At 44.2% G+C, this 144,179-nt stretch overlaps 1 protein-coding gene and 1 long non-coding RNA gene across 2 annotated transcripts; both read left to right on the top strand.

The window, feature by feature from the left end:
- Window positions 1–64,108: 64,108 nt before the first annotated feature.
- LOC129383987 (uncharacterized) lies at window positions 64,109–74,651 on the top strand. The gene is made up of 4 exons (XR_008611751.2): window positions 64,109–64,331; window positions 69,915–70,010; window positions 73,051–73,130; window positions 74,564–74,651. It is a non-coding gene; the product is annotated as an uncharacterized lncRNA (long non-coding RNA).
- Window positions 74,652–87,361: 12,710 nt separating this feature from the next.
- On the top strand, window positions 87,362–139,668 carry LOC126528320 (uncharacterized). The gene is made up of 7 exons (XM_072284561.1): window positions 87,362–87,542; window positions 98,620–98,649; window positions 102,346–102,422; window positions 111,377–111,462; window positions 132,790–132,861; window positions 136,254–136,413; window positions 139,521–139,668. The coding sequence occupies exons 1-7, from the start codon at window positions 87,362–87,364 to the stop codon at window positions 139,623–139,625; spliced, it is 711 nt and encodes a 236-aa protein (XP_072140662.1). The 3' UTR covers window positions 139,626–139,668.
- The last annotated feature ends 4,511 nt before the right edge of the window (window positions 139,669–144,179 follow it).

Genomic DNA, 144,179 nt, shown 5'->3' with positions numbered 1-144,179 from the left:
TGGGGTTCTTTAACGTGCACCTAAATGTAAGTACACGGGTGTTTTCACATTTCGCCCCCATCGAAATGCGACCGCCGTGGCCGGGATTTTGTCCCGCGACCACGTGCTCAGCAGCCCAACACAATAGCCACTGAGCAACCACGGCGAGTTGAGATGGAAGAAGGCCCGTCAAAGGGAAAATGTCATCCAAGTAAGTTTAGCACCGAGCAATAAAGGAAATCCATACAGCTTTTTCACAAAACAAGCTATATATGTTGAAAAATATGCTTGCTCCTCTGGGGATTGAATTCGGGAATAACGTCTTTCATTGGTTGTCTCTGTACGTGTGACTTAACATGAAGCCTAACAGATGATAGATAGATGAAGGACAGTGAGTACGGCAAATAAATTCTGTGGCGGAATTTCGCATGATGAAGCAAACTTCATGAACAGAAGAAATAGTAATCCATCCGTGCCTTGTATTGAAGTACAAATTCTTCCTTTTCTGAGAACTTGGCATGGCAGCAGCGCTTCTCTAAGGCGGTCACCGTCTATGCTAATGAGTAGGCATCACAGATCACATAGTGATGACGAATTGCAAGACGACTTCAACAGGAAGCTGGAAATATAGCATATTAGTTCCGCGAACTTCCGCGAAGTTACGCAAGATGCGCGAGAGCTAACAAATCGAAGAAATAATTTTACCGCATCTAACAGAATCAATAAAAATATGTTCCCACGGGTAAACAGAAACAGCTCCAACATTTCCTGGTGCGGCACAAAGATTGCTCTTCCATGAAAACGAGATTCGACAATCACCAATTGCTAAATATTGAAAATAACGAAAGAATGCAATCAACTACTCCGTCAAAGGCCACACCTTATGCCGTCAAAAGAATACAATGCACATAGGCCTGTATAGTATATTGAGATATTATGGCATATTTAATGGGCGATTGTGTTGTACAGACAGGAGATGCCCATAAATTAGGGCTGTCAAGAGGAGTAAGGTGCACTAAGCTGAAGCGGTCCTCACACACGCCGCGTTATCACTGCTACCGCAACCAAGGGAGGGACATACCAGCTCACGATATTCCCTACTTGCATAGCAAAGTAGTAAATGATTATCCGAAGTGCACATCAAGGAGAAAAACAATTCTTATGGACATCAGAATAAAGCAAGCAATTATTCATAGAATTATTCATAATTTTTCACAACGCCGACTGTAAGTTGAACGCTGCGGAGAGATGGGGAGGCGTACAGATTAGTTATACGTATGGTGCGCTGGCAAAAATTTTGCCGGTGTTTTAAAATATACCGTAGCTGACTACAAGGTTCCGATAAAATGCAGTTTTTTGGCAGTTTCGCGAAATATGTTACGCTATCTTGAGTGTTGTGCTTAATTGCAATACTCAGAAGAATCCTCCACTTCGTAAGTATGTAGTTTAACGCGCCATTTCCCATTCCAGTGATCTACAGCGTTCTATGGAGCACCTAACTTAGCAGCTTCGATCGTTTTATTAGTAATCGTTGGGCATCGGTAACGAAGCCCTCGATGTAATAAAAAAAGTGATGTGGCTTATAGGCTGGCGCGCAAGGATTGCTTTGCTCTCAAAGGAATAATTTAGAGTGGTATGCATCCGCTTATAAATGGACAGGGAAAAGACGCAGGTACTCAGTGCGTGATTTAAGCTAGTGGCATACTTGCTGATTACTACAATAGCCATTATCAGAGGAAGAACGACGCTTTAAGACGGGACACAAAGGAGGAATTGCACACACTGTGGTTCCTCCTTTTTGTCGCCCCTTGAAGCACTGTTCCCTCTGTGATAATGAACAAAGAACCCCGCCAGCCAATCTATGCAGCGATAAGCAGCCATCAGCTCTCAGACACGGAGTGCCCGAGAGCACTGCAAGTACGACGCACAAGCGGGCACTCACGTGCCCTTTGTTAGAATTTCGCGAGCTCTCTTTCGGTGAGACAAAAATATGGACACAATAAAGATTGTGAAGCTGCCCAGTTATATGTTTCTGGGAACAATATGAAAGAATCTGTATGCAACTTTTGATTCGCATTTACTATTTCTGCACTCGAATAATTACTGTTTGCCAAATATGCGGATACAAAAAAAAAAACTACCGCGTAACGCTTTAAACAATAGCTAACATCCATTTGATCATCTTCAGCTTGAGTAATCCGGTATATTTGTGAACTTGTGATAATATCAGCTGCAACCAAATTCCCAGCCACTACTTAAGTATTCCATGATATTCACTTTGAAAATCACCAAATTTACATTCTAGGTTTCGGACAGAGACCCCTTCTTTGAAAAGCCGGCACCCGGTACTCGTAATTAGAATTTTCGTTTTACCACCACATTTTAATACTCAGACATTTGCAATGGCTAACAAGGTTGTCGTTTGCACCTAGCTGATATCTACGACGTTGAGGTAGTCTGCGAAGCGTCACCATTCGTTATTAAGGGCGCTATGTTGCCGGTGTGTCCCTATCCTAAGCTGTGCGTTTTAACGAAATGTAGTTGTTTTTCCACTTAGTGATTGCGTTTCACTAGGCCAGCCGGGCTTTTGTTGTAGCATTGTCACGAATAAAGTAGTGGAGATAACTCGTGTAATTTCTGGTATAATTACGGAAAGGCACACAGGAAAACACGGACACAACAAGGAACGAAAATCCACACACACACACATATACGGACTATATGATCTAAAATATATCCACAGTATAAAGGGAAAGAAGCGTCCACCTGCGAATCATGGGCAGCTACGGGTATTCGCGAAAGGTAACTGTAGCGCAGAACAATACCCATTTCAATATAGAGGCTTGAATTACGCACGTGTTAGCACTAATAAATGATATGGCAATCCTCGGCCATGGATAAGGCAAGCTTCCTCGCTCTTGTAAGTGCGCAACACTATATGTGAATTTGCCTCTCCACTTGCAACTGCGCCATGGCAACGAATCGTGACGGCATTTCACCGGTTAAGGAAGGTTTATACTGAAAGTCCGATTTCTGTAACGACCTGTCTGCACTACTTAAAAGTGACCGCAGCTAACAGCAACATTATGAAGGACATCCGTGCGACGTTATGCGAACTTGTTGGTAGCCTTTACAATACACCTATGAGGCCTGTTTGTGGAGTATGGGTTTATTCGTTAAAATGAGTCTTCGAAATGGTTCACCACGCATTTGAATAGCCGCCTCTTTTTACAACGAAGCTGTATATGGCTAGCCGATTCATCCGCCTGTCGCTTGTTCGCCGAAAACTTCGGCGCAATCCCATGCGCATGCAGGAAATAGAAAATGGAGGGGGGTGCGTGATTAGCTGCGCCTGCAGTGACTTCATTGCTCTCCATCGCAGCCAGGCACGCGAGCAGCATTTTCTCTCTGGTTCCGAATTATGTAGACCACGCGTCATACTCATTCGTAAGGAGCAGGACGCTTTCGATCAGCGACGTCGCGAGCAGGACTGCGAACGAGCTCGCCTACGCCGTGCCGGTGCTGCAGCCCGGGCACAAGAACAGGCTCATGCAGCTGAACGCTAGCAGCAACTGCGTGCCGAAGATGTGGCAACCTACCAAGCCGTAGTTCAATGAACCGTAGGGATTAACGCAGCGATAAACACCGGTCAAGGCAGGAAAGTGGGCTCGTTGGTGTGCCATCATTAATGAAAAGCTAGCGCAAATTACAGGGACACAGACAGAGAAGATGACAGGACGAGTCGTCTTCGTCGTTTTCTCTGTGTCCCTGTTATTTGCGCTAGTATTTTGATTAATTATAAACACCGGGCCCGCACGGTTCAGCTTCGCTGGTTAGTCATCTATACCGAGTGCTTGTGCGGAGATTTTCTGTTTCTATTCTGCAGCCGTGAAGTTTTATTTTGCTATGTTTTGCAGATGATGCTATTTGTGAACGATAATTGTTGCCATGCCGAATGCTTTGCTATGGAAGAAGACGAGTCTAGAGGTGCGCAGTAGCATTTTCGTATGGCACACTAAGCCAATTTTTCTATTGGAGCTATTAGTATGGTTTAAAGTAAGTTATTACCCTTATTACATTGCTCATTAGTTATTTCTCCACATATTCAAACCTAAAACACTAAGCCCATTATTAGAGCTTTCATGTGAATTAAAACAAAAACGAGGCAGGTGGTAAAGTCATATCATCGTCCACTTCCAAATGACAAGAATAGTATTTTATAGTGCTGCCATCAAACAAATTGGGCATAAATAAAAGCCTTGTAGAGCGCGCAAGAAGCTCAGTATTTAGAGAGAGAACCTCTGATAGCTTTAATTAAAAAGGCACGAAAATTTATGATTAAGAACGATGGTGGCCAAAATAACGCACTGTGCTTTCTGATTTGCACAAGTCAGAACGAACACAACTTGCAACATCCTAAATCAGAAGCAACAAAATCACAAAAAACTCGGGCTATATATTTGTTTTACACAGGTTCACTCTTTGCCTCACAGTGACGATGCAAGCGGAATCGCCGGCGCAACTCAATCCGGAAAACCTCGAAACAACAGAAAGAGGACATATTTACTCAATGTCATTCCAAGATCTCAAATCTAACTGTACTTCGCAAATGAGTCAATACTTGTTAATTGTTAAAAAATGGTAAACGCAGCTTGCTGTGGATGGGTTCTATCGCTGAACATGTCACCGCCAGCTTATTTACGTCTCCTGCAGCATGGAAGCCTCCGCAAGCAATCTGCAGTTACTCGTGTCTTGCGCAAGCCAAATTAATTTTCTGCTTACAAATTTACTAATCTCACATTCCCTCTTTTGGCACCTCCGCTGCAACTTGAATGAACCACCAGTTGTCTGCGATATGCTTTGCAGGATCTGCCAAGCTGTATTTATTGCTCTTAATGTCCACTAAAATATCGGCTACTCCCGTTTGCTCTCTAAGCAATAAAGCTGTCCTCGCAGTCACGTAACCATAGGCCTAGCTTTCGACATCCCTCGTTGCGCAGTCCTTAGCTCCTCAAAAGTTTCTGCCCATTGTGTTTCTACGCAAAACAGTGGAATGTTTGCGCACTTTGGTTTTAGGCAACCGGTCATAATATGGTAGCTATGATACCGATTTTGTGTATCGCGCTACTTACTCTGTCGCAGTTCGACATTAGTTATAACAAGACGGTAATAACGTCGGTATGCCCCGTCAAGGCATACCGACGTTAACCCAGCATCGCAATCTGCTACCTCAGCGAGAGATAGTACTGAGCGATGACTACTTAGTTTTTGCCATAAATCTCATAATATCTTCAGCAATACCAAATTTCAGCATATTGGCAAAGGCAACGGAGATTGTGCCTCGAGGCTTAATGTAACAATGTCCGCACAAATTGCAATATCGCTATTCCATTATCACTTATGTCGCGACGTTCGTTTTTTCTTTGCATCACAGGTTTTGCCTCAGTGCTTGCCAGAAATATAATCTGGTGCCCAGTACGTGAACCACTTGTACCAGATTCCCATTTATTCGCTGCCCTCCTTAATACTAAGGGCTATAAGAAGTAAACGGCGTCAAATTTCCTAATAACCAGTGGGTCCACCTTAACATGTCAATTTGGAAAAGAATCGCTGGTGGGAAATGTTATACAAGATGCGGGATCTAGTAGGTGGAAGAATGCGTTTCATACTATGACAACAGCTGATGCCAGATATCCTTGCCATCTGAACAAGAGTTTACGATGGAAAATGACACTTGAAGTGACTATCAACATTTACCTAGGAGATTGACGCGCCACTCGATGCCTGGTCGGAAACAAATACCCATAAAGTGAACATTATGCTCGGAAGAAGGACGACGAAACAAATATTGAAATCTTTCTTTGGATAGAGGACCAAATCGACCTTGGCGAGCGAACGCTCGTTCGTTATCCGAGCTTTGACGAGATATATATCTGGCACTCTGCCGTATGAAACAATTCCTGACCGAAAGTGTTTTCACTGTCGAAGAAAGGGAAAGTGTACAGTCGTATTCTCCTTGTACTGATATATGGGGTAGAAGCTTGGAAGTTAAAACGAAGCTCGAGAATAAGTTAAGGACCGTACAAAGAGGGATGAACGAAAATTGTTAGGCGGAGCCTTAAGAGACAGCGACAGATCAGTGTGAATCAAAGCAAGCGGCTATAGCCGATATTCTAGTTGACATTAAGAGAAAAATATGAGTTGTGCAGGCGATGCAATGCTTAGAGTAAATAACCGGTGGACCATTAGAACTGCAGAATGAGTGCCAAGGGGAGCGAATGACAGCAGAAAATTAGGTGCTGTGATACAATTTTGAAATTTGCCCAAGCAAACTTGAATCATCTAGCGCAAGACAGGGGTAATTGAGAATGCTGGGAGTGGCCTTTGTCCTGCAGTGAACAAAAAATTAGCTGATGATTATGGTAATGGCGATTATGACCATATCGGAAAACCTAGGAGATCAAAGATCGCTTGAAGGAAAGTGTAGGTAGTGGAACAGCTGACATGCTTACATGTGACAACCACTGCCAATGATATCTTACAGAACCATTGCATAGACAAGCGTAGGTGTAGCATACGCGAATGCCTGCTGCTCTAAGCAGCTTCTAAAAAATTTTATCGGAATGTTACGATGTGTCTGCGTTATTCTTCAGTGCACGAGTGCAGAATGTTTTCACACCAAAGGGTAATATTTGCGCAACGTATGCTATTGCACCAATTAAAAATTAGTTATTTGTGTTAGGATTGTCATTTATTATCCTAAATAAATGATGAATAAATGCGTTGACATACTAGGATTTGCTGATTTAACAGTGAACCGCAAGAAAAACAGAATGAAAGCGCCAAGTGTTTTCAATGCTGGCTTCAAAAAAGTTTACGAAGTTCAAGAAAAAGTACACATATTTGTACATATAGCAAATGCATGTCTGAAGGAAGAGAGGCACAAGATATCTATTCGAAAGCAGTTCAAAATGTGGTTATAGATGCGAGCCTCTTCCAACAAATCGGTAATATTTGTATTATTGGGAAACAAACAAGCAACAGAACGAACGCAGAAATCGTAATAAACGTGAGTGGATGTTAGGACATGTAAAAGGGAATGCGGCTTTATGAGCATATAGCGCTTACTAATATGCTATATGACATACTGTTCCACAGTATTGACTATAGTATGCCAATGTCAAGGCCGCAACACTACTATCCGGACTGCGTGCTCGAGCTAGTACTTAGGTCCCCTGAGGTCTCGTGTGCACTTGAAGTGAGCGAATACTGTCCGTGCAAGCAGTGCCAATATAAACTACTTCGTTTTAAGTATGGTTGTCGCAAACGACATCTGAGAGGAAGCCAAGTGCAGCTGTTCACGAAAGTAGACTACGAACAGATAGAACGTAACTCTGCCAGCCTGCAAGCGTTGCGCACGCATGAACACGTCAGTCCTGTAACTCCTGCGCCAAATGCCAATGTATAAGTGTCGCGGCAATGAGCCATTGTATAAAAAAACGTTGAGGCTGTTTAATGGACCTCGTTGGAAACTACAAGCGGCAAAGCATTGTTTAAACGCATAAAAAAGTTGTGAAACTGCTAGTTTCTGTGTTCAATGGCTAACACATCATAGATATCAAAAGCTGCTGCCAATGTACGTAATGCGGCATACGCAGCGATCATCTCCAAGGCCAAGTTGCCTTTGGCACGACGCAAGTATGGTGGCGATAGCTGCCTAACGGCTAAGACAACGGGCTGCTGTGCTGGAGAACACGGCTACTATCCGGCCATTTGACATACTTTTCCAAATACGAGCTTTTCGAGAACACAGCGGTGGCTCAGTTATCAAACATGCAGTACAGCAGCCACAGTTTGGAAAGTCTCAGGTATGGGCAAGTGTCAATTGCACAAAAGGCAACGACAGCTGCAAATTATTTCCTCAGTGCTACAGCCTATTAACTAAAAATATCTCCAAGATAATTCAACTGGGTGCGGATGCAGGAGATGTCGAGGAACGGCAATGCAGTCACATTTCAACAAGACGTCTAATTTCGCCCTCGACATCAGCAAGATATACCTGGCAAGTTTCAACCCCAAAGGAAGTCATGCGAATGCATAGGTTTTGTTACGGGGCAGTACATTTGCAGACGCAGCAAGCAAGGCTTCATGTAGGGCGTCACTGAGCTAACCATGCTGCCAGAATGAAAAATTATTGTTCGCGGTGGTATCGGGAGACAAGCGCTCAAGCAAAACGCTTTAGGACTTACCAGTGGTCTTTTTCATGCTGAAAAAAAAGAGAGAGAGAAGACAAGAAACGTTAGCACCACCTTGCAAAATATAATAACGAACTATCGCTACGTCGGTGACACTGCCCTCATACCATTTTCCCCAGCGATGGCAATATGCTTCCACGTTGAAAACGAGCGAAGAGCTGAAATTCCAAAATATTTTCGTGGGACGGCGAAATCCTGCAAATAGGATGCCCTATATTTAAACAACATGCCGACAAATTGTCGAACGCATCATTGCAAAGTATGGTCTTTTCTCTTCCTCTGCTTATCCGCTATACGGCCCTCTTCGAACATTTGAGAGCAGATTGTAAAGCTGGCTAAATATTATTTATATTAGATAGCAGGTTGCTTTCCGTGTATATCCTTCTCCGTGGCCCCAGGCCAAACAACGCTATTGCAGCCTGAAGTTACAAGAAGCGTGATTGAAGAACACAAATGCACTCATTTTAGTACGTTTCGGCCGCTGTTGGAAGACAGAAAAGAAACCGAAATAAAAGGAAGTTTTACCTCAGAGCTAATATGATTTGCATCTTCGAATACATGTTAAACGCATAAAGGGCCTCCCCAATTGAACCAATGCAAGTGAAATTTGCGTTATCGAGAACAGAGCCTAAATCTATCTATGCTCATAAACAATATTCCAACATAAAGCCTAAGTTTTTGCAGAACTTCCGAATATGTTTCTGGAAATACAAGCACGAAGTTGCGAAGCAAAAGAACATTGGTTCTGTGCGCTGCACTTGCAACTAATCTAAAACGAGCAGACGTGAGAGGCTGCAATGACGGCGCTGCGGCGAGATGGAGCAACCTAGCGATGAAGAATGGGAAGGTCGTGGATGCCTAAACATAATCGCTTCGAGGAAGTTTGTGTGGTGAACGTCATCGTTCGCCTTGCTTTGGACGTGGTGCATTGATGGCGATGCATCGTAGTGTTAGGCGAGGCCATGCTTCTTCGCAGTGAAAGCAAAGCGGGCGGGGATGGGGAGTGCACCATGCGTTTGTCTATTGTGGCCGCTCAAGTGCCGCTGCCGGCTACCGACGAGGGTTACGGTGCCCTGTCACGTCGCCGGAGGGAGTAGGTGACAGCGTGTGGTGGCGGCGACGTAGCCCATGCTCGGGTGAGGCGGTTGAGAACCTTTATTGACCACTAAATTTCTTCAAGGACGATCTCAGCATTTGATGCAACTTGGGGCTTCGAAGCTAGAAACAGCCTTCGTACATCTTCCCTTAGCTACCGTAAGTAATTCGCGCAGTCTGGTATTGCGCATTTCGAGCATCTCCTCACATGACCTGGCCTCTCACAAACTCGGCTACAGTCTTCCGTGGATTGCACATCAGTCCAGCGAGCAGTTCTCGCTTTACACCGCGCAGCAGGAAGCGAACTTTTTGATGCGAAAGCATCAATTGCCATATTGAGCGAAAAAGCAGGCGTCAGCAGCAGCGAAAGGGCACCTGAATTCCCATGGGTTGCGACGCCACCACACGTGTACACCTCTACGGCGCAAAGCGGACGAATGGGTACAGCTGCTGCCTCGCTGCGCCGCCAAGTATTGGGTGAGGGGAGAGGGCATCGCCGCGATGCAACGTCACCGTCGCTCTTCTTGCTCTGCGAAGTCTTATCCGCGCCTTCCTCGTCTGCACAATCTCTCGCCTGAATTCTAACTTCACGTCGGTAATCGCTAGAAATAAATTGATGCATATACAAAAACAAATTCCACACAGAATACTTTGGCGGTATTGAATTGAACTAGGGCGCTAGAACAGCGCCTACTAAACAGGAAGCCTCTGCAATCTACTTTATCACAGTATGCTACTTAGACTAAAATTGGCATTGCTAAGACCGGCGTCACGAAAGCGGAGACCGCGCCCTACTCGCTGGCGTCCCCGTTAGGTTCTACGGCGGTCGGGCACGGTGACATGACGGCACGGATCCAAGTGCCACGGCCAAGCGTCTGAACGCATTCGCTTGCCCGCGAGGGGTTCATATGGTTCGAAGGGCCGCTCAGTGGCGTACGATTGCACAATATTCCTTTCGCATTCAGAACTCGTAAGGCCCACTTAGGTGCCCCCGGATTTTTTTCACTTCGGCCATGTCGGATTCAACATGCGGAACAGGCAAGCCATCTCCACGGTGAAAATCACGACGTTGTCAAAGTCAAAGCGGAATTTATTTACATCGCCAAAAATTACCGATGCGAGCAGGCTCGGGCAAAAAGTGAACACAATCACTTGAGGGAAGCCCGAGCCCCCCTGTACAAGGCATACAGCGAAAACGCTAGGTGTAAATGACATGGTATTGTTCTGGCGATTTAACAAGGGCAAAAACATCTCGGATATACATGAATTTGTGAACAATGCATAAGAACAGAAAAAACGCAGCATAATAGCGATAAAAAGAAACCCAGGTATTCATCGCAGCAAGATAAAAAAAAATACATAAACGTGGTTTTCAAGAAGACATTAGTGAATTATTGCACTTCTCGGGTCACCTAGTGAACATGTTTCCGGAATAATACCCCTTGACAATAATTTAGTCAGAACAGCAGGCAGGGTGTGTCGGAGCATCTGTTTTCCGTACATTATACAGGAGAAGGGAATGTGCCAAATTTCTTTCTTACCAAAGGAGTATTCTGAAAGATTTTATCTGAGGCAGGGTAATTCAAGAAAACTAAGCTGGTTATTTGGATGCATCGCTTTTATTTTAATGCTAAGTAACATTCGTACACGGTATTATTCGGCAAAATTTGGTAACGAGCAAACAGTTCCTGAGCGTGAGCAAGGTAGTCTACGTTTGCAATGTAGCGTACGGCTTTCTTTTGAAGCATATATATTTTATTAGTGTTTGTTTTAGTGGTAGTACCCCAAAGCAAGAAACAATTTAGGTGGGATATAAAAAGTGCATTGTAAATAATTAATTTTGTATGTTCGGACAGAAAATGCCCCAATTTTCCGAGAATACCGGTGCACTCAGAATGAACGGAACTTCAGTGTCCCAGCTCAGGGTCTTGTTAAAAATTACTCCTAAAATCTTGACAGTGTCTACAAACTGTACTTGTGAATTGCCTATGTACGTATTTAAATCGGGTTAACTGGGAAACTCTTGTACAGTATAGAACCACTTTAGTTTCTTTTCTGTTTATGAGTAAGCGTTATGTTTACCAAGAGCATTGTTAATAACAGAAACCAGAGATTGTATGGAACCACCTGTGAAAAATAAACTTGCATCGTCAGCATAAGTTACAAATTTCTGCTGGCTATCAGTCAAAACAAGGTGATTTATATATAAACTTAAAAGTTGAGGTCCTCAATTACTACCATGTGGGAGACCAGCAGTTATAGTTTGAAATGGAGATATATGTGGCCCTATTTTAACGCATTGTACTCGATGACGTAGACACGATTGCAATAGCTTAAGTGGAGTGCCACGAACGCCATAAATGTCTAATTTTTTAAGTAAAGTATTATGATTAAGGTGATCGAAAGCCTTCGAGAAATCTATGAAGATCCAGTACATTCTTTATTTTTTATTCAATTCTTTATTACTTTCTCTTTATTTAATTCTTTATTCTTTTTCAATTCTTCATTTTGAAAAGCGTTGAGAATAATCTCTTTTTGAAACAATAAAGCCGATTCAGTAGATTTACCTGGCAGAAAGCCATGCTGTGCTGTTGATAATATAAACCCATTGCAAAATTTCGTTGACCGTTCTTCAATAATTTTCTCCAGACTAATCGAAAAAAGCGGTAAAATGGAAATCGATCAGTAACTTGACATGCTATTTTTATCACCGCTTTTATATAATACTATTACCTTAGATTTCGGCATTTGGTTTGGAAAGGACCCGCTTGATAAGGCAAGAGTTTAATTTAAGTTTATCCTGCTGCTATTAGAGTGAGAACAAATTTTACAGGTGTAATTTGTATTGTATTGTATTGGGTTTTATGGCGCATAAGCAACTCAGGCTATCATGCGCCAAACACATGGTATAATATATTTCAAAAATTTGGTATCCTCACCGAAGGTCCTTGTCCGGACAAGGACTCTGAGGAGCCCAACAATCAAATGAAGACCTCAGCCTTCTCAGGACGGAGAAAGTGGGTGAGGTGCATCATAAGATTTGAAAGCCCTCTATATCACAAGACCTGTTCCTAAAGGAAAAAAAATGCTGCTCGCTTCAGTGTCATCCGTCGGTTCCAAAAATATACTATTGCTATTCCGTCGTATAGTGTTGCAAGCGAAATCCGAACTCAGACCGGTATTTAGAGTATGTAGCTTCACCTTCAAACCAAAGCTCTGCAACTATTGACGTAGACTGTACTCGGTTTAATAATTTCTTAACTTTTTGCAAACTTGTGCGCTCCCATCACAGAACTTGTCAAACTCATTTTGCAGAATGTTCCTTTTTCTGTTTTTCAGAAAAGACGTTACTTTATTGCGGTATTGTTTAAACTTGGCTAGATCAGCAAGGGACTGGGTTCTGATAAATTTCTTGTGTAAATATTTTTTTCATTTGAACCATTCTAACGCAATCTCGATTTATCCATGGCTTACGACTTTTAATGGACGTTTTTACAGTTTTCTCAGGGAAATGATCATGGTATGCGCGTTTAAAAGAGGTGATGAATGCCTGATACGCCGCATCCACAGTCCCAGAGGAAAAGACGTCATCCCAGTTTTGATTTGAAAGAGTAGAAAAAAGGACGCGGGTATGTCCGGAGTAATATTTCGCGCAGTATTTTGCAGTAAGTTGTTTATTTGTGGCATATTTCGGGAGCACATAAACGGGATAACGATCGATGATAGAGCTGCAATACACCTGAAAGTAAGCTACTAGTATTTACGTTAGAGATAAATACATCAATAAGTATGGCTATCTGCATCGTAACGCGTGTAGCCGTCTGAGTTAGTATGCAATTAACACTCGATTCCACAGTTTAGTAAAAGAGCTTCCTGCGCAACAGATCGTTTCAAGAGATCAGTGTTAAAGTCGCCCCCAAGAATTAACTTCAACTTCTTGCTTCTGTAGCTGAAGAAGAGCTCTAGAAATTCAATAAAGGTATTTATGTCGGCATTAGGGGGTCGGCACGCTACGGAATAAATATATTTGAGTGGTAAAGAAAAACATTCAACGTCGTTGCACATAAACGAACCCCGAATGCAGCTGTCATTTGACAGCTGCATTCCGGCCTGTAGCAAAGCTTCATTTTGCTCTTTGAGCACTTTGACTTTGACGCTCGCAAAAGTCATAAGGAAGTCGCTGAGAAACAGTTCCCAATTTCTCAGGTTAGATTCCGAATTATCAGACAACGTCCTGCCGGTGCCTTCTAAGCTTGGCTTCGCAGATGCAGAGGCTGAAGGAAGCGACGCTTTCGTGTGTCTCCATCAAAACCTCCCGTTTCTCAGTTTATGATCTGTGAAAGGCAGGTGGTTCTTTCAGGTGGTTGCATGAGCATAGTGAGACGCGGGGGGCTGTCATCGCGGATTATGACATGGTGTTTTCTCTGGTCTGCTCAGTTAGAAGAACGTGCTTCTCGGACTATTTTTATGACCTTAAGGTCGCCCGAGGCGACGTTCGCGTTCTCTACGCGGCTCAGGCCTTACGAATTTACGGGGGCATCTAGAACATAAACAGTTAACCACCTTCACCTGACGTTACGTTGTGGCGACGTTGAAGAACCAGAAGAGCGAAAATGGTGAGCAACGCATATCAAATGTTTATTGGGTGAACTTATGCCCAGCAATGTAAAAAGACTCAAGACTAAGGAAATCTAAGAGTACGGCCGTTGATTGTGGCAATCTGATCTCTGGGTCAAATGCATGGGCTATTTTGAAATGGATCGTAAAGTTCCCGTGTATTTGCTGGTTATCGTATGTGCTATGGAATGTACAACTCTACTGGCGCCATGATAGCCTGCTTGCGTAAGGTTTGGTGACAAAATATACATTTCATACAAATATGCATAACATTTCTCAGCCGGTAATACACAAGCACCATTACAATATGTAACGACGCGAACCAAAGTGAAAGGACAAGGACACGACAGACAGTCACTCAGAGCGAGCTAATTCTAAGAAAAAAAAATTTGACTTGTATAGGAGAGGTTTCAGGGTGCGCCAATACGTATGTGCAGCGCAATAATGGAACCGCGATTACATTGTTAAAGAAGCATTTCTACTTAAACGGACAATCATAGAACCGACGTGTTGTGCTGCGCAGAGTAAGAGGGTGTACTTTTTTGATCATCACTATCATGCTATATTTATGTCTACTGTAAGACAAAGGCCTCTCACATTACCCAGGTCGCGCGCTAGCTGATTCCAACTTGCGCCACCAGGTTTCCTAATTTCATCATCCCACCTAGTTCCTGCCGTCTTCGACTCCACTTCCTCTTCCTTAGCATCAATTCTGTAACGCTACTGCTCTACCGGTGGTCTCCCATGCGGATTACACGGCCTGGCAAGATTCATTTCTTTCTCTTATTGTGAACTACAATTGGGGTTACCAAGTTTTTTTCTGATATACACCGCTCTTTTCCCGTTTCTTAACCTTACGCCTAGCATTCTTCGTTTCATCGCTCATTGCGCAACGCTTAAGTTGTTCATGAACTTTACTAGGCTTGAAGTCCCAATCCCGTAAGTTGTCACTGGTGGAATGCCCTTAGTGTACAGTTCTTTTTCCAACGACAGTGGTAAGCTCTCACAGCCATTTTTATGTTAATCTCAACTTTCCTCTCGTGATCAGGGTGCCTGTGAATAATTGGTCTAGGTAAGCTTACTCCTAAACAATATCTAAAGGCTGACTGGCGATTGTGAATTCTTATTCCCTTGATAAGCTGTCGAACACATCTTTGTCGTCCGCGTAATAAAGTTCCACGTTACTCTACACATTCTCGGTTAAGGCTCTCAATAATTCGTTGCAATTCATCGTCAATGTTGCTCAACCGCACAATGTCATCTGTATTCATACCCTTACTAATCCTCCATGCTAAGCCTTCCAAGTCTCATACCTTGAATACTTCTAAGCACGCAGTGAATAGCATTGGACATATTGTCTCCTTTCCTGATTCTTTCATTGATAGGTTTTTTTCTCCACTTGTGCAGAAACAAGGTAGATGTAGAATTTAGACATTTCTCAACATACTCAGGTATGCCTTCTGTACTCCTTGATTGCGCAATGATTCAATAAGTACTGGTTTCTCTAGTGAATGAAATACCCTTTAATTTTCTATAAAATTCAGATAGAGTGTTTCGTTCTACTGCGCAGATTTTTCGCTTTCATGATTGATGACGTGAACGTGATCCACTCTAGAATATCCCTTGGTGAAGCAAGCCTGTTCTCTTGGTTGAGGGGAAGTGCTACCCTTATGCTCTTGTAAATTATCCTGGCCAGTGTTTTATACAATACTGAAAGCAAGCTGACGCGCTTATATTTTTTTTCAATTCTTTAACATGTCGGGTTTTATAGGAATTCGTAATATTCATTCGTTTGTATAGCGTTAGCATTGAAATTTCGAGGCATTGACTGTAAAGGGGTGCAAGCTTTTCAAGCATATCTCCTTCATATTTCAAGAAACATATTTTCTTTCCTGCAACTTTTTCCCAAGACATGCCTTGAAATGCCCTTCTAACTTAACTAGCTTTGGCGGGAGCACCTGTATCATATTAGCCACTAAGACTAATGAAGCTTGCGTGTCAGCTCTGCGTGCTGTACAGGCTAGCATTGAATTATGCTGCTTTCACAGCGTGATCCAAATTACTTATGACATTACTTTGCCTATCTTTCACTGCTTACACCTTGCTTTTTTAATATGGCCACGCATTTCAGTATCAGAAAAACACGTGTTAGGCTGTATGTGGCTTCAGCGGTTGGCACGGTGTACGAAATACTGCTGACTACCGGTTGGCCAGACAGACCGCCGAGTGAATGACTGGGAGAGGAAACACGAGCTTTCTGTCAAAACCAAGGCAAGTCGACGTTTGGATATGCACCACGACTCCCGCTGGTGTTAAATCCTACCAACATCCATGTACTCGTCAGGCGCAAAGATGCCTTGGCACGATAATTAAGTAATGGTTCCTTACTACTTCAGTAATTCACTTGCCTGCTCTGTGCAGCTCCTACCATCAATTCATTGATTCTACATTTGAATAGTCATGCTCGTTTCGCAACGCCATCCCCGTAGTCAGTGAACGCATTTTTACATTTTGTACTTATTTCAAGAAATTGGCCAATAAGTAAATGATTTACGACTGCAAAATACTAGTTGTGAAGCTACACGTAGGGAAGAAACAGTGTTTATTGACTTAGTGCGTGATGACTTCCATAATTGTTCCGTTCAGCTTATTTGAAATATGGTCGTTGCCGAAGTAGATCGGATAATTCCGACGCACACATTGATTTCACATCCGCAAGCCACTTGATACAGCTCGCATATTACGAGAATATTAACTAAAAATGGTGTTATTCCGCTAAACTAGAACACGGGCTTCTGAGTTTGCTCTCTGATCTACACCGCTCACTTCCTGTTTCTTAACGTTACGTCTAGCATTTATCGTTACATTGTTCTTTGCGCGACCCTTAAGTTAATCATGAGCTTCTTTACTAGCCTTCTTAGCCTTCTTTACTAGTCCCTTCCCCGTAATTTATCACTGGTTATCAGAATAAAGTGGAAGAGCTAACGCATCTTCGCAGCACGATTATCTATTTCCTTTAAAACGCTCTAAGAACCATCTCATTTCTAAAGCCTTGTCTACCAAGTTAAACTAACTAGACATATTTTGTTTTAACATAACGAAGTTACCAATGATCGGTAATAGTTTTAAAATTCGACAAGGAATCTCATGCATTCTCGCAGTGGTGCATGCGCGTTCAATAACGTAATTTGTTTGTCTATTTAAAACATCCCGTTAACCACGATAACTCATCGTAAGTACAAGGTTATGCGTTTTTTTGTCTGTCCATATTACTGAGCTTGTCTGATCAAATCCCAGCGAAATCACTCTTCTCTAGGTTATGACTCTCAGCAATATTTTATAAAAATGACAGCTTTTACAAAGTGCAAAGTACAAGTGCAAATAAAGATTTCTAGTAGCGTTGGGTTTTTGGATTAGCACTGGAAGAATCGTAGAGAAACGTATACTTGCGGAACAATCGAATTTTTTTTGGATTCTTCGTTTACTGCTCTACCAAGTTAAGTGTCAAAACCGACACGTATTGTTATTTGGGAAGTTGCGTAACGATGCCTGGCCATCAGTCCCGTAGAACCGCGTAGAGCGCAGGATGCTGTGGTTCTAGACATACTGCGCCCACCGCGGAAGGTTAGAAAAACACCCACATAAGCACAGCAGGGGCCCCAGGTCAGGTGTCTACGTCAGGTGGTTCGACTGTAGGAGCGTCATTCAAAACGCACGGATTCGTCCTTCACGTCCAGTGGCTCTTTCTTTACTTCCTTCTTAAATAAGGATTTTGATCCATATTTTCACAAACAACAGTTAAATTTGTTAATTTTCGCTTTTCCTTCCTGTTTGGCTGTTGCTTGGCTCCTTCCCTTCGTAGATCGTACAATTAGGGTAAAAACCAGACGATGTTATGGCTGACAGACATATTGCTTATGTGTTTAAGGGTTATTGCAAGGCTTGATGATGTACGCTGTTTGGCTTTATTTTAATTTGCACCTAATCTAACCCGTATCCCGCGTATATGTTCCGTGTATCTGCCAGCTTCGCGGCGAGCCGTCACTCGAGAAAATAATTAAGCATAAGCAAACGTTAAGTGCAAGTGGCGTTATCACCGGCCGCAACTCGTTGCACGAGCATACAGACCAGCTGACTACGAACCGAATCCCTTTCCTCATCCCTGGATCAGTCTAAACAGAGAAGATTGAACTACCACAGCAACATGACACGCATGACCGTTGAATAGAAGGTGACAACTGAATGGAACTCGAGTTAATCGCGCAGGCACCGAATCGATAAAAAAAATTGGCCTTACACTGAAGGAGTTGCCGATAACTTCCGCCATCCGAAAGAAGTGAAAAAGGCGGTAAAATGTTGACCGCCGAATAGCTGTCAAGTCTCGAAGTTGATGTGGCAGCACTTTAGGAATGTGTGTGAGGAATGTGTGTGGGTGGGGAGGGGGGCTGGGCCCCCTTGTGAACGTGCCGGTCTCTAACATATAATATGATCACATTGCAGGAGTGGCAGAGTAATAACTTTGACAAAGCGGCGATCTGACTCGGTGAAATTTGTGCCGTTCGTGCAGTAGCCTGGACACCGGTGGTGTTAAGTAAGATTGCGCAAAACAAGCTCTTGAGTCTTTCTCGGAAACACTAGCTACGCGCGTTTCAAGCTAACATTTACACTACTAGGACGAAGTGCTTTCGTTCACGCAGGAATTCGTGAATTAGAAACTCATTTTTAATGTACATTAATAAAAACAATAATGTTCATACGAAACTAAAATTGCACTTTAGAAAATATTCTAGTTTTTTTTTCGCAATTAAGGCGCGCTAAGCGAAATTAATACCAGAATATGATCAACAACAACAAAGAACAAGAGCAACAATTTTAATCCACCTGCCACGTTCTGTTCACGTTTACGACTACGCCATTCAAGCTTCGAACAATAACCTACTAAAGCGCGGTTATCTTAGATACCGAACCAAAATTTCATGGGCACGCCTGATCACTAAGAGATTGCAGTTGAAATCCACATTTTCATCAAGGCAAGAACTTATTTTACGTCTGACAACGTAAGGTCATTGTATTTTCCTTGTATATTCATAGCCATGTTTTGTCTTAGACGACGTATAGGGGCCAACAGCAGGACGTTACCGATAGATAGCAAAGAAATCTGTTATACCAGCTGTAATACGATCTGTTTATGAGCAACGCCGTAGTGGGGGACACCGAAATAATTTTGGCCAGCTGGGGTTCTCAAACGCCCGGGCACAAAACAAACGCCACGCCGATATGCGTCCGCCACGGCCGGGATTCGATGCTGCGACCTCGGAGCACGACGCCAAAGCCACTAAGCAACCACGGTGACTAGACAGACGAAGCGCTTTCAACCAATATTTCATTGCGTACACAGAAATATTTACTGGAGCTTGAATAGGCAGACGGGAGATGAGTATATGCCGAAGTAGGAATTGGCCCATCCGCAAACTAAATAACTATTTGTTCTTTCTCTAAACGTAGACGACTTCAGGAAAATAGCCATGACGAAGAATATAAAAAAGACCACAAACAAATGTTTGCCATCATCCAAGTGCAACATACACGAGTTCCTAGGTGAGGAGAGATATCGCAGGCAAACTCACCCATGTAACCTTTTTTGATGGTGCGAAATGCCTCGTATATCACGCGCACACTCGTAACCATAGCACCATAGTATGTTGCATTAATTACATTTTGCACGACAACCACAAAGGAAGCTATGCCCGGATTGGTGGCTGCCAACACACGTTTTCACTAAATTAACATTAAATTAAATTGCAAAGAGGTCTTTACCCGCTGACATACCCAGTGAGACACTCCGGCATCAAAGCGGTCCATAAAGAGAAGCACCTATCCAGTGCTTTAAGTCAGCGTCAAAGAGTTCCATTAAATGGACCCTCACCCCGGCGCATTCAAATATCTGTTATAAGCTGGAAGTTGCAACGAGCTCTCTAGGGAGCGTTCTGCCGCAAGAAAGTTTTAGATTGGCTCATTATTAGCCGAGATAGAAATATTTCAGTGCCGCGAACCGACGATTTCAGGAGGCGAGAGCCATTGCCAAGAGACACTCTTTCCACTTGCACCTTCTCGCCTTCGAGAGTAAAATTCCTTCCCTGCGATCTCCCACACGGCAGCTCGAGGATCGCGTAACGCATACGTCACGGGCCCCGACTTCATTTTTTTTCCGTTGCTTTCTTTTTTTTGCTGCGCGGCGCACATCCGCTGACGACGTCGCGCGCGAGCTGTTCTGATTGTCTCGTTTAGCACAGGGCACGGTCTTGCACGCTGTGCACGAGGGCACCTGGAGGAGTATTCTGCAGGAGTCCATCTAGTGGACTGTCCATTTCGGCCGCTGTTGATTGGATGCAGCTGTACGAGCGAGGAAGAAAGGAGCGGCCCCAGTCAATCAGCAGCGGCCGAAATGGACAGTCCACTAGGTGGACTCCCACAGAATACCTCCTCAGAGTCACTGTATAAGTTAGTGTTGCCCGAATACTCGGGCAGACGCAAGCGGTTCATAAAACATGATCGACCGCTTGAACAGGGTAGAAAACGATATACTTCTGTTGTCTAGCCACGCGACTGCACGACGTGGGAAGAAGCAGAAAAAAGGGAAGTACATCTCCCTTGCTGCGGTGTGAAGTAAAACAAGAACACAAAGACATTTCATTTGTGAGCTTTGTTATTCCTCTAAGCTTTACTTCGTCTATCCTAGCTACATATTACACAAATAAGAGATGTTGGCTTCAATATTTCTCGAAGTCATTTATCACCCCGAGCGACGTCACAGCACAATACGTTATGTAAGCGCGGTAGCACTTGTACGTCATCCTCCAGCTTGGAGTGCGGCGGCCGTGAGGAGAAGGGAAGACGGCGTTCGGTTTGAAATCTGATACCTTTCGACGGCGCGTAGCGACGTAATACTTAACAGAAATGATAGTCAGCGCGCATTGTATGCCCAGCGTTTGTCAGCTGAGAAAAGGCCAGACTTGGTGAGCGGCCCTTTAATGAACATTACGTACCCTATTCCGTAATATATAATGACAGCCATCAAAAGCAAAAAGGTTCTTGAAGAGCGATGCGTATGTACACCTTGAAACATACTCAGTGGCTCAAAGTGCTCCGACGGTTGGTTTCGAACCCTGTTCGGTCAAGACAATAGCCCGATTTTCTAACACTTCGACCATATACTGCACAGTGACCAAGGTTGGCGGGAAAACTGTTCGATACAAAGATTGATATATAGATACAGGGCCCCGGAAAGCGCGTGAACTTAGGAATGGAAACGCATTATAAGCTTGCCGTGTGATCATCGCGAATCCCCCAACGCAGGCCATCTAACCGAGGACACTACTTTGCTGCATATCCTTTCCGTCACCTCAAACATTCGTATATTGTAGACTAAGCAAATCGTTGCAATGTAGCAAGTGTATAAAATCAAGCCACTGCAGTCACGTAGTCGTCAGCATGCAGTTCAACGAACAGTATATCGTTGTTCTACTTGTGGCTATTGTTGAAAGGGTGCAATCCACTCCTCCATGCAACGACCTTATATATATATATATATATATATATATATATATATATATATATATATATATATATATATATATATATATATATATATATGGTAGGAATGGCACGATTCAATCATTGTCGTTTCTTTAACACGATATATACCACGGCATGAATGACATGCATGCATGACCTGACATAGATAAAATGAAATGACACAAATGTAATGACCTGCATGACATGCGTGTTATGACATGAATGACATAGATTACATTACACGTCTCGCGTGTCAGAAAATGAATGAGAAGACATGTATGCCCAGTCATGTCATGGCGTCAGTGACATCACTTGCGTATCAAGGCATGTGTATCATGACATCAATGGTATGAATGGCGTAATGGCGTCTTAATCGTTCCTTTTACTCGGCTTATATTTTACTATCAATGGCATGACATGCGTGCATGACCAGACAGGCACCAAATAACTTGTATATCATAACATGAATGACTTGCATGTCATGACGTCAATACTACGAATTCGATGCCAAGACATTTCCGTCCTGAAATGACAAGAATGACAAGACGTCATGCCGCACCATTCTTGTCATGTCATGCACGCATTTTTCGTCACACACATTCTGATTCATATCCAGGTAAAGGAACGATGACGATGTCCCCAGCGTATGTCGTTTGTGTCATTCGCTGCAATCTTGTGACGACATTCGTGTCGTTCACGCAATGGCTGTCGTGTCGTTTCATTTATGCCATCAGGCTCCTCATACGTGCCTTGTAAATAATGAACAAGACATAAGGGACAATCATGTCATGACATAGGTGGCATGGCATTATTGAATTGAGTTAAGCGACATTTCTTTAACTTCTTGTATTCTAGATATGTGTTTTATGGCATGTACACATGTCAACAATTGCATGTAATGGCATGTATGTCATAACAGAATTAGCAGCAATACCATCAATGCATATGATAACATATCGGTACGCCAAGCCATGTTATCATTGCCATGAATGTTATGCATGACAAGAATGACAAATTAATATCATACACGCATATACATGCATACAGGGCATGACATGAACTTACACGGACTCAATGAACCAAGTTGTCTGCTAAATTGAGACGATGGCCATATGCTCATATTTGTGATGCCGCGATGATCATTTCAAACTTCATTTCAGCTGCGTGATTCGACCCTAAACCATAATATTGGTCTCCTACATGTGCTCGAGCCAGGTGTTACGCGTACGAAGATACCCACAGCTCGGAATCGGAACACCGTGTGCTGCTCCAACCGCTTAAACAGCGTTAGAAAAGCAAGTTTTCCGCGAGCGTTGATTTCCGAACGCAAGACAGCGACGGCCACTTCCTCGTTCCTCCCTAAGTTGACACCAGACTTTCACGGCTCTTCTCGCCGCTCAAACATCGAGGCCTGTTCTTTCCTGGTGAACACACCGTTTAAGTACGACAATGCTGCATCGAATTCCACAATGCAAGCGTCACAGGCGAGGGGTGCGCCACACCAATCTTCAAAGTGGTGATAAAAAGACAGGGGCTTCACATTGCGCTAGACTTTCACCGCCTAGTCGCTCGTTTGTGTCGTGCAAGCGATATCACTTCCTGCCACATGTGAGGATTAAAATGTTGCATTTGTTACCCATCTCGCCTCTTAATGACGCTCGTTCACATGGCTTCGGTCGTTCATTACTTGGTCACCGTCTTGTTGCTATCGTCACGGACACGGGCTGTCGCGTTAAATTTGGTTCACTGTGATCGCGTCCCACACAGATACACTGGATTTAAATTAACACATCGGTCACCGTGACAACACTTCGCAGAACACCATCGAATGCTCCATAACCAGCTGCTTGCAAAATTCTTCATAAGGCTTTGATTTACTCGGTGCGTCAGATCAGGAAAAGTTTCTTCTTTTTTTCTTCTCATTGCCAAATTCACGCGCATATTTCTCACTAGCTAACAATAAGACAAAGCTGCAGGCTCACGCACGCTCACTGGCGTCATGTGTATTTCATTATACAACTGATGGGCGTATTTCATCACCAAAGTGCAATGCGCGTGGCTTGTCCAGATTCGCCGTTCCATCTGGTTTCGGCTTCATGTAAATAATCTGTAAACGTGCCTGGAATCGGCATACATTGAATGGGAATAGTATTTCTTTAGGCATTAGCTCCCTGGCACACGTGCGCCCGCGTGACAGCTATACTTCATTTACCCTATATCCATATTCACTCTTCACCTCATCGCACCCACCCCAATACTTCCATTTCTTTTACCTCTTCCTCAGTGCTGATTAACAGACTTATGCGCACGAGCTCAGTTCGACCTTTCTGCATTTTCTGTAAATGAAATCCCTTTTCAATCGTCTGACATCTTACGTGCTATTATCTGTGAGGAAGCTCCGTCCCTTGCGTCTGCCACCTGCGATAACGAATACAGGGCGCGATTATCAAAAGGGACTCAACATGGCATTCGTCATGAACCCCTTATTGTTTTCAGTCACTGAAATGCCCGTTGAAGCAGCTAATTCTTGCAAGAACCTAGCAGTGAACTTTATTCTGAGTTTGGCTGGTGTTCGCATATAACACCGTGATCTTAAGCGAAAATGGAACTTTAGGGTTTTATTAAAATTTTAGTTATTATTCAAAACGTTTCACTGACAACTTCAGTCACTGAACGGCAATCACCTATCACCAGTCCACCACCTTGTGATACGAAGTTTTCCAGAGCGTATTCATGTTAAATTATACTGATGAGCTAGTTGTTCACGCATGATACTAATGAAGAAGCGCACTTAAAACAGGCAAGTTCACGCACACGTGACAAGGATATGCATCAGCTTCATCGTCATCAGTTTGTCTGTTTCGGGTGGGTGATTAATCAATGACGTGTTCATCACTATCAAATATTTTGTGTTATCACCTTGCCGGCTTATTACCCCGAAAGCGCACCATTAAAATATCAAGTGAAGTTAAAATGCAGTGTGGGTACGATTTCACGTCTCGACGAGACTCACTACTGGTGGCTCATGGGGGCCAGGATGTACGTTCGCATTTCATGTTGCCAAACTTCATGCTCATGTTGCCACTTTCGCCTTTCGTGCACCTCACATTTCTGCACTGTCTCCAGCGTTGAGAGAAAAAGGAAAAGAAGTGGACTGTCACAAAAAGCAGAAAGCCATGTGACCTCCCTGTTAGTGTCTAGCCCGCGGATGGTACTTGAACATCTGTCAACAATTTAGGGGAGGCTAGAGAACTGATCGAATGCTGACAGAGATGACGCTTATAGCTACAGGCACCATCGCACGCGCAGCTATCCTTTCACCGCTTCTACTGTCGTCCGTGCCGTAGTGCTAAGAACAAAAATGCTATAAACTGACCATAATGACTTTTCATTACATGTTGTGAAATGTGCTTTAATCTGGTTCATTTATGGCCACCGCGTGCAGCCTTTCCTCGCTTGTCCTTATTTCTTTTTGCCACATTCTTCTATTCATTCCCAGCCAAACTCCACAATACACTCCCTATAAGTTCTTTACATGCGATCCATACAGTTTACAACATGCAGTGTCTCCGAGCCAGGGCGTAATTAGTCGGCGAGAAAGTGACTGAGCAGGTGCGCTAGAATCAGGGCCGAGAGACAAAAAAAGCTTCCGTAAAAGAATTATTCACTTGAAGGCGCGTATATTTGTTACGGAGAGGTTAGTCGTGCAACCACTGTTTGAACTCCGAGCTGGCTACTTGGCGCGCAGATGCCGCCAGAAGGTAAATCTTCCTTCTGTAACGTTAATCTTTGAATGAATAAAGAACAGCTTGCCGCGCAAAGTAGTTTGCTGAATATTATGGCAGGATGAGTCATAGGCGGCGGGTTTCGATTTTCTTTGGAGCGCGGTGGTGGGTTGATGCTCGGCGAGCTTCTGGAACCCTTCCACATTTATACATGTCCTTTGTTCGCGTGGTCTCGAGACTAATGTATTTTCTTCTGTACGAATAATCCCGCGAAACGTAGGCCCGCGCGGGAACGTCGCGCCATCTTTTGAGATGAAGTTGATTCATTTTTGTTGTCGCTCCCACAGCAGCTACTTGGCGTGCAGTGTGCAAAAGGACGGATATGAGGGAAGAAGACGCTACCATCTTGAAAGCAATCTAAGCATCTAGGTACATCAAAGTCGTTATTATATCTAACGTCAGCATAAAAGGAAGCGTATTTCAGTCTCAAAGAAATCCAGCATTAACAGCGAAGACTGAGATCAAAATTTATCATGGAAACATTGTAGCGGAAAAAAGTAAAAGAAGATAAGGTTAATAACAAGGCCGCAGTACCCGATAACATCCCAATACAGCTAATCAAGAACTACGGTCCAATGACTAATGCCCTAGAGCCACTTATTAGAACGAAGAATATCGCGGTTAGATGGCGTGAGAACAAGAAACTTAGTCAGAAAGGCAAACGTGAAAAGGATAAGACGAGCTCTAACAGGCCACTTAATGTAACCTTTGTGATATGGAAAGCGGCATTGCAAAATGTGAACTTAGAACTATTTTGGCGTGCAACGAGAAAAATGATGTACTCGAGGAACTAGCTACAGAATGGGTTCAGACAGAGCGAGATGCTTGGGGAGGATTTTTTGTTTCTGCTAGCTCGTTGCATACAGCATTCAGTGCCTCAAAATGAATCTTTATGGACAGCATTTCTAGATATTAAAGGGGCCTATGGGGAACTATTAAAGGGGCCTAATTAGGGCATATTCTCAAGCTCGCACTTATAGACGACAATTTCGTGACGCGGCTGAAGGAGATATATAGAGACAACCGAGTACAAATTGTATGGCCACAAATTGTTAATGTACAGCCCGCGGATGGCACTTGAACATCTGTGCACAGTTTCGGACAGGCGAGAGGAGTGCGGGAAATATGACAGGGGCGGCGTCAGAGCGCGGTTCCGAGCTGTAGGCGTCATCGCACGCGTAGCTCGCTTTTCACCTCTTCAACTGCCCTCCCTCCCAAAGTGCTGTGAAGAATATGGTGGCAACCGTCCATAATTATCTTCATTACCTCTTGTGCAAATCCGCTTTATTCTGGTTCAGTTGCGGCCACCGCGCGCAACCTTTCCATGCCCTCCTCAACCTCCTCGACCTCCTCAACACTTTCCCTCTAATTTCTTTACAGGCGATCGGTGCAGTTTGCAAGTATGCAATGTTTCTAGGATAAGTTGTGATTACTCGGCAAGAAAATGACCGTGCAGACGCGCCCGATTCTGGGCACAAAGACCAAAAAAGCTTCCCTCCATTAATTATGCTCGTGAATTCGCGTACATTTGTTGCTGCGAGGAGACGTATGCAACGATTGTTTGAACGCTGAGCTAGTTCTTTTGCGCGCTGATGGCACGAGACTGTATATCTACCTTCTGTAACATTATTATTCGAAACAATAAAGGACAGCTGGCTGCGGTAAGTAGTTTGGCTGAATATTGACAGGATGAGTCATAGGCGGAGAGCTTTGTTTTTCTTTGGTGCACAGTAGTGGGCTGGAGATCAACGGGCTTTTGGGGCCCTTCCATATATATGTATCCTTTGTTTGGGAAACTTTGAAACAACTTCATGGTCTTCTGTAAAAATAACTCCGTGAACCGTACGCCGCCACGGGAACCTTGCGCCATCGTTTAACACCAAATTGTATCAGTTCGTCTAGTTACTCTGCAGCCTCTAGATGGCACTACGTGCTTAAAAGATCTCTAATAGAGCATCACTTCAAACAAAGCTGCGAAGAGGTTGATACGAATGGATCCTTTACACGCATAGGTAGCGGTACAAAGTGCCTAGGTTTCGAAGAAGGGGAAAAAAGGATTAAGGACATTTATGCAAAAATGATCCACTTAACAGCATGTATAGCAGAAACGGATCCCCTCAAGTATGCGAGGTGGCAATTTGCAGCCGCGCCGTTTCAAAGGGGAGGCCAATAAATCATAACAATCATCATCCGCTCCTACTAATTGTTGCGTCATTCCACTGTCAGTTACTGTTTACCCATATACGTGCGCTTTCAAAAGCGTGTGAGCATAAAATTATGTGTAAAGCTTGGCATGACTGCCCCACAGACGTACCAGTTTCTTCGTGATGTTTACGGCAACGATACATTGTCGTGAGCTCGACTGTTCAAGGGGAAGAAGAGGTTCGCCTTAGGAAGAACGTCGGTGGAAGGCGACACGCGACAGGGACGGTAATAAACCTCACTGACTGAAATAAAGGTGCTTCGCTTCATACAAATATTGCAGCATGGCCGCAGTGCTACAGTGCCCACGCTGTCAGATGTGCTACATTTTCAAAGGACAACCTGCCACGAACCTTTCTTTAGCGTAACGAATGCTGAATGATTGAATACTGCGGCGCTCCCTCACACAGGTCGTCAATTTTTGCAGTTTCTTTTTCTTTCTCTGAAGCACAGAACGATTCCTCGTTCGTCGATAGTGTCATTGACGATATTTAAACAGGGTGATTTTAGCATGACTCACAGAGAAAGAGGGAGAGCGACGAATTGCTCCCAACGAGCTTTCTGGCGTAAGGAAAGGCGCGGCGGCAGAACTAAATGATAATAATAAATTTTAGTTTCGTCATTCCGAAGTCATACGCGATGTAGGAGGCGGACTGGAAAATATGTCATAACTACAGCTTGACAATCACGCACATTCCCGCACTACGTCACACTCTTCGCGATAGTAAAACAACCGGCCACATTTAACACACAAATCTTTGAGGCTTACAGAATATACATGATCAGGACAGTGTAATGCAGAAAGGAAAAGTCCTGTTAATGGACAGTAACAGAACAAGAGAACACAAAACAGCATAAAGAAAGAAATACGGAAAGAGAAGAAAAAAGTTCGCGTGGTACAGTTTGCATAAAAAAAGCCGTAAAAAGAACATTCAAAGAGTAATTCGAAATAAACGCAACATTTCCACGTAATATACAGCTATCATAGGATAGGTCGCATATGGGGTAACTGTGAGATGCTTTAGCAGGAGCGGAAATACCTTCGGAGATTTTTTTGTTCGTATTTTCACGATTGATATCTTTTTCTTTGTATAGTGTTTGACAACATTCGTAACTTATTTTTCATAATGTACAAGCCATAAGATGCGCGACATTTTTGCACTTTTCAATGATCAGTCATGTCCGTTATATTCAGGTATGTGTCGGCTTAAGATATCCAGGTTTCGTAGTACATAGGTATTATTTTTACTTTAATTGATATTGCGTGTTAATGCGCTAATCCTATTTTTCCCGTATGCAATTGGGCTACATTTAGTAATGAACTAGGGTGAGGTAGAAACTCTCAAGTTTCCAACCACTATCATAAACAGCTTTTGTTCCCTGTGCATTTTATGAAGGTTCTCTTTGTGTTGTAGAAGGTCAAATTAAGTGCCAGTAGTAAAGCCGGGAGCAAATTAAATAAGAGTACATCTCGTGGTTTAGTCTGGCTATCGGCCTATATCGGTATATGAATCCAAACACTAAAGAAAGCTATTCTAGCATGTTATTTATGTCTGCACGCCTACATACCATCCCGAAAAAATTACACCCAGGGTTTTCGTAGTAAGCGCAACTTCTACTGGGGTAGTCTAAAATTAAGGTGTGGTCAGGTCCAAGTTTTTAACATTGAAATAGAGAGCTTTCATTTCATGAACGTTTATTTTTAAGCCATGTCATTTTCTCCACTTTTCTAACTTATAGTATTTTACTTCACTAATTGTTAATTTGCCAATTTGGGTACCTTTCGTGAGTACAGTCGTACAGTCCACGTAAATAGTAAATTTAGCAGTGGTACAGGTGGTGCCAATGTTTTTACGTATATATTAAACAGAAACGGTTCCCATATACTACCTTGCGGTACGTCGCAGGTTAAGGCTAGGGGGTTCGAGCAAGAGCTGTCTAAGCCGGCGATTCATTTCGTGTGTTCCAAATACGAGCGAACTGCTCATCAAGACCTACGGAGCAGTTCTTGATTTATACAATCAAATGCCTTCGTAAAATGAATGAGCACACCAAGTACCACATTTCTATTTTCTATGGTATCTCCAATATATTCTGCTGGATGAAGTCAATGCCCGTCATGGAAGCCGTAATGCCAATTTACTATACGTTTTCCTTTCTACTCAAATTTAGTAAATCATGTTTGAGTAACTTTAAGACGAGATTTTGAAAACATACGTAGAATAGAAAACGGTCGGTAGTCGCCCATATCAATCGTGATATTTCTTACAGTGCGGCTCTCTGGAGCCCGTTCCTGCGGTGAGCGTTATGTGCCTTGGCGTCGTAGCCCGGCGTAACCGAGCGAATGAGCACAGCGAATGATGAAAGCGACAGCATAGCGCAGCGAGAAATGAGAGACCCAAAAATGAAATCGGAGACGAGGGTGCAGCGCCACCGTGCAGCCGAAAGCGGAGCAGAGCATTGCGAAAGCCCGAGAAGGAAAGCGTAGTGCGGCGACGATGGCTACGAGATGGCGCCAAGGTGGCGCTCGCCATCTGCGAAGTCTACCGACGGCGGCTGCTGTGAATCGTACCCATGAAATGGCTCTCGCGATGTCCAGGTTAGCCAGGCTGTCGTGCCGCACTTCGCTCCATTTGCAACTTCCCGCATGAGGGACATGCAGTCGACGCCAGCCAATATGTCACGAAGTAAAAACAGGCATGTAGCGGCGCTCAAATTTCGCATTCGGGAGTATCGTAAAATTCCAACTACAGCGCAAAAAATACACATACACAAAAAGAATACACGAAATACGCGGACAAGCGCTACTACCAACATTTTATTCCAATCGGCACACCCTCCGATTGTATAAAGTGAGCCATGCACTAGTGTTACGCCCCTTATCCCATGCGAAGTTGATAAACATGACTGAAAGCTAAAAAGGTGAACAATGCTCCTGCCTGCTTTAGATAGCAGAATTCTATAAGTCCAGTTTGACCAGCACTGAGGGGTTACAATTCCTGGATCTCAGGCTCAGCTTTCGCGCACACAGCATCACCTGCATCAAGCATATGCATCAAGCATAAATCACCTATATCTTCACAATCACACACACTCTCCCTCTCACAACGGCACCGGATTTTCTGTATCATGAGCCTCTTAACAATTCCGCATTAGTAATGTACTCCATTTGAAAAGCTGCTTGCAGCAATCTGGAGGCTACACGCATTCTTAGCCAATAGAAAGGCCGAATGCGCCTCGAGATGGGCTCATCTGAACCACGTCGTCGGCTCAGCCTCTGCTTGCCATCCTGTTACATGCTACATTGCTGATGTAATGATGAAAAAAGTATTTGGCACCGTAACCATAAGCTGCACGGATATGCATGCGACAGCAGGGCTTCGCTTTACTTGTACGCTTTCCCAGCAGTTACCTTGCAACCTCCTTAGCAAGTATTACGGGCGAATGCCCTTCACCTACGCCACGGCATCTGCCCGGCGGCTACTTGGCGCTTACTCGCAGCCGTCATCACGCACAATGCTGAAGCCGGATAGCAAATTAATGAAGCAGCGAACATTTAGACTTTTATAATGAGAGCAGCATTCCGGGCCAGTTGTTAATCCATTACTTAAATGATGTTGCGCGACAATAAACCGACACGGGCGTGACAGAAGGCGACACGCCAAGCGCTTGGTGTGTCGTCTTCTCTCACGTCCGTGTCGCCTTTTTGTCGCGCAATATAATTTAAGTAAAGGCTTCTATAGCGTTCCGCACAAAATTGCAGGAGCGTTTGGCAAGCGATCGAAGCGCTAGACAATACATCCACCTCTAGCTTGTTCGTGATTATGATGTCATATATTTGTGCAAGGGGCAGAAATGGCCAAGGAGATGATAACATTCTTGAGGTCATAACGTTTATTCTAACATCTGGCAAGCAGTCTAAGCTGCTATGATGTCAAAGAACTGTTCTACCACTAGAAGCAATGCAGCATGGAGAGGTATACGGCAGTTAGTAGGCCTACAGAAAAGTGCCTTTCTTTCCCCTCAGATTCTAGTTCTCGACACTCCGGAAAAACGTGGAGGACGGTCACAATCTCACCTCATCTGCCACAGGCGGATGGTTCACAAACACTCAGGAAGTAATTGCGCGTACCACATGTATGCCCTATTCTCAGGCGACAGAAAAGAACATCACTTCGTCGTGACCTTGTTAGTGATGTCCAATTACCTAAATGTGGTCTAACTACATGGAGCTTATTAATTGTTTCAACGCCCCACATGCGCTGCAAGAAAGCTGGAAGTATTCTGCGCAAGTCGGACTTCAAGTCTAGGACACGGACAGGCCTGGCTGCGCCTCTAGTTCTTGCTACGGATGTTGCGTTTTCATTTGCGAGCATGTTACCCTCAATGCCTCTATGGCCTGGCACCCAACTTATTATTACACGTTGGGTAGACCTGTATTGGGCGGAGAACTGAAAAAACCTAATTGATAACAGGATTTTTGTGCTTTGGGATTGAGGTTGGAGCATTTACGACAATAAAGGAGTCTCTGAATGGAACTACATGGTATAGTTTTCATTTCCTTATGTATTTTTCTGTAGACAACACCGCATACTCCTCTGCTATCAAATGGTTGTTTCCACATGACATGTATCCAAGTTCTAAAGGGACGGGCCTACTTCTGCGTGAGAAACATCAGCATCGGACATTAATACATCGGCGTGAAACTCTGGGCACTAGTATCCGAACTGAAGTTCAAGGAATTATGTACGAATGCCTGTCTCTAAAGCGTGTTTTTCGGTTTAGACAAGTGAAGTGTTACGTTTACCTGCTGCCACCGCCATGGTGGCATTGGCTTCACTGGAGCCATTAATCAATGTCTAAAGCGCGGAACACGCATTTCTTCACTGTGGTTCCTCACACGCACTGAGAAAGACTGTCGTACATCAGGTGTGTCGTAAATAACTGTGCCACATGAGGTATAGTTCAGTATACAATAATCAGAAGGACGTTCACAGTTTTAATGCAGCCTCAGAAAGTAATTAATTCCACTGTCGATGCAGATACCATCAACGCCGGCTCACTTCGCGAGGGTCCGACGGTCGCTGGGAGTCATTCAGGTGCTGCCTCCTTAACAGCCACTTCGGCAAGGCTGTTCTCTTCACAGTAACAGTTACAATTTCTTCCTATTTCTTCTAGAACTGACAGGATCACGAGTGCGCGGCGTGCTCCCATTCAAATTTTCGCAAGTGTCAGACGAATGTTCATTTGCAGTGCGTTCAGTACAGCTTGGCAGCCGCCACAGTTCTGAGAACGGTGGTCATGTCTTTGGCGTTTGAAACATCGGAGTTGTTTGGGGGCCTGCTTCAATGTACGGCCTGACCCGAACCACGTACCCTCCTTCGGTAGTCTCGGGAACGACATTTGATTCGAAATTTATATGCCTCGTTTCAATCTCCTCGCCATCACATGTCATCTTAATCCTTCTAATATTGATCGCATTTCGCTCTTTCCAGCAATTCAAGAGCTCAGCCTCACTCACTTTTATGAGACCATAATCAAAGACGACACCACCCATGATGTTCATAGTACGGAGCAGAGTCAGTGTTGCAAGAATGTCGCCAAATGATACTATATTCTGTAGTTTTCTAGGCCGTTTCTTATCGCGGAGTTTCAAGAGCGCTTGTCAGCGCTGGCAAGCATTTTAGCTGTATAATATGGGCGTAGCGTTCTTGTCACACATTTTGAGGCGCGGAAGGGTGAGATCACTCACAATGTCAGTTCCGGTTTCTCACTATGGATTACATGGTAACCTGGGACGTTTTAAGCTTGTCGGGTAAAATTTTCAAGTATTTCTTCGATGCGCCTCGTCGCCTGGGGCCGATCAGGAAGTGCGGCAAATGTGCTAGTCACAAAGGTATCTCTAATTTGGCGGTAAGTGCAGCCACCCACCGTGAAGGCCAACAAGGAGACGCTACAGAATGTGTGAAGGCAGGTCCGGCAGATGCCAACTGTACGCTACTACTATAACCAAATATATACAACCAAGCTTGCTTGTTCCACGCCATGTTTTCCCTTACCGCCTGAATAATTGGGAGTAAAAGGAAAGAGAAGCGAGGACAGGACATATTAAAAGTAAAAGAGAAAGACGAGAGTTCGAGAGGAAGACGGCAAAAGGCCACTACCGATTTACACCGGGAGGGTCGAACCGGGGATGCCACCTACCTGAAGCGGAGAAAAAAGGGGTGCCTGGCCTCCTTTGGGGGCCCTCAGGGCCCAAACACTCGATGTCGGCTAAACCCCTACGGTCATATTCTTCCTGAACATGCCTACGCCGCGCACGGTTACATTCGCGAGGCTCCAACCCCCATTAAAATAATGGGGTTTTACGAGCCAAAAACACTTTTTGATTATGAGGCACGTCGTAGTGGAAGGCTCCGGATATTTCAAACACCTGGGTTCCTTTACCGTGCACCTAAATCTAATTATACGGTGTTTTCGTATTTCGCCCCGTCAAAATGCGGCCGGGATTTGATCCCGCGACCTCGTTCTCAGCAGCCCAACACCATAGCCACTGAGCAACCACTACAGGTGCCAACCCTCATGTGCACGTGTCCATTGCGTCGCACCACGCCAAAGGCCTGCTGTCGAAGACGCCCCAGCGGGGCCTGACTTGTTCAATTCTTCGGCACCCCGAAAGGGCGGACTCAGTTCTTGCGAAATTCTTACGCAAAGGCAACCTAAGTGCGTCTTCGGTAATGTCGTTTAGTACATGGCGACTTTATACGCTACAATGCATTTCTCTACATGTTTTTGAAAAACCGTCATGTCCTGGATATACGCAAAATATAAGATTCCTAGGACGTCTCTGCCCCTGTCGCAAGCTCTTTCTTTCGCGGCGACCAGACGTTCGGCAGAATTTCTGAACAGGTCACGCAGCTTTTCTTTTCGAACCGCCCACGTCGTCAAGTTGGCTTCGTGATTCTCATACAACACGCGAACCCTGCCTTGAACATAGGGTATTAGGTTGGCGTGCATAAACATAGCGTGCGACCTGTTATGGCCGCTAACCGACGCTCTCGTGCGACGCGACCCGACCTTCAACATCGACGGAAAACGTCCCGGTGTAAGTTACGGGGGTCACGAGGGTGCAAGAAACCACCGGTCAAGAAGCTTGCGCGCACGGAGTCGCGTCGATGGTCATCGTGGCGGAACTGTAGTGGCATCCGCGGTGAAGGTCCACTGCCGCGCCAACTAAATATAACGGCGTGTGGAGCTACACTGATGTAAATAAAGGAAGCATTCCTTGGCTGGGAGGCCACTTCGCTATTGCTTACTTATTTAGCTAGCTTATCGATGTCCACCCATTACTACCAATCATCGACTATTACATTATTATAACAATTATATTTGTTTAATTGACCAATTCTTCACCTATTATGCAGATGTATTGTATCAACTGAGATGAAATGACTTCGCAACAGGTGTTTCTGCCAAACCGCATATTTTTCTTTGTACTTTTTTTTCATTTTTTGGTACGACCTCGACGCGGCGACGGCGATGGAACCAGTATTTCTTTTTCCTAACGCTATCGATCAATGTAGCTCACACAGGTATACGCGTACCACGCTGTGGTCTGTGGTTCGAATACTGGTCAGAACTACTTTTTGTTCTAACGCTACCAATCACCTATTGTAACGCTATTATGACTGTTACATGTTTTAGTGTATAGCAATTATGTATTTATTGCGCATATAGAAGGCCTCACGGGAAACAGTGAATTTGGCTGGGGCACTCCCCAAAGAATGCTTACGAATGAAAATGCTGCGGCAGGCAGCATAACGCCCACGGTCTTCAATCAACACTCAACACAAATTAGCAATGTGTAGAAAACATTTGAAAACATGTTGAGCCATACGCACTGAAATTGTTCCTCCACCGCGTGATGTGTGTGGCTAAAAAATATGAATAATCTTAAACCTTCATCCATGTCTCCGGCTATGAAGTAATTGCTATGGCAACAGCCTGCTCTCACAGCTTAAATTAAATTATTGGGTTTTACGTGCCAAAACCACTTTCTGATTATGAGGCACGCCGTAGTAGAGGACTCCGGAAATTTTGACCACCTGGGGTTCTTTAACGTGCACCTAAATCTAAGCACGCGGGTGTTTTCGCATTTCGGCCCCATCGAAATGCAGCCGCCGTGGCCGGGATTCGATCCCGCGACCTCGTGCTCAGCAGCCCAACACCATAGCCACTGAGCAACCATGGCGGGTACTCTCACAGCTGATGGGGTCATTTTAATTCGATAGCAACTACATGCACACACCAGGGGAATTTCTACCGTATAAAAAACGCATAAAGTACAAGGGCAATAATATTGTCGTCATGAGCCGTACACTGTGTGTGTGAGTGTGGTGAGCCGGCAAACGCGGGTCAATCTCGCGTGCGCGAGCGAGGAAGGCGGACCGGAAGCGCGCCCTCTCCATTCGCGCACGAGGCACCGATGGGAGGCGAGGAAAAGGGGGAGGGCGTTATTCCCCACCGCCTGCTGCTTACGGTGCAGCCGTGCGAGCGCCGTATCTTCAAAGCAATCTGCGACGTGGCCAGAGTGTGCGCGAACGTGCGGGCCTCATCTTCAAAGCTATCTGCGATGCTTACAATGCTTACAGAGCGCGCATAGTGCCGGTAAATTCGTATGCGCTGTACTTTCGACGTTTCGTTGGCGTTGTAGCGAGAGAAGCGCCAAGATCGATTCGCTCGCATCTGCTGCCGCGATTCCTCGCTCCAGCATTTTGTCAACGAGTTTCCGCGCTCATCCAGTGAGATGTGTTCATGTTAACATGCGGGCGCGTGACACCGTGCTTGTCATTTAGCAAAAACACTGGTTGGATAGCTGGTATGAATATATGGGCGCGATAACGTAAAACTGTTCCAAACTTTTCTATTCCGATTCTGCGACCAGCCCTCCGCGATTGGAGAAACACTTTTTTGGACCACCGCCAATTCATCTGTCTGTCACGCGACGTCACCAAAACCGCGATAGGTCCCCATCTGATATGACGTGCACACACTGATTATGCATAATTTGACAGAACAAAAGAAAAACAGTTATGTCTCAGTCGACGCCTTTTCGCCATGAGCCCTCGGCTATGAGTCAAAAGCTTTAAGGCTGCTCCGACTTCACCTGCCTACCAGGCGATGTCACAAAACCGCAGAAACTCACGGCGTCAAAGTGACGTGTACGCGTTAAAGATGCATTAATATGCGAAACAAAATGGAACTTCTGTGTTGCTTGCGGTAACTTCTCAAATCGCGAATCACCAACGAGCCTACACAAGCACCCTGCTATTTTCCTTAGTTCCTTGAACATAGGCCAGTTTTTTATTGTGACCCATTTTTTTTACCCCTTTGCCTGAGGTCCGCAGGTAGGTATTTTGCTTTTTAAACACACTTCAGACTTCATCTATTCAAAAATAAATTCACAAGCGGATGTGGAATGGAAGCTCTGACTTCGAGGGCAGTAGACCAGTGCTCTAACCACTGAGACTGTGGCCCGAAGTTATAAGCATTGTGGGCCCCGTCCGCGTAGGCAGTCTTCTCGATCCAAAAGCGGCGAGAGCTCTTTGAGCGGGTTGACATGTGCGCCACGTGCTAGCTTTTCGTTTTTTTTTTTACTAGACACACCTCGCGCTTTGATTCGTCGTGCCAGCCTATAAAGGGAACATTTATTCGTATACTAATCACAAACATAATCCCAGGATACAAGGTTGTCAAAGATTCAACACAATACCGGTGTACATAGTTGCTGACTAACAAACGAAATCCTAACAGAAAGCACTATTTTTTTAGCACGTTTGTCCAGTGGTATAAACTAATTATATTGTACATGCAGGCTGATTTCGGCGATGTACATCAATAGTGCTCGATGATTGGCCCCATACAGCCAAGAAACCAATACGGGGCGACCAATCATACTTCAAGCAACAAAACAATTTCATGACTTCAATAGCGCTGAAGACGAAAGTATTTCAGACCTTGAACAAGAATACGACAATTTTTCGGCAAGAGACAGTGATGGCCACACAAGTCCCAGTGAACTGTGGTTGGATTTTAGAAGTACGGTACATGAGTGTATTCATCGGTACGTCTCGGTGAGGAAAAAGAAAATCCACAGCCACAGTCCATGGATTACACGAGAAATAACGCAGCGAAGGGGGCTTTCAAGTAAAATTTCGACGGTTTCACGTAGTAGACACCTAAGAAATAAGGTAAAGCAATCAAAATTTTAATTCATAAATGTAAAACTGCACAATTTTCTCAATTATGACCCCCGTAAAGTCTGGACTCATGTAACGCAAAATAAAGGATTCTACACATAACTGACAACAAATGACGTGGAAGTTGGCGACAGTTAACAAATAGCGGCAACATTTAAGGACTATTTTTCTTCTGGTTCCTGCGTGCTGACGGTCGGTCTACTGATTTCAGATATATAAGCCTTCACATACGTGATCTTAGTATAAGCGAAGAAGGCATTTTTTCCGCCCTTCTTCACCTGAGTACAAAGAAATCATCTGGACCAGACGATATTCGGAATATGTTTATTTTCAGGTACGCGGAATGGTGTGGGAAATTTCTTTTTATTATTTTCTGTACTAGTCTACGAGAAGGTGACGTTCCCATTAATTGGAAACTGGCTAAGGTTCTTTCTGTGCATAAATCTGCTAGTAGGTTCCATGTTGCTAATTACAGGCCAATTAGTTTGCTGTGCACTGCAAGTAAAGTGATGGAACACTTCGTTTTTAAACACATCGCCTCATGCTTGGAAGGTAATTTTTTTTTGCCAAAGCTCAACATGAATTTCGTCGCGGGTTACCTACTGTGACACAGTTAATAAACACCACCAATGATTACTGCAAAACACGTGACGAAGTAGAACAAATAGATGCCATTTTTCTGGACTTTGAAAGAGCCTTCTACCGCATACTGCATAGTAAACTTTTAGAAAAACTTAGACACATTTTACACAATCAACAAATTTTACAGTGGCTTGATTTATACTTATCTCACTGGTAGCAGTACGTCCAGATATTCAGTTCAATTTCACCCATCGCGTCAGTATTTTCTGGAGTGCCACAAGGCTCAGACCTTGTGTCACTTCTTTTTGTTATATATTTATATGGCCTAAAAACTCTCCTGTATCGGTCCCTTTATTTTTCTGCATATGACTGCGTATTATATCATAGAATTCTTACTGAGGGTGACCAGCTCATTCTAAAGAACCACTTATGTTCTGTTAGTACTTGGTGCAAAACAGGAAGATGACATTAAATGTCACGAAATGCAAACAAATGACCTGAACCCGAAAAAAAGACCCATTGAAGTAGCCTTACAAAATTTATAGAGCTTCTCTCTAACCAGTAGAGAAATTTAAGTATCTTGGTGAAACGATCTTCTCGAACCTCAGTTGGAGCCCCCACATTAAAAACATCGGTTCACTGGCATCCAAAAGACTATAGCTAATAAGTCACCGGTTGAAACATGCAACCACTAAAACGAATCTTGTAGCTTATACTTCACTTGTGCGTCGCTTACTGGAATATGCTGACGTTGTTTGGGATCCACACACTCAAGCTAATGTAAAATGTATTGAGAGGGTTCAGAGAAAGGCACTGCAATTCATACACAACGTCTATAGAAGACAGCTATCGATATCTGATCTCAACCGCTCCGATCTTCCCACTTTGGAATCTCGTCGATAAATTCACCTTGTGAATATGTTACTTGCAATCAATAATTATCATAGCAAAATAGAATTCCATACTTACATGCACTTCAACAGAACACGACAGACTCGGCACAAACATGATTAAACAGTTATAATGCCTCAGTGCAGAACCAATACATACAAGCTGTCTTTCTTTCCAAGAGCAAGTGACCTTACGATGAGACCACCTTACCATTTCCCGATGCATTTTTTTTAGCAATCACTTCTAGCCAATAAGTTTCGTGTGCTCGGTTTTTCACTCGTACGCGTTTGATGCTTTATTTTTGGATTTGAATGTGACGCGTTTGCGTCCTGTTTTGTTTGCTCCTGATTTGCTTCACAGCAACATTACAGTGTGCCTATATGGTTCTCTGTTGTAGTTGATACTGTTGTCGTTTTCTTCATGGACCATTAACATGTAAAGGTCTTCTACCCACGCCTGCCTTGGCTTCCAAACGGTGGCCGGCAGTATTGAATAAAATAAAATAAATAAAATAAAACATGGTTTGGCGGTTTCGTGTGTACCCTCGTCTCCGAAATTGGTAAACATGTATCAGTACTTTCTTCGAGCAGCTAACGCTACGTATAAAATGTGTAACGATGGGCCGCCTTCACAATGGGCAAAGGTCGAACATGTTTAAACAGTTGTTTGGCGGACTGTAAATGACATCGTTGTTTTAACATAGGCACCACATGCCATATCAGTAGCCAATTACAAGTGTATCACACGTAGTCGCTGACGACATCCCAATCTGCGTTTGTCCTGCTCACGCTCGTCCAGTACCTATGCGGCACCCAACAATGGGCAGCGGGCAACAACAATCTCGGGTCAAACGCCCGAAACAGAAAGCATGACGCCGGCGTCGCAGCATCTTGCTGGTGAGGCGAAGCGCACGCGCACGCGCGCACACACACGCGCACACACACGCACACGCGCGCACACACACACACACACACACACACACACGCGCACACACACACACACACACACACACACACACACACACACACACACACACACACACACACACGCACGCACGCACACGCACACGCACACGCACACGCACACGCACACACACGCACGCACACGCACACGCACACGCACACGCACACGCACACACACACATACACGCACGCACGCGCACGCACGCACGCACGCAAACAATTGCGCTTCGCGTAATTTCTATCTGGATCTGGATCTGCCCCCAACTTTAATGCGAAGCCTCGCTTTAGGAAAAATAAAGGAATTGGTTACTGATGTGGGAATCGAATCTGTGCTTTCGAGTGCAGCTGCCCTGGCGCTCTAACCATTATGCTACAGTATTTTCTTTGTTATATTGTTCGCAACAATACGTATGCACATACAAAGCAGCTCACTTGGTGATAAAAAAAATACATGACGTGGCTAGACTATACTAGTTTAAAGGTCTTCAGAGCTGCCATCACATACACCAAACCATCAAGTTCTTGAAACCGCTCTGGCGGTTCAATTATCTGCTTCAGTGCATCGCGTGTGTGCATAATTCAATTGTATTTTGCCGTTGCACTCACGTGTCCCTCGTCCCAAAGCCAGCCAGCTCTTCGAAACGCTCTCCGCGTGCAACCCGTGCCACATCATCGTATTTTGTTCTTGTGTGAGCTCGTGCTTTGAGGCGCCCGGTCAGAACTCACTGTGTCCGGGCCGGTCCACTTTCTCCAGCGCTTTCCCCGCAGCAGTTGACGCTACGTAGAAAAAATGCGACGTTCGCCCAACTTCATGATCAGCCGAGGTAAACATATTTTAACATTTCTCCGCTGGAATGTAAATGCCGTCGTCGTTTTAACATACGCCACGTGGCATATAGGAGTACGTACGGTTGTGAATTACATTGTTGTTGGAGACGTCACAATCCGCGTTTCTTTCGCTTTCGCTCATCAACTTCCCCTATAAAACCTAACAATCGTTATTTCCTCAGCTAACATCGAACGGCCAGCGTACCTATCGTGCCATTGCTCTCACACGATCTTCTTCGACGTGGTCGTCGTGCAGCTGACGTCACAAACACGTACCCTCATCATTTCACACGCACAACTGCTGAATGTACATAAATACATTGGTTGACCAGGTGACGCTTCTCGCATCTCCAAAAAATGTTGGATTATCCAGGTGCCTGCAGACTTGCTCGCATAGTATCGTTCCCGGAGTGTGTGGGATTTGGACCATTTTCTGTTTCACTTTTTTTCACGTACATCGCACCAGCCTCTGGCTCCGCTGTGCAGCAAAACTAGCATGCCGCTTATACAACTGTTTTAGCGATAACCGTTCTAGCGGCGTTTTTTAGCGCGATAGCTCTACTACTCCCTGTACAAACGCAGAAAGCGCGTGGTTCCGCAAATGTAACCTTCAAGATTCAGCCAAGGTCAAGCTAGTACTTATTCTGCCTCTACTGGCTGCGGCTGCGTACGCCGTGTGAATGCCGATATCTTGAAAGCGATGTGCGATCTGGTTAAAATGCGCGGTCGCACGGGCCTCATCTACAAAGCGATCCGCGATGTTTACAAAGTGCGCCGAGTGCTGGTAGATGCATATGCGCTCCGCTCTCGACGCTTTGTTCGCTTTGAAGCGAGACGCAGCATGACCGTCAATTCGCTCGCTGCTCTGCCGTGCCGAGCAGCGCATGTGTCTTTTCCCCAAGCAAGCGAAACCGTGCTATCGCTCGACAAACTTGATTTAACCACGTTGAACCACGACAAATTTTTTCAGAGGCGTTTCTAGGCGAAGCGGGCATACGTTTCTACCAAAAACACAAGTTTCAAGAGGCTAACAAATTTCTTTTTTCATTTACCTTTTCTTACGGCCTTGATCGTAGTTTCCTGAATGCCTAATTTGGAATCAGGTTGTAGTGTTGCCTCACTTTTTTAAGATATCTTGAGAATCGCGCCTGGTTCTAGATATTCATCAATTCAACGTTCAATTTGGCAATATCATAACTTTGCATGCGGAATGCAGGAAAGGCTGCCCCGCTATCATATCAAAAGGAAACGCCCGGCTACGAAAAGTGCGACGAAGCTTGAAATTTAATGTTGCAGCCAATTGAGGCAGATACTCATACGGTACGTTTGGCCTGGTAAGTATCTGATAGGTCCTGCCGTATGAGTATTCGCCGCGACATGCCATCATTCAAACTTCACCTCATCCTTCGTCATGGAGCATTTCCATTTCGATGTCAGACAGCTTTAGAATAGAATTTGTAGCAGAATGCAAAGTCCTTACGTACGTTATCGGGTTTCTATTGTTTACGTGTGCTTTGATACCGTACGAATAAAGGGAAAATCAGACAACCACCCGTTCGTAGCAATTGCTAGAAAGGAAACCCATACGGGTTCCTCGAAAGGACAGCCTCAAAGTTGAAGAAAAATTCGTCCTGGTCCGAGACTCGAACCCGGGACCACCGCCTTTCCGGGGTAGCTGCTCTACCATCTGAGCTAACCAGGCGGCTAGCAGATGGCAGAGCGAAGTCGAATTTGTCGACAACACGAAGCAAAGGCAAGTGTTTGATGTAGGACGAAATTTTCTTCAACTTTGAGGCTTTCCTTTCGAGGAACCCGTGTGGGTTTCCTTTGTAGCAATTGCTGCGAACGGGTGGATGTCTGATTTTCCCTTTATTCATTACTTCTGTCCACCTTGCGGGTTTCCGCAGAACTACTACGTCATAACGTACGATGTTTGAAGAACTTAGCGTTCGTGATGTCACACACGCTAAGAAATAGCGTTGTCCATCATATCGGCACCCATGTCTCCCGCTTTAGCGTGTATTCCCGGCATGGCTGCGCTCTCGCTCTCGCTGATCGCCATTGACTAGTGAAATGAGCTTTCGCTTTCTGTTTACTCACCTGAAACATTAGTTATGAGTCAATAGCGCGTCCATTCTACGATAAATGTCCACGGCGATGCAATTAGCATTCTACAGTTTTAGAATTGCGTTTGTCGCCTTACGTACATTAAATGCCAACACCTCTGGAGGACAATGCGATACGCTTCCATGCAATATATGACGTTCGCCGTACTGGAACGAAAATGCAAAGAACATTTTAGAAAACTGGGTGCCATCCAATGTCTTGCGCAAAACGTATCCAATTCAAGACAATCCGTTAGCAACCCTCCTGTCGTCGCTGTGCAGACGCGTCTTGTTGGGAGCACGAATGCGAGAATTGCCGAACTATCTCCGAAATTGGACGCGTCAAGCGATCATAATTAACGTTTTATGGAAGTTTAGAGGAAGCGAAATCTTCAATAGTTAATGGCGGTCAACGAGCGCGAGAGCGTAGCCATCACGTTATTAAACGCTGACATATATGAGCCGCGGGAGCCGCCATGTTCCACAACGCTATTTCTTAGCGTGCGTAAATATTACAGCATTGCAATCTGTTTGGCGTGTTGGTAAACCGCCTTGTAAAGCATACTTACCGCCAGCGCACAAGGATAGGAGAGAGACGACCTTGTAAATACTAGGAAGGCTAAACTCGTCAAACACCGCACGTCTTCAGAGCGCACGGAATACTTAGACACAATATATGTCCGTATAACGCGCATTGAGGACAAGTTTATTTCTTTACGCGCGTCATACATTTCCATTTTGTTTGCGCGATATCCGCACCTAGCACGTGTGTGATTATACATTCATAAAAGGTTGTCTCAGTAGACATGGCGCGTGTCAGAGACATGGATCACTACGTGTTTGCCCGAATAGGGTATTTGCGGCTGGCTGTTGCCTGCCTAGTAAACAACCTGGGTCAATAGTGATGTGCCGTTTGGGTATGCGCCCCAATGGATGTGCAATGGCAGCACAAGGGGTACATAGTCTTAAATGTGCAAAGCGATAGCGCCACATCAACGTCGAGCATAGGCTCTTATGGATGGCCATTGCAAGTCGCGATGGCAATTGTTCAGACAATTTGCAACCGACGAAAGGTTGCTGCTGCACCTGCGATGCCGTGCCTTCGACCTGTGCTGGTGGTGGTGAACATAAACGTCGTCTACACAGATGTGTATATATATAAAGAAAACATGAGTAAAGAACTGTCTATACAAAAAAAGGTGCACACAGATGAATGAAACGTAATGCCTCAAGTGCATTAGTCAACGCGCTGCACTTGCGTATATGTCAACATTGTGTATATCTAGCTTTTCCGTCATCATAATCACCACAGTAATCGTGATAGTATTCATCATAGTGTACTAAACATATGTCCCATCTAGAAACCAAGGGCGAAAATAAGAAGGGGCTTGCCCCTTTTATTACTGTGCAAAGTTGCCTTCGTACAAATTTTATTTGTATTCAGAAACAAACATTTCGTGCAAAATGAACGCCACAAAGAGAACACGAGGAAGACGGAGCGCTCTGTTGCGTTCGTTGTTATCGTTCAGCGCAAGGTTGTGTTCGTCTTCGCCTCTGTGTGGCGTCCATCCTGCGAGCGACTCGTTTATTTCTGAAAATAACCAGTTGGGCATAACGCGATATTCATCTTCAGTCGGTAGAGCTTTTACAATTACGGCACGGCGTCTACCCAGTAATATTAGCAGGAAACTTTGAGGGCGCTCACCACTGCCCTAGCGGTCGTTATCATCATCATCGTCATCATCGGGGGAAGGAGCGGAAGCACGCGCTGTCGCGTCTCGTGCGACGGCCTCCGAACGATGCTCAGAACCAGCCACTTCCACGTAAGCACGCCTCTGTTCTTTTCTCGTTTTGACTCTTGGGCGTCTATTCGCTGTATGCATCTCTGCAACGGATGAACCGGCGGTCGCCATTCTAGTTCAGCAAGCGGTTGACGCGAAGCAAGCGTTGGTATTTCCGCATGTTAAGCTTTTCGCGTCGATTAAGCGTTCCGGTGGGTGCGCTGTAGTTACGCTGACTCGCTCTTCAAGTACCGCCTTGTGTACCTGAGATGTAAGCGTTAACGCCGTGGTGATGGAAATATTTTGCAGCGAAGCTGTTAAGGGCTACTTCCCCCAGGACCGTGTCCGTGTGTCGACACAAAACTCCAGCCTTCTCCTCCGGCGTCCGTTTCAGATGCCAGCCACGGCTTCAGTCTCCAGTTTCTCGCGAATTCTCTGTGGCTCCGAGTTCAATGTAAGTATCTTGCAAAAAACTATACTCGAATTGGCCACTAACATGACTCTATCATTAGACCGAGTTTCAGTTACTTGTCATAATTAGGTCATAGTGAAGTTGTAAACGTTTCATCATTCCCGCCTGCTGTCAATACGTGGTCGTCTACGGAGGGAGCATAGTCACAAAAAAGGGCGGTAACTCTTGTTTTATCGAAACTATCGCCAAACAAATTGTGTGACAATTAGCCGCTACGGTGACTCTACCATTACGCCGAGTTTTCATATTTTTTTTCGCAAATACTATAGATTGCATATAAGTTCCAAATATTGCAAAATCCCGTCTGCCATGCGGCGTTACTTGCACACGTCACTCCTTCATAGAAGAATAAGAATAAATCGCTCCACAGTAAAAAGATGTATTCTTTGTCCGTGTCCTTCAATAATAGCAATAATATTAATTATATATATACATATACATGCGCCGATTGAGGTAAAACACCGCAGCTTCACTGCTCGTCCTTCACAGAGTGGAAGGGCTGATGACTTCTTAATGACAGGTCAGGAGACAGCGGGAAAGGGCTTCCTAGTCTGCGGCTACAATGACGCCTTCGACGATGACCCGTGCTCGTGGGAATATTGCCAGGCGAAGGCACTATGAAATTATTACGTTGGCGTAGGAAGAAACTTTAATCTCTCGAAGAGCCTTTCTTTTATTTCTTTGATTTATTTTTGTACTCTGTAGACTTGTCCCCCCCCCTATTTCGAAATGGATCTTGAAGCCCACGCTTAATTTAAATGACGCCTTTCGTGAACGCGTCAAAGAAAACGCAATAAGCGTCTTGGGCGCGTTCGCACCAGGCGTTGTTTAAATAAAGTCTAGCATGGGCTTCAAGGCAAGATGCATTTCTGAATACCGTGGTTATTGTGTTTTGGGCACGGTGCTCGGTGTTCGCTGCGAAGTAGTTGTTCCATCATCGGCATACAAAAGACATGGTAATGTAGGCGAAAATTTAGGCGTTCCTTGCACGCTGCCACGGTATTCACCGGCTTTCTTTATTGTTAATATCCCTACCTGGTGTGATATCGAGGTTTAGATTTTTAAACCGAACCGATTCGCCCTCCGGGGGCGCTGGTGTGATTCTTCAGGGCTTATTTAGGTGGCTTCACGGTGAATGAAGACGTTCTTCGCCTCGGTGTCCGCCTCCATCCGCGTGTCTTCCTCCAGGGCGCCGTCACAGCGTGCCCAACTTGCCCGGCATGGCGTTCGTGGGGGCCACGCCGACATCACATTTAGACCACGGGGATAGGCCATCCACTATGTACGACGATGCCTTCACGATTCCTGGGGAACCGCTTTGCTGCCGCGGAAGCCGGATTTTCACCGGACGCTACTAGCGTTGGCATCTGCGCCATGTCCCGCTCAGCGACGCCTTCCGCCGCCATTCTGACCACACCTTGGCGACGAGGGATCCTTTTGCGTCGTGGCCACATGAGTGAGGACGCCCGGATTTCGTCTTTACTGCAGCCCCTCTGCTACGCTCCTCCTATGCATTATTGCTGACTTTCTGCCTGCATCGACGCTATCGCGGCGTCATCTCCTGCCTGCCCCGTCGACGCCACACCTGGCTTAGCCAGCGCGAGATGACAACGGCAGAGGAATAGCAGTGGAACAGACTTATGTAATTTCCCTCTCCCTTTCTCGTCCTTACGTTCCGCTAAACGTAAAGTTTCTGCGAACGATCCCATCTACTAAATCAGTCTTATTGACAGGGATTCGCGTGGCCAAACTTTTAGCAAAAAGCCCATAAAATTCGTTGCCGCTATGCTCAGACACTTTCCGCATCGTTTAACGGTGCATGTCGAATGCCTATTTAATTCTGTAACGGAGAACCCCCCAAAATGATTCTGAAAGCTGTTTCAACAAGGCAAAATCATTGCATACGTTTTTCATTCTTTTTCAGCTGACTTAGGCTTCAAAAGCTGGCCTCTGCTGAGCGCAATCTTGGGATCTTTAAGCCAATGTCTGTATCTTTAGGGATCTTTTGGGATCTTTAAGCCTGCAGGGAATGTAGCATTTGCATCCGTAGCTTCAACAATGCGAAAAACTGGGCCACGATTTTGTAGCGATGTCTTCCGTTCGATACTATGCCGATTCTATTGTTCACTGGTTATGCCCCGCGGTAAAGTGGGCAGAGCGTCAACAGCGCGAAACGGAATGACGCCGCAAAAGCCATCGCCACGAAATGGTGTTCCTGCGTTACGAACTCACCAACTTCCCGGCAAGAACTGTGGGACCCGTAAGCTAACCGTGAAAACGCGTAGCTTTCGAGGCGTTTGCGCCAGCGTTGTTTCCCATTACTGCGCTGATGTCGGGCATTGTTTGCTGAATTGCGCATTACGTTATCTTTCGGCTTTTCCGCTTCTTCGGAGGCATACGAGAGCATCTTTGGTGCTCTCGTATCACCAGCACTCTGTTTTATATCGCAACATTACCCGCAAACGCTTTCACGTGAGCGCATTGCTTGGCATGATTGAAGCGTTCATAATTTGAGTTCTTTGTTTGGGTGCTTTGTATGCGCTCTGCTTGAGACGCCATACAACCATCATCAAGCAAACACGGTAGCATATCCAAAGAAGGCTTCACTTTAATCATCACAGCCGTTTAATATCCATCGCGGTTAACAGGAAGAAACATAAGGAGTGCATGGTAAATGTAAGCCACGATCTGGCGTCCAGCACGGGCTGTGCTTGGAGAACTCTGGCAACTACACTAACCGTGGCTGTAAGCGCAAGTAACGCCTTGGAATCTAATCGGTGATGCGCCAAGAGGGCTAGGGTTCCTCCATCCTTCAAAGCAGGACGCTTGAAGTGCAGTGCTACGCGCTCGGCTACAGAAAAACCGCCTGTTCATTTCTGCGTGCCTGTGAGTGTGACGACAGGCGCCACTGAAAGTCTCCGCGAACCAACCAATCACTTTAATTAGAGCCACCGTGCAGATTCAGTGTAGGCAGACTTGCCGCTGGTAGTTGTGCGACGTCACGGTCTTTGTCTAGCTTCTAAATCGAAGCTTCGTTTACAATTTCGGGTTTGGCCTAAGTGCTTATTTCTGGGTGCTGTTGGGTTGATCGCCATATGGGCGTATATATCGATATATCATCATTTCCATCATCAACCACCTATTTATCTCCACTGCAGGACGAAGGCTTTTCCCTGCAATTCCTGATTACCCCTGTACTCCGCCAACGGATTCCAACTTGCGCCTGTATATTTTCTCATCTCATCACCCCACCTAGCTACTAGCGAGCCAAGCATGCAGCGAAAGCGGGCATTAAATTCAGATTCCATCATATTCATTATCACTGTGGAAGTCGTGTATGTTACAGGGGCTCCTCGCATCTTATGATTCTAGTGCCTTTATTTATCCACTGGTGTTATCGGCTGTTAAGTCTACATCAACATGTTTGGCATTTATTCGGTACTGCTTTGCAGTTGATGCTCTAATAATTGATTAGACTATGCGAGGAATAATTCTTTGTCTCATCAATATTGCTGGTCTCAAGGCACGAATGTCTTCTTGAAATGAGAATGTTAAAAACGCTGTGCCATACAGGTTAACGTAGACATCGCAAACAAAGAAAAGCAACGACTCTCTACATCATTTGCTCAAGACGCGAACCACACGCTACCATGAAAATCACCCGCCGTGGTTGCTCAGTGGCTATGGTGTTAGGCTGCTGAGCACGAGGTCGCGGGATCGAATCCCGGCCCTGGCGGCCGCATTTCGATGGGGGCGAAGTGCGAAAACACCCGTGTACTTACATTTAGGTGCACGTTAATGAACCCCAGGTGGTCGAAATTTCCGGAGTCTTCCACTACAGCGTGCCTCATAATCAGGAAGTTGCTTTGGCACGTAAAACCCCAAATTAAAAAAAATTAGAAACCATGAAAATCGGTTACTAGATAACTATAGGGATTGATATTCAACAAAAAGCTACGCAAAGATGAAGATACTGAAGGCTCTGGTCATTCTACAAGCAAGGACATCGTTCGCCACCATGTACATACCTAAAAAACAATTGTGTGTGTAAATACTAAAGACCATATTTTAACGAATATATCGTGAGCAGTTGCATCCACGATTAAGGTTCCAGAAGATAAAATAACTTAAAACGATAACGATTGCGCCAAAAAGCGGCACAAATCATCGAAGCACTGCGTAGTACGCAATAGCACATTAGAGATACATTTCATTCGGCGTACAATTCTTTTGGTTATGCTTTCTAAACAACCTGCGGAAAAAGCGTGTTTGTTAGTGTAGGTGCTTAGCTTGTACCCAAACTACCGGAGTGACATCTGAAACCAGCTGTAGTTCCTACTTTTTCCCAAACCTTCTCTTTTTCCCAGTGTATATTGTGCCAGTTCAGAGCTCAATGAATTACATTGACTGCACCCAACCGATGTGCCCTAATGACAAGTAACAAAAACCCAGGCGTAACGAATTCGTGTCCTATTCTTTCTTTCTTACGCCCAGTGCACGAAACAGCGTGGGTCCCACAAACGTGCACTGTATGACGTCGAGCTCCACAGAGCACTGGAGAAGCTTCTACACGGAAGTATTCGCCACATAAACTGCAGGTACGAACATGGCTCATTAGCTGACTGCACAAATTATCGTCCCTTCCTCGATTTGTTTAGTTTACCAGTCAAGTTGACTTTGTTGACGTATATATTTCCATTCAGTCATTTTCTTGAAAAAAAGTTGCCTATACAAATACCATTCACGCAGACTTGATGCCTGGTTCGCCTTGTGTAGCAGCTTTGGTTTTAGAATTCGTCCGACGTCTAGCCATGATAGGAGCAGCAACACCCAATTTGTTATAAACAGTTACTCATGAGGTGTAAAGTTTAATATGGCATTTATGACATACAACAGGTGCCTCTCCTGCGAATGCTTAGACGCATCGAACACTTTAGTGCTGGAAATAATTGTTTAGCCACTAGAGCCCGTTGAAAATAATTTTTTATTATTCATGTAGCTCGACGGAGTGCGTGTTTTTAACAATGTTTCATATAAAGTAGGCTAGGATGTATCCGTTCATAAGCATTAAAGATGTCGTTGAATGAGTGAAATTCTTTGTACCTCTTCGAGAAGCGAGAATGACGCTGACTCAGTTACTCTTTTACTAAATGCAATGTCATACCAAATAACGTGATAATGCGGTCTGCTCCGCCCTCCCTTCTGGGATGACAATGCGTCCGCCCTAGGCAAATATTCAGAGAATGAGAGAATTTTCTCGCATTTTATTCTGCTGTCTGCGTAATAGGGTTAAATGAACGCATAATTTTACGTCACCTATACTGGTCTGCACGACCCTTTAGGATTGCATTATTATTATTGATTTTCGTTGTTCTCAGCTCATGAAGACATTGTAGAATTGAACGGAGAGCATCCAGTCCAGCCCGTAATGTTAGTGTCGCTATAGCCTGGACAGCCTGGTTACGAGCAAAGAGAGAGACACCGCTTCGCACGCACTGCGAAGTCACTGAATGGCTTGTAATCAACAGCCCCATAATTATCATTAGCAATGCACCGGAAATGGGGCTAGCACGAGTTTCTTTATTATTATTATTATTATTATTATTATTATTATTATTATTATTATTATTATTATTATTATTATTATTATTATTATTATTATTATTGAGTGTAACGTGCCAAATCCATAGGCTTATTGCGAGGCACACCTTAGTGGGAGACTGCCGATTCATTTTGACCACTTAGGGTTCTTCAACGTGGATCTGAATCGAAGTGCACAGGCGTTTTTTTTTACATTTCTCCCCCATGAAATAATGGCTATTGCGGCCGAAGTCGAACATCGCCATAGCAATTTATTCCTAAAGCCGTGATAGCCCGTGACAAATTACCAATTGGACTTCAGTATCTCCATGTCAATTAGTGGCACGTTCAACAATTTTACTTGCTGTACTTGCATACAATATAGGCCGGTAATTAAGTCAATTCACTTGCGCTGGAAAAGCACGTTCCCAGCTTTCCAGTCGGATGGCCGAATATAGGACTCGTCATGCGCTGGGAGGAAATCTCTTCGCGAAATGCAGTCGGATAAGCCGCGGTACTTTCGAAAAAGTTCACGTCAATTCAATCCGAATGCCGCACCGGCGTTGTGGATTTGGTGGCGCGCTAAGTCGGAGGAATCGAGATCAAATCCCGCCCGCGGCTGCCACATTTCGATTGCCGCGAAATGCAGAAGAGCACCCGTGTGTCGTGCATGGATTGCATGTTAAAATACCCCAAGAGATTAAAATAATTCCGGAGTCCTCCATTAGGGCGTGCCGCATAATTATATCATGGTTTTGCACGGTTAACCAACAGTTCTATTCAAAAATAATTTCCTCCGCACCTGCACGAGACGCAATGCTCACACTGTGCATCTGCGGAATGATCCTATGAGCATTCCTATCAGTATGTCGCAACAGTTCTTGTCGGGAAAAGGCATACCATTCGCATCCACAGATAAATAGAGGAGCACCTGCTGACGCCAGCATTAGACCCAAATTTTGACTAGCAGTGTGGGCCTACTAAATCATGGGGAGCCAGATTTACCGGAAATTTATTTTTCGGGTGTGTACTTATTGATCAAGTTCCTGACTTTGCCTTTAAAAGGACGACAGTTTCAGAATAGAAGCTTGGCATGTAGACAGACAAATTGTACTCATTGTTTATTAACTCATGTTTATTTCGCAATACATTATTTAATGACAATTTTACATCAGGAAGAATTTTCGGCAGTAGTAGTGGTCTTATTGCCACAATATAATACAGTGGCGACTTACGCACGGCAGCTGCGTTGTTGGAGAAACAGGATCAGAGTAATTAGAGGAATTGTTCGTTGAGTAAATAAACTGTGCTTCATGTTCTCTACTCTACTAGACTGTGCAATATATTTTGGTATAGATAACTGTATGGAGAATTTACAGAAATTCGCATAACCAAAATCTACATTTGTTAGCGTCAATGCTAGTTTGAATTGCATTTATGGAGCTTACATTCATTCATGCAGTGGCGATTTCGTGCTGTCTGTCCTCGCTTGGAAGCGGATAGATTGCAGAAAAGGCTGATGGTATTTCTTTTAGAATGCAGTCCTCAGTCCTCAGCGAAGGGTTGCTAAATTCTCCTCCCATCACCCTTTCCGCGGCCCTGCCCCCATTGCAGTGAGAGTTCTCTATGACAACGGCCTTATGCTTTTGCGAGGGTAGCTGTAATCAAATTACACTCCTAAGCCGCTATAACGTAAATATGGGCCCTATAACGTAAAATTATTCCAATATGTTTTTATTGCAATCTCCTGGGGTGAAACTTGCGTAATCGTCGACGCAAGCATCGGGCGGTGATCCGCAGAGTTGTCTGCACAGACCTATGAAACGCTCTCCTCGTTTATAGGAGGTCACTTTTGTTTGCTTTAAAAGCGAATTACATTGCCTACACTGAACGGCTTGTCTTATCTAATTGGTTGTCAAGAGGCGAGGAGCACGCTCCAGTGGAGAGGCATTTGAGGGGGCCGAACCAGGCCACTGAAACTCAATAACCGGATGAATAGGGTGGCGCCGGCGTCTGCGATTGGTCCGCTTTCCCTGACTTGGCTTGCGGTGGCTGGTCGAAAATCGAAACAAATCCTCTGCGAAAAATAGTTGGCAACGTGAGGTTGTAAACGTACCGAAAGTGCTCAAAAATATTACACTGCCACGAAAAAAATTTTATTGTACGCAAATAAATCCAAGCTCTCTGGCAGGTGCGAGTAGCCAGAAGAGGGGCGCAACGGCAGTCCAAAATACTGCAATCAGTGAAGAAGCTCTCTGTGAGCAGCGTGCATAAGTTCTTCGGAATCATTTGACACTCGAAGGTCACCCTTTTTCATCGTCCAAATTATCTGAGGACGGAATTCCCGTAGACAATGAACTCTTACAACTGCTTTTGCCCACATCCTGCGGTAGTGATCCTGTCTCCTAATCTTTCATAAGAGTATTGTCCACTCACTCCTCGATTACGGAGCTAAACTTTATCATTCTGCACCACCAAGTGCAATAAAGAACTGTTACTTTCAATCGAAAGGTGAAGCATCCATTGCGATAGAAAATTATTACACAGGCATATCAAGCAAAGAAAGTATTGTTATCGGCTGTATATATTGACAAATATTCGCTTACTAACTACAATATCAAGCATTGTGTCAGTACGCGTACCCAAATATGAACACATCACAGTCGATGATCGCGGGCACTTGCTGTCAAAATGCTGGCGTGAGGAAACTAGGCAGCAGCAGCAGCGAGCGAATCGACCTACGTGTTGTCTATTGCTTCAACGCAAACTGAACGGTGAGAACACGGCAACACAGACGTACGATCGACGTACGTACAAACGACGCCGCGCAATACACAGTTGCTACAGCAGTACGACGCTGCCCCCCTCCCCCCCCCCTCCCTGTGGATTGCGCGCGACGAAAGACGGCGCGCTTCCTCCACTCTTGCTGACCTTGCACAAGAGAGATTCAGCCGCCCTCGTCGGCTCCGCTCGTATGATTCCACTGACACATACATTATACGGCGTGCGGCGACGCTGTTTCACCCTTGCACTTTATACGGAACATGACGGTGGCAGGAGAAATGCGCCTGGAATGTCATATAATTGCTATTGCAATATAATCCTCGAAGCTGTTAACGATTTGGGTATCCGCGACTGATGCTTTCAGGACAAGTCCGATCTAGAGCTTAAAATTGGAGTCCAATCAGTGGCTTCTTCATATACAGTGGTCATATAGCAGTTTTACATATTTTGTGAGAGTGAAGGAGAACATTGAACATACTTTTTATTCCGCCATGAAAGATATGCATCTGCTACACTCTTTAATAACTCGACTGCAGCAAGAGAGCCGTTCTATTAGCGTGCAAAAAAACCTCAGTGAAGATATGGGTGCTTTACAACTTGAACGTTGTTTCATGGGTCTAGCGAAGCGGTTACTGCTATGGCAGTGGCAGTTCATACAGTGTGACACATCGTTTGTAGAGGTCACTGAACATGCTCCAGAGACACACATTGCAGTGTACTTCTAGAACATCAGAAGGAGTACTCGTGCCCGGTATTTGATGCAAATGCATCAAAATCACATGCAGGATTGTCTAACGCAGGAATGGGTCCCTCCTTTTCAGAATCCGACATCCTGCACCTTGAAACAAGCATCTTCACGGCAGAGACCTAGGCAATGTAATCAGCTGTAAAACATGTCAGCAAATTCAGGTTGCTAAAGACAATTGTATTCGCAAGCTCCTTCAGCGTCCTGAAAGCTGTAATAGCCCTAAAGTAACACAAGAACCCTGTAATCAATTATCTTTGTTCTCTTGTATATGCTACTTATACACTTAACGAACATGCTGTTCTATTTTGGGGGCCCGGGCATGGAGGCATCGAAAGCAGCGTGCTTGCAGGTGAAATGGCAACGTCCATAGCTACAAAGACAACAATACTTCCATAGCTGCTCCTGCCATGGACATAAAGCCATTCTCGTGCGAAAAACTGAGCAAGTATTGTCAACAAATATTTGACACTGAAACGTAAAATACCCTGCATCTAATTGAACCGCGTTAAGAAACTTTGCCTTCAGTAAAAAAATGCGGCAAACTTAGGTCATTTTCTGCCAACTTGGAAAAGGCCACGCAAACGACACCCTTACCTGTTGAGCGGTGATGAACCTCCTGTCTGTGGCAAATGTGGCGAGACGCGGTCGTTCCACCACGTCTTGTTGGGGTATGGGAAAACAAGCAATCAGAGAACAAAGGACTTTCATTTAGCCCACTCGATGCAAATCCCGCTAGATCCGACGATGTTTCTAGCACAGAACCGCTGTTTCAATAATAAAGCCCTTTTGGGCGTTCCACAGGATGTTCACATCTTGCGAGTCGTAAAGCCAAAAGATCCCAAGCATATCCTCTCACCGAGGGCTCCTGCCACGATATTACGCTTTTGTAGAGCATGTGCCTCCATCCACTTACGTTCATTAGACCTGCTGCTGACACGCATACATTTTAGTATATCATTCCCTCGTTGCAATTCCTTTATGTCCTTCGGGAATCTCACACCTAACATGTCGTAATCTTTGTTTTATGACATATATATTTTGCGCACTTTACAGCTGAACTAGGGTCTTTTACAGCATTGTTATATCTACCCTTCGAAAGTCAGTTCATGCACCAATGACGGGTCATCACCAGTTTCCGGGTGCTACTTGCACCAATACCATCAAGAATCATCCCTAATGCTTTAGAAATGGCGTCGCTGCTTCATAGCTTCCCAAACGGTGCTGATCGGCTTCTGTACTTTATTGTCCACAAGTAATGCGATCGGTAAATGAGAGAGACCAGCTAGGTTGAGGACGCAGATAGGTGCAGAATACGGCGTTTCCTCGAGAAATCCTGCAAGCTAATTGACTTGTTGTTAAACTCGCTATGCCGCAATCAACCAGAATACGTGTTGAATGCAGAGGTCCTCCTCTTTCCCGTCACCCTGCCGCTGGGCGTGCAAAACTTCAAGCTGTGTTAATAGGCATTATGTGGCCTTCACGTAGAGGGGGGGGGGGGGGGGGGGGGGGTTATACGACTTAAAGTACAACGTGCCGCTTGGCTGACTTATGCACATGTACTTGTGCCACAATAAGGGTCTCAAATATATGCATAACACTCAAATATTCTGTGCTTACCAATTCTTTCAAGAGTATGGAGCGGGTTGGGTGTTATGGAAGCGTGTGTGTCTTTGAAAAGACTTTTTATTTCTGTGCAGATGCACTATTCACCGCACGTGTACTCATATGTTCACCCATGCACCAATAAGAAGGAGACCTTGTGAATTGTTTCAAAGAGAGCTCGCATTACGCATGTAGTTGGTCTGCTAGATTAAATTTTTTTTATGTGTGAGCATTGTATGGCCAGTACCCCAGCTCCGTCACACGAAAATGGACACGGAACGTGTAATGCACAAAAATGCGTCGTTTGCCAAGTTAAGACATTTAATCGTGATAATAGCGCATATGTAGATGATATGTAGCTTTATAAGCGATAAGAAACGCCCACAGAAGTGATCAGAGAGAATTCCCATAGAGATACATAGGACTTCATATATAGAATATACATGGAGAAGCTGAAACTGAAATTTGCGTGCAAGACAGCTTGAAATTTGGCGGTTGGCCAACTTGACATTTGGGGTGCGCCAAGCTGGAAATTGAGGGTCGGTGAACTTAAATGCGGAAATGCGTGAACTGAAATTTAGGGCTCGGCCAACCTAAATACAGGGGTGGGGCGCTTTAGGAATGGGGTGAACAAAATAAGTTTAGCGGCGGCCGAACTGGAATATAGAGGTCCGGTTACGGATACTTATACAACTCCAGTGGGGTTTCTGCGTTCTTCTCGAACTTAGACACCAACGAACTTACACCAACGAACTTTCAGTATGGGGCTGGTGTTCCCTACATGATAAAGGTACTTCGAGTGGTACCACGCCATAGACTTCCATTGATGTAACTGTGGATTAAGTCAAATAAACGTGGAGGAAAATAACTTTGGTAGCTGTTTTCTCTGTGCAGTTCACCCTCGCCATGAAGCAACCGACCTACAATTAGGGTACAGCGAACTACCCCATTACCCGAAAGTGGGTAGTATAATAAGCTCAGTAATCCAAACACACAAAAAACATGTTCCAGCTTCTAAGTTGCAGCCATTTGAATTAACGGAACTTGCATGGGTGTGTCTTTAAAACTCGCATGTAGGCTATACGGAACAGAAAATACTTTCTAAGGACGACCCCTCCCACACAGGCTTGTGTCATTGCCATAGCTTTGCATATTAGTGCCAGACTGCTCCCTCGCCCTCAACAGTCGATGTGCACGAAAGTGTGACAGCTTACATCATCATCTTCTTCATTATAATCATCATCATCAGCCTGGTTACGCCCACTGCAGGGCAAAGGCCTCTCTACTTCTCCAACTACTCCGGTCACGTACTAATTGTGGCCATATCGTCCCTTCAAACTGCTTAATCTCGTCCGCCCAGCTAACTTTCTGCTGCCCCCTGCTACGCTTCCCTTCCCTTGGAATCCAGTCCGTAACCCTTAATGACTATCGGTTATCTTCCCTCCTCATTACATGTCCTGCCCATGCCTATTTCTTTTTCTTGACAGCTTACAGGTCAAACTAAATGTAATGAGGTGTTTCAAACGCATTGGGCTATTGTGTCCTTCGAAAAGAAGTCACTACGCCTCAAGGCCCTGGCTCAATGTGGATTCAATTTATTGCGTAATATTAGACACCACAGTTATGTCGACGTCTGTCACAAATGTTTCTCCATCTGATATGACGTTCAATATGAGCTGCAACACGTGAGCCCTAGCTGCAGTGACGCTATCGATAAATATGTGAAGTGGGTGTCGCCACTTGATCAATGCGCCTACCCAAGGCTTTCCATCGTCTGTTTTCTTCGCGGAGAGAAAATACACTGGCCCACTGAGCAGCTATCGCTCCATCGCCAATAAACACGAAGAAAAACAAGAACAGTTACGAAGCTACGGTGCCGTGCACCATGACGAAACAAGCAGCGCAAAGCGATAAGTATTTAGGGGCTGTTCTGCGGGTCACTGTATTATCGCTCGGCGAAGAAAGCACACAGCGTCAATTAAGGTATGCGCATCTGTAAAATGGCGAAACGGTCTCCCCTATTTATAAAGTGATGCTGTGCGTGCCTAGAATCTGGCAGATCGCGTTCGGGTGTAGGCCAACAATTTTTCATACGTGGGCCGATCCCGAAGATAGGGCAATACCGGGCCGACGCGTGGCAGAAGTGATCTTGGCCACTAGGACCACACAGACGCAGTTTCGCTGGTCATCCTTCTTCAGAGAGTGGAAGGGCAGTAAGTGTTTTTGGGGCTGCGGCCGTGGCTCACGTGCTGGAGCTCATAATGAGGGCGACAGTACCTTAGCAAAAAGCGTTCAGAAACTTTTAGGTGCACCTATGTGGCCTGATTCAAAATACACCTAATTCGCAAAATTAATTTTATCTTCAAACAAAGTTGAGGGGCGCCCTGATCTCGCATCGTCCTTGAGGTCTCCGCGCTGGCCCCATTTGAACGCCGAGCTTTAGGGCATCAATTACAAATTTCCGCACAATTCTTCTACAAGTTCATAGGAAATTTCATATGGATTTTTCGTTCCATCTTTTCGCCCATCCACTTTTCACACAAAAGCTTGTATGCACTAACTGCATTCGCATGCACTTTTATATTTTCATACAGGCGTCCGCCCCCTAGTATATGTCAACAAGGTTGTTCAGCGGAAAGAGCAGCGCTGCTACACCCCTTCCCACTTCTTTGCTGACTCACTGCATGAACTTTTGAGACAGAGTATTATAATGACTTGAGAAAGCGCATCTCCAGAAAATATACCAGTTATGGCAAGAGCACGCACAACGAACCTCTGTAAGATGTCTACCATGGTGCTTGGAGCCAAGGTCCTGCACGCTGTCTCACTCAAAACATCCTTCTGTAATCTGTTTTCCCAGTCATGTTTTTCAGTTTATTAGGTATTTCCTTGTTTCACGCTGTCATGGTCATTATGTTCATTTTACTTTTCTGACTGGCGCGAGAGCGTGTCCTTGACAACGTCGATTATATCCTGTGCAGTTTTCTCATTGCGACTAACAGTACTCACATGGTTATTGAAATAGAAAGTGGCAAAGTGTAATTGCTACATCCCATTATAAGATAGAAATAATAGTGTGCTGCTGCTCCACACATGAAAATGAATCTACGGCTGCTGTCATTAACACAGAACAACTAGGGAACGTAAAACAGAAAAAAAAAAGACAGCTTGAGCAAGTCATTTTAAATATTATCTCAAAGCTAGTGAAAGTTTCGGACAATAGCGAAAAATGCCATTGAGGAAGCGTGTGGGCAGCAGTGTAACATGTGATCGACAGTTAGCATTGTTTATTATTTGCCATGGTTAGGCATATTAATCGCCTTTTTTTTTACTTTTCACGATACAAAAATGCAAGCAACTATGTCATTGTGGTTCCCAGTATACTCGGAAGTGTTTACCTATGTTGGGACATTCCAGTAGTCTAGCTCATGGATATATTTCTTTGCAACTGAGAACTTTGTTCCGTGTCCAACTTTGCATTCAGGCTACCTCCTCCCGACATCGAGGTGGGAATTATGAAAATTCATCAATAAGCTGAAACGTTCGTGGAATTGGTCCTTGCCCTGGATGTCTCGCCTAGTATGCGGGTGGTTTTCCTTTATTTTGCGCTCTTTGTTAAGAGTAACCCTGATGAATGTTCCATTATAGGAAAGAATTAACATTAGAAATGTTGACGCGGCATATGTTCTTAACTCGCTACTGAGCAAGCATTCTAATGTATGCATTATCCACTCAAGTACAAAGTCGAATAATTAGACAACACTATTGTGTCAGCTTGTATTGTCAGTACCAATGAGACACGCGCTTGTGCAGCACATATCAAAAGCAGCACCTCCACAATGGTGCAGGGTACTGATTTGTGTGGCTATTAGACAATTTTATCTTTTTAAAGGTTATGGCAGTATTGACTCAACAGAGAATGCAGTCATGCTCACGACGTCAGAATTTCATTAAGTACTGAGAGCACAGTTTTCGGATAGTGTGCCCACCATTTGCATCCTTTGCGATGCTTGCGTTGTGCCAGAGTAACGTGATTTTGCTCATGATTTTACGCCAGGAGCAGCGCAGATGTATGTAGTGGTACAGACTATTCCACCACAAGCTGCTTTTCACACAAGGTTGCTTTTCACAAGGTTGCTTTTCACATCCGGAATCGGCTCGTTGTTACGCTTATGGTTGAGGTAAAAAAGTCAAAAACATCCTCGAGGCTGATAGAAATGCTTGCGCCACCTTTATTGGATCGCGTAAAAAAACGTGCCGATGCACATAAACATAAGAGGTCCTAATGAGCGACTTTCCTCAACCACACATCTTCACCGAGTGGTTCGAATGGCTTGCCAGAATATGTGTGAAGACTTCACCATTACTAGCTCCCCTCTAATACCACAGAGTCCCACCATAAGTATATGCCCTTTAAAATGAGACCCAAAAGCAGGAATTCATTCCACTCTTTGAAAAAAATAATGCTCCATAAACACCGCATAAACGATAGTGTACATCAAAGAGAACCTGTCATGGTTTTGAAAAGACATGAATTAATTTTTGGCGGCGGCGTTTGACAGCTGTAATGTTACATGCACGATATTTACTGTGTATGTTAAGGGGCCATGGTAGAATTAGTAAAACGGCGTCAAGACATCCACCAGCACATTGTGATCAAGTTCTACTTTAAGAGATGGGATTGTTTACCTTCTTGCTGTTCGCATTATAATTCGGAGTTGTACACGATACGTGGCCGCTGGATGCCCACTGCAGAAGGCTCCATAGGGGCTCTAGACCTGACCTGCCTTTCTGGAGATCGCGAGGCATAAAATTGCAGCTGCGGCGGCCACACTTAGATGGGGTGGCAATAAGGAAACTCTTGTGTACCGTGTGTCGGGTGCGCGTTAAAGAACGCCAGGTGGTCGAAATTAATCCGTGGTCCACCTCACATTCCTATGTAGGTTTAGGCGCGTAAAAGCCCACAGTAACGTTTTTTACACTGAGAGGTGAAGCCTTCGGCTATATTATTGTGGTGAATGTTTAATCTGTGCAAACACACAAAAGAATGCTTCAGGGCAACTCGTATGTATTTTTGGCATGTGTGGAGTTTGGGCGGGGGGCAGCAGTGGAAGGTATCTTCTGTGTGATACCATCGACCACAAAGTATATAATTGAATACATAATATATCAAGCACCTGTTTCAAATAATGCGTGACTGGCTGTTTTTCAGTCAGCCTCAAATCAATCTTTATTTTCCCGTAACAGAAACAGGAACTGGATGGTCATTTTGGGCTAAAAGCTATGAGAGTAGCTTGACGGGGCCCAAAAGACCTTACATGGCAACATCACCTTGGCACACGATCAAACACTCTAGTAGACATATGCATATATGTCAGGCAGAAAACATTAGTCATGACTGCATTATAAATAGCTATGTCACAGTGCACCGTAGTAATGACAGCGAAATACATATATGCAGGAGAAAAATAAGAAAAACAAGACAATGGAAACGGCATGTTATCACTGAAACAACATATCATAACTGAACAAACTATTGTCTGACTTGCTTCCTATTGTAACCTGCAATATCTACATATTTGTTGAAAATAAACGGTAAGTTGCAGGCTAGCGATTGGTGTTTGTAGCAGCATGTACGGAAATGCGGACTAATCCATTTGTCAGATTTTCTTGTGTTTATCCTAGGCTGACGGTGTTCTAAGCATGCTAGTCATTCAATGAAGTTCTTTACTGATGTTTCAGAAAATTGCATCACATATAATAATCGGTATGTGTAAAGGTCGTATCCAACAACTGAAATTAGCAAGATTTAAGGTTTTGGAATAGCACAGTTGTTTTGAGGGACATCTTAGGGCAGGACTTCCCGAGTATTCTTACCGGCTATGGTGTAATAACGAGCGCCTAAGTGATGGCACACATCTTTGCTTTATTCAGTGCCCATGGGAATACACAAACGCTCACGTACCTTAGGTGGGGTAGGCTAGATAACCACTAGAAAAGTTCAACTGGGAATGCAACCGGGACATGCAAGCTCTACCGCAGCAGAGCTAGCAGCACTCCACCTTGCTGTGGACCTACTGTCAGAGGAGCTACCAACGACTCCGGCAGCTATCTTCTGCGATTCCAAGGCAGCGCAGCTTTGCCTGCAGAGTCCTGACAAGGCTAGCCTTGGGGTTGCACTGCTCTCCTCAAGAGTGGCGGCCCTTCAGGATGCAGGATGCTCACTATCCCTGCACTGGCTACCGGCGCACGTAGGGATCCCGGGCACTGAAGAGGCAGACACTCTTGCAAAGAGCGCCCACCACTCATGCGTCCCCATCAGCCCTGCTGTAACGGCTGCGGACTTCACAAGACACAGGCTGCGCCGGCACATCATCGCCTGCCGTCCGGATAAACGGGTATCCCTGGGACTGCTTCCACGCCACTTCCACAGCATGGCCTCCCGCGAAGGGATACCTCGTTACTTCTCCGACAGCGGGTTGGCTGCTACTGGACGGCAGCCCGCCGACAACGCCTTGGGAAAGCCACCTCGCCAGCCTGTGCCTCCTGCGGTGACCCAGAGACTCTGGAGCACCTTCTGCTGGCCTGCCCTGCTCTCCTGCAGCACCGGGGCCGACTTCTGCAGGAGTTCTCCCGCCTGGGGCTCCCATGTTCACGACAGGAAGACATCCTCTTCCCCAATCGTAATCAGCTACCAGCCTTCCTAAGTGTCGTCGAGTACCTCAACTCGTCGGGGCTCTCGGCGAGACTCTAGGAAATTTCTTCAAAGACGAATAGCCTAACGGCTATTCACCACCTCGGTCCTCCTGATCCGCCTCATCCTCGCTTTTGCTGGGCCACCTCCTATGGTCTATCACCAGTGCATTCCTGCGATTGAAGCCACTGGGCCTTCCCGGCCGGGCTGCTCCGCTGCTGCCATGGCGGCTCTCTACCTTTCTCTCTCCTCCTAGCTCCTTCACTTCTGTCTCCTTCAGACTAGAGCGCACTAGCTCAGGTCGACCTCTGTCGTTCCTATCACTAAATTCTATTCATTCATTCCCATACCCATCTCCCTGCTGGCGCTAAGCCGTGCTCCCGCAAGGGTTGGAGAAGATAGTGCCAGCCTTTCCTCCTTTCCCCACAAGAACCACTTCTCTCTCCAATCATCTGTTCAAGCTGAACGATTGAGGTTCAGGCATTTGTCGAATGTGGATTCGCTCGAGAAAAAAACTATTCACTACTATGTTTATCGATTTTTTTCCACTTCAACGTAAGATTAACATAATCCTATAGCTCATGTCAACATTTCGTTTATCTTAGCATTTCTGATGCGTAAGCATTCTTTCGCGACTACTCCAGCGACGTCATACGAACCTTCACGCAACAGGTGTTATGCCTTGTAACACCACAAAAATTCGTATTTTCGGAAGTTTAGACAGGCGTTATAATAGTGTAAATGTAGATTAAACTGACAGCGTTAAAGCGATGCGAAACACTTAACTGCAAAAAATAAGCCTGATTATACAGAATGCCCACTGAAATACATAGGGCTGCATAGAAAATCCATGGGGAACCTTATGGTATGGGTGGGTCAATTAGAAATTTGAGCGTGGATCAACATGAAATTTGGAGGTATGTCAGCTTGAAATTTGGAGTGGGCAAACTGAACTTTACGGGTGAGTTAAATTAGGGGTGGGCCAATTCCCGCGTACTATATCTTACGGTACTGTATCAAACTGTAGTCCGATATATCTTGCGCAGTGGGGAATTTGTTTCTGTTGCGCAATGCACGATTAGCTGTTAGCTCGGTGCATTCAATGTAACTGCGGATTGTAGCCGCATTCACGAGGCGGTCGTAAATAATTTACTCTGAGGCTCAAAATCCATAATTATTTAAAAATGGTTATGTTATATTTATAAGAAAAGTGTTACCTATTAATATATTTATACATTTATTTCGTTATTTCCTTATATATAGGAACCTTAGATCAAACACTTCAGAAAAGCTTTGCTCTACACAAGCGCGAACATGTGCGTTGGATCTGCATGATGTCAGTGTCTTTGTATCGCTCTATCGTTTCTTTTTCCTCAACTTTTTGAAGGCTCCCTGTTGCAAGTTTCACTCCGATAGTGGGCCCTTTATTTTTTTTATACACTATGTCTTCTCGACCAGACAGGTATATCGAGTTGACCACAAAATTTTTTTTTTTCTCTTTTCAGAGGCTGCCTTGCAAGGAGTAGCTGCGAACCGTAAGTCAAACTGCGGTTTGATTGTCCCTTCCTGTCTGCTCTAACCACCAGACATGCACACCCTCACGAGGGCCTTCGACACCCTCATCTGCCCACACTCTCTGGTGGTGAGCTGAGGGTGAGGTGAGGTTGGGCGGACGTTGTGTGGTGAAGGCGAGGGATGGTGCGGTGACGATGTGTTTCTAAATGAGAAAAAGACGATTCACATTTTTGAAGTATAGAACATCCACTCAGATTGTACGCGGAGTGGGTCTAAAATGAAACGTTTTGAAGTGCACGGGCAGGAAGTGTCTCTAGCGCAGCTGTACTTCGAGGACCACTCTTGCATAAAGTTATAAATGGCTGTTCGTGTTAGCTGTACCGAACCCTATTGCATGATGTCGCTACATAAAGCAGCAACGAAAGCGGGAAGAGTGACGGCAACAATTTGATATCGCTAGAGTAATCTTTTTTTTGCTTTGATCACCCCCGGTCACGTCACTCCTTTATCCAAGGTATACACCCTGCAAGTTACTATTTCTTGCTTTATTCATGTAACAAAAACTCCAGTTTGAAGATTTTCGGGCACTAATGGCGTTTGTTGGCCTATGAACTAAAGGAAACGCCAAGATGAAGAAATTACATGTCGGTAAATAACCTAGAACTCGTATACAGTAAAATAAACACTTGTTTTAGTTCGAAGCTCGTGCATTGCAACTATATTCGAGCGACATTATTTAGAGTAAGCATTCAGCTAAGTGATTTAGCTCAAGTTACACGACGCCGAGCTCTTGCGCTAACTTTCAAGAATGAGGACAGCAGAACAGTTGCTTATAATATTGAGCGGTATTAAAGACGAGGACAGGGGAACAGAACACAAAGCTACGACAAGGCGGTAACTTTCAACCGATTTATCACGGCAACACGTAGAAATACATAGATAACATGCGCAGGTTGCAGAAAAAAGAGCACTCCTCAGCCTAGCGGGGCAACCACTTATAAGAAAAATCTATCTCCGACTTAAACAACCTAATGTAAGTGTAACGCGGTCTTGGCTTTGAACTTTCTTGAACTTTATTTAGATACGAGACAACGAGCAGAACGACAGCGTTGGAGCAAGAGAGATGCGTACCAAATTAAGCAATTAATTAATTAATCACCTAATAAGTTATTAATTATTTACTAATTAATTAATCAAATGATTGATTAAATAATCATTATTTCATTAATTTTTGAATGAATGAATGAATGTTTATTTTCTACTTAATACGATATTAAGAAAGCTTCGAGAGCGGCCCTTTTTACCCGCAAAGTACGTGTGTATTACACATCATTTCGTGGCAGTTCATTAGCAGTGAGGGAACATACATAACGTTACATATTTTCACACAATGTATATGAGTTTACACAGACACTTACAACAATACAATTTGACATATTACTGGGTTACAGCTGGTTCTTAAAATAGACGGTGAAAAAATAAATGTCCCCTTTTTCACCTTTTCCTGTCCCTGTCCACAAACAGAATAGTGCAGGTTATACATGTAAATTACCATAGTACACTCAAATGCAGCATATGGCTATGAACGTGTATGTATGCATGTAAAAAAGAAAAAAAGAAAGGAGCAATTTAAATATATCTATGTTGCAATTATCACTCATTGAAACATTCATTTCCTAACAATTACTTCATGCGGTTTTTGAATGCATTTCTAGTCATATTCAAATTAATGTTATCTTCCAGCTTATATGAAATTGCTAGTACTTGGCAGCTGGTTGTTTGTTTACCATATTTTGTCGTTGTTTTTAGTGTCCCTTTTCTTTACTCTCATATCATAAGGAACTTCATATTGTTGTCGAGTATATATAGCGCATTGTTATGTATGCACTGTAGTAGCTTAAAATCATAAACGTCGTTCGCTTCAAGCATTCTGTATTTAAAAAGTAATGGCAATGTGCTTAGTTCATGACATGGCCCCTGGTAGTTTTCATAAATGCGCAGTATCTTCTTTTGTAGAATAATTAGCCATTGAAGTTAGTTTTTGTTGTGGTGTCCCATACCAATGTTCCGTAGTATAATCCGGAGTACAACAGTGAAGTATATAAATTTGGTTTCCGCCAGATAGGAATTAAGTCTGCAATTTTATACAAGCATCCAACAGATTTGGAGAGTTCGGTGGCTGAATTATTAACATGTACATTCCATGAAAGATGCTCTTCGAACCATACACCAAGGAACTTTGCTCCTCAAACCTTCTTATCTGTTGCCCCTTTAAAACTTAAAACTATTTTCCTACTTACTCGTTTGTAAAGTGCACGAAACATTACATGCTTTGTTTTCGCTAATCTAAGCTGCAGCCTATATTCCCGGAGCCAGGTCGAGAGGGACGCAAAGTAGGCGTCGGCCCTTCTTCCCACATCTTTTAAATCGGTGGAGCTTAAAAAGATGCTAGTATCGTCGGCATACATAGTAAGTTCAGGAAAGTAGGCTATAGTCACAATGTCGTTATTGTAAACAAGAAATAAAAACAGGCACTAATTTGACCCCTGCGTAAATGCTTTTGTTAAGTTTAGCATTTATTATGTAGTAGTTTTTAAACTACCACAAAACGCTCAAGTAGTTTTTAATATTCTGCACGTCCCATCTGGGAAGTTTGTCCAGTAGGGTTTTGTACTTTATTGAGCCAAAAGCTTTCCTTAAGTCTAGAAATAAACCAAGTGGTAACTTATTAATGCCTACGTTTGTAAGTCTGCCATCTTTAATATAGCACAACGCTTCTTCAGTTGAGCTGTTTTTCTCAAAATCCATATTTGCTATTTTGTGCTTGTAAAAAAAAAGAAATCAGCCTCTGGTTAATCACACTTTGTTTTCGACAAAATGGGGGCAGCGATATCGGTCGGTAATTTGATAAATTATTTATACGGACCCCTTTAAATATAGCTTCTGCTCGGTATATCTTAAGTTTCTGTGGGAAAACACTGGTTGTTACTATGAGATTAATAATGTGAAGAATTATGCCCGAAATAAGATGAGATATTTCTTTAAGTCCTTAGAACCAATTTTGTCAATTCCAGGGGTGACATTACTTTTCAGCAGCCTTATCGACGTTTAATCTACGGCAGCAGATGTTGGTTGCGCGAATGTTGTTTGTTCTAACATGGGTGTAGCTGTAATATTAGTCTCACAATCAGTGGCACTAAACTCTTCATAACATCCTGCATTTATGAACTGGGCATTCGTTGTGTTAGCCAGATCCTCACTACAAATAGTTTTACCATTTATAGTTATTGCTTTAATATCATCTAACGGTTTCTTCTCATTCGTTAGTGCATTTTTTTGCCGCGCCTTCTTACGGTTATCGTAAATGTTCTCAAATTTTTCTGTGCCATAGTTATTTTCAGCTTTTCTTGAATCAATGTTAAGAGAATTTTGTATTTTCTTCTATCTACAAAAACTTGAACATCCGGCCAACTGAGGAATCCGCAGTATAACTTATTCTTAACCTTTATACGGTGGTATAAATTGTTTTTTTCCATGGCTTTACGTCTTTCTTTTTTATTTCTACGCACCACGATTTCCTTGATTGGAAATACTTGGCCAAAATAGCTATCAATCATGCGAAAATAAAACAATCATATGCAATGTCGACATCCCTCTACTCTAATCTAACGCTTCAGTCATGCCCTTGAACTAAGTTAACAAATACTTCGCGTGAGCTATCATTTAGGTTTCGTCAAAAAGGTATCTGCGTAAACACCCGTAAAATAAATTGCACCAGGGCATGCTGCATCCATCTCGCAGCTATCCGGGGTTAGCGACTGGCTGCAATATGGCTGCAATGATTTGTTTTTTCACGGTAAAAGACTCCTTTTTCTCGGATAATGAATATGCTTTGGAGGTTGGATACGATCTCTTACATCACCGCATTATTGATAGTACACTTATGGGGTAAGTTGGCTGTTGGGCTGGCTTCTTCATGGTTTTGCAAACCGAAACAGCACCAGTAACGGGACAACAAAGTGGGACATACACAAGGCCTGTTATCCTCTGCTACTGTGCAACGGAGGAGGCATCAGGCCAACCTGAAACAGATCACGGTGCGTGCAGGCATGTATGGAGCGTTTCAGTAATGTGACATTTGTCCAATATTCATTACTTTTTTTTTTTGGCCAGCCACATTTTGATTGTGACGCTTTGTGCTCCAGAGCATCAGCAGAGCATCAGCAGCCTACTAAATAAGCATGTCTACTGGGTAAGGTTCCAATGTGCACCTTACGCAGGTTATGGCAGTTATGCTTCCTTCTTGCTCTTTTAGTCCGACAGCAAAACCGTTTCTCGGTGTAACGCCGGTATATGCAGAAAAATGGTTTGTGTAGTCTTGACATTGGGCTGCAATTCAAGCCACGAAGATTTACCTGCTTTACTCACGCCAGAAACAACTTCTTTCACCTTTGAGTAATTGTGGCTTGGTAGTCGGTATTTAATTAGTGTTTCAATATCTGTCTCCTCTTCGAGTTCTTAGAGTCGCGCAATATAATGTAAGAAGTCCCACACGTTTTCGGGGTGCCATTCTGGCTTTAGTCAAACTTTCTTGCTCTCTATGTATCTGACATTAAAGTATAATGACCCGGCATCTATTACGTTAAAATAAATTTCCCTATTTGCAAAGTTCTGTACTCTTGAACCTAAGTCAATTTCGCCCACCACATAGTCTTTCAGTCAACTTTTTTTTCTGTTTTCTCTTGGCTTCTGCCCGAGAATGGCTCTCATTGAACAGCAACTCGGGGTTTTTCTTTGTTTCCATTTGTTTGTTTGTTTGTTCTTAAAATGTGAACTCGAGGAACAGGTAGTGTTTCTTAGCTCTCATAAACACGGACATAATAAATTGTCTGCGTGTTAGCGATGCGGTGGTCATCACAGGTGAATCAAGCAGCAAGGAGCTTGCATTTTCATGCTTAATTATCAAACAATCCGCGTACTCTGAAGCTTGAGAAATTGGCTTTACGATGTAATTTTCGCTTGCAGATGTTCACATTCAACAAGGTGCTACAGAAATTAAAGCATTCTATTACTCTATAAAATATTTTCTAAGAATAAATCCACTGCCTTTTTTCTCGTTTCTCCATCATCTAGAAATCTGAAAACACAAATGAAGTAATCTGACAAGTAAATTGGTTAAATTATTTAAATTTATTGCTCCAATTCATTTGGATGCACAATTGTTGACATGGTTGCCGCAGATGATAAGCAAGGACACTCGTGTAAACGTAGAGCGAAATGTGAGACATGCGGCTGATTTGTAAGGTATGCACGTATATCAAAATCGCACGTGTTTTAGTTACGCACGTATTTCAATTTACTGGCGCTACTATACCATGAGCATTCAAGTGATAAATTTAGTTATTAGTAGTGTCTGTTCAACATCTACCCAAACTATTTGCGCGATAAGTCTCTAGCGACCACTAAGACCAATAATAAATATTTTCAATTCATTGGCGGCAATCAGTTCTGAATTAAAGGCGTCTGAAACGAACTTACTTCTGTTCTCGCGGAAACATTAACGGCATAATAATTTCGACTGTCGTCCTTCTTTCGACGTCCAGGTCTGCAAACTTCGGACTGCGTACTGGTCAACGCCGAGCTTAGTTGTCCATCATGCTAGAGCTTCTACACAAGAGCATTCGCCACACAAACTACAGGTACGGACATGGCCTATACACGGCTGATTGGGAAAATACTCGTTGCCTTGGACTGCAAACAGCCTCCAGGCACTTGCAAATCTAGCTGTGCTTTAGATAAACTCCTCAGTGCCTGCTTTCTCTACACAGACCCTCATTTCTCGCTTGATAAACAAAAATGTCGGACCTTAGACGAAGATCTGCCTATAACTTAAGTAGTCCTTGCAGAATCAAATGCTCACAAGTCTCCTTTGGTATACTCTGAATTCGAATAGAGTGACCGGTCTATTGAACATTTTTCCCACTTGTTCTTCCATGCTAAATAATAAGAAACGAGCGTTTTACAGTACTGCTTGCAAGTCATATTCTTCCATAGATTGCAGCATAGCATCTCCAACACTAATGAAGTACCTCCACTGGAGTTTAATTAAAGACCCGTGCTGCAGCGAGAACTTTCCTGTAGTGCTGAACGCAACAAAAAAGGATAAATGCTTGCCACACATTCTTGGGGGGCAGGGCGAATCGGCTCAATCAGCGGGATGTCATCTGCAGCTTAAGCACCTGATGCTCTTGCATACTTCGCAGCTTGTCTTATCGATGGTGCATTCTAATGAATCCCACAAACAAAAGGAGTGGCAACTAACGATGCGTTTTATGGCAGAATGAAGAATATAGTAAAGCGCACAAACTGCACAATAAGGCGTGGGAACGCCTTCAGGATTCGGGAACTGTGGATAAGCTATTTACATTTCGAGCATGTAAAATAGCAAGGAATAAAGTCGCGTTTACGGGCTAAGAAGGCAAGTTGATAAAACTGTCTTCGGTACAAGCGCTTATACAGGCGAGCGGAAAGCATGACATGAAAATAGTAAAATAGAAGTCCAGCAGTAAAGCGAATACCTTTGCTAAATAGGGAGAGAGCTAGTCTCGAAGACCAAGCAGAATTTCTGTGTGCCAATTTTAGTACGATCGCCAGCTCCACGCACATTTCTTGAACTTTACGTAGAAACGGACAACGATGAGGTATGCTTTTTTCTTTTCTGGAGGACTTTTTTTGGACCCCAATGAGGAATCCTTACTTGTACACTTTCTTTCTTTTAAAATATTTCAACTTTATGCAGTCATACCGGTGGCAATGTTTCATGTACAAGTAGGTTTTAAATCATGTAATATTGCTGTCTGCAAACGACTGGTGCAACTTAGTTTACATAAATCGTTTGAATGGTCAAATAAAACGAGTTTACTTAAGACATTAAAAAGCACTTGCATGGTCTTTGTAAAGCAAAGAGGCGTGACGGCTGACAGTTGCTCGTGCCATGGACCTGAAGCCATTTTCGCGCGAAAAACTAAGCAAGTATTAGCAACAAAGCTCGGACGCTGAAACGAAAGATGTGCTGTACCTAATTGAGCGGCGTTTCTGAAATGGGCCTTCAATAAAGAAACTACGACAAACCTAGATAATTTTTTGTCAACATAGAATACTCCACGCACACGACACCCTTACCAGTTGAATGGTGATGAATCTCCCAACTGTGGCAATTGCGGCGAGACGCGAATGTTCCCACACGTTTTGATGGGCTATGTGTAAACAAGCAATGAGAGAAAAAAAGGACTTTCCTTCAGCCTGCTGATAGCAAATCCAATTACATCCGAGAATGCTTCTGGGCACACAACCGCTGTTTCGACCATAAAACCGTAAAGAACTTTCAACAGGATGCTACGATTTTGCAAAGTCGTAAAGCGGGAAGATCACAAACACATCCACTTATTGGTGGCCGCTGTTACGATATAACGCTTTTGTAGAGCATATTCCTCCATGCCCATGCGTTCAAAGGTCCTACTATAGACACTCATAGCTATTATTGTAAGATCGTCTCGTTGCAAATCCTTTATTTCCATCGCGCATCTCACATTTTACGCGTCATAGTAGTGGTTTTATTACACATATATTTTACGTACTTTACAGCGAATGCATTTAGGAGTCTTTACACCCATGTTACACTAACCTTGCGAAACTCAGTTCTGGCACCATTGACAGGTCGTTATCGAAGTCCTGGCGCTACTTGCACAATTACTATAAGAATCATCACAAATGCTTTACGAATGGCATCGCTACTACTCAGCTTCCCAAGCTCGAGTGATCGGTTCCTGCGGTTTATTGTACTGAAATAATGCTGTCGGTATATGAAAGGATCCGGCCAGATTTAGGGCGCAGATAAGGGTAAGATATGGCATTTCCTGTGGAAATCTTGCAAGTTAAATAGACCTATTACTTTTCAACTAAATGGCTAAGCAGCAATCGATCAGACTAAGTAGGGATTACGGTAGTCTGGCTCTTTGTCGTGGCCCTACTGCTGCGCGTGCAAAGCTTCAAGCTATGTTGTAAGGAAATAAGAATGAAACAACCTGTTTAGTCCGCCATTTTTGTCAACTTTCCCTTCATCTCTTTCCGCACCTCCAGTCGCAGTCGTCTTCTTACTTAACTTCACGGAGGTTGCGCTTCAGGCACTTCGCACCTCTTAAAAAGCAAGATAGCCTTGACTTAGACATGGGAGGGAGGGGGGGGGCGGGGGTTACGACTAGAAGTTCAATATGTCGCTTGGAAGGCATCTGCACGTGAACTTGTGCCGCAATAAAGAACTCAAATGAGTGGATGGCACTCAAACTTTCTGGACTTACCAATGCTTTCTAGTTTACAATGCCGGTTAGGTATATGAAGGCGGATGCATCTTTGGAAAATTATTTTATTCCTGAGCCGATGCACTATTCAGGCATGTATGCTCATGAAGTCGCCGAGAAACCGATAACTAGGATGCCATGTGAATAGTTTAGGAGAAAGTTCGTATTACACATGAGCTTGTCTGGTAGAATAAGCTTTGTCTTTAACGCGTAATGCGTAAGCATTCTTTGGGGAATACCCAGATCCGCCATGCCAAAATACACACGAAACGCGTAATGTCTCGTATCCGCACCAAATTGCGTCATTTTGAAAGTTAAGACATTTACTCGTTTATGATAATGCACATTTAGATGATTTGTAGCATTTGTTGGTGATTTGTAGGTCGCAGTACGTGGCGTACGCGGTCATTCTTCTCTGCGTCGTGGCCCTGGCGCTGGGCTACGTTTTCACTACAACAGAACGTAAGTGCAAAACTGGCTTAAATTTCTGCACATGAACTTGTGCCATAATTATGAGCCCAAATGACTGGATGACGCTAATACGTTTGTGTGTGCTTACCGATGCTTGCAAGAGTATAGAGCTGATACTATAATATAAAGGCTGGTGTATTTTTACAAAAAAAAGTCGTTTTATTCCAGTGCAGATGTGCTGTATCGGCGTTTGTTGATGCGGTCGCTTACACACCAGAGTGCACCAATCCACAACAGCAGTCGGCTGAGCATTAAAGCGCCGACCGAAGTCCGTAGCCGACCTCGGATCGGCGGTCATGTCGCTCTACTGTCGGCAAGGCACCCCACCTATCCTCACCTAACCTTAAAATAATGCAACCTAAACTTTACGAAATCAAACGACTGAAATGTTTTTAAAGATCCAACAGTATTGAGCTCAAATGAATCGACGGCGCTCATATGTACTTTGCTTACAATTGCTTTAATAGCATTCAGCGGGTTGAGCTTTACGAACGCGGGTGTATCGTTAGGTAGGGGACATCTTATAAATATGTTGATTATAACTTGGTTCTCTAGGAAATAGTCTAGGTCGTCTATCCAAACCCGTTCATCGGTTTTCTGGAGTTATCACCGCATCATTTCAAATGTGCTTTAAAAGGTGCCGGAAATGAATTGTTTTGCCGTTAATATATTCACTAAACCGGGAATCCTGGAAGCGTTTGCATTCTGTTTCACCTGTTAAATCCCCAAAAGAAATGCGGTCCAGACGTCTCCAAAGAACCGCAAATGAAACATGGAAAGGGCTTAATTTTAGATTGCATCTAACCAGTATTTTTGCTATATTTGTAAATTTGTCAAACTTGTAAAATAACAAAATCAGCTCACCGACGCGACAGTACGTATATGTTATCCACGCTTTGCCGCACAATAATTGGTGAGTGGTTTCCAAGGCTTAATTCAACCATATATTTCATTTCTTAAATCGATGCATTGCCAAAAGAACCGAATTCCAGCAGATAGAATGGCGCAAGTAGGAAGCAATAGAAACCTGATTTAGTTATAAATTTTATATTTAGAAATTTCCGTGCCCAGCTTATAGAAGACCTCCCCTGCCCCCCCAGCTGGAAGTGATGCCTGGGAATGCTGCTATATTTTACCTTTCAGAGGCCTTAAAGTACTTGGTTCAATAATTGGTTAAAGACGGTGCACGTAATATTTATAGTGAATCGGGAATATTTGTGCTCGAGGCCACTTGAGCGGTGCGGGATTAGCAAGTACTGCGCACTGATTCGCTGGGATTGCAGGTCTACCTCCGCTTTATGAAGTAAGCCTATCACCTTGCAGGCACAAGGGACAAACGATGTTGTTATTCACGCGTTTTGGTTGCAAATATATTGAACGGTGTCAAATAGCTCTCTCCATTTTGCTTCGCAATTGTGTTCAAGGACCCATCATGACGACAACGGCCAACAAAAAGACCAGAACAGCACAGCTTGAAACTACCACGACGGCGACAGCCCGGCCTCCTCACATACCCGGTGAGAATGGGGAACATGACGCACCGTAAAGAAACCACAGAGCTATATATAGCAACGGGAATTGTGGTTGATGATGCATGCGATCACATGCATCAATGACGGTGTTCTTCATCTCGGACTATAGTTTATAAGCTCGATGTATGCGAAGACTGTAGTGAGAAAGTGCCTGCGGGTTGGTCTCTTTAGCAGAGACATGTCGTGTTAATCTGTTAGCCGTTCACCAATAACGCCAAATTTATGCGTAAAATCCAAGAAAACCCGTCTTCGAAAAAAAAATCATCTGCCATCCACACTGCGCGTACATTTACGAATATGCTAAGTAAGACCCATATAGTGCGGCCCGGGGCGATGATCCCGAAAGAACAAGAGATTGCGGTCTGAGACAGGTGCATGCATCACATCTTATTTCTTTCCGCGGTCAATCTGAAGTATTGGAAGCAGCACCTCTGATCTCAGCGTTTTGTCAGTGATATATACGGCGCTTCGATATGTATAGTGTTTTCGCCTTACTCTGGTTTCCTTCTGTATCCATTCAAATCTACTTCACGTTAGTTAAGACGAATGACTGCAGTTAGAAAAAAAGATAAGTGCGTTCACATACTGCACTGGTAGAGCACCGTGACATATTTGTCGCCTGTAATATTGCGCCCTCTAAGGAAGCATGGGTATGAATGCGCCTCCACTCGTTCACGTGAGCAGTCACTATCAACCCCTCCTCGCCAGCCTGCTCATCAGTATGGTGAAAAGAGTGACGTGTGCTTCAGCCGTTCTGCGGTGCGATACCTCGGCGCACGCTCCATTTTTTAAAGGACGCCAACCTGCCAGCGCAAACTTTAAATTACGCTGGCTCGAAGCGGGAGTATTGGCAGACATACGACCACGACAGCTCGCGCATGCGCAATACAACATCTCCACACCAGACGCCTCCTTTGCTGCAAGAACGCAGTCTGGCCCGTCGTCGCAGATCCCCCATCCATTTGTTACCGCCTGCAAATATTTAACGGATATGTGTATAAGACCGCACGAAATTCCACAATGTAAGAAAGATGCACACAAAAGGAAGTGCATGAGGACAAGCGTTTGCGATGTGCACGTGCATGATATTAGTAAGCAAGCCTAGAATATACCTGCAAACTATTCTTCCGCTTCCTACTTCACTCGCTCTATCCTGCGGCTATCGTGAACGCATGGGTTAAATCCCACTAATGGCATCATAGACGCCAAGGATAGTTCGTAGAAGTCAACCACTGAACACACTGACGATTGGAATTACACATAAAAAGAAATTCACACGAGCGATGCCCAGTCCTTCAATATTCAGCATGCGGGGAAGCTGCTCATAGCATGCTGTAACCGCTTCCTTCTCGTTCCCAGGCACCTTTGCCAGACGCCAAGCATGAATGATTGGAATAAGTGCAGAAGTTCAAGGACGAAGACACAGGTCATTGCTATGGGCCCGCGGTATTCAGAGTACATGCTATGAGCTAAGGAGCGAGGAAAGTAATCTTAGTACAGTTCATATAGCTGTCATCAATACGCCTTAACTTCCGTGGGAAGGGAATCCCGTGCTAATTGAATTCCATCTCACGCATAATTTGTGTGCCCTTGGATAATAATTATCACTAACCCTTTCCCTAGCAAAAAATGAGGGTGTAAGCGAAGCTTGTCTTGCGTGCGCCTGACATTCGACACGGTTATGTAACCCCCAAGTAATGGTGCCGCTTTGTTTTAGCCTCCCACTCTCTCAGCTCAGGATCCTGTTAACGTTGCTGTCGCATTGCCTGCGCTGGGGTGGATGTAACGTATAGATCGGTGCGCCAACGGTGAGCCCTTTCACGGGCGAGTTCTCGCCGCCACTCGTCGAAGGCTACCTGTTCCTTGGAGGAACACGCAACGCGTGGTGTCCCATGCGTGTTCCGAGACTGAACAGAACGGAAACGAAGCCGGTGCTGCGCTCGCCAGACCCTTTCCTGCCCTTTCCCAAACCGGCGGAAGCGTAAGGGCTCTGATTGGTTGTGCGCGTGGCGTGACCGCGCGCCTATGCAGCTGCAATCCTCGCGAGTGGCTCACGATCCGGCGCAGGTGTCAGCTCATCAAAGCGCCCTTTCCCACTGCTGCTGTGCTCTGAGAGCAACTGTGTTTTTGCGTGACTAGACCGCCATCGAAACTTGTAAACCAATACAAGGTTCGCTTGAAAAAAGTGGTTTGCAGAGCCCCTATAAGCCTTTCCTTTAATCATCGTGATAAACTGCTTTCTTATCAACTACTTTCCGATACGTCGGACAGTCTTACATGGAACATGTTTTATGGGGTCCACATTTGTCCGCAGTAGTGGAGTGGGGAACGTGCTTCTTTGTCGAAGTCTCCATGCCGTTGCTAGTGTTCTTTTAATGATTTGTCAAGAGGAAGGTATTTAAAACGCGCAATTCGCTAGTATTCGAGGATTTCTCCATAAGTCGACATTTGTTCGCATTGGGAGCTTTTATTTCTCGATCTTGTTCTGGGGACCGCAGTGCTGTTTGAGAATTTGTCTAAACGACTCTGCATTAAATGTCGGCGTCTTTTTTTATTTTTATTTTTTATTTTGTGTTTGTTTTTCGCAAACTAGTGCGTTGTTTCTTCTAATCGTTTAGGAAGCGTCACAGTTAAATACATTTTTTAGTACCCAAAAACACGCAGGATTAATGGGTGCGGTTTCGGCTAGTCCTTACTGCACTATGCACTATGGTTTGTACTAAACCAGAAATAAATATAAAGGGATTGGAGGTTTAGGTAAATACTGCATTGTGCCTCGTGATCAATTTGTGGTTATGGCGCGTAAAAACACAAGTATTTTTCAAGCTTCCTGACCCTTTCTTTTTGTCTGTTCTGAAAATTGCTGAAGACCGCAGCTTGTGCAGCGCTGTGTTGTGTATCGCATTCCCTACGCTAAGCTGTGTGACCTTACCAAAAGTGTAAATATACCGGGCGTTATATAATACTGGACTAGTTAATGAATCCGCCATGGCTTGGAAAAGCGATCGAAAATAATGATTCACTAATTAACTATAATAAATGAAGCTATTATTGCTGGTCTCAAGGCCCAAATATCTTTTTATTGGCTCTTATTATACAGGAGAACATTAATATAGCTGTGCCGCACATGGTTAATTGTTTCCGCCAATAGAGCAAGGCAACGACTCTTTCCATGCTTTCTTTAAGAAGCAGTGAACCGCGCGCTACTAGGCAAAACATTTACGAGATAATTATAACGATTGACATTCAACTAGATGCATTGCCCAGTTGAAGCCCAGAAGGTTCCAATCAATCTTCAAGCAAATACATTTTTCGCCATCATGTAAATACTAAAAAGAGCTTATATGTGTTAATAAAACTCCTAACATTATTTCAACAAATAGATGGTAACAAATAGAGTTTGCATCCATGATTAACACGGTGCCCACAAGTTCCACAACATAAAATATTGCTTTTAGAAAGAAAACAGTGCCGCAAAAAACGACATCTGCGTAATACTCATTAACACATATCAGATATATCCTATTTGGTGTAAAATCCTTTCTGTTATGCCCCCCAAAGTACCTGTAGAAAAAAACGATTGCAATTGCATAGATTCTGAACTGGTACCCAAACCGAGGAAATTACTTTCGTCTTGAGTTGAACTGCCTACGTGACAATAAAGCTTTCGCGTAGATATTTTTTTTTCCTCAATGCATTCTGTGCCACTTTAGATCTCAATGAATTAGATCGACTGCAACAAACCAATGTGCGCAAATGAGAACTAACAAAAACAAATGCCTAATAACTTCGTGCTTTGTTCTTCTTTCTTATGCACAACTGCACAAAACAGCATGGCTCCCGCAATTGTGCACTGTGTGACGTCGAGCTCAACAGAGCACCGGAGAAGCTTCTACAAAGAAGTATTCGCCACATAAACTGCAGGTACGAACAACGCGTATTACGCTGGTTGCGCAAGCCATCGTCTCATCGTGCATCAGTTTAGTGCATGAGTCGCGTTTACTTTCGTGACACATAGTTTTCCATTCAATCGTTTTGGTGAAGTGGCACAACAGAAACAAATACTACTAACGTATACTGGCACACTCGTACGCCTTCTATAGCATCTTGCGTTTTGGAATTCCGTCCAGCGTATAGCCTTGAGCATATGAGTGGAAACACCAAATTGCCTTTGAAGAAATGTTTACTCGTGATGTGTAAAGTTGAATGCGATATTTTTGATTTAAAACACGAAACTTCCCCTATGATGTTTAGCGACGCTGCACACTTCCTTTCTGGATACGACTGTATAGCCGCTACAGCGCTCTGAAAGTAACCTTTTTTATTTTGGTATTGCTTAAAGGGAAGCCTCTTTTTCATAGTGCTCAACATAAAGCAGCGTACGGTGAATATATTTATAAGCAATAAAGAGTACGCTGACTGCATGAAATTCTTTTCTTTTAAGTCGTATGCAGGTGTACCGTCGTGCTTCTGCAAAACGCGACAATATTTTTCAGTATGTGAATCTTTTGCTACATACATTGCCGCCTCATATCACATGCTGCTACGGTCTACCTAGCCCGTGCTCCTGGAATGACAATGCATCCAATGGCGACTTCCCCAATTCGCCAATCAGCATGAGTCCGAGGAAAGGAAGTGCGTAACGTTACGTTAGGCTTTGAAGAACCGATATTATATATATATATATATATATATATATATATATATGTACACGGTACAAGAGAGCAGCAGGCTGCTTGTCAACCAGAGCAGCTCAGGCAATCTCAACCTCGCGCCTCCCGGACGACTCGCGATGTGTCTGCAGCGCCGGGCATTCCTCTTCCCTACAATCGCCCCCATAGGAAAACGAGCCATCCTGGCGACTCATGGTGCGCACACAATCATGGGGTCGTAATGCGGCTTCAGGCGTTGTACGTGGACGCTTCCACGACCACGACAGCGTTGGTCCGTAGGCGGCGTGACAGGCTAGGCTTTATAGTTCACAGGCGACGTCTGCGCGACAACACGGTAGGGTCCTTGATATTTGGACACAAGCTTGGATGACAGTCCTGCAGCAACGGCGGGGACCCAAAGCCACACAAGGGAGTACGGAAGAAAGTGACAATGCGGGTGATCATCACCATGTCGAGACTTTTGTTGCCATCGGTCGACGGCTGTAAAGGAACGGACGAGCTGACGGCATGACTCTGCGCAGCGGGCAGCTTCAGAGATTGGCGTACATTCGGATGAGTCGGGTCTGTACAGAAGAATGGTGTCGAGGGTAGTCGAAGGTTCGCGGCCATACAAGAGGAAGAATGGGGAGAAGTTTGTGGTCGCCTATGGTGCAGTGTTGTAGGCGAACGTGAGGAATGGTAAAATGAGGTCCAACTCAGTGTGATCAGAGGCGATGTATTTGGAGAGCATGTCGCCAAGGGTGCGGTTAAAAGATGCGATATTCAGCAAGGAGCGCGTTTACGACTTCGGAGAGAAAGACATGTCCTCTATCACTCAAAAGTTCGCGAGGCTCACCGTGACGGAGAATAAAGTTTTTCAGGAGGAAGGATGCTATATCACGGGCGGCGGCAGCAGGCAGAGCGGCTGTTTCTGCGCAACGCGTCAAATGGTCGATGGCGGCGACTATCCAGCGGTTTCCAGAAGCCGTGCTTGGAAGAGGTCCATTCAGGTGAATGCCAATGCTATCGAAAGGCCTGGCAGGACACGGGATTGGCTGGAGTGGACTAGAGACATGCTGAGCAGGAACCTTGCGGCCTTGGCATGGAGGGCACGACTGAATGTACTTGCACACAAAGGTGTACATGCCACGCCAATAAAACCTGGAGCGAAGCCGGGTGTACGTCTTGAAGACACCCGCATGTGCACACTGCGGGTCAGTATGGAAGGCAGAACATATTTCACCACGAAATGTCGAGGTATGACCAGCAACCACTTGCGGACATCACAGACGTAATTCCGGCGATAGGGAAGTCAATCCCGAATTTCGAAGTGAGATGCTTGGCGCCGCAAAGCTCGAGAAGGTAAAGGAACAGTCGACGGGTTTGAAAAGAAGCGGATAAGAGTACTAATCCAGACATCCTTGCGTTGCTCCGAAGCCATGTCGCAGCCTGCTGGGAACGAAAGTACTTGGTCAACGGCAGAGAGGTGGGCATCGCTTTCGGTTGACACGGGCGAACGGGAAAGCGCGTCGGCATCGGTGTGGCAGCGGCCAGACCTGTAGACAACGCGCACGTTGAAATCTTCCAACCGCAAAGCCCAGCGAGCTAATCCACCTGAATCCGCCGTGGTTGCTCAGTGGCTATGCTGTTGAACTGCTGAGCACGAGGCCGCGGGATCGAATCCCGGCCACGGCGGCCGCATTTCTATGGGGGCAAAATGCGAAAACACCCGTGTACTTAGATTTTGGTGCACGTTAAAGAACCCCAGGTGGTCGAAATTCCCGGAGTCCCCCACTACGGCGTGCCTCATAATCAGAAAGTGGTAAAACCCCATAATTAATTTTTTTTAATCGACCTGAGGGGTCCTTCCACGTGGACAGCCAACCAAGTGCGTGGTGGTCTGTAGTCACGTCTAAGGGACGGCCATAGAGGTAGGGGCGAAATTTACCAAGTGCCCATATTATGGCCAAACATTCCTTCTCCGTAACGGAATAATTCTTCTCGGCTTTGGTGAGGGTGTGGTTTGCGTATGCAACGACGTATTCGTCAAATACAGATTTGCGCTGCGCGAGCACAGCGCCGAATCCAACGCAGCTGGCGTCGGTTTGTACTTCAGTCGGAGCTGTCGGGTGGAAGTGACGCAGTATAGGCGGCGAGGTCAGTAGACGACGCAACTCTTGGAAGGCATTGTCACAAGCGGACGACCAGGCGTTGTCGTTCAAATCGCTCCGTAGAAGCTGATTCAAGGGAGTGGTGATGGATGCAAAATTCAGAATGAAGCGGCGAAAGTAAGAACATAGGCCAAGGAAGCTGCGAAGTTCCCTTACGGAGGAAGGTTTGGAGAAATCAGCAACTGCACGCAGCTTGGCGGCGTCAGGAAGAATACAGTGTTTAGATACTACATGGCCAAGGATGGTGAGCTGACTTGCGCCAAAGTGGCATTTCTTCAGCTTGAGCTGAAGGCCGGCAGCAGTTAGGCACTGTAACACTTCCTCCAGCCTACAGAGATCGGTGGGAAAATCGAGCGAAAAATAACCACATCATCTAAGTAGCACAGGCACGTTTTCCACTTGAAACCACGCTAAAGGTATTCCATCCCACGCTCAAATGCAGCGGGGGCGTTGCAAAGCCCGAAAGGCATTACACGAAATTCATATAGGCCATCTGGTGTTACAAAGGACGTTTTAGGTTGGTCTTCGGGTGCCATGGGGACTTGATAGTAGCCGCTGCGTAGGTCGATAGAAGAGAAGAACTCCGCGCCTTGGAGACAGTCAAGGGCGTCGTCAATACTCGGAAGAAGGTAAATATCATTAAGAGTTATTTTGTTAAGACTACGGTAATCGACATAGAATTGAATCGATCCATCCTTCTTAACAACAACGGGAGATGCCCAGGGGCTATCCGAAGGCTGAATGACGCCGCGTTTGAGCATGTCAGCTACTTGGTCGTCGATAACACGGCGCTCTCTCACGGATACACGATATGGTCTTTGTCGCAGTGGCGCACTGGTACCTGTGTCGATGCGATGACGAACAGTTGACAAGTGGCCCAACGGAACATGCTGGCAGTCGAAAACCGAACGGAACTTGTCGAGAAAGCGTAGAAGTTGGGCCCGTTGAGAAACAGTCAACGTGTCGGCGATGGAGCTATGTAAAACATGGTGCGAAGTCAGTTCCTGCGCGGGATTACAGGTCACTCCGGCGACCTCATGAGTGGCGATGGAACCAGTTGGCACGTCAATGATGGCAGCAGGGTGGACACACTGGGCACGGCCAACGCAATCCCCACGACGCAAATTGAGAGGGCAGGACAATCGGTTGCCGACGAACAGTCTGCTCACGCCGGGATGAACGTCCAAAAGAGTGAAAGGCAGCGGGGAATATCTGCGAGGAGCAAAAATTGCAGATGGTGTAAAAAGTACGCTGCCATTGGCAACAATGTTGCATGACACTGTGGCAAGGGCAGATGAGTGTGGTGGAATTTTAACGTCTTCGGCAACAAATACATTATCTTCAGGTTCACGAGCGTCAAGGAGTGGGGCATTACACAGCGTTTGAAATTCCACTTCAGCACGAGAACAGTCGGTGACGGCCTTATTAGTGGAGAGAAAGTCCCAGCCCAAAATAAGATAGTGAGAAGAACACAGCACCAAAAATTCGACGGTGTAGGAGGAGGCCGTTGATCACAACGCGAGCAGTACACGCTGCTGCAGGCGTTATGCGGTCTGCGCTGGCAGTTCGAAGTGACACATTGGACAGTGGCGTCGTAACTTTTCTGACCGAACGGCAAAGTTTGGCACTAATAACAGAAACTGCGGCACCAGTATCAACGAGGGCGAGTGCAGTGATGCCGTAAACATATAGGTCAATAACATCAGCTGGAGAATGGAGAGGCCTTGGTCTGTTCGTGGGTGACACAGTTCTTGCCTCTGGAACTGCGACGATTAGTTTTTCCGTTCCGTCGAAGAAGGACGAACGACGCATCGGCGAAAGCGAGCAGCGTCGAGGCGATGGCGAACGGCGGTCAACAAGAAGGCGGTGTTCCGAGTAGGAAGACGTCTGGCCAGGGTTCTGAGACCCGGAGGATGGCGGGTATGGGGAAACGTATGTTGCGGCGTCGAAGCTACGGCGGTAGGACGTTGCGCGGCGACGACAACATTGTGCAACGTGACCAAGTAGACCACGTGCAAAATATACTGGCCGGTTGCCCTGAGTGCGTCATTGGCCACTGCTGTGTGGGTACCACGGCTGAACGAAGTGAGGAGGGGGACGCAGTGGCACAACTTATGGGAATGGCGTAATGGTTGGGGGTGTTGGCCGCGCGAGAGCCTCGGCGTAGCTGAGAGGTGCAGTGACCTCGGGAAAAGCAACGGGAGTCGGCATCGGCGGAGTCTCGCGGGCAGAAGGGAGAGCTACGCATACTTGCGCGTGGATGACCTGGCGAAGGTTGGCCGGCAAAGGCGAAGGTGGTGGCGTTGCTGAGGACAGCAGCGAAAGCTGACGAGCGATCTCAGCACGGACGAACTCTTTTTATTTGGCAAAGCAGGGAGTCCATCACAGGAGCCGCGCTCATGCTCGCGAGGGTTTCATCGAACTCAGGGTGCGCGGCGTGAGCAGACGCTGTCTGCAGAGCTCATCAAAACTCTGGCTAAGCTCGATTACCTGAGAAACATTACCTGGGTTTTTGGACAGCAGCTTATGAAAGGCATCTTCAAAAATGCCCTCCATGATGTGACGTACTTTGTCCGCCTCCGCCGTCGTCGGGTTGACACGCCGGCCGAGGTCGACGATATCCTCTATGTAGCTGGTGAACGTTAGACTAGTTTGCTGGGACCGGCGTCGTAGGCGTTGTTCAGCGCGAAGTATGCGCACGCCAGGGCGGCCGAAAACTTCTGCGATGCCGGTTTTGAAGCTAGCCCAAGTGCGGAGATCGGCGTCGTGGTTTTTGAACCACAGCTTGCCGATGCCCGATAAATAGAAGATCACGTTGCCGAGCTTGAGGGGATCATCCCATTTGTTGGCGCGTTCATACTATTCCAGCCAATCTTCAACGTCTTTCACATCGTTGCCGCTGAAGATATCCGGTTCCCGCTGACGCTGGGCAACGGTACATACGATAGATGGAGTAACCGGTGGGGATGTCGGGCTGGGGTCGTTAGGCATGACGGATGGCAGAGTTCGGGTGCGTAATTCCAGGTTCGGGGAAAACCGCAGCACCTCCACCAGTATCTAATATGAATACGGTACAAGAGAGCAGCAGGCAGCGTTTCTCAACCAGAGCAGTTAAGGCAATCTCGAGCTCGCGCCATATCTATATATATATATATATATATATATATATATATATAGATATATATATATATATGTATTGTAGTGAAGGGGAATGCCCGGCGCTGCAGACCCATCGCCAGTTGTCCGGGAGGCGCGCGCTCGAGATTGCCTTAACTACTCTGGTTGAGAAACGCTGCCTGCTGCTCTCTTGTACCGTAATCATATTACATTCTGGTGAAGGCGCTGCGGTTTTCTCCGACCTGGAATTACGCACCCGAACTATGCCATCCGTCATGCCTGACGACCCCAGCCCGACATCCCCACCGGTTTCTGCAGCCATCGTATGTACCGGTGCCCAGCGTCAGCGGGAACCTATCTTCAGCGGCATATATATATATATATATATATATATATATATATATATATATATATATATATGGGATTTAGGTTGCCGGAACCCGGGATTTATTGCGAGGCACGCCGAAGTGTGAGACTCCCGATTAATTTCGACCACTTGCGGTTATGTAACTTGCATATGACTGTAAGCACACATGCCTTTTTACATTTCGCCCGCTTGCAATAATGGCTGCTCTGGCCCAAATCGTACACACTAGCTCGAACTCGCAGCACATCGCCATAGCCACGGGCCTACAACGTCGGGTGGAAAATTTATTCCTGATGCCGTAGTTGCGCTTGAGAAATTATCAATTCGTCTAAAACATCTTTGTCAATCTATGACGAGTTCAACAATTTTACGTGGTGTACTTCCAAGGAACGTAGGCAGGAAATTAGGATAGTCTTGAGCGTTATTGACTTGTCCTAGACAACCACGAACCCTGCTTTCTAGCCGGACGGCCGAATAGAACGGGACAAATACTAAGAGAAAATTTCTGTCCGAAATAGAGTCAGATAAGCCGTGGTACTTTTCGAACAGTTTGTGTTAATTTTATTCACATGCCGTAGCAGCGTAGCGGATTTCGTAGCGTGCTGCTACGTCCGCGGGAACGAGATCAAATCCCGGGCGCGGCGGCCGCATCTCGATTGGCACAAAATGCAGACAGCAGCCGTGTACCATGCATTAAGCGCAATTTAAAAAAACGCAGGGGTTTGAAATAATTCCGGAGTCCCTCATTACTGCACGCCTCAGAATTTTTGTGATATTTTTCGCACAAAAGTAAGCTTTCTTTTTTTTCATTTCGTCTACACCTGCACAACATGCAACATTACATTCTCCATAGGCCGAGTGATCCCATGAGCAATCCAATCAGTACTTGACGGAAAACAACATATAATTCACATCCATAGATAAATAGAGGATCACCCGTTGACGCCTACACTTTGCCAAAACTTTATATATCAGAGCGAGCTAAGTAAATAACAGCAAACCAGGTACACGTGAAATTTATTTTTCGGGTGTGTAGTAATGAAGTCGACGACTTCGTCTTTAAAAAGGCCACTGTCTCATCAGCATAACTAAAATAGAAGCTTGGCATGTAGACAAAACAATTTCTACTAATTGTTGAATGAATGGTTTTTCTTTCGCATGATATTTTTTGCGGTCCCGGCAAAAGAACAATTCACTATCCCATGTTCTCCCTACACAATTGCGGACACACTAGTAGTCTGACTCAGTGGTGGGGACAGGTAATCTAGAGTGCAGTGCAAGGCATTTATCTTTTTGGGCATTTGTTGTAATATAACACGTTCGTCATCTGGAGCGCGTGGATATCTTCGGCGTTCGCAATATTTATGAACGCCGGGAAATCGGGAGATGCGTATGAAATCTTTCGTCTCGAAGGTGATTTTGTTTATTGTAGAGGTTTCCCACTGTGTTTACTAAACACATGATGGAACAGTATTGTCTATACCTGCTCGATATCATGACCACGAATTATAGATTCTTAAAGCGTCCCCTTTGGAACAGGGCAGTGGACTGCATCAAGGTCTGGTCATTATATTGCCCAATGTCCTCCCTATCTTAAAGAAATAAAAGAAAAAGAAAAACCACAAATAATTCACTTCACTAAACTTTCTTAACCCCTATTGGGAAGTTGCTTTTCTTCGCCTCCGCTGTTTGTCGTTTGCCTACATTTCTTCTACCAGTCTTCCAATTGCCTCTAACTAGTCTGCACTGCGGACACGTTTACTTTCCCGCTTAGTCTCGCTCAATAACGCGATGGCAATACAACCATCGTGCATGAGGCTTTGGGTGGTCGAATTGGAGTGTGTCCTTACTCTGATTCTGTGCTAATAGCATAAACCTCGACAGGCATCGTAAGACGGTTTCTGTCAGACCTTTCTTTTTCCTTCGTATATATAATCGATATACGATTAGAAATTATTTGCATCTCGATCTGTATTTGCCCCTGTGTACTACATCTTACGCTACTGTATCCCACTGTAGTCCGCTATATCTTGCGCAGAGCGGAATATATTACTACTGCGCAATGTATGAGAAGCTGTTAGTTCGGTCCAATCAGGACGGCTGCGAGTTTTAGCCGCATTGGCTGAGGCGTCCGTAAATAGATTTACACTGAGGGTCAATATCCATAATTATTTAAAAATTGCTATTTATATTTATAACACAAATTTAACAAATTTTAAAGTATCAATTTATTTCTTTATTTCTATATAGGAAGCTCAAGTCAAACATTTCAAAAAAGTTTTGCTTTGCACAGGCGCCAAAATGTGCGTTGGATATGCATTATGTCAGTGTCCTTGCAACGCTCTGTTGTTTCCGTTTCCTCAACTTTTTCAAGGTCCCCGTTATGTTGCAAGTTTCACTGCGACTAGATGTATACTCCAGAAAGCTTTTGCTAGTCACAAGATACTGGGCCCTATTTTTTTTTATACATTATGCCTTCTCGTGCAGACATGTATATCGACATGACCACAATATCTTGTTTTTTCTGTTTTCAGAGGCTGCCTTGCAAGGAGTAGCTGCGAACCGTAAGTTATACTACAGTTTGCTTCTCCGGTCACGTCTGGTCTCACCACCAGACATGCACACCCTGTAGCACACACACCCTGTAAAGCCGGCTCTAATCTTCCATTTAACTAGTACACGTGGATCAAGAATTTGTGGCAGGCTTCGATGTAATTCAGTGTAACCGTGCCGTGAAGGTTAGGAGCCGAGGTTATCCATGCCGAACGAGAAGTAAAGCGAGAGATGCTGATATCCTCATGGCGCATGCGCACAGTCCTTACGTATTTATTTTGTACTTCTCTTTTAAAGCGCCTAATCATCGCAATCCTCCTGTTTGGCATCTTCGCCTTAAACTTGATTCGAAGCGCCTTCCTTAAAGCCTGAGAGTAAGCGCGTACTTGTACGACGTATTTATTAAGGCAGAATAAAAGTTAACACTAGTTCTATTTAATCACGGAAGACAATTTTGTTTTTTCTAATCATCATCATCATCATCAGCCTAGTTACGCCCACTGCAGGGCAAAGGCCTCTCCCATACTTCTCCAACTACCCCGGTCATGTACTAATTGTGGCCATGTTGTCCCTGCAAACGTCTTAATGTCATCCGCCCACCTAACTTTCTGCCGCCCCCTGCTACGCTTCCCTTCCCTTGGAATCCAGTCCGTAACTCTTAGTGACCATCGGTTATCTTCCCTCCTCATTACATGTCCGGCCCATGCCCATTTCTTTTTCTTGATTTCAACTAAGATGTCGTTTACCCGCGTTTGTTGCCTCACCCAATCTGCTCTTTTCTTATCCCTTAACGTTACACCCATCATTCTTCTTTCCATAGCTCGTTGCGTCGTCCTCAATTTCAGCAGGACCCTTTTCGTAAGCCTCCAGGTTTCTGCCCCATATGTGAGTACTGGTAACACACAGCTGTTGTACACTTTCCTTTTGAGAGATAGTGGCAACCTGCTGTTCATGATTTGAGAATGCCTGCCAAACGCACCCCAACCCATTCTTATTCTTCTGGTTATTTCAGTCTCATGATCCGGATCCGTGGTCACTACCTGCCCTAAGTAGATGTATTCCCTTACCACTTCCAGTGCTTCGCTACCTATCGTAAACTGCTGTTCTCTTCCGAGACTGTTAAACAATACTTTAGTTTTCTGCAGATTAATTTTCAGACCCACCCTTCTGCTTTGCCTCTCCAGGTCAGTGAGCATGCATTGCAATTGGTCTCCTGAGTTACTAAACAAGGCAATATCATCAGCGAATCGCAAGTTGCTAAGGTATTCTCCATCAACTTTTATCCCCAATTCTTCCCACTCCAGGCCTCTGAATACCTCCTGTAAACATGCTGTGAATAGCATTGGAGATATCGTATCTCCCTGTCTGACGCCTTTCTTTATAGGGATTTTGTTGGTTTCTTTGTGGAGGACTACGATGGCTGTGGAGCCGCTATAGATATCTTCCAGTATTTTTACATATGGCTCATCTACACCCTGATTCCGTAATGCCTCCATGACTGCTGAGGTTTCGACTGAATCAAACGCTTTCTCGTAATCAATGAAAGCTATATATAAGGGTTGGTTATATTCTGCACATTTCTCTATCACTTGATTGATAGTGTGAATATGGTCTATTGTTGAGTAGCCTTTACGGAATCCTGCCTGGTCCTTTGGTTGACAGAAGTCAAAGGTGTTCCTGATTCTATTTGCGATTACCTTAGTAAATACTTTGTAGGCAACGGACAGTAAGCTGATCGGTCTATAATTTTTCAAGTCTTTGGCGTCCCCTTTCTTATGGATTAGTATTATGTTAGCGTTCTTCCAAGATTCCGGTACGCTCGAGGTTATGAGGCATTGCGTATACAGGGTGGCCAGTTTCTCTAGAACAATCTGACCACCATCCTTCAACAAATCTGCTGTTACCTGATCCTCCCCAGCTGCCTTCCTCCTTTGCATAGCTCCTAAGGCTTTCTTTACTTCTTCTGGCGTTACCTGTGGGATTTCGAATTCCTCTAGGCTATTCTCTCTTCCACTATCGCCGTGGGTGCCACTGGTACTGTATAAATCTCTATATAACTCCTCAGCCACTTGAACTATCTCATCCATTTTAGTAACGATATTGGCGGCTTTGTCTCTTAACGCACACATCTGATTCTTGCCTATTCCTAGTTTCTTCTTCACTGTTTTTAGACTTCCTCCGTTCCTGAGAGCCTGTTCAATTCTATCCATATTATAGTTCCAGATGTCCGCTGTCTTACTCTTGTTGATTAACTTAGAAAGTTCCGCCAGTTCTATTCTAGCTGTAGGATTAGAGGCTTTCATACATTGGCGTTTCTTGATCAGATCTTTCGTCTCCTGCGATAGCTTACTGGTTTCCTGTCTAACGGCGTTACCACCGACTTCTATTGCGCACTCCTTAATGATGCCCATGAGATTGTCGTTCATTGCTTCAACACTAAGGTCCTCTTCCTGAGTTAAAGCCGAATACCTGTTCTGTAGTTTGATCCGGAATTCCTCTAGTTTCCCTCTTACCGCTAACTCATTGATTGGCTTCTTGTGTACCAGTTTCTTTCGTTCCCTCCTCAAGTCTAGGCTAATTCGAGTTCTTACCATCCTGTGGTCACTGCAGCGTACCTTGCCGAGCACGTCTACATCTTGAATGATGCCAGGGTTCGCGCAGAGTATGAAGTCGATTTCATTTCTAGTCTCACCATTCGGGCTCCTCCACGTCCACTTTCGACTAACCCGCTTGCGGAAAAAGGTATTCATTATCCGCATATTATTCTGTTCTGCAAACTCTACTAATAATTCTCCTCTGCTATTCCTAGAGCCTATGCCATATTCCCCCACTGACTTGTCTCCAGCCTGCTTCTTGCCTACCCTGGCATTGAAGTCGCCCATCAGTATAGTGTATTTTGTTTTGACTTTACCCATCGCCGATTCTACGTCTTCATAAAAGCTTTCGACTTCCTGGTCATCATGACTAGATGTAGGAGCGTAGACCTGTACAACCTTCATTTTGTACCTCTTATTAAGTTTCACAACAAGACATGCCACCCTCTCGTTAATGCTATAGAATTCCTGTATGTTACCAGCTATTTCCTTATTAATCAGGAATCCGACTCCTAGTTCTCGTCTCTCCGCTAAGCCCCGGTAACACAGTACATGCCCGCTTTTTAGCACTGTATATGCTTCTTTTGTCCTTCTAACCTCACTGAGCCCTATTATATCCCATTTACTACCCTCTAATTCCTCCAATAACACTGCTAGACTCGCCTCACTAGATAGCGTTCTAACGTTAAACGTTGCGAGGTTCAGATTCCAATGGCGGCCTGTCCGGAGCCAGGTATTCTTAGCACCCTCTGCAGCGTCACAGATCTGACCGCCGCCGTGGTCAGTTGCTTCGCGGCTGCTGGGGACTGAGGGCCGGGGTTCGATTGTTGTATTCATATAGGAGGTTGTGGCCAAGTACTGCACCAGGGTGGCCAATCCTGCTCTGGTGAGAGAGTGCGTTACCGGTTCTGGTCACCGGGATCAGGCCGCACTCCAGGCCTGTTTGTGCAATTTTCTCAACACACGGTTTTTTTTTTTTTGTATTTTCCGGTGGAGAATTGCGCGGCACCGGGATTTGGATCACGGTCCTCTTGCACTGGAGACGGATACTCTACCGTCCCCGTAGGAGTTAAATTAAAAATTAATTTATGGGGTTTTACGTGACAAAACCACTTTCTGATTATGCACGCCGTAGTGGAGGACTCCGAAAAATTTCGATCACCTGGGGTTCTTTAACGTGCACCTAATTCTAAGTACATGGGTGTTTTCGCATTTCGCCCCCATCGAAATGCGGCCGCCGTGGTCGGGGTCCGATCCCGCGACCTCGTGCTCAGCAGTCTAACACCATAACCACTGAGCAACCACGGCGGGTCCCGCAGGAGTTGTACGCCTCATTTAACCTACAGTGGTGCCCTAATAATAGTACTTGTTTATTTGCTCTTCCCGAGCCAACGTCATCAAAAATAGCATCACCATTGTTTTTTTAGCGCCGTTCGGGAACACAAATTCTGGTCTTCAACGTTTTCATGCGAAGTTCCATTTGAATAAATAGTGATTCCTAACAACCTTATGTACAGTCGCGCGGAAAAGGCCATGGTGTCAGCGAAGAGCTAAGTACTTTTTTACAGTGCAACTCCGCAAAGTGTAACTGGTTAAGTGCCCTGCATGGCCCATACACAATTATATAGGCGCTACCACTTTTGGGGCAGAATTGGTCTGCACACATTCTCCCGCGACTCTACGTTTAGGTGGCAATTTAAAAGATAGTATCAAAATTTCTTACGGACTTTTTCTCTCCATTTATTTACGGCAGCATTTCTGATACAACTGTGTGCTCTGCCACGTCGAGCTCCATGAAGCTTCCACATCGAGGCAGACCGTTCAGCACATAAACTGCAGGTATGTGCATGGCGTGGCTCTGCCACTGCAAAAACAAGGGTCCGTAGCATGAACCTGCGTGGAAAGTTAGTTACGCTTTCGCTCATTTGTTTAATTTTAGTTTATGAAGGCAGCGGAAGTGAATATCTCCGAGCTTATTCTTCCTAATAACTTGCACGTCACATCGAGCTGGCTGTTCAGTGCAACAGTTACATCCAACGTGTACGCTATTTTTGAAATGTGGCCGCTGGTAGTGAAGAGCGTCAGCATATTTTATCAAACTTTTACAGCCACACGCAGTCATTCTGCGTACTCCACGACCACTCCTGCACAGTAGGTGTGGGGGCTATCCTGTACCTAGGAAGACATGGTGAGAATGGAGAACACGACTCTTAGTAAAACCCACGGAATGATATAATGATCATATCGTGCCAATGGGCGGCACGATATTCTACACAGCACATACGGGAACATGAGTAGACTGGCACGTGCACAACACATACGGCTATGTGTGTGTATATGTAGGTGCCTTATTTTTGTGCATCAAAAGGAAGAAAGCAGCTATACTAAAGAATTGCTGCAAACTTATGGACACACATTTTCTTCATAGGTGAGGACTTCAGTCAAAGGCTAAGTCATACAAAAAAAAAAAACTTTGCCATAGCGCGGAATAAAACCTAGAAACGCAAAAGAAAAACTGGCTGCAGTTGCCCTGTTACTCGAAGTCAAATGCAACCAAAAAAATAATGCGCTTGACTATAGATTCCTGAAGTAATTGTAAGACAACTCCAAGACACTCGGCATTCATTCTACAGCCAACAAAAACTAGCGATGCTGCTTGTTCCTCAAAATGGGCTTCATTGCTGCTTCTTATATGCTTATTTACGTCGCTTCTTCATCAAAAGAAAGGTCGCATTGCTTGATGTGTTCCCCACTAATATTAACGGACATTTATTAACAGCCGATATTTGTTCACTAGCATGAGGGACCATCTCAGGATCTTTATGTTTGTGACGAATACTTGTCTTACCACTTACAAAAATCATAGAAGAAATCTATTCAGGTAGTTACGCCGTACTGCGTTGACGAATCCTATCACTTTCGAACAAAAATTAGCTTCTTCGCGACCTTCAATCAGGTTTTAAAAACCACCTACTGACCGAGACAGTACTTATAAACAATAGAATTCATGATTCAAGCCTTCATCCAGAAAGAAACAGCCATAGGTGTTAGCATTGATATTTAAAAAGCATTTAATCTTCTTAATCACTCCATTCCTCTTTATAAGTTACAAAACTATGGCGTCCGCTGTGTCACTCACTATTCAATAAATTCCTGACTATCACGTATCACGCAATATGTTGACACAGGATTGGGGACATTTCTATGCAAATAATAAAAGCCGGTTTACCCTAAGGATGTATCCTAGGATAACTATTATTCAAACTGTATGTTAAGGATACTGCAGAAGCCATAATTTAACCACATGTAATAGCACATGCTGACCATCAGCTGCTCGTTGCTGACTGACGTGAACTAAACCTGGAAATAAGAATCGACCAAACACTTGTAAAACTAGAAACATGAGCAGAACTAAATTGCTTCGAAGTAAACTCCAAAAAAAGTAAAGCGGTACTGTACAGACCAAAAAGGAAAAAAAAGTCTTTGGCAAATACAGGCGCATTTGAATATAAAACTACAGAGTTAGTGAACCCGGTAAAAACACTATGTTTAATTTTCTCAAGTCAACGAAGCTGGAAAGAACATGTAAAGCACCACCAGTCTAAAATTTATTCTCCTGTAGGCATTATTTCCCGTGTCATCACTCTTTACCTGCTAAAATCAAGCTTACAAGCTTATCATATATTTTATTAGGATATTCGCATCTTCAATATTGCAGGCTTGTGTAGTCCGAAACCAGTGTCGATAACCTCACGAAATTAAACCCGCTCCAAAAACGGCCTGTTCTCTAGATAGCGACTGTGGCATATCTTCAGCCTTCCGTCAGCCCTTTTCTTTATTCAGTAGGCCATTTTTTGAACTACAGTCTTGCACTGCCATATAGATTAAACGTAAAATATGGCGGCATTACCGTTTCTTTAGTTGGCCTCCAAGAAAACATTGTTAAACATACAAGACATAAACAGCCATTGCTACAACCAGAGGAAGTTACGGCAAGCTTTCGCTATGTTACACGGTGCCTACTTTGTTAAACTACATGGAGAAATTAAGCATTTGTTTTATTAAGAGGCTGTATCCATTGTCAAAAGTGTTTGTTTGCATCAGCTACCTCCTGAATAAAATTATAGTGTATTCTCCAAAATAATTTGTCTAATTGAACGATTACAATAAATCTTCGTCATTATTGTATCTACTGTATGTTGCTATTACTCATCATCACTTGTCACTACACGATACAGTTATCACCATATTTCTCACATTTTTTTGTTCTAGCTGTTCTATGCTTTGCGCATGCAGGATTAGTTGTTCAGGCTGTGCATTACGGTATTTTCTGTTAAGAAAATCAAAGATGCAGCATCTGTTGTGAAGAAATTTCTACTGGCCTTCTTCTCCTGCCTAATTTACCACGGTCATCTTCAATATCTGCATTCTCTATTTCATTTATAATTTTCATGCATTGCTTCTATCATGCATAGCGTATATATCTTCTGTATTTTCAGTAAACTCATATATGCCAAAATAATTTTTCTTTCCTGCACTGCCATACGCCACCATGTAAAAGTGAGCTGGCAACTTTCACCAAATCTTTGTAGCTTTTATTCCTGGCACCCCCACCCGGTCAAAATAAAATAAAATTGATTGATTGATTGATTGATTGATTGATTGATTGATTGATTGATTGATTGATTGATTGATTGATTGATTGATTGATTGATTGATTTAGTGATTTAGTGATTGATTTTACGGATAACTTGAAGAGGCGTATCTCCATACTGTCATTCTCGAAATTCATCCCAAGGGTTCACGACTTGCGAACAAACCGGCTATATTAATAAATTGCAATATCAGGTAAAAAGCAACTTATTATGACGTTATATAGTGACTTCTTTTGTTCATTATATGAATGTATGTTTCGTTTATCCCTCCAAGTAATGACCGCCGCTCTGAATATTCACACTCAAAGACTACAATTGTTGTCAACAACATGCTTTTTTTTATGCTCCTAAAATTGATACATGATCACCCCTTGTAGGCCACAATGAAACGCACGAGGGAAGGAACGTCCGAGGGAAGGAAGTGCGACGGTAGCATTATGTTAGGTGTTTCCGACACAGAGCCGTTGGAGAGATCTGCACTTCGCGGTGCTGCGTACAGTCGCGATCAATTTGAAGGTGATCGCTCGAGCGGCGACCGAAACTAGGAGCAGCGCCACGTTACGTCATCGCCGTCGGTCGAGAGGGAAACATAAGATAGCTCCCCTCTCTCTCTTTTGCTCTTCCCTGAGAAGCTGTCATTCTCGTCATCCTTTACGAGATAACTTGCGAATTCATGTCGATTGCATCATCAGCTTTTGTACAGAGGCGTCATTGTTAGCCAAGATATACATGAGATAGCGACGCACACACATCATTGCCATGAAAAGGAAACAAACACAAAAATGTGGCGAGTTAACCTTGGGGGTTACGATTGCAGCCTGGAAGAGCATAAAAGGGGAAGAAGGCAGCGAATTTTTGTCTTCGCAGTTCCGAAATCGGCCACTATGCGGCTTGGAAGGCCCGCCGGTCGATGCTCGCGCGATCACCTTCAATTTGATCGCGACTGTACGTAATCTTGTTTGTGTATTAATTTAAAGATGTTACGTAGCTTATTCACTTCCGCGAGACCCTTGAATAACGTAATAATGTTCGTTTTCAGGGCTCTAAGGGCCCGAATGAATTGTAGAATTTGACGTAGAGCATTGTCTAGTCCGTACTGTTAGTCGCAGTGCAAAGCCTGCACAGTTACGAGCAAAGTGTGAGACACTGCGCCGAACGCATTGCGAAGTCACGCAATGACTCGTCATCAACAGCTCGCAAAGTATCATTAGCGAGGCACAGCTACTGGGGCTCGCACGCATTTGGAGACTCCGGATTAATTTTGACCAATTTAGGTTCTTTATTGCGGAATTGAATTTCAGTACCCAGTTGGCTTTTTTCCATTTCACCCCCGTGGAATAATGGCTGCCGCGGCCCAAACCGAACACGCTATCTCGAACTCCGCAGCCCATTGCCAGAACAAAGGGGGCACCGCGTCGGGTGGAAAATTTATTCCTCGTGCAGTGTTGGCACTTGAGAAATTAACAATTCGGCTAAAGGATCTGTTTGAAATGTATGACATATTCAATAATTTTTCATGCTGTACTTGCAAGGAATGTAGGCCGCTAAACAAGGTAGTTTTGAGCGTTACCTGACTTTTCCTAGACAACCACGTTCCCTGCTCTCCAGTGGGACGGCAGAATATACCTCCAAAAATAATAGGAGAAAATTTCTTCATAAAATAGACTCGGATAAGCCCTGGTATTTTTCAAAAAGTTCTTGTTAATTTCATCCACATGTCCTATCGGCATGTGGACGAAATTGCGTGTGCATTTGGTGGTGTTTTGCTAAATCCGAGGCCGCGAGATTAATTGCCGGCCGCAGAGGCTGCATTTCGACTGGGACGAACTGCCATAACACCCGTCTTCCTTGCACTGAGCGTATGTTAAAGAATCCCAGGAAGTTAAATATTCCCCGCCCCACCCCACTACTTAAACTACCTTGTGCTTTTGGCACAAAAACCACACTGCCTTTTTTTTTTCATTTCATCCAGACCTGCGCAACACGCAGCATTAACACTGACCATCAGCTGACTGATCCCATGAGCATTCCCATAAATATCTTGCAATAGTTCTTGCCGGCAAACAACATACCATTCGCATCCACAGCTAAATAGAAGAGCTCCTTCTGGCGCCAATGATTTGCGAAAATTTTATTTAGCATGGTAGGCTAAGTAAATCACGGGGAGCTAGATTCACAGGACGATTATTTTTCGGGCGTGTACTTATTCAAATTCATGAATTTATCTTTGAAAAGCACCAGTCTTATCAGCAGAGCAAGAATAGAGGCTTGACATGGAGACAAAGCCAACTTGTACTAATTTGCTTAATAAATCTTTTTCTCCGCATTAAATCATTTTACCTTTAATCAGAATTTCGGATAAGTTTTGCCATCCTACTGGTCCTAAAGGCACAAAATCATACAGTGGCCGCCTAGCCCAGACAGATCTGCCTCTCTGTATTTGCGCGTGTTTGTGTGTTTGTGTGTATGTTGCGTTTGTGTGTTTCTGTGTGCCCAGGGAAAATTCACAATTCAGATGTCACACTTCTGTGTGTGTTCCACAGGTGAGGTGAGGTGAGGTGAGTGAGTTGTTAAACAACAAATCTGCCATCCTAGCCGCTTTAATTTCTTCGTTGTGCAGGCGTTCGAAATATCTATGAATGATTTGAAATCAGCAGGACCATAAGAAATCCTTTGTTGCACAGGTGACTTCGTTTATTTTAGAGGCGTTCCACTTGGTTTACTGAACGCAGTGGAACAGTGTTGTCCACCCTGGTGTCGACAGCGCAAAACGTAGACGGGGACAGGAGGCGAGAATACGACACCTCGAGCGCTGCGTTGTGGCGTCTGCTCGTCTCGGGTCCCCGTCTACGTTTTGCGCTGTTAACACCAAGGTGGAGCACCAACCAGCCCAAGCTGCTGTTCTGGTATTGTCTATACTTGCTCGATCACGTGACCAGGAATTAGCATACATGGACGCCATGATCATCCCCTTTGGAATGGGCCAGTGGATTGAATCAAGCTCTTGTCATTGTATTGCCTAATGTCCTATGTTCAAAAAAGAAAGAAAAAGAAATGAAAAAAAAAACGAAGAATTCTCTTTACCATACTTTCTAAGCCGCTATTGGGAATTCGTTTTGGTACTCCTAGGTTGTTTGTCGTTTCCCTACTCTTTTCCCACCAATGTTCCAATGGCCTCTTATTAATCACTATTGCGGACATGTTTACTTTCCCCCGGCTTTCGCTGAATGCCGTGGCAGTACACGGTTCATGGATGACGCTTTCGGCGGTGGCAATGCCGTTTGACTGCTTCACTGCTTCACTGCTAATCACATTAACGTCGACAGTCATGGGAACATGGTTTCTGCCAGATATTTGTTTTGTATTTCCATATATAATCGATGTCTCATCAGAAATTATTTGCATGTGAATCTGTATTTGCACGGCAGTAAATACATCCACTCTGAGGCTCAATATCCTTAATTATTTAAAAATAGTTATCTACATTGATAACAAATATTTAGCCTATCAATATATATTGATTACTTCCTTATTTCATATTATATAGGAAACTTCAGTCAAACACTTGACAAAAGCTTTGCTTTACACAGGCGCCAACATATGGGTTGGATATGCATTATGTCAGTGTCTTTACATCATTCCATCGTTTGCGTTTCCTCAACCAGTTTTAGGCTCCCCGTTTTGTTGCAACTTTCACACCGACTAGATGTATACTCCTGAAATTTTTTTGCTCTATTCCCAAGATATTGGGCCCTATTTTTATTTTGATTTTATACACTATTTCTTCTCGAGCAGACAGGTATACCGAGATGACCACAATATTGTTTTCTTTTTTTCAGAGGCTGCCTTGCAAGGAGTACCTGCGAACCGTAAGTCATACTGCGGTTTGCTTGTCCCGTCATGTCTGCTCTCACCACCAGACATGCGTACCCTGACGAGGGCCTCCCACGCCCTCATCTTCCCTCACCCTCAGGTGGTGAGGTGAGGGTGGGCGGACGTTGTGAAATGAAGGTGCGGTGACGATATGTTTATAAATGAGAAAAAGACGATTCACATTGCTGAAGTACAGAACATTCACACAGATTTTATGCGGAGTGGGTTTAAAGTTAAACGTTTTGAAGTGCACGGGCAGGAAGTCTCTCTAGCTCAGATATGCATCGAAGCCCATTTTTGACTCAAGTCATAAATTACTGTTGACGTTAGCTGTACCTAAACCTATTACAAGCGGTAGCCACATAAAGCAGCAACGAGAGCGGGAGGACCGACGTTGACTTTTTCACGCCACTCCGATGATTTTTTTTTTTTTTTTGCTTGATCACCACCGCTTCGAGCGTTCCTTTATCCGATGTAGACACACTGGAATGCTGTAAATAAATACACAATGATTGCGTTTGGGGATTTTCGGTGACTGATAGCGTTTTTTTTTTTTTTACACATGAACTGAAGGAAACACCAGAATGAGAAAAAAGCTTGTCGGCAATATAGTTCTATATAGATTAAAGTACAATCAAAACTCGTTTCTTTTATTTTTAGCTCGCGCATGGCAACGATAGTCGAGCGCCATTATTCGCACTAAACATTGAGCCTATGTGTTTAAGCTTAACCTACACAACGTCCCGCTGTTGCACTGATTCTCAAGAATGAGCACATAAGGAAAGTTGAATAGATTAACACGTAGCTGCCTAATATATACTCATGAATTCCGACAAATTCTCTGTTTCAAATCACCGCAAGCAGCCTGAAACATTCGGCATGAATAACACCGCTAGCGATTTATTACAAAGAATGCACAACTCAGCACATACATGTTCAACCTAGTTCGCCATCCGTAAGCATCCATTGTAAGAAAAAAAATAATCGTCAACTTCGTGTTGTCAGTGGACATATTTGTTGCTGCAAAACTATTGGCTTCGGCATTTTAGTGCATATTTGCAGGCTTATTTTATTACAACTGAAGTGTTGTAATTATTCCTAAAGCATTTTTTTTTATTTGCCCACTGCCAGCATCCAACCACTGTGGCATAAACGGAAGACGTGGCTTCGTGCTGATAAATGCAGCGTTCTTTTCTTGGCCACGATGACTGGCATGCACTGAAGAAAATTAAGCTTAGATAACACGTTTACTTGTTAAGTGCCATTTCGTATTTGTACAAGTTTAACATCGCCTTCAGATTAATTACCTCCAAGAAAACAGGAACCAAACCATTTAATTTTGTCACGTGGCAGCCCCGCATGAACGTAGCGACCATGCAGCGAGAAAAACGAGACTATCAAGAAGCACTGCACGAGCTGCCAGTCGGCTGGACTGTTAGATACGTCCGCATATATATTCTGTAAATACATACTTACTTTCCTTTGAGTACGCGTAATCCCCGCATCAGTTTCGTGGTATATTATAGTGCTATACATATCGCGATTCCCTTTTCGCTTTTCGCATTTCTTCGGAATTTCACAATGCGAGTTCCATTTATGAGGAGTGACATAGGCGAAACATTATATCTGAAAAATGTACGATTTACGCAAAATTTCTAATCGAGGTGCCTTTAAACAGATTAAACTAATGGCTTTGAAAAAATAACATGGTATATTTGTGTCTGGACTGAAAGCGAACCCGGGCGGCACGGTTACGGGTCGAGCACGCTTCCCCGATTCACGGTATTTAGAAAGGCATCGTGATTCGAAGCCCAGGCTTGGCTTGAGTTCAATGACGCCTGTCGTGAACGCACCAAAGAAAACGCTATGAGCGTCACAAGCGGGTTCGCACTAGGCGTCGTTGATACCAAGTTAAGCAGGGGCTTCAAGTTAAGATGCATTACTGAATACGGGGGCAAACGTGTGCCCATGGCGTGCGTCATTGCACACGTCACGGCGCAGCCAACTGGTTTGCGACCTTAAAGTGAGGCGACTTAAGGTGGAGTAAATAAAGGGAATTCAGGTGAAATCAATAGAACAAGGGTGACCCGCGGCGGTTGCTTAGTGGCTATGGTGTCGGGCTGCCGAGCACTAGGTCGCGGGATCGAATTACGGCTACGGTGGCCGCATTTCGCCTCCATCGAAATGCGACGACTTAGATTTAAGTGCACGTTAAAGAACCCCACTGGGCCCGAAATTCCTGTGTCCCACCACTAGTGCTTGCCTCATATACACAGATCGTGGTTTGAGCACGTGAAAATCCATATTTAGTTTTTATTAAAGGTGAATTAAAGTGCATCAAGGTTGATTAAGGTGGAATAATGTGTATTACAGCGGATAAGGTTGCTACATATTAGAGAAAGGTGGATTTAGGTGGAGTTGTGAAGGGCACGCGACAATGTATGACGTCACGTATTAGACACCTAGCCAATTAATTGGACAAGTCAAAAGTTATTTCGCGTTCAAATACCATGCGGATACTTACCCGATTGTCCGTTTTTATTAGCGTTTGTAATCCCGCGGCGTTCCCTATAGAGTAGCGCGGCTTGAAGGTATTTTTGCCATTGATATTCTCAATTCAAGATAAAGACTCAGTTCGGGAGATCTGTGGGCCAAGAAGGCCTTTCTGAGTATGATTGAGTGAGTCCGAGTGGGCGTGTCTGAGCAGAATTTGCGTGGGTCTGATTTCGAGTGAGCACCAAGCGAAAAATATCATTTGTGAGTGAGTCTGGGTGAATTCCGTATACTTTGCCGAGCAATGGTCAAGCGTCTAAATGGAATGACGTGTGGCAGGCTTTGACCATAGAAATGACACTAGAGAATCAGTGTTGTGAATGAAGCTCGCGGGTCGACAAAAGGTTTGTTTGAAATTGTAGAAAACAGAACGCAAGAGGAGGCTCGTAGCCTTTTCCGCGTGAGGGTGAATGAGGGCGGATATATTTTTTTCTAGCTAAGGGGGAGGGTGAGGGAGGGCTGCCATGTTTTTCGACTCGAGGGTGAGGAGGGTATTTGTGGCGTGAGAATGAGGGAGCAAAATGAAAAATGACCGCAGTTACCCGCCTCTGCTCACCGCACACAATGGTTGCCTTTCAGCCGACGATGTTTCGGATAAAATGTTGTCTGATAATGTTTGTAATCTTTTAGTAGTTGATTTTATACTACATTGCGCGTTGCGTTTTCTTCTGCGGCTAAGATATAAGATTGCTTCGGCAATTCATGATGATAAAGGCAGATGTAGCTTACTAAATCAAGCCACATGAACTTTTGAAGCATGAAAATCTGAGAAACGCGGCACATATCAAGGACAGCCATTCTCAAAACAAGCATTGACCGTGCAAATGTGAGACACACCGTTCAATCCCACACTAAGCGTCTTATGCCACTTAACAGGTGTGTTTTCTAACTTGCAAAAGAATCTTACTGACGCTACTGCCATGAAACATTCAGTTTGTAATGCACGTTTCTTAGCTGCTCAAATTAATGCAGTGACTCTTATCTGAAGCGACATGTACGAACAAAAGTCATGATACTGAATGTAGTCTTTCAATATTCAGGTCTCACTAAATGGCAACTGCAACAAACCCACTTCCCTTTCTGTGCCAACAAAACGAATCTACAATATTTTCGTGTGTTATCTCTATTCTTACACACAGGTGTGCTGGTCAACGTTGAGCCAAGCGAGCACTACACAAACACCAGTACGCGGGAGCATTCGCCACACAAACTGCAGGTGCGTACACATGGTATACACTGATTGCGCGAATAATCTTTTTTTCTGTGCACTGTGTAGTCTTAACGGCTATAGCGTTGCGCTTCTAAGCACGAAGTCGAGGGATGAAATCCCTGTTCTGGCGGCCATATTTCGATGGGGGCTGAACGCAAGAAAGCCTGTGCACTGAGCATTGGGAGCTCTTTAAAAATGGTCGAAATTATTCTGAAATCCTCCACTACAGCGTATAAACCATAATCAAATCGCGATTTTGCCACGTAAAACACAAGAATAACTCTCGCATTTAATGGGATCGGTATTTAACCAGCTTAACGACATACCATCTTCCCGCAGACACCATTCACCAGCTTAACGACAGATCCTCTTCGCGCAGACACCATTATTTACAATCTATAGTGGGCGAAATCGGCCAAGAATACTAATATCAATAATACGTTATGATGTTTACTGGCATCCCCCTTTAAACCGGCCGGAGACATGTATTCAACTAGTGTGCTTGAATCATTCACGTTTTACTAATATGTCGCCATATAACCTACTCTCGCAATGGCCTCGATCTTAACTCTTGTATTTGAAGCGTATATCACCGCATTGTATCATATCCTACGCTTCTGGATAGACTCATGCCCCATACCGCCAACACAGATTACACCGTGTACGCTTCCGCACGCTACAATCAAAGCTTCCATAAACGCGGCCGCCAAACTGCAGCCGGTTTTGTCCCGCTAGTATTGCATAATTAGTGTTCAGCAGCAATAAGTACACAATTTCACAATAGACGTACATCCTAACCATAGGAAAGTAGATTTTTTACATTACGGCTGCCATTACAGTCCTCCTTTACAATGTAATGACGTCACCGCAGCCTCGAGTGATGTTAATGGAGAAATATCTTTACTTTCATTATACTGTGTGCCAATCAAGCTTTTAATAAATGGCGGATACATTAAACTAACGTAGGTTAAAGTGTCAAAAAAGAATATACCGTACTTTGATGATTTGACCCTCTATTTCTCTTTTCATTCCATTACGCAAAAGAGCAAGGACGCTCCGTTTGAGTTCTGTATGACGCCGAGCTGAACGGCTTCTCCACAGTAGCCTTCGCTACATAAACTACAGGTATGAACATGGCTCACTTCGATTGTGCATAACCTTTCCTTTGTGTGTGCAATCGTTTCCTTTACGTACGTTAGTGGTCTGATATACGAGATTACTGTAGAATGATCGACATTTGGACGAGTTAATACTGGTTGAACATCTTGAAGGGGCAGCGCAATATGGCGAAGAAAGAAGGCAGGAGCACACAGGACAGCGCTGTCCTGTGTGCTCCTGCCTTCTGTCTTCGTCATATTGCGCTGCTCCTTCAAGATGTTCATACGAGATTACGCCCTCCTGCTTGTTACTGGGCATTATTTGGCTCGCATGTTCGGGAAACCTTGTGCGCAAATCGCGAACGTTGTCCTACCGTGCCGAAAGAAAGTTGCAAAGCCCCTTAATAATTTCGTTTCACTTCGAATGCTGTGATCCTTTGAATCTTGCCGGTCAGTGCGCGTCATGTTTACATGGTGTTGCCTGCAGATATGACGCATATTCAGCCGCGGTGTTTCCCTCAATGCGCGTATATTGATTCCATTCTGCTTGGGCGAGCACGCTTGTGGATTTTATTGCGATAGAAATTATATGGCCTTGCGGGCGCGTTCACAACTCCACCGTTGGCGTCGGCGTTGTCGTGCGTTCACCATGGACAGCGCATGCGCGGAACGACGGCGAAAGGTTAGAAAATGTTCCGAGATGTGTAGTTTGTTTGGCTGCAAAAGTGACGAAGCGAAGCGGACGCACCGTCGACGGTACGCCCTATCTCCTAGGTGGCTGAGCCCGAGCAGCGTTCATGCTTCCTCTGCTGGCACGACCACGTCTCGCCCCGAACACTATAAGCACGTTCCTGCTTAGCTACTCTGCCTACACGCTGGTCTGAGCGGAATGAACAGCAAGCACCAAGCTAACGTTGTCAAATAATTCTTGTCGAATATCATTCAAACACAGGTAGGCGTTGCCTATACTGCTGGCCCGCTTCGAGTAGCCCAAGTTAGTGATAACTGGACCGAAATATGCCGAAACGAAGTTTTGCAGATCACCGAGGAAGCAAAAAGGTTAGGTCAGTTTGAGGACGTCTTTGCAAAGAAAAGACGTAGTGGCAATTGCAAGTCACACTGCAGCTCGTAAAGTATGTTGTTTCAGTTTACTTTTCAGTCGTGGTTGCTATCATTCCGAAAAGCCACGAGCATTTGCTTCAGTTGCGTCACCACTGATGTGTAGTGTGCAGATGCGTAATGCCTTTACATGAACACACACAGCATCCTATTCACTACTTAGTTCAAAATTACTACGTATAGCAGATACATTGGTGGGATGTCCCCCTGAACAAGCTGGAAGTATCGCGAAGAGCAGCTGCCAGTGCCATCCACTTAGCTGTGACGTAGGGTGGGCCACTACACTCTTAGGCAAAGTTACACCCTTTGGCTTGCCCCTTCTGCCACACAACAATAATCCTTATCTGCCTTGATGCGTTTCCTTTCTTTAACGCTGCGAGCCCGGTACTTTCCAGTAACGAACGGCACGCGTGTTATCAGCATAGAACAGTTTACACCGTTTGGAGTGCCCCTTCTGATAACGCGCGTGCCGTTCGTTACTGGAAAGTTCCGAGCTCGCAGCGTTAAAGAAAGGAAACGCATCAAGGCAGATAACGATTATTGTTGTGTGGCAGAAGGGGCAAGCCAAAGGGTGTAACTTTGCCTAAGAGTGTACAAAATGCACTGCCATAGGGAACGAGGCAGTCCGAATGCTGCTGCGACTGTGCATCCTGTAGGGAGGCTGCGCAAAGCTCCCATTGGCCTCAGCTTGTGGGAACAAGAAAGGTCACTCGGAGCTTCGTGCTGAGCCGCCCAATCTATGGCGCAGGTGGCTTTGACGACGAAGCGCACTTGGCGCGGTGGCCTGGTGTAATCACTTAAGCTCAACGAATACTTTAGCAGCGAGTGCATAAAAACAATCCTAGATACAATATTGTAGTTAGTGTTTGGTGGAATGGGTTAAACTGTTTTACTCATAGATGGCGTCCTGTTAGACATAATTTTTTTTCGTGCGACGTAACTGCAGAAAACCTCATAGGCTGTTAAAAAAATGTCCAAGGTAAAAAAAAAACGCATCAGTAGTGTATTTACAGACACTGATAGATTTCTTTTTGTTTTCTAGTGCTTGAACTCAAGTAAGTTTATTAGGTTTTAATAATATTGAAAGGTATGCTCTGCATAAGGGGCATCGAGAGCGAACAATGCAGTGCGTTCTATTATTTAAGTATGCTGATATCTTGCACAGTCCGTTGTAATAAGTGATTGCAGCATCAAACCATCCCGATGTGGTTATAGCGATCTGTGAGACAGCTATAATGGTATAAGAAAGTACGACGTGCTGAATATGTCCGACTCCGAAATTAAGATATGCGAGAATCATCACTGAGATTTTTTTTTTTTTTTTGACGTTGTCTCCGCACCGATCATAGACGCTCCAACGGGAGTGGCCACGGGCGGTAAGTACCTTAGTCGAGTGTCCGACATGCGAATTTCTCATGTGTGCATTTTAAAATGCCTAAGCACACTGTCGCAAACTTTTTAACTCAGTATTTAAAAGGCAAATAAATGCATTCCCCTCTCCAGCGCTGTTTTACGATAGGGCTTTCCGCAGCTACGCAGTTCGTAACGGTCGTTCGCACTTTTGCCAGTATACCAGGAAAAACAGGAAATGTTTATTTATATTCCCCGATTTTAGCGAAGCTTTCTCCCTTGTTCCAAATTCTAAGCTTATTCATAAGGGTTTATGTCGTCCCCTTTTCTAGTTAGTTGAGTTACAGCATACTTAACTGACCGAGCGCAGTTTGTTGTTATCGATCAAGAGTTTTGCGTGTCTCATTTATTACCCGTTTCATCGGATAATGACCCTTCTACGACCCTTATAATAATTGTACATTTTATTTATGACATACTTAACTTAGTTGAACACTTTCAAGTCCAAATGCAAGTCAGGACGTTTGCGGATGACTATCCTTTGTTCACTGAAACCGCTGCCACCAATGAACAGTTAGTTTTATACATTGCGTGTCTTGAACTCAATCAGGTTGACGAATACAAATGGTCAAAGTTCAAACGCGCATATGTCTAATATTTGTTACTCAGCGTTACGTAAACTTTGTCTTCTAATGAGCTAAAATAAGCGCAATCTAAACTAAGCCTTTAGCTCGTTCAACCATTACCAGACCTAAATTGGATTGCGCGTGCATTACTTGGGACCCTTACACAAAAACTAACATTGACGCAGTCGAGATGATACAGCGCAAGGATGTTTGCCTTATCGAAATACCGACAAACAGGCTCTCCCACACCACTTATGGAAGAACACAGCGTCGCAACGCTTCAAACAAGGCGAAAAATTTAGAGTAATGTTCTCCGTCTAACTAAAAACCACCAGCTTTACTTAAGGCCTATACCTGCGACACGAACGCGGCATCGCAATGACCACTCCAACTCCACACAACAAACTCGATACAGCCATAGCAGTATCAAGAAGCACAAAATGCTAAAGATATTCGACTCAGACATTAGGATATGCGAGAAATATCACTGATACCTTTTATTCCTCTGGTCCTGTTTTTTTTTTTTTTTTTTTTTTTTGCTGCCTTCGCAATTATCATAGTCACGAGGACGGCTGTCCGCACAGGTAAGTACCTTGGCATGAGTGCCCGACCTCCAAATTTCTCTTTCTACTCGTATATTAGGGAACCTTTAGCTCGGCTCCAACCCCAAAACCGCCTATTCCAATACATGTAAAAGGCATATATATTTTAGAGACGACTTTTTCGCTGACTATTAGGAAATCCGCTCCATTTGAGAACAAAAATGTAAATTCAAGTCAGTGCTGGAAGCGTAATGTTAATTTCAGGCCTGAAGTTGCTTGCAAAAATTGCCGAGAATTAGTAAGTTTGGGGGGGGGGGGGGGGGGGGGGGAGAAATGAAGCACGAAGTTTACATATGTGCACCTCGGCACCTAGAACAAGCAATCTCAGTTCTGTGAATTACATAGGTAAGAACACCCAAAGGAGTCGAATCTGATATGAAAATTGGTATCTCACTCGAGTTTGTTTTTATGTTTAAGGTTTTGCCAAATTGCGCCAAATACATTACATCAGTCTAGTCCTACTCAGGTTAACTATTATATGCAATTGGCAAAATCACGATATATTTTTTCGTTGCCGAGTTAGAGAATTGCAAAGTTGATAGTTTTGCTTTCTGAAAATTCTTATTTTCAGCAACTGTCATAAGATAATTGAATGCCTTAATCAGAAATTCGCTACCAGCAATCACTAGATTTTTTCGTTTCGTTTTCACAGCAGCAAAACTGATCAAATACACTGCCGAAGCTAGTGATAAAAGCAATTTCTCTTTGCCGTGTTTTTAGGTAAAAACCCCCGACCTAAATCTTTCTGTTCATGTATGAGCTTCAGATAAATTTACCGTGAACTTCCGATATTCGTAACAATACAGGTGCACAGCATGCGTAGTGACACCGAGCAACGACAGGACCGGCGCCGGTCCTGTCATTTGTGTTCTTCTTCTGTCCTGGTCTATTGCGCCTTGCTCTTTTTACACTAAAACATGAACCAACTAGCCCAAGCAAGAGTTTTACTTGGCCTAATATAGAAGAAATTATACCTCAATATATAGGCCGACTTTCAAACAGTTCAACTAGCAGCACCGAGAGGGTACTCAGTTTTGACAACGGGTGTAGTTAGGGCATTTACTCGTAACACTTGTACTGCCTTAAAACAATGGTTTCTTCACGGATGACCGGCTAAGTCGCACAACGCTCGCAAACCACTTTGTACCCCCCTGCCCACCTCCCGCAGAGGCTTCATTCATTTGAACAGTCGCTAGATTTAGTTCGTAAAACATTTTATTACAACTGGCGTAGGAAGGGTATTGGGAGAGCGATTGCCAATCAGTCTCTCTGCACGCGTAGCATTCGGTGTGGCCGCAAAGAGGGAGAGGGACTGGCTATGCAGGTGCGCACCTTGACCGCGCTTGCCCATTCTTGTATGCGTGTCTTTTCGGTGTTTGCGTCTACATATTTGGATTTTCGTTTGCAAGGTCAGCGTGCATGCGTGTGAATGTGCCCTAATTACCCTGTCGGCTGTCGAAAAAACACATACCTATTAGGTTCGAAACGATATCATCCTCGATATAAAACCTCTCTCCCCGACAACGGTGCTTTCTTTAAGCTCCCCTTTACTTTAGGGCGAAAAAGCCTGTAAAAGTGTCCTCATCGGTCCACCTATTACGTCATCTAAATAAACTCAAATTTTCACTGAAGGATGTGTACCAATATACGGCAGGGTTGTCCCGTCCCGTCTGGCTTATAGCATGTAGTATTTTTGACAGATGGGCAGACTCGAGAGAGGAAGATAAAACATCTCTATTGAAAAGTCTCTGCTGCTTTCGATGGGAGAACGGAGAGGCTGGGAGACTAGACCCGTAAATCTCCCCTTATCCTCAGAGCCAGGTCAGGGGGGTATTCTGTAGGGGTCCACCTAATCGACTGTTCCATTTGGCTGCTCCTGATTGGATGCAGCTGAACGAGAGAGGAGCAGACGAGCGGCCCTAACCAATCAGCAGTGGCCGAAATGGGCAGTCCACTAGCTGTACTCTTACATAATACACCCCCCCCCCCCCACCCCCACGCCTTGAACCGTTTCAGCCTCCTCCACCAGCCGGACAGCCAAGAGCCCGTCTTCTGGGTTATCGCTGAGCAGTCCAGCCTCGCTCAGCTCAGGGGTTTTTATTTTAGCATTGTGGTTTGTGCTGTGTCTAACAGTGTTTGTAGCTGATGCGCATGTCCATATAATGTGATGGAGGTCTGCACGTGGTGCACTGCATGTCTTACAGCGTGATGAGTAGGCTTCTGGGTGTGTTCGGTGCGTCAGTAGTGGCGTCGGCAAGGTGGTTGATTGTCGAAGTCTCCATGTAGCCGCTTGGTGTTTGTTCAATGCAAGCATTTCTGTAGTACTCGAGGATTTCTCCCTAAGTAGTCATTTCTTCGTATTGAGAAACTGGTATTTCTTGATCTGGTTCTGGGGATCTCAGTTCTGTTTGAGAATTTCTCTAAACTACTCTGTATTCAACAGGGGCAGTGTTCTTTTTTGCTTTGTTTGGTGTGTGTGTTTTTGCAAACTAGTCCGTTGTTTCTTCTAATGACTTAGGAAACGTCCCATCTCAGTATTTTGTTTAAGTACCGAAAACTACGCACGACAAATGCGGATGGTTTCAGCTACTCTTTACTGCACTGTGGCCTGTGGCTTGTACCAAACCTGATATAAATATAAAGGGAAATGGTGATTTCTGTAAACACTGCATCGTGCATCGTGCCTCGAGATCAAACCGCGGTTATGGCGCGTAATAACACAAGTATTTGAAAACTTCCTGAAACTTTTTCTTTTGTCGTCTTGTCTGAAAATTGCTCAAGACCGGAGTCTGTGCAGCCTGTGATGTGTATCCCATTCCCCTGTAGTGCTCTGAATCTTCCATTCGCCAAACAGATTGCTGCCTGAACGCTACGCAGCGCGAGCACACCAAAACTCTAATTGTAGTTATTGAGCCAGATTACGCAATGAAGCGGACATTTCTTCAATCGAATATATTGACTGAATACCTAGAATTACATTCTTGTTTAAAATATTTACTCTAGGGAAAATATTGCCATTTACGAATTGGGACCCCTGAGTTCTAAAAGCATTACACTTTGAACGAATATTCAAGACCGCACCATTTCTGAGGTATCCTCGAAGTGCGCGAAAAAAATAAGTGGGCGCTCTTGTTACTTCTATGCTTGAGTGCATCAAACGGCTGTGTAATCCTTAGACATCGTTTTATGCGGCTACGCATTAAGAATTCGCCTGCTGCAAGTGAATAATTAAAAACGGATTAATATTTGTTTATTAGTTGTTTATGCATCTCGATTTCCCGTGCGCGTAATTCCCCGCTGCATAGAGTTTTTCAGGTCAAAGAACTGCAATTATCTGCAACTAGTAATTTTTTTTTAAATATTGTGGGATTGAAAAATAAAACACGCCGTATCGCCGGCTCTAATCTTGCATTTTAAATTATAGTTATGCAGCAAGAGGTTGCCAGGCGCTTCGGTGTAATTCGTTGCAACCGTGACGTGAACGTAAGAAGCCGATGTTATCCGTACCGAACGAGAGGTAATGCACGACATGGTGATGTCCTCATGGCGCATGCGCACAGTCCTTGTGTATTTATTTTGTACTTCTGTTTTTAGAGCGATCGCTTACCTATAGAATAAGTGCACGCGTCCTGCTTCACATCTTCGCCTTAAACTTCATTTTAAGCGCCTTTCTGAAAACATGAGTGAGCGCTTATTTGTTCCACGTATTTAATACACGCGGGAAAAAGTTAACAGTACTTCTTTCAATCTCAGAAGACAAATTCATTTTGCGGAATGGTACTTGCTTACTTGCTGTTCCCGAGCTAACATCAGGAAGAATAGCGTGACCATTTATTTTAGCGCCGTTTAGGAACACGAATTCTGGTCTTCAATGTTTCCATGCGAAGTTGCGTCTGAATAAATGGTGGCTCTTAACAACCTCATGTACAGCCGCGCAGAAAATGCAATGGTTCCAGCGAAGAATTCAATTTTTTTTTTTCTAGCGCAGCTCCGCAAAGAACAATTGGTTAAGTGCCCTGCATGCGTCATACACAAACACATATAGGTACTACCACTCTGGAACAGAAATAATCTCCAAGCAGTCTCGCGACTCAACGTTTAGGAGGCGATTGAAAGGATCGTATCAAAATTCCGCACGCATTTTTCTCTCCCTTTATTTTCTACAGAATGTCCGTCACAGATGTGTGCTGTGCCACGTCGAGCTCCACGGAGCTTCCAGATCAAGAAAGACCGTTCACCACATAAACTGCAGGTATGTGCATGGCGTGGTTCCGTGACTGCAAAAATAATGGCCCATCGCAGCTTCGAGATGTCGTTTCAAAGACAAGACGTATAGCTGCAAATGCAAGTTACACTGCAGTTCATAAAACTTGTTGCTCATTTTATTTTTCAACCATGGCCACTTTTATTCAAAAAAACCCCAAAGCATTTGCTTCAACTACGTCACTACCATGTGTAGTCTGCCGAAGCGTAATTCATTTTAAAGACAATACAACGTAATTTATTGACTAATTACTTCAAATTGCCCTGTACACCGGATGTATTGCTGGCATGCTTCCCTGAATACGCTGACAGAATCACGAAAATCGGCTGCCAGTACAGTCCACTTAGCTCGTAGGCTCCTAAAAATATGTTCAAGGTCAAAAAAGAAACACGAGTCACACGCTGTTTTTGCAGACACTGATGGATTTCTTTTTCTAGTGATCGAACTAGAGTAAATTTATTAGGTTTTAATAAGATTGAAAAGAATGCTCTGTGTCGTGGGGTTTCTAAGCAGAGGGCATCGAGAGCGAACAATGCAGTGCGTTCTCTTATTTAAATATGCTGGTATCTTGCACACTCCGCTATCATAAGTGATTGCAGCATCAGACCATCCCGATGTGATCATAGCGATGTCTGAGGTAGTTAGAATGGTTAGATCACTTTTTTTATGTTGTCTCAGCACCGATCACAGACGCTCCAACCGGAGTGGCCATGGGACCTTAGTCGAGTGTCCGACTTGCAAATTTCTCTTCATGTATTCATACTAAAATGCCTCACCACATTGTCGCAAACTTTTTAACTCGGTATTTGAGGCAAAGACATACATTCCCCTCTCCAGCTCTGTTTTACGATAGGGTTTTCCGCAGCCACGCCGTTCGTAACGGTCGTTCACACTTTTGCGATTATAACGAGTAAAGCAGGATAGGTTGATTTATATTCCTCGATTTATCGAAGCTTTCTACCTGCTTCAAATTCTAAACTTACTCAGAAGGGTTAATGTCCTCCCCCTCTGCTGCTTATTTGAGTTACAGCATATTTAACTAACCGTTAGCAGTTTGTTGTTATTGATCAACAGTTTTGCGTGCCTAACTCATTAACAGTTTCATCCAGTAATGAGCCCGCTCCGACCCTTATAATATTTTTACTTTTTATTTATGACATTAATAACTTAGCTGAGCATTTTCAAATCCAAATTCAATTAAGGATGTTTGCGGATGATTATATTGTGTTCACAAGAAATCACTGTCACCAATGAACAATTACTTTTAGTAGAGCCTTCCGTGTCTTGAACTAAATCAGGTTGACGAACACAAGTGATAAAAATGTAAATGTAACCAGAAACTTCATTTCAAACTCGCATGTGCCTAACATTCGCGATTCGTCGTTACGTAAACATTATCTTCTAAGGCATAAACAAAAGCACGCTACAGCAAAGCTGAACTTTTAGTTTATTCTTCAATCACCAGACCTAAATTGCAATACGCGTGCGTTATTTTGGACCCTTACACAAAAACAAACATTGACGCACTCGAGATGATCCAGTCGCAAAGCTGTTTCTCTTATCGAAATATCTACAAACACGCTGTCCCATCCCACTAACGAAAAAACACGGCATCCCATCGCTCTAGACAAGGCGCAAAATTTAGAGTAAGGTTTCTCTTCTAACTTAATACCACGAGCTTTACACAAACCACAAAATGCTAAAGATGTTCGACTCAGGAATTAAGATACGCGAGAAATATCAGGGATATTTTTATTCGTCTGATTTTGTTTTTTCGTTGTCTGCGCGCACCCATCATAGTGACCAAAACGGCTGTGCGCACCGGTAGGTATCCTAGAACGAGTGTCCCACCTCCAAATTTCTCTACCTACGTGTACACTGGGGAAGCTTTAGTCCGGCTCCAACTCCAACGCCGCCTATTCCAATACGTGTAAAACAGAGAAGTGATTTTCTTAGACGACCCTTTGGCCGGCTTTAAGGAAATCTGCGGCATTTGAGAGAAAAAAATGTAAATTATAGTGATTGTTGGAAGGGTAATTTTGATTTATGGACTCAAGTTGTTTACAAAATATGCAGAGAATTCCTAAGTTCGGAGACAAAGAATTGAAGAACGAAGTTTACAAATGCGCATCTCGGCACCCAGAACATATACTCGCAGTTGTGCGAATTGCATATCCCAGAATATCCAAAGAATAATTGGTATCTGACGTGTATTTGTTGCTATGTTTAAGCAAGTGCTATTCACTTACTAGTGGCTTACTTGAGAACCACGTATATTACATCATATTGATCCGCTTTAGATTTACTATTAGATTCAGTTCGGAGAATCACGACACCTTTTTCTCATTGCCGAGTTGCAGAGTTGTAGACTTGATGGTTTTCCATTCTGAAAATTGAGGTTTTAAGCAACCTTAATCAAATAGTTGATGGCCTCAATAGGAAATTCGCACCCAACTGCATCTAGGTTTTATCTTTTCATTTTACTTCCAGCAAAGCTGATCAAATTAACGGCAGTGAATTCCTACGAAACGAATTTCTCCATTAGCACGTGTTCAGATATGAGCCCCCGACCTAAACCTTGCCGAGCATACGCATACATAATAATTATAAAGACTTACGGTGAACTTCCGATATTTGAACAATAGAGCTGCAGGCATGCGTGCTTTCACCTTGCAATGTTGGATATTGCACATTCAGCATCCTGTGGATCTTCACGGATGCGCCAGGGTAACTGAAAGGATATAATATTGAACAAACTATATCTCGAAATATAGGCAGCGTTTCAACCAGTTTCAACTAACAGCACCGAGAAGGTGCTGTTTGTTGTTAGGTGTGCTAGTTAGGTGTGTTAGTTGTTAGGTGTTCTTTTTTTTTTCTCAAAGCTATGGATTGCTTAGGCACGAGCGGTGAAGTCGCTCGAGGCGCACAACCCACTTTGTACAACCCCCGCCCACCCCCCATCCCCCGGGCAGAGGCTACATTGATTTTAACAGGCGCCGAATATAATTCCTAAAGTGCGAATTATTACAGCTGACGTTGGAACACTAATTGCAGAGCGATTGCCAATCTATCTACATACCCAGGAATTAGTGCCAGTTCGTTCAGTTTCCTTTTTTTCATCACCACGTGGCGTAGCGACCTTAAACATTTCGAAAATCGCACCATGACATATGTCATGAAGCACAACTAAAGAAAACACAATAAAAAACACATTATTTTGTATTTCGCTTTTAGAAAGACCGCTTGGCTATAGAATCCGCGCACGCACCCTGTTCAACATCTTCGCCTTAAACCCAATTCTAAGCGCCTTTCTTAAAGGGAAGCTGAAGAGTCTATCGAATTCAATAAGACGCTCATATACGGATGCGGGAACCTTATAAACCATGTAGGTAAAATTTGGTTTTTTTTTTTCAATTAGGAGCGACGTAATTGTCGGTTGAAATTGCGCTGTAGCTCCGCCCCCCGTCGAATGCCGCGCGCTGCTGCTGACGCTGACGATGCGAGCGGAGACCGGAAACCGCGGTGTTGTGACGTCAACTCTAGTGTTTCGTTCCTTCGCAGCGTCCGCGACCGTGCCTAGCCGCGCTTGTTTCTGCGTGCGTGCCATCGTAATCTGCTTCGATCGACCCTGCATTCCTTTGTTGGTGCGTCTGCGTGTATGTAGAGTGGTAGTCAACGTGCGTGGTAGTCAACGTGAGTGGTAATCAACGTGAGTGGTAATCAACGTGAGTGGTAATCAACGTGAGTGGTAGTCAACGTGGTAGTCACTACACGTACTGCATGAACCGGGAAGCTTTTCACGTGTTTAAACCGTCTTTGTAGATTGCCGACAGCTTTGGACAGCGCACAAATGCCGATCGACGATCGCATCCCCGCTTACGTTCCACGAGGAGGCATGCAGGAACACAACACTACAGTTGTTTGACCGGAAACGAGCTCACTAGATCGGAGAAAGATCGGCGAGATCACTAGATCGCTTTGCAAAAAACATACTCACCAAAGAGCATTTCCAACACGAGGAGATCCCAAGACTTTGCTTTCGTTCACGTCGAAAGCACTGCTCGCACCAGCATCGTTTGCTTCTTCGAGAGGCCGGCTCTTCGCAATCGGCTCGTACATGTAGGGAGTAGGGAGTAACGCCGAACTCCTCAGAAAAACGCAGTCTCTCTAAATTTTCCATTACCGTCTCAGAAAAACAGCACCAAACTACCTGGCACCGCGCTTCATGTGTAGCGGCAGCGGTCGGCTACTATAGTGTTGACGTCACGAGGCGCCCGACCAATCACAGGCGGAAACGAGACGCGCGAGCTGGGCGTGTCCGCTGCTGCACTTTTCGTCGAAACAAAATATATTTGCGCTTTCTTTCGCTCAATTTCGATACGATATTCGAATTCGGAGGGTTGAAAACCATTATGTACAGATGTTCACTCATTTTTTCTGGAAAACCTTTCAGCTTCCCTTTAAAGAACGAGTAAACGCGCATTTGTACCACGTACCTGATAGGGCGGAATAAAAGTTAACATTACTTCTAGTTGACCGCAGTAGACGAATTCGTTTTCCTGAAGAGGACTTGATTACTTATTGCTCCCGAGCCAACGTCGTGGAGAATAGCGTCACCATGTATTTTAGCACCGTTTAGGAATACAAATTCTGGTCTTCGATATTCCCATGCGATGTTCCCTCTGAATAAACAGTGACTCTTAACAAACTTATGTACACTCGCGCGGAAAAGACCATGGTGTCAGCGAAGAATTGAGTCTCTTTTTTTTAAGCGCGGCTCCCTAAAGCGTAATTGTTAAGTGCAGTCCATCGGTGAAACACTAGCACATAGGCGCTACTACTCTGGGACAGAATCGGCCTCCAAACAATTAGGTGGCAATCGAAAGGATCGTATTGAAATTTCTTTCGCATTTTTTCTCTACATTGGTGAACTACAGCATGTCTGATACAGCCACGTCCTGTGCCACGTCGAGCGCCACGAAGCTTCCACATCGAGAGAGACCGTTCGACGCATAAACTGCAGGTATGTCCATGGTGTGGTTACATCACTGTAAAAATTATGGTCCATAGCATTAACCTGTGAGTAAAGTTAGTTGATAAATTACACTTTCGCTCGTTTGTTAGTTAATTAAGGCAGCGTGAGTGAAAATTATCGACCTATTCTTCCTAATAGCTTGCACATCACTTCGAGCCGGCTGTTCAGTGCAACAGTTACCTCCAACGTGAACGCTGTTTTCGAAATGTGGCCGTTGGCATTCCACAGCGCTAGCAAATATTATCAGACCTTCACGGCCATACGCCGTCAATCTTTTTGAAAAGGCACTCGTCGCAACTTACTCTTTTGACATATGACAAAAAGACAGCAATCTCCCATATGGGAACACAACTGCATGAGGCTGGATACGGTTAACCTAGACCGAAGACATTACCGCTGCTCCCGGTACGTGTCACAAAGCATCGATATTGAACGGGCTCCTTGCTTGTGAATTTTTAGTTGATTTTACAAGCGCAGGAAAACTGGACACAAAGACGCGACGGAGGCACCACAAACGCTAGAATACGACTGAAATTTGCCAGATGTAAGGATAGTCAAGGAATAACTTAAAAAAACGGACTGCATTTCTTTCGCACTTGTGTGTGTCATTCATCCGATGGCTAAGATATTTAATTTCTTTGTCGTATCATGAGAAGCCAACAAACAAAGACACCAATGAAAACAGGGGAAATTACTTGTACTTACTAATATGATTAAATAAATAAAGAATAATTGGCAATAAAAGTGGATGAAGAAGGGCACCGCACGCGTATTGCGAAGACGTGCGATCGTTATCCACCTGCGGCAAGTTTTTTCATCCACTTTCATTCTCATTTTTTATCATTTCTTTAATTCGTTTAGTGAGTACAAGTAATTCCTCGTTTTTCCTTGGTGTCGTTGTTTCTTGGCTTCTCATTATATGCTAAATAAAAATCGGGCCCCTCGGTTAACCCTCTTTCTTCTCGCTCTTACATAACGAAGGTCTCGAATCCGGCAACATTGATGCTTTCAGGTAGCATGTGCGGCTTTTTTGACCAGTCGCCTTAACCCAGAAAGATCACGTGCTCGTAACGCCTGCGGCAGAATGGATGTTCCACATCCGCCACCGAGGTTACTGAGTTATGGCGCTGGCTAACACTCCGAAGGTTAGTTCTTGTAGTAACACACATACCCAAGAAAGTGGATGGGGAAACCGCGCCGTGGTAGCTCAATTGGTCAGAGCATCGCACACGCAATGCGAAGACATGGGACCGTTCCCCACCTGCGGCAATTTTTTTTTCATCCACTTTCATTTTAGTAAGTACAAGTAATTTCCCCTGTTTTCCTTGGTGTCTTTGTTTGTTGACTTCTCATGATACGATAAATAAAAATCGGGGCCCCTTCGGTTAACCCCTTTCTTCTCGTTCGTTTCTTTGTGTGACACAAACAGAAGCGGTGCTAATACAGTTTTACAGTGCTGTAAAAATAAGGCTTCACTGACATCTTTGACAGCCTTCATCAAAATCTCCTGGGCCTGTTGTTGCTTGCACATGCGCGCGATGTTCCCTCGGGCTGTAGTTCAGGCATCTTCCGATCTCGCCAATGCAGCATCTGCCACGCGAGAGCGGAGATGTTGCCGTTCGTTTAATGACTCTTGCTCGAGTAACCTTTTGTGGAGTAAATTGCAGTTGTGGTCTGGTGTTTCTGGCGTATGCGTATCTTCCTTGTGTATGCGTCTCTTCCTTGTGTACCATGTTATGGTAAGGCTTGTTTCCGCGAAACAGAGTAGAGCATTGCGGAGGAACAGCTGCGCCTAGCAGCGAGACCAGCCCCGATCCCCGTGGTGCAAAGCGAGCACCAGAACTTGCGAACAGTTTTTCCACTCACTTACCGATCCGAGCTGTACAAGATAGCCTGTACGTACAGGTGAGAAATAAAATGTCCGCACATAAAAAAGGGATATAAGGGCCACATATGAATCCAGAGCACAATCATGAAAATATCAGTCAATTCCCATACGAAAAAAACAAGAACGAATATCAGCTGAACAAGGCAGAAAATCAATTTCCTTAGCATTAACAACATTTAATATAACGAGAGCGATCGAGCGTGCGCAACGCTTCTGCTGGCGGCGAAACGTAGGACGGCATACAATCTCGCTACTCAAGAATGCCGACTCATCGGAGGCTGGAGGCGAGCTTACTTATCTCCTTTGTTTTGATGCTGGCCAAGTGGTGGTTGACATCTCCGGGAGACCCCCCTAATCGCAATGCCATATCAATGGAATGTGAAATCAATGCGAAGTCAACAAAAGTTACTTCGCGTTCAAATAACATGAGTATACTTACCTGATTGTCAATTTTTATTAGCGTTTGTAATCCCGCGGCCTTCCCTATATTGTAGCCTGGTTTGAAGGTATTTTTGTCATTGACATTTTCAATTCAAGAGAAAGACACAGTTCGTAAGATCTTTGGGTCAAGAAGGCGTTTCATGGTCTGACTGAGTGAGTCCGAGTGGGCGCGGGTTATCAGAAATTTCGTGAGTCTGATTTCGAGTGAGCGCTAAGCTAAAGATATAATTTGTGAATGGGTCGGAGTGAATTCGTATATTTTGCCAAGAAATGGTCAAGCGTCTAAATAGAAAGACGTGTGGAACGATTTGACAACAGGAATGACTACAGACAATCGGTTTTGTAAACGTAGCTCGCGGTTTGAGCAAAAGGTTTGTTTGAAATTGAAGAAAACGGAACGTACGAGGAGGATCGTAGCCTTTTCCGCGTGAGGCTGAATGAGGGCGGATATTTTTTTTCTAGCTTAGGACGAGGTTGAGGGAGGGCTGCCATGTTCTTCAACTTGAGGGTGAGGAGGGTACTGTGTCGTGAGAACGAGGGAGCAAAACGAAAAATGACCGCAGTTACCCGCCTCTGCTCACCACACACAATCGTTGCCTTTCAGCAGACGATGCCTCGGATAAAATGTTGTGTGATAATTTTTCTAATCCTTTAGTAGTTCATTTTATACTACATTGCGCATCGCGTTTTTTTCTGCGGCTAAGATATTGACACGTGAACTCATTTATCTTTTACGGGTGAGCGCTTTTAACGTCCAAGATATGTTATCGCTCAGCGCAGGACGCGCCTACATGTATCCGAAGTTTCTACCATGTTATCGATGCTTCTATCCGCTGTCTGTTGTCGCCGAAACTTGTGTAATCTGATTGCATGTATGCGCGACGCGAATGGTGTAGAACTTTGTGGAAGGCACGCGGGTCCCAGCGGTTACTCTGGAACATTCGCCGACGCGCTTTACCCGCTCAACAGATTTTCGACGATCGCCGACTGTGTTCGCCGTTTTCGTTGAGCATTGAGTGTAGCCTGTTTTTTCTGGGCACAGGTTCACGCAATAAAGTATGTTTCTCCCGTCACAGTTTCATTGCTGGGCCTTAACCCGTAATTACCACGTGGCATCTGGTGAAGCTGCTGGGTAACGATCCCAGAACCTCTCGCAGATGGCCACGTGGTAGTGACGGTTGAGGGCACAACAATGAAACTCTGTCGTGTCACGTGAATTTACACGTGAATTGACAAGTAAACTTGTTTATCTTTTACGGAGGAGCGTTTTTAACATCTAAGAAATGCTATCACTCAGCGCAGGACGCGTTTACATGTATCGGAAGTTTCTAGAATGTTATCAATGCTTTTATCCGCTGTCTGTTGTCGCAGGACCTTGTGTAATCTAATTGCATGTATGCGCGACGCGAATGATGTAGATCTTTGCGGAAGGCACGCGGTCACCCGGAAGATTGCTTCGGCAATTAATGACGATAAAGGCAGATGTAGCATACTAATACGAGCGACATGAACTTTTGAAGCATGAAAATCTGAGAAACGCGGCACATATCAAGGACAGCCATTCTCAAAACAAGAATTGACCGTGCAAATATGAGGCACACCGTTCAGTCCCACACTAAGCGTCTTATGTCACTAAACAGGTGCGTTTTCTAACTTGTGAAAAAATGTTACTGACGCTACTGCCATGAAACATTCAATTTGTAATGCACGTTTCTCAGCTACTCAAATTAATGCAGTGACTCTTATCTGAAGCGACATGTACGAACAAAAGTCATGATACTGAATGTAGTCTTTCAATATTCAAGTCTCAGTAAATGGCAACTGCAACAAACCCACTTCCGTTTGTGTGCCAACAAAACGAATGTACAATATTTTCGTGTGTTATCTCTATTCTTACACACAGGTGTGCTGGTCAACGTTGAGCCAAGCGAGCACTACACGAACACTAGTACGCGGGAGTATTCGCCACACAAACTGCAGGTGCGTACCCGTCGTACTCCGCTGACTGCGCGAATAATCTTTTTTTCTGTGCACTATGTTGTCTTAACAACTATAGCGTTGCGCTGCTAAGCACGAAGTCGCGGGATCAAATCCCTGTTATGGCAGCCATATTTCGATGGGGGCTGAATGCAAGAAAGCCTGTGCACTAAGCATTCGGAGCTCTTTAAAAAATGGTCGAAACTATCTCCACTACAGTGTATAAACAATAATCACATCGCGATTTTGCCACGTAAAACCCCAGAATAACTCTCACATTTAATTGGGACTGGTATTTAACCCGCTCAAAGACAGGCCGTCTTCCCGCAAACAGAATAATTTACAATCTATAGTCGGTGAAGTCGGCTACGAGTAGTAATATCAATAATACGTTATGATGTTTACTGGCATCCCCCTTTATACCGGCCGGAGACATGCAGTGAACTAGTGTGCTCGATTCACTCACGTTTCACTACATATATCGCCATGTCACCTACTCTCGGAATGGCCTCGATCCTAAATCTTGTATTTGAAGCGTATATCACCGCATTGTACCATTACCTGCGCTTCTAGATGGACTCATGCCCCATACCGCGAACACAGATTACACCGTGTACACTTCCCCACGCTACAAAGAAAGCTTCACTAAACGCAGCCGCCAAACTATAATCGGTTTTGTTCCGCTAATGTTGCCTAATTATAGTTCAGCAATAAGTACACAATTTCATAACACACGTACATCCCAACAATAGGAAAGTAGCTTCTTTACATTACGGCTACCATTATAATCCTCCTTTAGAATTTAATGACGTGACTGCAGCCTCGAGTGGTGTTTATGGAGAAATATCTTTATTTTCATTATACTGTGTGCCAGTCGAGCTTTTATTAAATGGAGGATACATTAAATTAACGTACGTTAAGGTGTGAAAAAGTCTATACAGAACTTTTGTATTGGACCCTCTATTTCTCTTTTGATTCCATTATGCAAAAGAGCAAGGACACTCCATTTGAGTTCTGTATGACGCCGAGCTTAACGCCTTCTTCACAAGAGCCTTCGCTACATAAACTGCAGGTATGAACATGGCTCACTTCGCGTAGTGCATAACCTTTCCTTTGTGTGTGCAATCATTTCCTTTACGTACGTTAGTGATCTCATATACGAGATTATTGTAGAAGGATCGACATTTGGGCGAGTTAGTACAGGTTGAACATCTTGATGGGGCAGCGCAATATGGCGAAGACAGAAGGCAGGAGCACACAGGACAGCGCGGACCTTTGTATTCCTGCCTCCTGTCTTCGTCATATTGCGCTGCCCCTTCAAGATGTTCACAAGATATTACGCCCCCTGCATGTTACTGGGCATTATTTGGCTCGCATGTTCGGGAAACCTTGTCTGCAAATCGCGAACGTTGTCCTACCATGACGAACGAAAGTTGCAAAGCCCCTTTATTAATTTTATTTTACCTCAGATGCTACTATCCTTTGAATCTTTCCGGTCTGTGCGCGTCATGTTTACACGGTGATGCCTGCAGGCATTGCGCATTTTCAGCCGCGGTGTTTGTCGCAATGCGCGTATATTGTTTCCCTTCGGCTTGGGCGAGCATGCTTCTGAATTTGACCGCGATAGAAATTATATGGCCTTGCGGGCACGTTCACAACTCCGCCGTTGGCGTCGGCGTTGTCGTGCGCTGGCCATGGACAGCGCATTCGCGGACCGAACGCGAAGGGTTAGAAAGTCTCCCGACACGTGTTGTTTGTTTGCCTGCAAAAGTGACGTAGCGAAGGGGACGCACCGTCGACGGTACGCCCTATCTCTTCGGTGGCTGAGCCCGAGCAGCTTTCATGCTTCCTCTGCTGGCACGACCACGGCTCGCCCCGAACACTATAAGCCCGTTCCTGCTTAGCTACTATGCGTACGCACTGGTCTGAGCGGAATGAACAGCAAGCACCAAGCTAATGTTGTCAAATAATTCTTGTCGAATATCATTCAAAAGCAGGTAGGCGTTGCCTGTACTACTGGCCCGCTTCGAGTAGCCCAAGTTAGTGATAACTGGACCGAAATGTGCCGAAACGAAGTTTTGCAGATCACCGAGGAAGCAACAAGGTTAGGTCAGTTTGAGGACGTCTTTGCAGAGAAAAGGCGTAGTGGCAATTGCAAGTCACACTGCAGCTCGTAAAGTATGTTGTTTCATTTTAATTTACAATCATGGCTGCTATCATTCCGAAAAGCCACGAGCATTTGCTTCAGTTGCGTCACCACTGACGTGTTATGTGCAGATGCGTAATGCCTTTAAATGAACACACACAGCATTCCATTCACTACTTATCAAAATTACTACGTATAGCAGATGCATTCGTGGGATGTTCCCCTGAATAGGCTGGCAGAATCACGAATAGCGGCTGCCAGTGCAATACACCTAGCTGTGACGTAGGGTGGGCCACTGCAAAATGCACTGCCATAGGGAACGAGGCAGTTCGTATGTGGCAGCGACTATGCATCCTGCAGGGAGGCTGCGCAAAGCTCCCATTGGCCTCAGCTTGTGGGAACAAGGAAGGCCACTCGGAGCTTCGTGCTGAGCCGCCCAATCTATGTCGCAGTTAGCTTTGACGGCGAAGCGCACTTGGCGGGGTGGCCTGGTGTAATCACTTAAGCTCAACGAATAATTTAGCAGCGAATGCTTAAAAACAATTCTAAAACTAGAAATAATATTGTAGTTAGTGTTTTGTGGAATGGGTTAAACTGTTTCACTCGCAGATGACGTCCTGTTAGACATACAATTTTTTTCATGCGACGTAATTGCAGAAAGCCTAGTAGGCTGTTAAACATATGTTTAAGGTAAAAAAAAAAAAACGCTTCATTAGTGTATTTACAGACACTGAAAGATTTCTTTTTGTACTCCAGTGATCAAACCAACGCAAATTTATTAGGTTTTAATAAGATTGAAACGAATACTAGGTGTCGTGGAGTTTCTAAGCAGAGGTCATGGAGACCGAACAATACAATCCGTTCTCTAATTTAACTATGCCGATATCTTGCACAGTCCATTGCCATAGGTGATTGCACCGTTAAACCATCCCGATGTGATAATATCGATCTCTGAGACAGCTAGAATGGTATAAATAAGCACAAGATGCCGAATATGTGCGACTCTAAAATTAAGATATGCGAGAATCATCACTGTGATTTCTTTTCTTTTTTTTTAACGTTGTCTCTTGACCGATCATAGACGGTTTAACGGGAGTGGCCACGGGAGGTAAGTACCTTAGTCGAGTGTCCGACGTGCGAATTTCTCATCATGTATACTTTTTTAAAATGCCTGAGCACAGTGCCGCAAACTTTTTAACTCAGTATTTAAAAGCCAAATAAATGCATTCACCTCTTCAGCGCTGTTTTACGATAGGGTTTCCCGCAGCTACGCAGTTCGTAACGGTCGTTCACACTTTTGCCAGTATACCAGAAAAAACAGGAAATGTTTATTTATATCCTCGATTTTAGCGAAGCTTTCTGCCTTGTTTCAAAATCTAAGCTCATACAGAAGGGTTTATGTCGTCCCCCTTTTCTAGTTAATGGAGTTACACCATACTTAACTGACCGAGCGCAGTTAGTTGTTATCGATCAACAGTTTTGCGTGCCTAATTTATTACCCGATTCATTAGATAATGACCCTTCTCCGACCATTTTAATATTTTTACATTTTATTTATGATATTGTTAACTTAGTTCAATCAGGTCCAAATTCAAGTTAAGATGTTTGCGGATGATTATACTTTGTTCACTGAAACCACTCCCACCAATGAACAGTTACTTTTAGTACAGCATTCCGTGTCTTGAACTCAATCAGGTTGACGAATACAAGTGGTCAAAGTGCAAATATTGTAAGTTCAAACTCGCATACGTCTAATATTTGTGACTCAGCGTTACGTAAGCTTTGTCTTCTAAGACATGAGCTAAAACATGCGCCATCTAAACTAAACATTTAGCTCGTTCGACCATTAGCGGACGTAAATTAGATTGCGAGTGCATTATCTGAGACCCTCACACAAAAACTAACAGTGACGCAGTCGAAATGATGAGGAGCAAAGCTGTTCGTCTTTTCAAAATATCGACAAACGGGCTCTCCCACACCGCTTATGAAAGAACATAGCGTCGAAACGCTTCAAACAAGGCGTAAAATTTAGAGTAAAGTTCCCCGTCTAACTAAAAACCACCAGCTTTGCCTAAGGCCTATAGCTGCGACACGAACGCGGCATCACAACGACCACTCCAATTCCACAAAACAAACTCTATACAGCCAGAACAGCATCAAGAAGCACAAAATGCTAAAGATGTTCGACTCAGACATTAGGATATGTGAGAAATATGACTGATACCTTTTATTACTCTGGTCTTGTTTTTTTTTTTGTTTTTTTTTTGCTGTCTTCGCACTCATCATAGTCACGAGGACGGTTGTCCGCACAGGTAAGTACCTTGGCATGAGTGCCCGACCACCAAATTTCTCTTTCTACTGGTATATTAGGGACGCTTTAGGGACGCTTGGAAGAACGCTAACATAATCCTAATCCATAAGAAAGGCGACGCCAAAGACTTGAAAAATTATAGACCGATCAGCTTACTGTCCGTTGCCTACAAAGTATTTACTAAGGTAATTGCAAATAGAATCCGGAACACCTTAGACTTCCGTCAACCAAAGGACCAGGCAGGATTCCGTAAAGGCTACTCAACAATAGATCATATTCACACTATCAATCAGGTGATAGAGAAATGTGCGGAATATAACCAACCATTATATATAGCTTTCATTGATTACGAGAAAGCGTTTGATTCAGTCGAAACCTCAGCAGTCATGGAGGCATTGCGGAATCAGGGTGTAGACGAGCCGTATGTAAAAATACTGAAAGATATCTATAGCGGCTCCACAGCCACTGTACTCCTCCATAAAGAAAGCAACAAAATCCCAATAAAGAAAGGCGTCAGGCAGGGAGATACGATCTCTCCAATGCTATTCACAGCGTGTTTACAGGAGGTATTCAGAGACCTGGATTGGGAAGAATTGGGGATAAGAGTAAATGGAGAATACCTTAGTAACTTGCGCTTCGCTGATGATATTGCCTTGCTTAGTAACTCGGGGGACCAACTGCAATGCATGCTCACTGATCTGGAGAGGCAGAGCAGAAGGGTGGGACTAAAAATGAATCTGCAGAAAACTAAAGTAATGTTTAACAGTCTCGGAAGGGAACAGCAGTTTACGATAGGTAGCGAGGCACTGGAAGTGGTAAGAGAATACATCTACTTAGGACAGGTAGTGACTGCTGATCCAGATCATGAGAGTGAAATAATCAGAAGAATAAGAATGGGCTGGGGTGCGTTTGGCAGGCATTCGCAGATCATGAACAGCAGGTTGCCATTATCCCTCAAGAGAAAAGTGTATAACAGCTGTGTCTTACCAGTACTCACGTACGGGGCAGAAACCTGGAGGCTTACGAAAAGGGTTCTACTTAAATTGAGGACGACGCAACGAGCTATGGAAAGAAAAATGATAGGTGTAACGTTAAGGGATAAGAAAAGAGCAGATTGGGTGAGGGAACAAACGCGCGTTAATGACATCTTAGTTGAAATCAAGAAAAAGAAATGGGCATGGGCAGGACATGTAATGAGGAGGGAAGATAACCGATGGTCATTAAGGGTTACGGACTGGATTCCGAGGGAAGGGAAGCGTAGCAGGGGGCGACAGAAAGTTAGGTGGGCAGATGAGATTAGGAAGTTTGGAGGGTCAACATGGCCACAATTAGTACATGACCGGGGTAGTTGGAGAAGTATGGGAGAGGCCTTTGCCCTGCAGTGGGCGTAATCAGGCTGATGATGATGATGATGATGATGATGATTAGGGACGCTTTATCTCGGCTCCAACCCCAACACCGCCTATTCCAATACATGTAAAAGGCATATATATTTTAGAGACTACTTTTTCGCTGACTATAAGGAAATCCGCTGCATTTGAGAAAAAAAAATGTAAATTCAAGTCAGTGCTGGAAGCGTAATGTTAATTTCATGCCTTAAGTTGCTTGCAAAAATTGCTGAAAATTGGAAAGTTTGTGGGGAAAGAAGGAAGCACGAAGTTTACAAATGTGCACCTCGGCACCTAGAACAAGCAATCTCAGTTCTGTGAATTGCATAGGTAAGAACACCCAAAGGAGTCGAATCTGATATAAAAATTGGTATCTCACGCGAGTTTGTTTTTATGTTTAAGATTTTGCCAAATTGCGCCACATACATTACATCAGTCTAGTCCTATTCAGGTTAACTATTATATGCAATTGGCAAAATCACGATATATTTTCTCATTGCCGAGTTAGAGAATAGCAAAGTTGATAGTTTCGCTTTCTGAAAATTTTTATTTTCAGCAACTGTCATAAGATGATTGATTGCCTTAATCAGAAATTCGCTACCAGCAATCACTAGATTTTTTCGTTTCGTTTTCACAGCAGCAAAACTGATCAAATATACTGCCGAAGTTAGCGATAAAAGCGATTTCTCTTTACCGTGTTTTTGGGTAAGAACCCCCGACATAAAGCTTTCTGTTCATATATGAGTTTCATATAAAATTACCGTGAACTTCCGATATTCGTAACAATAGAGGTTCAGTGCATGCGTAGTGATACCGAGCAACGACAGGACCGGCGCCGGTCCTGTCATTTGTGTTCTTCTTCTGTGCTGGTCTATTGCGCCTTGCTCTTTTTACACTAAAACATGAACCAACTAGCCCAAGCAAGAGTTTTACTTGGCCTAATATAGAAGAAATTATACCTCAATATATAGGCCGACTTTCAAACAGTTCAACTAGCAGCACCGAGAGGGTACTCAGTTTTGACAACGGGTGTAGTTAGGGCCTTTACTCGTAACATTTGTGCTGCCTTAATCAATGGTTTCTTCACGGATGAGCGGCTAAGTCGCACAACGCACGCAAACCCATTTGTACCCCCCTCCCCACCTCCCGCAGAGGCTTCATTCATTTGAACAGTCGCTAGATTTAGTTCGTAAAACGTTTTATTACAACTGGCGTAGGAAGGGTATTGGGAGAGCGATTGCCAATCAGTCTCTCTGCACGCGTAGCATTCGGTGTGGCCGCAAAGAGGGAGAGGGACTGACTATGCAGGTGCGCACCTTGACCGGGCTTGCCCATTCTTGTATGCGTGTCTTTTCGGTGTTTGTGTCTACATATATGGATTTCCGTGTGCAAGGACAGCGTGCATGCGTGTGAATGTGCCCTAATTACCCTGTCGGCTGTCGAAAAAACACATACCTATTAGGTTCGAAACGACATCATCCTCGATATAAAACCTATCTCCCCGACAACGGTGCTTTCTTTAAGCTCCCGTTTACTTTAGGGCGAAAAAGCCTGTAAAAGTGTCCTCATGGGTCCACCTATTACGTCATCTAAATAAACTCAAATTTTCACTGAAGGATGTGTGCCAATATACGGCAGGGTTGTCCCGTCCCGTCTGGCTTATAGCATGTAGTATTTTTGACAGATGGGCAGACTCGAGAGAGGAAGATAAAACATCTCTATTGAAAAGTCTCTGCTGCTTTCGATGGGAGAACGGAGAGGCCGGGAGACTAGACCCGTAAATCTCCCCTTATCCTCAGAGCCAGGTCAGGGGGGTATTCTGTAGGGGTCCACATAATCGACTGTTCCATTTGGCCGCTCCTGATTGGATGCAGCTGTACGAGAGAGGAGGAGACGAGCGGCCCTAGCCAATCAGCAGCGGCCGAAATGGGCAGTCCACTAGCTGGACTCTTACATAATACACCCCCCCACCCCCACGCCTTGAACCGTTTCAGCCTTCTCCACCAGCCGGACAGCCCAGAGCCCGTCTTCTGGGTTATCGCTGAGCAGACCGGCCTCGCTCAGCTCAGGGGTTTTTATTTTAGCATTGTGGTTTGTGCTGTGTCTAATAGTGTTTGTAGCTGATGCGCATGTCCATATAATGTGATGGAGGTCTGCACGTGGTGCACTGCATGTCTTACAGTGTGATGAATAGGCTTCTGGGTGTGTTCGGCGCATCAGTAGTGGCGTCGGCAAGGTGGTTGATTGTCGAAGTCTCCATGTAGCCGCTTGGTGTTTGTTCAATGCAAGCATTTCTGTAGTACTCGAGGATTTCTCCCTAAGTAGTCATTTCTTCGTATTGAGAAACTGGTATTTCTTGATCTGGTTCTGGGGATCTCAGTTCTGTTTGAGAATTTCTCTAAGCTACTCTGTATTCAACAGGAGCAGTGTTCTTTTTTGCTTTGTTTGGTGTGTGTGTGTGTTTTTGCAAACTAGTCCGTTGTTTCTTCTAATGACTTAGGAAACGTCCCATCTCAGTATTTTGTTTAAGTACCGAAAACTACGCACGACAAATGCGGACGGTTTCAGCTACTCTTTACTGCACTGTGGCCTGTGGCTTGTACTAAACCTGATATAAATATAAAGAGAAATGGTGATTTCTGTAAACACTGCATCGTGCACCGTGCCTCGTGATCAAACCGCGGTTATGGCGCGTAATACCACAAGTATTTGAAAACTTCCTGAACCTTTTTCTTTTGTCGTCTTGTCTGAAAATTGCTCAAGACCAGAGTCACACTCCGCACACTCCGCTGTCATAAGTGATTGCAGCATCAGACCACCCCGATGTGATCATAGCGATGTCTGAGGTAGTTAGAATGGTTAGATCACTTTTTTATGTTATCTCAGCACCGATCACAGACGCTCCAACCGGAGTGGCCATGGGACCTTAGTCGAGTGTCCGACTTGCAAATTTCTCTTCATGTGTTCATTCTAAAATGCGTCACCACATTGTCGCAAACTTTGTAACTCGGTATTTGAGGCAAAGACATACATTCCCCTCTCCAGCTCTGTTTTACGATAGGGTTTTCCGCAGCCACGCCGTTCGTAACGGTCGTTCACACTTTTGCGAGTATAGCGAGTAAAGCAGGATAGGTTGATCTATATTCCTCGATTTATCGAAGCTTTCTACCTGCTTCAAATTCTAAACTTACTAAGAAGGGTCAATGTCCTCCCCCTATCCTGCTTATTTGAGTTACAGCGTATTTAACTAACCGTTAGCAGTTTGTTGTTATCGATCAACAGTTTTGCGTGCCTAACTCATTAACAGTTTCATCCGGTAATGAGCCTGCTCCGACCCTTATAATATTCTTACTTTTTATTTATGACATTAATAACTTAGTTCAGCATTTTCAAATCCAAATTCAATTAAGGATGTTTGCGGATGATTATATTGTGTTCACAAGAAATCACTGTCACCAATGAACAATTACTTTTAGTAGAGCCTTCCGTGTCTTGAACTAAATCAGGTTGACGAACACAAGTGATAAAAATGTAAATGTAACCAGAAACTTCATTTCAAACTCGCATGTGCCTAACATTCGCGACTCGTCGTTACGTAAACTTTATCTTCTAAGGCATAAACAAAAGCACGCTACAGCAAAGCTGAACTTTTAGTTTATTCTTCTATCACCAGACCTAAATTGCAATACGCGTGCGTTATTTTGGACCCTTACACAAAAACGAACATTGACGCACTCGAGATGATCCAGCCGCAAAGCTGTTTCTCTTATCGAAATATCTACAAACACGCTGTGCCATCCCACTAACGAAAAAACACGGCATCCCATCGCTCTAGACAAGGCGCAAAACTTAGAGTAAGGTTTCTCATCTTACTTAATACCACGAGCTTTACACAAGCCCTATAACTACGAGATGAACTAGGCATCTACACGACCACGCTAAATCCACGCAACCAACTCCACACAGCTAGAACAGTTTCAAGAAGCACAAAATACTAAAGATGTTCTACTCAGGAATTAAGATACGCGAGAAATATCCGGGATATTTTTTATTCGTCTGATTTTGTTTTTGCGTTGTCTTCGCACCCATCATAGTGTCCAAAACGGCTGTGCGCACCGGTAGGTATCCTAGCACGAGTGCCCAAACTCCAAATTTCTCTACTTAGGCGTACTCTGGGGAAGCTTTAGTCCGGCTCCAACTACAACACCGCCTATTCCAATACGTGTAAAACAGAGGAGTGATTTTCTTAGACGACCCTTTGGCCGGCTTTAAGGAAATCTGCGGCATTTGAGAGAAAAAATGTAAATTATAGTGAATGCTGGAAGGGTAACTTTGATTTATGGACTCAAGTTGTTTACAAAATATGCAGAGAATTCCTAAGTTCGGAGACAAAGAATTGAAGAACGAAGTTTACAAATGCGCATCTCGGCACCCAGAACATACAGTCGCAGTTGTGTGAATTGCATATCCCAGAATATCCAAAGAATAATTGGTATCTGACGTGTATTTGTTGCTATGTTTAAGCAAAGTGTTATCCACTTACTAGTGGCTTACTTCAGAACCACGTATATCACAACATATTGATCCGCTTTAGATTTACTATTAGATTCAGTTCGGAGAATCACGACACCTTTTTTTCATTGCCGAGTTGCAGAGTTGTAGACTTGATGGTTTTCCTTTCTGAAAATTGTGGTTTTAAGCAACCTTAATCAAATAGTTGATGGCCTCAATCGGAAATTCGCACCCAACTGCCTCTAGGTTTTATCTTTTCATTTTACTTCCAGCAAAGCTGATCAAATTAACGGCAGTGAATTCCTACGAGACGAATTTCTCCATTAGCACCTGTTCAGATATGAGCCCCCGACCTAAACCTTGCCGAGCATACGCATACATAATATTTATAAAGGCTTACGGTGAACTTCCAATATTTGAACAATAGAGCTCCAGGCATGCGTGCTTTCACCTTGCAATGTTAGATGTTGCACATTCAGCATCCTGTGGATCTTCACGGATGCGCCAGGGTAACTGAAAGGATATAATACTGAACAAACTATATCTCGAAATATAGGCAGCATTTCAACCAGTTTCAACTAACAGCACCGAGAAGGTGCTGTTAGTTGTTAGGTGTGCTAGTTAGGTGTGTTAGTTGTTAGGTGTTCTTTTTTTTTTTTTTTTTTGTCTCAAAGCTATGGATTGCTTAGGCACGAGCGGTGAAGTCGCTCGAGGCGCACAAACCGCTTTGTACAACCCCCGCCCACCCCCCACCCCCCGGGCAGAGACTACATTGATTTTAACAGGCGCCGAATGTAATTCCTAAAGTGCGAATTATTACAGCTGACGTTGGAACACTAATTGCAGAGCGATTGCCAATCTGTCTACATACCCAGGAATTAGTGCCAGTTCGTTCAGTTTCCTTTTTTTCATCACCACGTGGCGTAGCGACCTGAAAGATTTCGAAAATCGCACCATGACATATGTCATGAAGCACAACTAAAGAGAACACAATAAAAAACACATTATTTTGTATTTCGCTTTTAGAAAGATCGCTTGGCTATAGAATCCGCGCACGCGCCCTGTTCAACACCTTCACCTTATGCCCAATTCTCGGCGCCTTTCTTAAAGCACGAGTAAACGCGTATTTGTACCACGTACCTGATAGGGCGGAATAAAAGTGAACATTACTTCTAGTTGACCTCAGTCGGCGAATTCGTTTTTCTGAAGAGGACTTGCTTACTTACTGCTCCCGAGCCAACGTCGTGCAGAATAGCGCCACCATTTATTTTAGCACCGTTTAGGAATACAAATTCAGGTCTTCGATGTTCCCATGCGAAGTTCCCTCTGAATAAACAGTAACTCTAAACAAACTTATGTACACTCGCGCGGAAAAGACCATGGTGTCAGCGAAGAATTCAGTCTTTTTTTTTTTTTTAGCGCGGCTCCCTAAAGCGTAATTCGTTAAGTGCACTCCATCGGTGAAACACTACCACATAGGCGCTACTACTCTGGGACAGAATCGGCCTCCAAACATTCCATCGCGCCTCTACAATGAGGTGGCAATCGAAAAGATCGTATGGAAATTTGTTTCGCATTTTTTCTCTCCATTTGTTTACCGCAGCATGTCTGATACAGCCCCGTCCTGTGCCACGTCGAGCTCCACGGAGCTTCCACATCGAGAGAGACCGTTCAACGCATAAACTGCAGGTATGTCCATGGTGTGGTTCCATCACTGTAAAAATTATGGTCCATAGCATTAACCTGTGAGTAAAGTTCGAGTTGATAAATTACACTTTCGCTCGTTTGTTTAACTTTAGTTAATTAAGGCAGCGGAAGTGAATATTGTCGACCTATTCTTCCTAATCGATTGCACGTCACATCGAGCCGGCTGTTCAGTGCAACAGTTACCTCCAACGTGAACGCTGTTTTCGAAATGTGGCCGTTGGCATTCTACAGCGCTAGCAAATGTTATCAGACCTTTACGGCCATATGCCGTCAATCTTTTTGAAAAGGCAGTCGTTGCACCTGTTGGCTTACTCTTTTGAGATACTACAAAAAGGAAGCAATCTCCCATATGGGAACTCAACTGCATGAGGCTGGATACGGTTAACCTAGACCGAAGACATTACCGCTGCTCCCGGTACGTGTCACAAAGTATCGCTATTGAACGGGCTCCTTGCTTGGGAGTTTTTCGTTAATTTAGTAAGCGCAAACGGAACACAAAGACCAGACGGAGGCACCACAAACGCTTGACTACGACTGCAATTTGCTAGACGTACCGATAGTCAAGCAATAACTAAAAAACTGCCTGCATTTCTAACGCGCTTGTGTGTGTCCATCCTATGGCTAAGATATTTCATTTCTTTGTCGTATCATGAGAAGCCAACAAACAAAGACACCAACGAAAACAGGGGAAATTACTTGTACTTACTAATATGATTAAAGAAATAAAGAATTAATGACAATAAAAGTGGATGAAGAAGGGCACCGCACGCGTATTGTGAAGACGTGTGATCGTTATCCAACTGAGGCAAGTTGTTTTTTCATCCCCTTTCGTTCTCATTTTTTATCATTTCTTTAATTTGTTTAGCGAGTACAAGTAATTCCTCGTTTTTCCTTAGTGTCCTTGTTTCTTGGTTTCTCATTATATGATAAATAAAAATCAGGCCCCTTGGTTAACCCCCTTTCTTCTCGCTCGTACATAACGAAGGTCTCGAATCCGGCAACATTGATGCTTTCAGGTAGCATGTGCGGCTTTTTTGACCAGTCGCCTTCACCCAGAAAGATCACGTACTCGTAACGCCTGCGGCAGAATTGATGTTCCACATCCGCCGCCGAGGTTACTAAGTGGTGGCGCTGGCTAACACTCCCAAGGTTAGTTCTTGTAGTAACACACATACCCAAGAAAGTGGATGGGGAAACCGCGCCGTGGTAGCTCAATTGGTTTGAGCATCGCACACGCAATGCGAAGACATGGGACCGTTCCCCACCTGCGGCAATTTTTTTTTTCATCCACTTTCATTTCCATAATTTATCATTTTTGTAATTCAGTTAGTAAGTACAAGTAATTTCCCCTGTCTTCCTTGGTGTCTTTGTTTGTTGGCTTCTCATGATACGATAAATAAAAATCGGGCCCCTTCGGTTAACCCCTTTCTTCTCGTTCATTTCTTTGTGTGACAAAAACAGAAGCCGTGCTAATACAGTTTTACAGTGCTGTAAAAATAAGGCTTCACTGACATCTTTGACAGCCGTCCTCAATATCTCCTGGGCCTGTTGTTGCTTGCAGATGCGCGCGATGTTCCCTCGGGCTGTAGTTCAGGCATCTTCCGATCTCGCCAATGCAGCATCTGCCACGCGAGAGCGGCAAAGTTGCCGTACGTTTAATGACTCTTGCTCGAGTAACCTTTTGTGGAGTAAATTGCAGTTGTAGTGTGGTGTTTCTGGTTTCTGCGTCTCTTCCCTGTGCACGAGTATTTCGCGCCCACAAATTGGCTCCACGAGCACAACGTTTCGTCGTTAGCCGAGAGTCTGAAATGCCAGGTTATGGTCAGGGTCATTTCCGCGAAAAAGAGCACAGCATTGCGGAGGAACAGCTGCTGCTGGCAGATTGACCAGCCCCAGTACCCTTGGCACAAAGTGAGCAGCAGAACTTGCGAACAGTTTTTCCAGTCACTTACCGATCCGAGCTGTACAACATAGCATGTACGTATCAGGTGAGAAATAAAATGTCCGCACATAAAAAAGGGATATTAGGGCCACATATGAATCCAGAGCACAATCATAAAAACATCAGTCAATTCCCATAGGAAAGAAACAAGAACGAATATCAGCCGAACAAGGCAGAAAATCAATTTCCTTAGCAATAACATAATTTCATGTAACGAGAGCGATCGAGCGTGCACAGCGCTTCTTCTGGCAGCGAAACGTAGGACGGCATACAATCTCGTTACTCAAGAATGCCGACTCATCGGAGGGTAGAGGCGCGTTTACTTATCTCCTCTGTTTTGATGCTGGCCACGTGGTGGTTGACATCTCCGGGAGACCCGCCTAATCGCAATGTGAAATCAAAGCAGTTCTCTGGATCGCCGCAGCGCGTGAAGTCTAAGCGCAGCGGAGCCGTGGTGGCTCACGTGGTACCGTCCGTTTACTCCCGTTTGATGGTTTCCGTCATGGGAAATTTACACGAAGTTTCAACAAACCTGACAGTAATAACATGGGAGGATACTTTGAAATAAATTTTTTTACGAAGGTTGATAACGGTGAAGTGACTTTGTTTTCCTTATAGAAGGACTTTCAAAGGAAATATAATTTGTTGCGTAAGTTCTTTCAGGAATATAAAACACGGCAAAGCGGAATGCGCCAGAGTTCTCGAGTTCTTAACAAAGGAATATTTCTGCATTCGTCAATCGCAATTTTGGGCCTATGCGTATGCCGCGCGTCACACGAAATTAGAGGTCAATCTTTCCGAAATGCCGTTCGTTGCGCGAACCATAGTGAGCCGCACTACTAGTTTTACTGGTAGATTTCTTCATTTTGGTAGGGAAATTTATTTCCCATTTGTAAACGCGCTTAACTACCACGTCGCGTCCTTCCCGCCCCGATAGCCGCAGTTTCGCAACTGCTTAACGCGAGAGACTGGACGCTGCTGCCACTGCTGCTCGAGAGCAATTGGACGACGCAAGACTTCGGCAGACAGGCCAGTTTACGTAATTCAGGTCGCACCGACGTTCAGTATGGGCTTGGCCACCCGGTATTGTACCGTGCGCACCCCTTGAGCAACTCAGCCTGCAGTTGTTGTGCGTCGCTTGCAGCTCGGTAAGATGGCCCACTCACGGTTGTTCGGAAGCTCAGTAACCTTTCTTTTCACATGGATAGTGTTACAACCGGTGCTTCGGTAGGTGCCATGCGTGTATCTCGGCTCAAACGTCATTACGCGTCGCCCTAATGTGATCAATTTATTGCTGCCCCTTTCGATGGCACCTTCTTCACTGAAGTTACAATCGAGACGCGAAGTCTTCCGCTAGATGTCCTCTCATGACCTGTTTATCTTGCGCACTGCCACGCAGCCACTTCACGCGGTCTGGCGTGATTCTTTGCAGGTGTTCCATGACCGTTCCGGCCCCCCTACCACCGGAGCTTCCCACCCTTGCCACCTGCACGTCGGCTGCCACCCCCGTTCCCGCCACTATCTGGGCACCTTTCGCGCCCGCCGTTCCGTCCACGGCCGTCCTCCCTGACGTATACGGGTTTGAAAATGAGGTGAGCAATTCTTTATGTTTCGAAGCTAACTGGCAAACATTGCGCATGCGAATGATTTTAGCTTTCTTCGAGAATTATATCATTGTGTGACCGTGTTTGCCGACGCAATCTACGTGGCCAGCTACTTCTTTTTAAGCATCAATATGTTTTTCTTTGAGCTGTCTTTTTTTCTGTTATGTCTACTAGTGGAATTCAAATTTACACTTCGCCTGTTCAAATTTCTTCTATTTCATTGGAAGTACACTGCCGCACTTGATGATTAGAATTTATATCCCTCATAGAGTTTGAATAATTTCTTATTTTGTACCTCCTAGCATGTCATTATTCATGAAGCCCATTTGTCGATTTCCTCGTACGGGTCTCGCATCTGTCACATATCATTGTGTCTATCCGTGAAGCTCACCGAAATTCCTCTTATTTCTTAAAGTTGTGCCCGAACGCTCATGCACTTTCCATGTGCGTCATAGTATTTCAAAACGAAGTTCATTTGCTGTCAAGCTGCGCAACTTTGTTATCACGTTTCTGCTATCGAGCGTGAAAGATATCGGATCTGGAAGATTCGATGACAGATGAGTGAAATCAGTCACCTGCAGGCGGCCGCCATTAGATTCACTGACCGCCATCGGCAATTATTGCTATCTCCGCCACTCCACTTTCTGGACTATTGCTTGCACCAATTTATGGCAGCAATATTAAAATTTACACGCATTACAATATACTGGCCATCACTTAATTTCTGAGAATCGAGGAAATCGACAGCGAGACAACTTTTTTAGAATTATCCTTGCAGGTTGACTTGAGTCTGTCGGTTATGTTCCTTTATGAATCTGCGCCGTCTGTTGTCGGCACTCGCACAATTCTTTCACTTGTGTATACTTATATAAAGTAAATGTTTTTATTTTTGTTTACCTCACCACCAAAAGAAACCAGTCCGCAGAAACAATTAGGACTGCCTTTTGCTATGTTTTTCTAGTCCCAGCGTATCGGTGTACCTCTAATTCGCTGTACCTTAAAGTTCTTTTGCATCTCCCTCATTTATGTCATTACAAGTGCGGCCGCGATCAGGTCGAACGCTCTGATGGCAAGTAACAGCATTTAGATACAAAACAACAGTCAAAATAATTGGTGTTTGACTTCCACACCGTTATATGCAACGTCAAACAATATCAGATGGCGCGCTTTTAGCCGTTCATGGGGATCAATCGACTGGCTTTGTTGGTTTTAAATTATTCAGTTTGTGAGTCTTTTCAGTAATTTCAACCTCATGCCATAATTCTATATGTGCTTTTGTGAGTGAAGAAATTTCGACTAAACTAGTCATGACATCTTCCTTATTTTTAATGAATTCCCCACGCATTTCGTTAACACAGGCTATGTAGTCCGTTTCAGAAAATGCTTCTTAAATGTTCCTGAAAAGTAGGGGAAGTGCAATTAAACAATTTTCTTCCGCCTGCTCTTGCTGTTAGGGCATACATTTAAGTTTCCTCGAGGTACTAAATATAGATACAGATATGCAGAATATACTACATGAATTTGTGAGCAGGAAAGATAGACGATTGATCCCATTGCAAGTCCGTCATGCGTGGACTTCTTAAGCGCTTTCATTAGATGAGAGAAGCTGACGCTGCTATAAAATTTTGATCGCAACACATTTCCGGCCATTATAGCCTGGACAACTGAAGCCGTCGAAGAGAGCGGCTGTTAGGAGCTGAGCGCACACACTTGCGTCACGTACGCTTCAAGCAAGCGCGAAGCTAAGGTCGCTCGCTTCGTGGTCTCTGGACAGTGAGGCCTTCACCGTCGCCTCACGCATAGGCTAGGGTAGTTTGCATGATTTATCGTGCACTTTCTACCGCTAGTCTTTTTTAATTAGTATCTGTATGTTGAAAGCATTCCAAAAGTAACTTTATTTTGTACCTTGCCAATAATTAAGAAATTTCGCACGCCTTCTTTAAATACCTCGAAGGTATGGCGATACCCGCAGCCTTACATATATATATATATATATATATATATATATATATATATATATATATATATATATATATATATTATATCATAGTGTAGAGTTCATTTGAGGCGCTCATATTATATAATATGAGCTACTGAAACATACTCTATACTAGCTACTATCTAATTGTTTAACAATTTCAGGTAGGTTGGAAACTAACGTCAAAGTAATGGATTACTTTTGATAATTTCTCAGTTAGTCTCGTGCGGCTGAAATTGGTAACGGTAATGAATTACACTTTTAAAGAAAACAAATTTATTTGTAATCGGTTGCTTCATTTCTTTCATGGCCAGGAATTAGTGCAATATCCCTTCTAAAATATCCTATGAACTTCACCGTAATATACCAACGTAACTCTATGGGCGACATTTAAAAAAAAATACGTTTCTAAATATTGCCCGAGTCTTGGCAAGTTTCACCTAGCACTGTCGAGAGGGTACTTCCTTCTAATAACATACGCAATTTCAGCACTTAGTGTAAACTTCGCTGCTGCTTCAGAGCAGTACTTGTTTTGGTCATGCAGAGCTGGCCATTCGTAGGCACAGATCCATCGACTACAGAGTAGACTTGTACACGGTCATACCTAGTAATATTGGACAGTAGCCCTTCGCTAAACCAGCTCTATGATTGGAATCGTGCTGTCACAGGCGATTCTTTGTTATTGGTGAAACTCTTCACGGAAGTACCCGGTACGTTACGTCTTCTTTAAGGGAAAAATACATGCGTTTTCTAGCAGGAAGCTACAAAGGAAATCACTAGGGGTCTCCCAGAAAGCGAGATTCGCAGTTAAGGAAAAATTCGTCCTGGTTCCGCATCTGGAAACACTTTTTTTTTTCTTGAACTGCGAAGGATGTCTTTCTGAAATTACTTGTACGGGTTTCAAGACAGGTGCGTGTCAATTTTTTTCCCCTTTCCCGAACTTTCCTCCACCTTGCGATCTTCCGCGGAATTGATTTGCCGTTATAGTCTTTTGTAACTAGCAGTTTCCGTGGAGTCAGAATGCAGTCAGAATGCGAACGCTGTGTTCAAAGTAAACAGAAAAATCACCGCGAGTGACCGCATCCTCGCATTCACGCATTTATTGGATTCTACGCAGTGGCGGCGTACAGAACACGGAACTCGGATGAAGACGGCGTGTGGCGCGATCGCCGGGGTGGACTATGCGCCTGGCGTTTTCTGTTCCTGCATATTGCAAAAATAAAAAAACGGATTTTCTTTCAGTCGTTATTACCGGCTCGTTTCGATCTGGCGCTTTTTATTTTGATTTTTTATTACACATGTGTATATACACATGTGTATATGTGTATATATATATATGTGTGTATACGTTAGGTTTCCTCTTTCTTTCATTATATTTGACTTTTATATTTATATATATATATATATATATGTATGTGTGGGAATGTGTATATATGGGTGTGTGTATATATATGTGTATGTATATCTGCTTCTGTACATATATATATATATATATATATATATATATATATATATATATATATATATGGTCTTATATAAGCATTATATCTGGTATTATGTATTCTTATTCCGATGAACTGTTATTTTCTGTACGTTTTTGTTTAACGGTTCGACATTCACGTCCAGGTCAAGCCCTGCCTTGAATATGGTGTCCGGGCCTCTGTCAAGCTGCAGACCGCAGCTTTTAGCCCTGTCAACCACAAAACTTGTTTTGGAAAAATAAAGAATTTGAGTTTGAATTTGATTTATTTAGAAAGTCCAAGCAGGCCTATGCACAGGCATTTGGGAAGGGGGGCATATGGCACAATTTATCTCAAAGTACAATCGGTAAAAAGACATCGATGCATAAAAGAATTCAAATATTGGCAAAACGAAGAAATTTGCATACTTACAAAAAGATGTCAAAAAGGAAGAAAAATGAACGAAAATGGAATGAACAGATAAGCATTGCATAAAAACAGCAAGAACTAATAAATAAGAGCAGCAAGGTACTTCACGTTGAGACGTTATGCACTGCACTGTTATGTTAAAGAATAAAAAAATAAAACTTGGTATAACGCGTGACGATGCATTGAAAGTGCAAACGTAATGGGATTGATAAGTACCCGTGTACTCACCCTTACGCACAGTGTGGGGGAAAATGTTTGAACAAATTGCTGCAAAAGGCGTCATGAATTCTTAGCAAAGTAATGCTGTCCGGGGACGGCTTGTCCAATGAGCGCGCTGTGAAGACGTGGTGTTTCAAGCATGGCAGGAATAATCCGTCAGAGTGAATAAATTTATGGGAATAATGACAGCAATGCGACATCACGGCGGGTACTCAACGACTGCAACGACAGTTCGGCTTTGATCCGCGTGATGCTAGGCTGGGCGCTGTAATTATGAGTAACGAAACGACTTGCCCCTATGCTGAATAATTTCCCATGATTCAATCAGGTATTGCTGGTGTGGAGACCAAATGGGAGACGCGTACTCGCGCTGTGGACGCCCGAACGTTAAGTAGGCCAGTTCACCCAAGCCAGATGGAACACTACGCAAGTTCCGGCGCAAAAACCCCCAATGATTTGGATGCATTGGCAAAGACACACGTAATGTGCTTAGAACATGATGGATTAGGTGTAAGGTGCCCACCCAGATACTGCGAATCAGCAGATTTAGGAGTAAAAGACATTGTTTTGCACTGTGACACGTTTAGTGTCATGAGCCATGTAGTTGCACCACTAGCTCACTATCTTCATGTCTCGATGGAGCGCTATGTGATCATCATTGTTAGTTACTGGACGGTAGTTCATTTCATACTTCTTTTGTCGCGTTAACTTAGGCGATATGCTTAACTTCGCAAAAACGCTTTCTACGTACCTAAATCAGGTGGCCCACCCTTGGCTAGTGAACGCTCTTGACGATAACAAATTAAAGAGAAGGAATTAAGGACAGCGGGAGCGGCAGCACCATTTCACGCGCTGACGCATTACACGTGATTCTAGATTCAGTTCCGTCATCTTGGTTGGGTCGTACGAGATTTTGCTGGTTTTTCACATCGGCTGTTGGTTAGCCAGTGCAAAGCGCGCGTCTGTAATCAAACTTTTGCCCAGTTCGAAGCACGAAGTTTATTACTTCTTACCTAATTATCCAAGGCTGTCTTGTAACGCAGAATTGTATTTCATGTATTATTGCTTTCTCTAACATTTTCGATTACTCTTCTTTTTCTAGTTATTTGTCACATTACCACCCGGTTCGGGGCCTATCCCCCGCAATATTTGCGCCGTTAAGAAAGTAATCGTCATCATCATCGTGCGCCAGCAAACGAGCCCCAATATTGGCTTCAATTAAAAAGCAAAATAAAAATTTACAGGCCCAGACACAGTAACAGGTTTCGGTGAATATTCGAATTGTAGCAAAGCCATGGGGAAGATGAACTGTGAAAGAGTGAACGAAAAAAAAATTTGGGGGGTTTTACGTGCCAAAACCACTTTCTGATTATGAGGCACGCCAGTGGAGGACTCCGGAAATTTAGACCACCGGGGGTTCTTTAACGTGCACCTAAATCTAAGCACACGGGTGTTTTCGCATTTCTCCCCCATCGAAATGCGACCGTCGTGGCCGGGATTCGATGCCGCGACCTCGTGCTCAGCAGCCTAACACCATAGCCACTGAGCAACCACGGCGGGTAGTGAACGAAACGGTACCATTACAATAAATGTTTAGTAGAAAATAAAAGTACACCAGCGAACATAAGAAGAAAATTGCACTACAAATGACAAGTGTAAAATCTTGTGTCGTGAAGCAAAAGCATTCGATGCCAATCGGTGCTCGAAGCACAGTAAGCGAATAGAGCGATGCGTGTGTTGTATATGCACTAATTTTACACGCTATATCGTGACGATAAGTAGGCCCCCACATTCGCGTACCACCTCTGTTATTAAACGTGTCCGTCGCGTAAGAAACTGCCAACTACTGCCCTTCCACTCTGGGAAGAACGATAAATAGCGAAGAGACATTGGAATTACTATATTGACGACTATATTTATTTATACAGTTGTTGCCATATTGATTGCAGAAAGACACATACGCGTAACTTCGTGTTCTTTATTGTCTTTATTTTGTCTCATTCGTTATCACTGTGACCATAGCTTTGCGTCGGTGGGGTACACCGCGATCGGTTGCTTAAGTCTACACACGCGTGGTCGACACATCGACGTCCGCGTAGCACTCAATTCCACACCGTTCCAACAGGAAAGATTCAATCCACCTGCCATCGGGGCGCGCGAAGTCGGCGTTATAGTCGACCATAGCAAGGGGGGGGGGGGGAGGGGGGGGGTACGATATTGCGTTTTATTATGCTTTTCGACCCTCCAATGGGAGCGAAGGAGCGACGCCATCCCACGTTTTCTATTTGGCCATAGCGGTCATGCGTCATAACGTGGTCGATAAGATCATAACATTCAGAGCCACCACCGCTACTGATAACAACACGCAGAAATGGTGATACACTTTATACATAGACGGAAGATAACATTCAAAGCGACCACCGTGGCTTGTTTTTTCAACATCTCGGACACATTCTTTTCCAGATCCTAGCCATAGACAGCTTCGCTGTAGAAGTTACGTTTTTTTTTTCTTTTTTTCTTTTTTTTTTAGCGGACAGCTAGTTTTACCTTTGCGCACGGGATCCCTTGGAGTCCCACTTTTAACAAGGGTAGTTCAAGGGCGTGTTACAGGTCCCCGGGCCCACACGCGTATGTGCCATTGAGTTTGGACCCGTTCTGCACTATCACCAGGACCGGCCAACATTATGATCCGTTTTTGTCAACATCTTGGACACATTTTTTTCCAGATCCTAGCCATAGACAGCTTCGCTATAAAAAAAAAAAAAAAGCCATGTCGACCAAAGTCAACGTGAAAAAGACAATGTGGACGTACATGGCATATATTTCATTTCATTTCATTTATTATACCCCTCAGGGCCAAGGCCATTGCAGAGGGGGAGTGGTAAATACAAAAAGAAGACAAAGACAGTTGGTTACATGAGTGTTTAAATGGCCCCTGTATATACAGTATTAGCTAAGGCTTCACGGAACTGTTCATAATTAATAAGGCCTACAACTTCGGCGGGAAGATGGTTCCAGTCACGCGAGGTTCGCGGCAGGAATGATTGTGAAAAACCTTTAGTGTTGCATGACAAAATACCGACTTTGTACTGATGATCAGTGCGACGGGATACATAAATTGGATGGGGGTCGTGCGTCATGTAATTATACATGTAATTATACATGTAATTGAAATTGGAGCCCTAAAGCTGACGGGTAGTTGCATAAATGTATGATATTTTTAACGATTTGCAGTACTTTCGACATTTCATTGCGAGACCTTAATTCCTTTTTTTCGAACCCTCTATTTCCTTTACTGAATTCGAGCGTTTCGTTCACTTTCTTTAACGCGCGCGTAAGTCGACGTTTTCTTCGCGTCGACACTGTTTGGCACGGCTTGCTTGTTTCCTTTTTTTTTTAACGAGAGGCCAAGTGGGCCGATCCCAGAGATAGTACAGTCGCTGGTACAATGTGCTTAATGTCCGTCTATATTGGCGCTATTTACGCTCGTACCGTTAAAGGGAAACTAAAGCGAAACAATAAATCAGTTTAGATTAATGAAGCATTGTTTGAGAACCCTGCAGGAAGTCATTTAAAAAAATTGTTTGATTATTAGATGAGAAAAGGAGGAGGAGATAAACTTTATTAAAGAGGAGGTCTTAGGCGGGGGTTGGGGTGACGTTCCCCTC

The sequence above is a fragment of the Dermacentor andersoni genome, chromosome 9 (assembly GCF_023375885.2).
Source record: "Dermacentor andersoni chromosome 9, qqDerAnde1_hic_scaffold, whole genome shotgun sequence".
Lineage (NCBI taxonomy): Eukaryota > Metazoa > Arthropoda > Arachnida > Ixodida > Ixodidae > Dermacentor > Dermacentor andersoni.
This window is presented reverse-complemented; position numbering and strand designations above follow the sequence as displayed.

Excerpts from the sequence above, each read along its gene's own strand:
- LOC126528320 (XM_072284561.1), top strand. The coding sequence starts at position 87,362 with ATGTTGCAAGTTTCACTGCGACTAGATGTATACTCCAGAAAGCTTTTG. Across the intron at positions 98,650-102,345 it reads GCAAGGAGTACCTGCGAACC|GTGTGCTGGTCAACGTTGAG; the intron begins GTAAGTCATACT and ends TCTTACACACAG. Across the intron at positions 102,423-111,376 it reads ATTCGCCACACAAACTGCAG|AATGTCCGTCACAGATGTGT; the intron begins GTGCGTACACAT and ends TATTTTCTACAG.